General features: G+C 45.1%; 1 protein-coding gene across 1 annotated transcript; it reads right to left on the reverse strand.

Moving 5' to 3' along the window:
* Nucleotides 1-26,203: 26,203 nt before the first annotated feature.
* On the reverse strand, nucleotides 26,204-71,789 carry kirrel3b (kirre like nephrin family adhesion molecule 3b). Its single transcript, XM_068745292.1, has 15 exons — nucleotides 71,651-71,789; nucleotides 66,811-66,960; nucleotides 56,859-57,016; nucleotides 51,289-51,439; nucleotides 44,234-44,339; nucleotides 39,813-39,961; nucleotides 39,566-39,693; nucleotides 39,045-39,171; nucleotides 32,841-32,941; nucleotides 31,458-31,668; nucleotides 30,150-30,245; nucleotides 29,562-29,645; nucleotides 28,842-28,951; nucleotides 28,088-28,174; nucleotides 26,204-26,665 (listed from the first exon to the last, which is right to left on the reverse strand). Exons 1-15 carry the CDS (start codon nucleotides 71,787-71,789, stop codon nucleotides 26,204-26,206), a joined length of 2,259 nt encoding a protein of 752 aa, XP_068601393.1.
* Nucleotides 71,790-144,179: the final 72,390 nt, after the last annotated feature.

Below are 144,179 nucleotides of genomic sequence, written 5' to 3' on the forward strand. Positions count from 1 at the left end.
GCCATCCAGGACCGTTTAAAGACAAAAGGCGCTGCTTTTGTCGTGTTTCTCAAGCTAAGCCGTGTTCTCTTAAGGCTCACAGTGGAATTTATGCGCAGCTCTTGTTTGCCTTGCAATAAAATGCTGCTCCTCCGTGTGTGCAGGACAGGCTCATTCGCTTTGCAGGGAATGCAACATCCTGCTTTATACGCGGGGGAAAAGCGGAGGGAATCGGTTGCCAATCAGGCTTTGAAGTGCTCCTCGACCTCGGCCTCTTCCTCACCGGCGCCTGCTTCGCGCTGCTTTCTTGTCCGACTGAATTGCTCATTTCTCTTAATAAACTCATCGACAAGTTCCTTCTCTTCCTCTTGCTGTGCTGTATCTTTGATGCTCTCTCGCCCTCCGTCACTACTGCTTAGCCTTTAGTCAAGCTGTCTTTGCATCATCTGACAAACCCTCGCGGTGTTCAACGGTAAGCCACGTGCAGGGGGGGGGGGGGGGGTCGCACCTGCCCTGACAAGCCTCCGGATGAAGCGTTTAACTGATGAAATGTTGTCACGTCTGAGGGTTTCTCACAGGGAAGGAGACGTTCGCTTAAAAGAGAGGCTTCTTTATGAAAAGAATAGATACATAAATATTCTAGTGTTTATTCATCCACATGCTGGGAAATGTGTCCGCTACGACTGAGGGATGGATCTGATGCCCGACTCTTCAGCTGCTGAACGCTGCGGTTCATTAAGACTGTTTGGGATCCTCAGCTGCTTCTACCAAATCCCAAAATGGATTTCCAATTTCCTAGATAAAGCAAATGGCATTGTGAAATGAGAGGTGGTGTTAAGACCGTCGGGATTTCCTACCTCGTCTTGATCGCAACTGCCCCTGAATGCATCATCACATGCATTAATGAAAAGGTGCTCGCCATGTTTTTTGGACTATTTGCTGCCTAAATGTCAACCGTTTGAATAAAGTTGTACTTCAAAACTCGTTTCATTCATTTTCTACGTTAGATTTCAATACACTGCAAATCAAGCCTCACCCAGAACGCAGCTGACTCACAGTTGCATGTCGCCAAAGATAAATGCAGCTCTCGTAGCGTCTGATTAAACCTCCAACATAGCGCCGTTTTTAATTATGATGCTCAATTTTTCACAATATTCTTTGCATTTGTTTATCAGGTTAGATTCTTTCATATCATGATCCAGGCAGAAACTCGATTCTTATTGGCTGCAGGGCGTCCATGATTTCCTGATAAGGGAAGCCGACTGAACAGTTCCAGGGGGGACTATCTGTTCACCTTCCTAAATAAATGCATTTGAAATAAAAAAAATGCAGGGGGCAACACATAAGCTGCAACTGCCTTTTCACCAAAAGGATTTTGGAACTGAATATTTTTCCAGTTAACGTTTTCTGACATGTTAATTTTGGCGCGCAGGCAATCCAACTTTAATTGGATGTATTTTGTAGAGGTAACTGTGCAGATGGAGATGAACGCCTTGCAACGCTCTGGTTTTTGTAATCTAATTACTGAACCAGACTTTGCAGGATTCCGCATAAACAGCCAAGAAGAGCTTTGAATTTTGACTGAATAATGCATGAAAATATGAAATATTGGCGTTGTTCTTTCCTTTGGAAAGTGACCGTGGGATGGGTTGATGCCCTTTGAGGGGCTCCGTTATCAGGCGCAGCTCCAGTCTCTGCATCATCCATCTATTGCTTATAATGGACACTTTCTCTGCCATTATTGTTTACATGCATGCTGGAGCAGCTCGGCTCCCAACGGCGGCGGCTAACCTTTGAGCCAATCAAAGGCTTTAAAAAAAAAAGATACGAGCAACAAGAACCCGTGTACAAGCATTGTTCTGTGCATACATGATGTCAGGGAGCATGGACAGGCGTAAGAAGGTTGCCTTCACAGTATGGGGAACCTCCGTATGGATTATAACAGGCATGGGCAAACTACGGCCCAGGGGCCATATACGGCCCTTTGGGGTTTTTGATCCGGCCCGCCGAACTTGTCCAAATTATATAATTAAAGTAAATGTTGTTATAATTAAACCTCATTCCTTTTCCCAGTAATGCTACCTTTAAAAGGCAAAATCCTTTCATGTAATGGCCTTTACATGTTATTTATATTTGTTCACACAAACACTCCATCCATCCGTTCCTGGCCCAGCCCCTCTGGCAAATTTTAGAACCCATTGTGGCGCGCGAGTCAAAAAGTTTGCCCACCCCTGGGTTATAACAACAGGAAGTTCCTTAGATTCCAACAGGGGAATTAAGCTGGAATGTGCAGAATCGTAGCGAAGCGGCATCTGCTGTTCTTGTTTGATCATGTCACCAAATAACTGAACGGTTTTACAACAGGAGGGAGCATCATTAAGGGCTGCCAGAGCTGGAGGAAAATTACAGGCATTCTCCAGCGGCAGTCTGACAAACATTGACCATTCATGGAGGCTCTAATTGGCTCAGTCCTCCCACGCAGCACCAGGAACACCTGGACGTCTTATTGATACTGAACCGTTGTAGCATCGGCATTTTAGCACGCGTTCGCTACGATGTGATCTGAACACAAAATGTCTCGAGTGTAGCTCAATAGACACAGACTTGGTGCAGAACATATTGATGCGTTTGATCGGCTACGCCACCACCCACAGCCTAGCTATGTACAATCAATCATTGTAGCTTAGCGTAGCAACTTTTGATGTCGTAAAAACATAATCACACTTGAAATATGTAGCATGAAGCTAACCTCCATCATCCATCTCGTCCCGTCTACAGCCGCTTCTCCGCTTCGTGGGTCACGGGAGTTGCTGGAGCCTAGCCCCAGTTTGCTATGGGCGAGAGGCGGGGTACACCTCAGACGCGTCGCCAGCACATCACGGGGCCACACAGAGTCAGACAACCATTCATGCACACACACTGATACAGTACGGACAACTTAGAGCAATCCGTTCACCTAAATTTCATGTTTTTGGATGTGGGAGGAACCCAGAGAAAACCCACAGGGACACGGCCAGAACATGCAAACTCCGAATTCGAACCCGGAAGCTTTCGTCCTGCAAGGCGACAGCGCTGACCCCTACACCACCATACCACCCTTGAAGCTAACCTGCTGATGCTAATTCCTTGAGGATGCTTGAACATGCGGACCGTGAACCACATACCTGATTAGTGGACGATGACGCCGCCATTTTAATATCTGCATGACTCTTGCTTGTAGAGTTCGAGAGAGACCTGGGGGTGATAGAAATGCGTATTACATCATATCCTGCAGACCCAGGTCGATGGCTTCATCCTTCACCTGCTCAGCCACAAGCTGCAGCAGTTTGACCGGCTTTATGTGCACGTTCCAGCCAAGAGGTGACAATATAGCATTTGTATATTAGACCGTGTAAGTTTAACATCCGAGGGATTCAGTGTAGTCTGCAGCTTAATGGTCAGCAGGGGGCACCGAGGCGGGCTTTTAGCACCGGCAACGACATGCGGGATGAGCTTCATGGGCGTGGTTTTTCATCTTGCACAAGGTGGACCAACTTGAGGAGCGAGGCAGCCCGCCCCCTCCCCCAACTGATTGGGAATGACCTCAGGAATAAAGCAGTGCCAAGGAGACTGCTGCGTCTCATTCATGACTCACCTGAGTCCCGTAATTAAGCACGCGGGGGAAATTCGCGGCGACAGAATCCTCAACAAACAGCTTCATTTTTTCTCCCCCCCCCCCACTGCCATCTTTGCGCTATTCTTTAATCTCTTCTCCGTTTTCTCACCTTCTCTTCTTCATGCCTTCAGATACAAGCCAATCGGATGGAGGCCGCTTTTCCGAGCCGGCCGTGGGAGCAGTAAACGTCACCAACCTGCAAGAGAGACGGGCAGCCGGAGAGACGAACATGTCATTCCATAAATGATGGACAGGTCATGCGCTTACTGCAGATGATTGAATGTGGAAGGCAGCCATTTTACTTTTCCTCATACGGCACTCAGTCACGGTGAATGCCAATACATGATGAAACCCGAAGCAATCTGACCCCCCCCCCCCCCCCAAGCAGGTCTAAATGTGAAAGCGGACACATGACACATTTTGTCATTTAGCGCAGAACAAGGCCGTTGTTCATTGGCATGAAAAGGTGAAAGAATATTTTCTGACCGGCTCGGGCTTTAAAAAACATTTTTAAAAAACGAGTCCACAAGCGCTCACCGTGAGGCAAGAGGCTCAGACTTGCCCCCTCCGTGGTTGAAAGATTTGCCACATCTACTGAGATGTGCAAGTTGAAAAGGCATGTAGCCTGAGGCTAGGGCAACCGTGTAAATAAAGCCACTGCTGGTGCACAAAGAGGCACGCATTTATCTCATTAGGTTTTGCTTGATTTTTTTTACTGCCGTCTGCAAAAAGCTCAAAAAAGTTTGTTTTTCCGAGACATCAAAAGGCAGGCCTTTTAGAATGAAGACCCCAGGTTCACATTTATGAGCCTTTTCATTCTGACAGCAATTTATTTTGTACTTTACAGTTCACCACACAACTTGTGTTTGTCAAAAGGCGTAGTGGACTTGGAATGGGGTGAATGCGGATAACAGCATCCTCCGCAGATGAATGCTTCTCCGCCGCGCACTCAGATACTGTAACATGGCACACGGATGGACGGGCAAAGGTTGAAGGAGGCGGAGATGGATTCTAAAGTGTGAAGGTGGTGAAAGGTGCCGAAAGACAAAACGGGCTTAAAGCAGTGATCCAAATGGAGCCGGTTGACCGGCCTCGCCCGCTGCTCCTCCCTGCCTCCGTCAACAATCCCGCAGGTCGATTCGGTTTCTCTAAACGAGTTCTTCGGTGCTGCGATTCATTGTCTTGCTGCAAATTTATTATCGAAATGATTTTACGTGTCTTTGTCTTTCTAAATGGCTTTGAACATGAATGTTGCTACTATTTCAACCTAATAAATGATTTGTGGATTAAAGTGAGACTATTATATGCCTGCGGCACGCATCAATAGCTTTAACTCAGACTCGGGCGTGATGCAGCAGAGTGTAGCATAGCGGCATGCTAACGCCACAGCATCAGCCCCGTCTCCATCCTGTCCCCTTTAGTTCGTAATTTCACTATTGCACTCATCACCAGTGTTCCTTTGTGTCACAAGTCAGCGCCGCAGCAGAGCAATTCTACCGCTTGCACGCCGCTTGCAGCCGCCGAGTGTTCCATTATTACAGGCTATTAGCTGAGAGGTGCAGGCGGCTGCACATGAGGCTTTATGATTTCTCCTGCCGAAATAAAGCTATCATTTATTTCACGGGAATTCACAGGACATCCTCTCTTTTTCACCTTGGATCATTCATAATGGCGTCTAAAATAAATCTACCAGCAGTGGATCAGAGGGAATTCGGCAGCTTAAAATCGAGGCTGTTTCACAATTTCTTTTATTGTGTCTTAATGAGTCTCGTGCTAGACACATACAATATAAGTACCTTATGCATATTGCATTATTATTACTATAGGCCCATATTATTCATCAATAATTGAAAACAATCTAGTGTAAAATTCACTGGGTCCTGTCGGGTGTAAACTCTTCTCTAAAGGGTTCATCAATTCGCAGAGGATTTGTTAAATGTGCCAGAGAAGAACCGATCAGGGAGTCGCTGCAGAGAGATCTAAAACTCCCGCACCGTTCATCCCTTCAGCGCCGGTTCTGGGTTGATTTCTCGGCTTCTCCAGCTACTCCAGGCAACAAGGTGAATCTTTCGGATTAACCGCACCCTTCACTTTATCCCTCCGTCTGCCTCACTTCATGGCAGTTGCCCAAGTTCATAGCAGCGGTGGGAGGGGTCTCTCTTTTAATGTAGGTCAAAAAGAGACCCCCTTTTTTTTGCAGCCATGCTTTTAGAGGATGGTGATTCATCCATCTGTCCGTTTGGTGCATTTTATGTTATACTAAACTTTTATTGCGCTGGGAATATTCCCTTTAGGGATTAAATATGCCTCTTTTACAGGAGGGGCCACGGTAGCAACATAAAATGTGCCTAAATAGATCTATAATAAAATGTTCTCTATCATTTAACAGGTAGCAGATTTAAAACAAACCTCAAATAATTAATTTCCACTGGTCATATCTTACCTCCTTTAATCCTTGTGCAAGCCTTTCATTTCTTTCTATTCTAACTATTTTAAGCAGTACTTTTCACCTCTCTTCATCTCCCTCACCTTCCTTTCTTGTGCGTTGTTTCAGCGGCAGGATGGACGATCTCTGCTGCTTCGGCTCCTGGTCTCTGATGACATCTTCTGTGCCCCTGGTTCATGTCTGAATGGGAGAGGATACAAGTCACTGAACCCCCCCCCCCCCCCCCCATCACTGAACTGTAAAATCTCCAGTGGGGGCAGATCTGGAGGGGCATGAGCAAGAAGAGCAGAGGGCTGAGCGATGAAACAGAACAGCTGGTTTTTCATGCAAATGGTTCAAGACTTCCCACACCCCTTTCAAAGAGTGGGTGTGGCTTCACACGGAAGGCGCTTTGCTCCAGTGTGACTGTGGGTGGAGCAAACTCTGAGCACCCCATAATGTCTCCTTCTGGAGGAGGTGCGTAGCCTATTGTGATGTCACAGTTGGCCTCAAATCTGAATGGTGCTTCACAGGAAAGTGATCGGCCTCAGTTTTGTATTGGAAAACTACCGGAACAATCACAATGATCAAAATTTATTTAGTTAGCTGATTTGCAGTTGGCACTAGGCCCTCCAAAGTTATGACAAATATTATTATGTAGTTACATGAAATGGCCAGGAAGGTGGAAAATCAATGCTGACTCACCTCTGTGTCCAGATCTGGATCAAAATGAATTCTCTTTTTCATGGCCAAGGGTTTGCTTTATCCTGCCAACAAACAAACAATCTCCTCGACAGAGGTTAAAAAAATCTCATTAGGGTATGCAAAGCGGATGACGCTCTTCAGTTAGACTTGCATGTGGTCATTTCATGTCTCGCGTGTTGAATGTGAAACAAAATTCCCATCATTTTCGAAACGCCACATGTGCAGAAGTATTTTCCTGCATCCCGGTGTGGTCCGTTGGCACTGCGCTGATGAATGGCTGCCAGCTTGACTCCATTAACGGTAAAGTCTGCAGCTAAACCTCATTTCTACTCCTTTGATCTTGGTGGCGGAGAAAATGAAAAACCGCCACTCGGTGGCTATTTATGAAAAGATGCACGCCACACAACCAATGGACACACACACACATACACACACACTCTCTCTCTCTCAAATGTCAAAGGGGCAATGAGCTACTTATGAGAGAATATACTCAAGAGAGAAGTCCTGCTTTAATTAATTTTGTGCCTGCGAGTGACAAGGAGAGAGGAGGGAACACGCTCAAATGGGTCTCCTTGGAAACATCTCCAAATCAGTCGGAAGAGACCATCCTGAGAGTGCGCCTCCAAAAACTTCGGGATATAAAATGCGTTTCAGTAGCGAGAAAAGATGTCAGATATGATTAATGAATATGATAAACTGCTATGGGACGCATCAACAGGTTACCTCGAAGTGTTAAGTTGATGAAATACATATTCGACGACGACTCTGACCAGATGTGAAAGGAGACCTTCTTTCAAAGCGATGAAATAAAGTTTAAAAACTTCTAAATGCTCTATTATACAATGACGGAAGAGGCATATTCATCTTCAGTTCATTATCCCCAAGGCACCAAAAAGCACAGTTCAGCCCATTAATCAAAGTCAATACATCCTTGGATGTAAACTTGAGGTCGGAAAGAAAGCGAGCCAAATTAGGCTTGAAATCCATAATGAGACAAAAAACTTCTCGACTGCAACAGAACTTCACGACTGTGCGGGTAATCTTTAGTTCTGAATTTAACCTTTGGAAAGAGGCATCAGCACCTTCTGGCTGTTAAACTTCATCGCTGGTGTCAGGAAGCTCAGCGTATACAAAACATGCATATATTTTGCTGAAGGCCATGAATAAAAGATCTAATTTGCTGGTGAAGAGTATGTTTGTGGATGGGGTCTGCATGCTTTCCTGCGTCGCCACTTTATTATTACTTTTCAAACAGTATAATATCCTGTCTGGTGCAGGGTTCTTCAAATTGCACCGTTATTGAAATATACTATACAAATAACTTGGCTTTAGCATCGCTCCGTTTGTTGCGTCAGCAGCGATGAAATGGGCTTTGCGGCGCACTGATTTTGATGTCTCCTAGTCTCACTGGTTATTATGTTCCTTGATGCACAAAATTGAGGCTCTGTTCCCAAAGCCAAAGCATCGTGCTGCTGGTCTGGACAATGACCGGTGGCTAAAATAAATATGTGTATCGAGGCTAGGGCGACTACGAGTTGGTTTGCAGGGATGGAAAAAGACATATTGGTCATATCTGGTGGTATCTGGTCCCACGTTGGCTGATAATGGTTCATACAAATCCAACCTGCGGTGGCAGAAAGTTATGACTTGCCTAAAGGCAAACATTTTTTTTTATGGGATCTCCCCAGAGGACACTGAACAGGATAGAAAGCTGAATAATTCAAGGAGCAAAGAGCTCAGCCCCTCGGACATGCGAGGCATAATCCATATTTACTGTTTCAGGGACCAGATAGAAGATGTCTAATATATCTACGGAATAGATATATTACAAGTAAGTTTAAAAAAGAAAGCCACAGGTCAGCGCGGTTGGAAATTAAAGAAGCAAATCATGGATGCACGCTTGGAACAACTTAAAGTCAGTGGGCTTTGGATGCTTCAGCAAAACGAACAGCCCAGCGGAGAATTAGACAAGAAGCGAGGTTTATCAGAGACGTGTCGCCACAGACTCAGAGGATCCGGCGAGTTGGCACGGAGCTTAATCTTCTATTGTCATTAAATCATCCCTGAGCCTGTAGTTCCTCTAATAATGTCCCCAAAGGTGTTGTTCAAGGCAGTGAAAAAAGAACGTGCTTGGTTACAAATGCCTTTGAGTTTTGGAGCTATAATCTGATGTTGCGACACTTAAACTCAGTGAAAAGACTTTATGACCTTGGATGTTCTTCATTTGAATCCGCCAAGTGATTTTCAACCGTTTCCAAATACACAGACTCAGCGTCGGAGACAAAGATTTCCTGAGATCCCAGATGGAGAATAACCGTTGCAGCTGCGCCGCAGCGCCGAAATGATCACGAACGACACGCGAATGTTGCTGTGGCAGTTTAAACATGTCCTCAAACAGAAATGGCCCTAGACAGCATTGTAATGTTAAAGTGTCTCTTTAGTAATAAAGCGGTGACTAAGGATTATATTTAGCAACCAAAGAGCAACTAAGACATGCAACATGAACTTTTATCATCGTGTAAATATTTAAACAAGCGATTGGCTACTTTTCCGGTCCTGAAAAAGCAGAACAAGTTCCGAACACGATCACCGAACTTTGGGTTAATCCGGAGCGGCGCCTCCGACCGAATGAAATCCAGTTCAACATTCCGAGCTCTGCGTTTAGTCGGCGTTGTCGTGGCAGCAGGAAGTGCACAAACTGACAGAAAGACACAAAAGGAAATAACAGTTGCAGTGTTAAACTTTGGTAAATGGCCATGCTCTGCTAAGCATCCCCGCCACCCCCCGCTGTGCAAAGGCATATGTTAATAAAGAGAGCTGCGGGACATCCTCTGCATCCTAATCCATTTGCTTCAGGATGAATCTGTGTGTGCGTGTGTGTGTGTCTGAAAGTTCCGATCCAGTTTTATCCTGTTTATGTGCGTGTGCGCATAGCGAGCGACACAGCGCCCAATCTACATGTCAATGTTCATCATTTACATGAAGACCTTACTGGGTGATGGTGGTGATAATTACCTGTTGTGCAGTGAGTAGGCCACCGGTTCCCACTGGGCCGTCTTCTGTAAGCCCGGGTCACTGAATCTGCACCGAGCGTGTTCCACCGGGGACTGGCGAGACATGACAGCTTAGCACGAGTCCCAGGTTTCCTTTGCCAATGATGTCTGGTAGCTGCAGGGGCCATTATGTAGGAAATGACATGAGGAAAATGTGTTCTAACAACTCAGGGTATTTTCCAACAACAACTTGACAATCGGTGCGCCGTAGTGAGACATCCCCCAGAGCACGATTTGTGCCATCGAGAAAAGGTTATGGGATCCGCCGAAAAAGGTCAAGAGAGGGAGCCAGACAGGGCTTTCATGGCGTTCGGAGGAAATGGACTCTGTTTTTGGCTGAGCACAGGTTGATGGGGATTGTGATGTCATTTATCAGTACGATCCTCAAAATGAGCCTGGATTTCCCCATTTACTGATAATGGAGGCTTTTAAAAGTAAAATCTGCATTCAATTCACTCACAAAAAAAGTCACAAAATAAAGGGGTCTGATATGCACCATCTTTAAAAATGTCTTCTGGATCTGATCCAGAATGAGGTCAGCCAGAAATATGACATTTCAACATTAAACCATTTATAGATTCAAAAATCAGCTAAAAACACATCAACTCTGATTCACTTTTACTTTTCATGGTTGGTGTATAAAGACACAAAGAGCAATCTAGAACCTTTTGGTGATGATCCTGATCACCATGTGGACGGTGTAAATCCAGTTAGGAGGGGAATGAGCTGCTTGGCGGAGGTCTGCGCCCTCTGAGTGCTTTTCTAGTTTTTCTTTTTTAATCTTTGTACCAACTATAGGAAGTTACCGCAGACGACGGTCCCTATTGCACAAGAGAAGAAGGAAATCAAAGCGAGGTGGAGGAAATTAAAAATGAGCTCGGGCAACTCAAGGGGGCAGGAAGACATGGCATGAGGTATTTAATTGTGATGTGGTCCCAAAAAATACAATGTCGACTTAAAAAATAAAATGAAACTTGTATTTCTTTCTTTGTATTAACAAGGATTTAAAAAAGGACTAGTGAATTGATGCACTGTGATCAATGTCACCTGAAGGAAAGGAAACTGCAGCAGTAGCTTGATATACCATCAGAAAAAGTGCTGCGTCCACGAAAGAGGACGGTTCCCCTCTTTATATTGACCTGGACGGAAGTCTGCGCAATCAATCATCGAGTAGGAGGAGGCGCGGCCCCTGTAGATGATGACGACAGGATGTAGGCACGTCCTGAAAGGTTCTTTACTGCACTTGGAAAACGGCAACGCGAAACCAAAAGTGTCCGGATCAAGTGTCGACGATGCAACAAGGAAACTCCCCGATCAACAGAAGCTTGATTATATAATAGACTTTGGTCCATCTAAAGCTCTGCGGTGATATCACACCAGTGGCGGGCGGTGCATTTTACACCTAGGCCTTCAGTGAAGTCCTACTCAGTCCGACTTGAATAAACACCCCTCATAATACCATCATTTATGACACCACTGCTTTAGAAATAATGTACAAACACACACTTACGCACTACTGGGTGCTGCATCACCTCAATCGTGTACAACACAGGATATTTTTTCCGGAGCATTTAAAAATCAATAAACTGCATCAGCAATTAAAACTTACCACTATATGTGGTACTATCAAAGCTATAAATAAAAGGGAATTTAACATTATTTTTCCAAAACGTTTTAAAGTCCACCATGAAGCTTTAAATTGCAAACTTGCAGTTTAATATAAGAAAGACTGCAACACAACGTGTTGTACTTCCACTACAATCACACAGCTGCACCGGCGCACCACATTATTTACATACATTGCATTTACGGTATATCTGTGATTTTATTTCGTTATCATGTTAAATAAATACAATGTTGGTACTCACCAAAACGGCTGTCCCGTTTGAAAACAAAATCCATTCTCCTTTCTTAAAGTTCCTAAATCCAGTGTTGCTCCAAACATTAAATCGATCCCTTGCAAACAAAAGGCATTCCCAGCAGAACAATTTGCAGCGACCCCCAGAAGCTGTAACCCAAAAGTTTGAAGCCTGGAAGCGGCGTACAAATCCTTTCCCCACCGGGGACAGGTTAGCTAGCTCCGGAGCTAGCTTGAAGCTAGCTCTCGTGAGCCGAAGCTAGTAGCTTCTCTGTAAAGGTCCGTCTTGAAAATGGCCTTTCAAGAATATCCACAACCAAATCCACACTTTCCCCTCCTTCGGCCATTGTGGGTTAAAAACGCAGGAATAGTTTTATCTTCGGTAGGTCGCGCCGCACCGGCGCCATTGGCTGATGACGCAATATGCCTAGCGCTGCCCTCTCACACGGAGTATCCAATCACAGGCAGGAAGGCCTTACTTTCACCAACTCGTGATCTGATTGGCTATCGCAACTGTCTATCAACTCAACTCTACGAGCCCGTTCACTCACACTACACAGACGGCAAGCAGCGCTGATTCTGAAGGTCTCGGACAGATAGTATTTGCCACTGGTACTATGAAATCCGCCTGGCAACACAAGCTAGCTGAATTCTGATTGGATAAAAACTCTCACCTAAAAATACATCACTGTAATATAATATAACATGAATGTGAAGAATATATATATATATATATATACATAAAATTAAATTGATTTTATCATAAATATGATCATGTATTCTTGATTTCTGGTTATGTTAGGCAAGCAGAGAAGGCCTTGCAGGCCCTGACCGCCCGCCACTGTATCACACGCTGTAACGTATAACATTTACCCTCCATCCGTGATGACAGTGGGCTCTTCCTGTGTCCGTGCGAGGACAGGTGAGTCACGCTGTCCAACCAGCCGGCTGCGTACCCGGCCGCCCACGGCACCTCCGTCATCATTCCGCGTGGCTGAATCCTGAAGACGCCACTGAACATTAGGGATGATCTCATTCACGCTCTCCGGCTGCATGTTCTCCGCCGCCGCTCGACTCTTTGTCCTGCCGTCCAGGACAACGCGGGAAACGGGCTTCACAAATGGGAGCGAGCAGGTTGTCGCTTTAATTATGCGCCCTCTCCGTGGAGACCGTACGGAGTCGTCCGGGAGACGCCGGCTTTTGATTAACCTTTGTCTTCTGGGTGAAACACAGTGACGGAGCCGTGCTGGGCACCCGCAAACATTGGTGGTGTTAGGTTTTTCTAAGCCCTCTTCCGGTTCTTTTGTCCTCCTTCGTGGGTGCGTAGTCAATAAGATAAAGATAGTTATATAATTAGCAAATCAGTTACAGTTCGTTCAGATATCAGCGCTGAGATTTGACCATGTTCCTCATGGTTGAATGAAGATCCTTCCTGCTTGGCCATAATTTCAGTCCGTCCCCTGAAGGTGCGGCTTTGCCCCGGCCAATCTAAGCTCATGTTTATCTGTGTTGTGTGACGTCACTAATGAGATGTTCAATGGAAATCAGTCATAGCAATACCAAAATAAATGTTGTGTCTTCTTAGTGTTATGTCGGCATGTAATCACGTTGAGGAATTCCATCTGGTACGAGGACCATGTGCGTGCGCTTCCTCTTCCTCTTCCTCACCCTTGCATGTGTTTTATTTCCCCTCCCTGCTGTAGCGCATCTACAAAGATAACATCAGGCTCACAGGTGTGAGTCCACTCGGGTAACGGCGCCGCCATCAGGCCACGGTCCAGAGTGGCAGATCGCTCATCCTATATAGATCCACTTGAAATGAGCTCAGCCGAGCCTCTGAAAGTATTTCCCTTATCTTAGCCTCGGCGACTGGCAGCATTTAAAGGAGCCGAGATTGCAACTTTTGAATTCCTGCAGCTCCTTTCGGCTCCAGAAAGAGGAGGCAAATCAATCAGCTCGCTATTCTCCGCCGCGCTGGAGCGCCGCGCCTTTGTATAGACTGCATCAGCATGCATCCGTGGATCCTCCTCACTTTGTGTTTTCGCCAGCATGCCGTTGAGTTTTCACACAGTGAGACTTTGATTGACATTTTCATCCAATTACGCCGCTAATTATCTTGCAGACAGCAACGCCTCGACTCACAGCTTCTCCTGACCGGAGAGAAAATGCTGGGGGGGGGGGGGGGGGAGATCAAACCTTCATGCAATGTACCCAAATGTCACGTCGTTTCCACGCTGGTGTTGGACATCGCGATTTGCCAGGTTTCCACTCACAGGATAGGCAAGGAAATCAGTCGAAGGCGAGCTCTTGCAGCTTCATTCCATAAATGTCAGGTGCGTGCATGATGAAGACGATGAAGATTCTCATCTGCAACGGATTCCTTGACATGTTTAAACAGCAGGGCTGGACTGAGGATTGTGCTGCGGCCTGTGAATCACTGCTCCCCGGGGGCGTGCTAATGCAGACTGAAGTGTAGCTAAGGATAAGGAATGTGCACGGAAGGAGAGATTATCAGCAACGCCAAGGGGAGAGGGCCACAGACCCCCCCCCCCGTCGACCGGTCAAGTGGAACATTTTGAGCCGCTGACGTTTCGTTGCTTTACGGCTTTTCCAGACGCAAGAGACGGACGGATCTTCTTCAGCAACATCCGGCACGGCTAATTGAAATTCTTATGGCCGGTAGAGCAATTTGGCATCGCAGATGTGCATTACGGCTGCTAAAGATGCAAAAGGGATGTGTAGCCTTTACAGGAGATAAAGTCGCAGCCAGAGCGAGCTCGTCCGCGAGACACGGATGAAGCGTGGACGAGCCTCTCTGGAATCATTCGACACGCCGATTATTTTGAGTTAATAATCAACGGTGGCAAATCAGTTATGAGGATATCTTTTCAATTCAAGCCACCTTTTGGTTGCTAATCTTGGAATTTCTTCTCGTTTATCCGTTTACCTTTTTCTGTATAATGAAGGACACACGTGAAAAGGAGAAGCCCAGAAGCACGGCTTCCTAGCGGTCTTATCGGGGGGCAGGAGAGGGAGGCTGTCTGAAGGAATTTCAGTCTTCATTTTCCAAAACTCCAGAGTTTATGGCCAACAGTGTCCTTCCTCTATAGGCCATGATCCCAGGATTTGCATTTCCCGTTTCATTTTGCTGTAGGCTTCTTGCATCACGCCTTCCCTGAGTCATAGCCTTCGGTCTCAAGAAACATTTAGCATCATCACACTAAACAATCAGCTAAGTAACTTTCGGCTATCACGAGAAATAATGCAAAAAACAACAAACTTAAATCAAGTTGAGATGGTTAATTTAGTTAAGCTCAATCAAAATGACAAAGCGTGCACACCGACAGTAAAACCTGACCAAAACGGGTGGACGTTGGTGCCTACCAGCATGTGCTATGCGTTCCTCTGTAGAAACAGGTGCTCTGTCACAGCTTGAGGCAGGTCGGTGCGTTTCCATGCACTAACTTCTCCTGTCTTCCAGATCCTCCTCCTGCAATCAGATCATTCTGGTCACCTGTGGTCCCAGGCTCACCTGCAGGCTCACCTGCACCTGCACCTGCACCTAATCTGTCATCTCAGCTCAGACACCTCACCCCTGCCAGATTGTTAGCGATGATTCCTACCTTCCAGCGCTCTGAATTGACCTCCCGTGTTTTGACCCTGCCTGACCCTTTGCCTGCTCCTTTGGATCTGTCTGCCTGTTCGTTCTGGTTTAGCCGGTTTATGAACTTTGCCTGATTGCTGGAACCGCCTCATTGCCTGCCGGTTCGGACCGACTACCCGGTAACGAACAATAAAGCTCAGTTTCTGGATTTCCCTGCTACTGTCGTGCGTTTGGGTTCTTACCTGCCTTGCTCGTGACATGCTTATACTCAGAGAACAAAATGAGAGAAACTGCTGGGAAACAAACGCATCGGAATCCCCCTGTGCCGATCTCTCCTGACTTCTTTGGCCAGTAAATTTCTATTTGCTGTGAAGGACTGCGCTCCAGACTTTTTGGCCAGATAGAGCAACGCTCCATTTTCTGCCTGCTTTCTCCCAGCTCGCCAGCCTGCTCTTAATTCATTTCCAGGATTGCAAGGACTCCTCTGGCTGAATTGCGTTTCAAGCCCTTGGGTTCGACAGGTATCGCTCTCAGACCGCTTGCCTTCACCTCCTCCTCTCTGGGTTTGAATTAGTGGATGTTCTTCAGGTCTGATGGTGTCGCCTCGGACTGCAGATATTGGATTTTCTCCCTCAAATTCCCCAATGCTACATCTCAAATAGAACAGCGGATTGCCTCGGGGAGGCGTTTGTGTGTGTGTGAATGTGTTTGTTTGCGTAATGGGATGCTTGCCATGTCAGTGTGCAAATAAAGTCAGGATCTTGGCCCACATAGAAATCCAATCAATAATGCTTGATCCTGATCCAGTTTTTCCTGCTGTGCCTACCTAACAGTAAGTACAGGGGCTTTCTGAGTTTACTGGCTCTTGGTTTGTAGCGTGTTGGCTCTTCCATTCGTTTCTGCAGGCCGGTAGAACGGCTCGTCAGCAAGGCAACAAAACAAACTCCTTTTCTTAAAGGTCAGAGAAAGCGTGAAGTGTTCGGAGAGGTAGCGAGGCAAATGCAATACATCAATCAATGCAACTGAGAAAACTTTACAGAGCTCAGACTCTTATGGAAAAATAAAAAAATAAATGTTTGTGTGACTTTTTCTCTCCGGCGCAAGACGGCAAGATTGACACCTTTGCGCCGCAGTAATAATGATGCAACTGCCAGCACGTCAACGTGAAGCCCTCCGGTGGTCGAGAATTATATTATCACGTGACTTAATGTCAAACTGAATCGCTATGGCGCAAATAACAAATATGTTTTACCTTTTCAAGACAATTTTCTGATGCGCCTCCACCGCTGGGTGTTTCCCAGGTGAGCCTCCTCATATCTGGCATACCATGTTTATTTTGTCCTTCCAGTTAATGCTGTGTACAATGCAGCCTCATGGATAGCACGCTTAGTGGGACCTAGCGTAGCATTGCTGGTGTCTCCCTTGATAAATGCAGGGAGTTGCGTCGGGAATGACATCCGGCGTAATTCGGCGAAGAAATGTGCAGAAATTGAACATGCAATTAACCTTAAATATGAAAGTCATACTGAACCGGTCGAGGCCCGGGTTAACAACGACAGTCAGCAGCGCTGTTAACTCACAGCGCTGTGGGAACGTGGATTACTGTGGGTCGGAGTCAGCGATGAAGAAGAGGAGGACATGAGGGCGGCCAGTGTTGGGGAAGACGATGCAAAGGACAGGGTGAAGTGGAGAAGGTTGGTTTGCTGTGGACACTTGCCCCTCACTGGACAAGCTGAAAGTACAGAAGTAGTAGTAGTAGTTCATGTAGTACACAACTTTTATATGCATAAAAAACATGAGGAAAGCTCGAAGCCTGAAGTCCACATCTCCAAAAATGCTGAACAAACGCCTCATCAGTGTTTGTTCATCTTTACTTCCTTATTATCTAGATCATGATGTAACATCCCCCCCCACCACCACCTTTATTATCCACCTTGTTATACGGAGATGTGAATGACATGTGAGCAGCATGTAGAGGATTTTGTTGCTTTGAAGGTCAAGGAATTAGGTATTATCTCCGCTTTGAAGACGTGCACATCCTAAATGCACGTTGACTTTCCTTTCCTCCCTTCCATATGGCTTTTTAAGGGGTCTATCACTCTCTCTTCACTTCACCTCGGCCATCCTTCCGATGGGAGTCGGAGAAAAAGTGCTTTTGCCATTGAGGGTAAATTACTGGAAATCTTAGAAAGCTCTATCAATAATAATAACAACAACAAATGTTCTCTGCATTTCTTTGCCTTGCTGAATCAAAAAGCAGATAAATAAATGACAATGGAGAGATAATTAAATAAGAGTCTTCTTTGGTAGAAAATTGCTCCTCATGGATGAAAGAGTTTACAAAGTAAATCTCATGATTATCACAGATGGAGGTGTTCTTCAATCACCCGGTTCTTTACCCTGATTACACTTGACATTTCGCTGTGGGTCAAAAATTGTCTCTGAATATGCAAATGAGTTCGAAATGTCTTCATTATGCAAATGGGGCACCAAGCATTTCAGCCTCGGGGACAAACAGCCACGACACGTGACTCGTTTCCTGCGATGACGCATGCAAATACACGCGACCGCGTGGTTACGGGACGGCACATCACAGTTTGGATGATGACGGCGCTTCTGTGGGGAGGAAAGCATCCCAGTGGCTCAAAGCGTGGCGAGTGAGAAACATCACCGATAGGCTGACGGAGGAAGACGTGCTGTGATTGGTTGCTAACACAGGGGGGCAGTGTGGAATCACACTCTCCGGAGTGACGTCCCCTGCACGAATGAGTCGAGGTTATCTGAGCAGAATGTGTGCTCGTCTTTGATATCTGATCCTGGAAGTTTGGATCCCTGCCGTCGTGGCCGATCTGTCGCATTTGCCTTTTTCATCATCAACCAAGAACAGAACAAACAAACAAACAAACAACATTTCATCTTCGCCTTCCACATCAGGAAGATGGTTCTCTAATATGAAGGCCTTACATCTGGCTGACCAGGAGACACGTGGAGGGAATGCTGCGCCCGTTTAACGAGATGACTCGTCGTTCCGTCCGTCGTCCCCCCCCCCCCCCCGGCCCCCGGGCCGGACCCACATCCGCCACGCTTGTGTGAGTAACTCAATAACTCCCGTTCTTGGTGCAATTAAGTCATTATTACACCCTCCGCTGGAGCTGACGCTCCGGGCTGAATTACAGGGGCAGAAGGGAGGCCAGCCTGACCCCACATGTCCATCCACTGTGAAGCCTTGGCCGCTCTTATTCTCGACCCATTTCGCTTTCCTCATGCGCGTCTCTACACGCAGACGGCCTCCCCGACACCCTCACGGCGCCATCGTCTCCGTCCGGCGGGGCGGGGACGCGGCACTGACGGTCATGTCAGTGCCAGCAGCTGTCCGACAAGCACGTCGTTGTTGGATGCTCAGCCGAGCATTGAGTGCGTGTGTGTGTGGGGGGGGGGGGGGGGGGTGTAGGGTGAGCATCATTAGAGATTGGAGGGTGGCGTGAACCCGCCTCTCCCCTGTCTGTCTCTTCTCCCCTTCTCCACCCGTGGCTCTGTGGGAAGGAAGCCATCTGCCGGCTGCCATGTCATCCAAGGCCGCGAGAGAATGTCTGGGACACGTTGCACTTTGAGCCCGTCCGCCATCCGTCCATGTCTTCCCTCGCACGCAGGATGAAACCGCCATTTTCAACTTTTCTGCCAGTTGGATAAGCCACGATTCCCTTTGTGTCCGTTCGCCTCCCCGGACGCCACGCTCTTCTCCCGTCAGATCAAATGTTCTCTTTGCGCACTTCAAGAGAATCCCGGCCGCCTCTGAAGACGGAAAGGCTTTGAGTAAACTTTCCGGGGCCCTCATCTGCCAGAGAACACCCCCCCCCCCCACCACACACACACACACAAATCTGTTGTGTTTGCAGTGAAGAAGCGACTCGGAAACCTGTGAGAGCAGGAGAGTTTGTTAGCGCGAGGAAAAGCAAGCTACTCCAAAATGCTTCATCTGAGAAATAAACCATGGGAATCGAGTCAATATTTGTGCAAACAGATCCATTACAGGCCGATCAGTGGGAAGGCAGACAAATATAAAATAAAAAATATACACCCATCCAGATGATCAGAGAAATAAACTCCAGCCCCTTCGTCCAGGCTTCTTTAGTTTTATATTCCAGCTCTGGGAAACTCATTTCACTTCATTAGCAGATGTAAAGGTCATCATCACCTTTCATCACACATCCAGAAACAATCTTTCATTAGGATTTAAAAGGATCAAATGTGGCGTGAGACAGATTCAGGCGGCAGACGCTTTCCCTGCGTCCACTGTCCTTGTCTTATTAATCTTTATATTCACTAACATTTTCCTGGACGCTTCCAACTCTGAGAGACGAGTGAAACAAATGAACTCGCAATGGAAGAGAGGCACGCGCGCCAAATGTCACGTCTACGGGCCGTTCCATTTGTTTTCAACACATACCAAAAAAAAAAGAAAAGCAATTTAAGAACGGCAGCCGTTACGCAGCGCCCTAAACGCTGAAGTGAAAACCGAACCTTAATTAGGAAAATGAAGATTGCTTTTTTTTTTTTTTTGCGTGTGCTCGATTTGCTCTCCAAATGGTCAAGCCCTTTTATTGTGTGTGTGTGTCTACATTTGCAGAATGTCAACATGCCAGAGATTAAATTAAAGCAGCAGGTCTCTGCAAAAGAAGGTCTACGCATCTATCACATTGTCCCTGACAGAAGATGAACTGGCTGACATTTCTCTCCACTGGACGGACACAATCGGACCCGATGGAGGCGCCTCTCAGTCAACAAAGAACCGGCGACCGAGTGCTGCCCGGCGGGGAAGATAATGACCTCAAATACATCTGCATCGCACTTTTGCCCCAGCGGAACTCCACGTGAACTCACAATGACTTTTTAAAAAAAACTATTATCTGTGCTCAAATGCCAAAGACGCTTCTGCTGATGAAAATGTCATTTGAATCAATTTGAGCATAAATCAAATTGTTGTGTTTAATGAGAATTGCAGGCCGTGCTTCACGTGTCGACGTTCTGCGCTAATGTGCCCAGAATAATGAACAATCTGATGTGGAAAGCTAACGTTGGATCGATCCAGACTGCCCGTAGTGCGACTCCAGTCAACGGCGGCGGCGGTACAAACAAGAGCAAACCGTAACACGGGGAAAGGTCATATAGAATCAATAATTCATTTGAGATGCTCCCTCGGATTGACTCTGCAGTCGCCTTGTAATCAGGAAGGGAGATTTATTTATCTTAAGCAACTTTAAATCCAGTTCAGTGGAAAGCAGGGGAAAAAAAGAAAAGCATTGCACCTCCCCGGTCGATTTCCGGTGCCCTCGTAGGGCCATGAGATTCTATTTTATTTACCCCCCGAGGAGCCGGCGAGGAGAAGCTCTTTAAGAAAAACAATTCAACTATGGACTAAGCATCCATTAAAGAAACTTAGAGGAAGAAAAGGATTTAAAGCTTTGCAGTGTGTGTTTGCCGTGCACGCCTGTTCGGAGGGAGAACAAGAGGGGGGGGGGGGTCTTTTTTCTGTTTGGGCGTTCTAAATTCATGCGGTGAAATGATCTCAGCTCATCTTTGTGTTTGTTTCAGCAGCATGTGATGAGTTGTTGCAGCGATGACATCAAACAACGCTCATTTCTCTGATTTATGTCATGATTGAAATGAAACGCCCTCCGCGTCCGACCTCCACCTCGTGATGTTTTCTTACATCCATCATTTAATTACGGAGTCGGTCGACCTGCATGGAGCTCACAGCGCAGGACGCGCCTAATTCAGCCGCCTGCTTTGCAGAGACATCCAGAACCTACAGTGGGCTCAACCGTAAACCCGCCTGGTCTGGAAGATTGAAAGCTAATCGGCGCCACATTCAAGTGCGACATAGAGATGAGACTTTCCGAAATTGCAGTGCGATGAAATGAGGAAGCTGCCCCCCCCCCATTCATCTCCTTCTTCCCTGATGTGCGGTTAATGGATATGGTTTAAATTACTTTAGGGATCCTCAGCGAGATTCCATATTCCTCTAAAAAGACAGATGCTGGTGGAGCAAATTTTCGTTTGAAACATCTGTCTAATAAACAAACGACTATAAAGGAGGCATTTCAGAGTCAATTGCGTCAAAAGAGCCGGAGTGCGGCGTTTTGTTTCAACATGTCACGCTGTTCAATTTCCGGCACGCTATTAGACCATATGGTTTAGCGTTTGGAGCGCGTAAACAAGTTTGACTGACAATCTAATGTGGCTGTCAAACTCGAGAAACACTTGAACGTAAACGTTAGCGAACCAACAGCAGCTTAGTGACCTCAAGACGAACCACCTCAGCTCTCCCGGTTGCCCCGGCGACTCAGTAACTCCCAGCATGTTTCTCTGACGCCATGCAAAGTACCTGCACTTTGCAGACGTCTGCACCAAACGCTCGGTCGGCACATACTCTCTACATTCTCGCCAACGTTAAATTGGATTCCAAACGCAATTATCTTCCGCGGTAATTTACGACGGCGTCGTCGGCTCTAATTGCTCATTTTGAAGGGATGCAGTGTCATTTACGTGTCACTTTGGAACAATGCTGCACATCTTGGATGGGACGAGGCCCCGTTGGGAGCAAAGCAAGCTTTTTCCTAGTGATGAATGATTAGTGCCTTCCAATAACCGGATCCGCTGAGAGCGTTTAAAGCGGCACCATAAGCAAATGTCTGGCCTAGATCTGTTTAGTAATGAGTTGGATCTCTGTGATTAGTGAAATCCATCACAAATGGCACTATTTGTGTAATGTTTGCTAAACATTTGTGTTTTTTTTAAAATTCAGGACGGGAAGATGTTCCAGGAAATTTGTGTTCCTGGCAGATGATCTCGATATCAAGCCCAGACCGGCTGCAGCCCTCGCTTTGAGGCAACCTCCTGCAGGCATGACGAGTCCTTTGTCTAGGCGGTAGTTTGTATTATTATTATTTTGCCTCTAAGCTTCATAGTGTTCACAAATAAGCGAGCAAGTGCAGGACTTCCTGAATGCTCCTTTTCCACGCAGGCTGCGAGTAGGTTTAATCCATCTGAATAGCGATTGCCCTCGCGTTGCATTCACTGCTTTCACCAGGGAATTGGAATCACTTTTAAGTTTCGGTTCGTTAGGACTGGAGTCAGCGCTCGAGACAAGCCGAGGTGTTTACGTGAAGTTCATTTCATTTGGACAAAGACTGCAACGGTCCTATTAATGGATTAAAGGGCCCCTGCTCGCAAACGCAAGGCGAATCTGCTGACTGCCAAGGCAAGTATCGGAGGGGAGGGAATGCCAGCTGTTAACAAATACTGTAAAGTATGCATGAGCATACACAAAGTACTCCCTGCGCCTAATGAGAGACCAATAGAACATCAACGGGGCAGCGGCGTGAGAATCGGGAATGCCACACAGTGATTGTTGGATGGAGATGCTATGCCACGAAGCATTTATCGCCGCCACGGACACGACGCTGCGTTTCACGCCGCGCTTGTCTCGGTGGTTAAACGACCCATGCTTTCTTTCAGGAACGTAAAATGTCGTGTACATCCGCTTGCATCCCACGGTAAGGATGTCCTCTCGGTCTCCGTGGAAGTTTCTCGCCGACAGACAGCGACGCGAAGCGACACGAACGCAAACTCAAACTGTTTTTATTCTCCAAATATACAGAGCAAAAGCATCATAGATTCACAGACCAGTACAGTTAAAATACAACCAGTTGTCTCGTTTTTTTTGTTGGTTTTAGATACAGAGGGCCACTGCCTGAAAATAGTAGCATTTACATGATGTGCTTTTTTTTTTTTTTTCATTACAGTTATGTTTATGGATCACTACTTGTACAAACTCATAAAATGACTTTCCAAGTTAAGATCTCCAGACCTGCATCGAGCAGCATTTGCAGACGACTTTGCGTCAACGGACCGATTCGGAGAATCGCGGGTAAGCGATTTGACTTCCAAATGCTTTTTGGTGACTCTTTCAATGGTCCGTGACTTACCGCACACGGCTAAAGCAAGCTGAGGATCGTTTGCAACTGCTACTTAATAGAGCCCCCCCGACCCCTCCCCCGGTATTCCCTTAAAGTTCTTTGTTATTAAAGTACCAACAAGGTATTGATCAGTAGCGAAGAAAAGAAGAGAGAGAGAGGATCACCGATAGATAGCGAAGGGCCAACCCTAAGGTGTTCCATCACCTGAGGACGGCTTCATTGGGGTCAAACTCCCTTTGCAGAAATCGGGACCGGCCAGAGAGGCATCTGCAGGTGAGCAGGCAGACTCCTCCTACCTCCCACCAGCAGTCATCACCTCCTGGTGGGCTTTGAGTCCAACCATGGTGTTAACATCCCGCACTGCTCTGATGGACTCTGTAGCTGCTGCCGTGGAGGGTGGTGGTGGGGGGGGGGGGGACAGACGGCCAGCCTATCAAATATTCATCTGTTTGCTGTCCAGATTCTCTGGACTGGGAAAATGCATTACGTTCGGATCAGCGCGGGAGCTGCATCCGTTAAGTGAAACCGGACCCGTTGGACGGGAGAGGGTATCTGGTTTTTGTTTTTTTAGGAGGAGACATATTTCAGTTTTGAACTGAGAGCAAGTTCACCTCCCGTAGATGAAGATCACCCCTTAATGTATGCATATGATGCATGATATTAATGCAAATGAAAATTGCATCTTGCGCAACGCGGGGCGGGATCGCGCCGTGATTGGCTGCTGCAACGGACGGATTTCATCCTGCACTCATAAATGTTGAGAAAAATGAATAACAGTCACCACGATGGCAAATGCAATATATTGCAGGGCGTCTGGGCATCGCTCAGAAGAGCAGAAGGTATAATAACCTCTCACTGCATCCAACTTCAAAGCTGCACCAGCTAAGCTTCCCATCCTATACACCCCCACCCCCCAATGTGCACAGAGTTGTCCCCCAAGAGATCTGGGAACTGCTCGCTCAAGCCTTTCATCTAATTTTGAGAGACACAAGTGAGGTTGATGAAAATATTTGGATGGGAAACAAAGAGGAAATGATTGTCGTCTGTTTTGATGCCATGTGGATCTGCTGAGCTCCGACAAAATGAAATCTGACTGAGAGAAAGAAAAGCCAGGAGAGGAAAACAAAAATTATATACAGAGAAAGACAGAATTAGAGATTTATATACAGCCTGTTAAGTGGATTATCAGCGTTGAAACAGGGCTTTTTGTCTTAAGCTGCAACACGGGCGCCAATCCATTTGTAAAATTAGAGTCCAAACTGTAACTCGAGTGAAAAGCCCCATCAAACACTCCCAACGTAATTGCATGTAAAGTGCTTAAAACAACAACTTGGGGAGTCTTGCTTGGTTTTTTTCATCGGCTTTGAGGGAAATCTCGTCATTTTAGGCTCGATCCATCCAAGATGTCCGATTTGTGGTGCGGCACACTCCAACGTGCTTTCTGTTGTGTTTAAGCTTGATTTGACATTGAATTGACATTGAACGTCGCAAAGGTACGCTATCATTTCCCCCTTCCATGAACGTCTCATAGCATTTTATAAAGATAAAAACAATACATACTTGAATTCAAACGTGACATCACGTATGATTATTGATCCGGGTTGCCCTACGTTTAATAAAAGCCTGCATAAAATCAGGAAATGATTTTTGTAGCATACATTTGTTGGTTTTACATTACCCCCCCCCCCTCGCTGCTCTCTGTCTCTACTCTCCACAAACACAAACAGTGTCAGTGACTAAATCATAAATCCAGTTTCATGTCACATACAGTGCAGAATAGAAAAAAGTAAAACAAACTCCAGTCACCATCAGCTCCACGGTGAGCCAGACATTAATATTTTAAATTTTGCTTCTCGTGTCCCGTGATGTCCGACACCATTGCAGGCTTGTCCGTAGTCCAGACGCGCCGAGCACCGGCACCATGGGTGATGTGGACAATAATAGCAAACTGGCAAAATAAGGAATTTGGCTAAAATATGTCTACAATTCATTCAACAGTTAACCCCCCCCCCAATGATCTGTGGCGTGTGCGGGAGAAACTCAACTTGCCGATTCTCCAGACAAGCGGGAAATACGGCGCCGGATCCGGCTCTTGTTTGCCCATCTCCGGGAGTCAAAGTTTGTGTTGATGAATTGGACGTGCCCTCGAGGCTGGAGTAGATATGGACAAGAAGAGGCCCTCGAGACTCCTTCAGAGTCCTTCATGAGGAGAAGTAAAGTTGGTAATGAGATGCTAGAAAAGAAACTGCAGTCGCGTATGTACACCGATATTCTTCATCGCAGAGCGTCACAGTAAAACAATGGCCGAGGGTTCGAAATGAGCGCTCAGCCCCTCTCTATCTGCTCAGCTCCGTTGCCCCGGTAGCGCGGAGAATGTTTCCCCTCCACCTACACAGGCGGCGAGTTTCAGCGAGAAATCCTAATATCCCCTGTTTGAACAGAAGGTGGTGTTGGGGGGGGGGGTGGAGTTATCGCTTTCACGCCTACCAACCAAATGCACATTTAGAATTCTGTGCGTGGAACTGAAAGAGAGCTGCAGGAACTCGGACTCACGCTCGTGCTGCTTTACTTGAGCTTTTACAAAGGCAGCGCTGATTGTCCCACACACACTCAGTGTGGTATCGCTGCCCCTCTGCAAAATCCCAGAACTGACAAATTCCAAACTTGGGGGGGGGGGGGGGGGATCCTCTCTGTGGCATGATTCTAATTACGGATAAAAATAAAAATGAAAAAAAGTGGTGGTTGGCGAGCTAAGCAGAAGCCTTCCGTCCACATTTTGGGACATACAGAAGTCTGAAGAAGTCACACAGGGCATGAAAACCAACCAGCCCCATGAATCCCAGGAGCGTCCAGGCAGAACGGAAGCGGCGCCGCATCAGGGGCATCTGGGAGCCGATCCTTTCACAGTTTCACAGCTTGTTGCCCACGTCTGATCCACTGGCGGGTCAGACGTGGGTTTGCATGCGCTTCTGGAGCGGCCGCGTGAGATCTGAGTTCTGCGAGGAGGACTGGGAGTAGTGGGACGAGGAGGAGGCCGACGCCTTGCTGTCTTTGTCGAACTGCACGTAGCCGTCCGGCTTGCTGTAGCTGCTGACGCTGCTGTCGCACTGCGTGTCGATGAACGAGCTGGAGTCGCTGAGAGAACCGCGCTGGAACTCCCGCTCGCACAGCTCGATGGAGCTGCTGCCCATGCCCAGGACGAAGCGCTGGCTGTAGTCGTAGAGACGGTTGGGACCTGCGCCCAGGGTGGAGTAGATGTTGGTGAAGGACATGCCCGTGGGTACCCGCTGCTTGCCCAGGGTGCCGGTGCTGGTGGGGTTCCTCCCCTCGGCAGACTGGTTTCCAGCCATGGTAGGCGTGTGGTGCTCCTTAAATGTGTTGACACTGTAGTAGCCGTTTGTGGGATCCTGCTAAAAACACAGGAAATAGAATCATTAGTTTTGTTTCCCCAGCTTTGGAGGTCATATTGGATGCTTTTCGGTTTCGCCGTTTTTGAGCAGGATTTTGGTCAAACTCTGTGGAACAAGGTCAAAGGAAGAAGCCGGTACACTTCGGAGCAGATCCAAATCCCAGGCTGATGACACGAGTGATTTCCCACTTCCAATCAGTGGCATTTAAATCAGCAGGATGAGAACGGGAGCAGAGTTGGTGGCAGAAAAGCAGCAGAAAGACGTGTTATCTGATTGTTTCACAGCAGTTATTCTCTGAATATCAAATTAACACATGCACACCTCCACGCGTCGCTACGGGAAGGCTTCACCTTCCTCACTCGTCTGTGAATGCAGAAGAGGTGCGTGACAAGCACACACCTGCAGCTCTTGAGATCTGAACCAGAGGACTCAGAGCGAGGCAGAAATATAACCTCTCTTGGTTTGGTTTTAGCCTGCGATCTGCCCCTGCACCCTGGTACAAGCTGGGGGCTACAGGCCCACTAGCAAAGGCTGATGCAGAGAAACATCCACGGCATGGTGAAATAATAAGAACAAGACACCCATGGCACTGCCAAGGGTCCAGTTTGAGCTTATTCAACCTCCCTAGAAAGGATGTGAATGTCAGGTGTGCTCGGCACGCTGGCAAATCCCACAAGAGGAGCGCTCATAAAGGGTTAAATGAGAGCGACAGCCTTGGATGATCATTGTTGTGCTTGTCATTAGCAGACAGCAGACAGGGAGATTGTTTACATCGGGTCTTTATCTCGTTCAGTGCCCCCCCCCATGCTCTCGCTTCATGCTCCCCGACTATGATCCCCCAGAGGAGGAAAGGGATGCAGAAAAACGGGAAGGCATTCCGGTGAGCTCAGGACGGTAACGTTTTTGTGTGTGATTTTTTATTTGAAAGAACATCACGAGGCATGGTGGTGTAGTGGTTAGTGCCGTCTCCTCACGGCAAGAAGGGGCCGGGTTCGAATCTTATCTCTGGGTTCTCCGGTTTCCTCCCGCCTCCAAAAACATGCAATTCAGATGAATTGGTCACTCTAAAATTGCCCTTAGGGTGAAAAAGTAGTGCAAAAAGATGAGAGACGCTGCAGAGAAAAATGTAATAAACACCCAGCATTTCTCCCTGTCCAAAAAAAACACCAATTAATATCATATAATTAACACTTTAACAGCTCAAGGGGCAACAAGCCCCTACCTTTGATAAGAGCCTTATTAATAAAAATCAGACATGAGAAACTTTGCCTCTGGAATTCTGGATCTTGCAAAATCTCACGAAGCAGGAGAGGGATTAATGCTTTTCAGCTATTTTTGGTGTTGGAGACCATGCACCCTCTGCCCCAGAGGCTCCCCCCCCCCTCCTTCTCTCATGCTGACATCCTTCAGGAGTCGTACCTTAATGTGCTGATATTCCTTCTCTTCCTCCTGTAAAACCTCCAGCTGCTTCAGAACGGACTCCTGCTGAAACTCTCCTCGTTCAACCTGCGTGGAAAAATCAGGCAGAGGATGTGAAGGATCTGCCTCGCTTTTTCAGAAGCGCTTGTCCCACTCGGTATAAAAAAAAGAGGCGTTTTTCAGATGGAAGGATTTCACTTTCATCACCGGTTCTTCTCTTTAATATAGGACACGTTTCACCTTCACTCAGAATGGGAGAGCGAGCATTAATAATGCATCATTCAATATCTTTTATTTATCCTAACAAAATGCCGATTTGTAAGTTAGCTAAGCTCATTCCGCTGCGCCAACATCACACATCGACTGAATTTTGAAAGAAAATTTAATCCGAAACTGCAAATAGCCCAACCCCGGGGGCAATCGGTGCAGAAACCACAGTACTGGTGGAGTTCCAAAGAGGAAACAATTACATTATGTGCCCTGAAGGCATGCAGATGCAGAAATACACCCACTGTGGGATTACCCAGCATGCATCAGCATCTGCATAGTCACAATGGGGTCCGTTCTGCACGTGGGGGGGCTGGCATGATATGAATAAATATACCACCTATGCCTCCACCACAACACCTTTATGTTCCTCTGTTTCCCATTCCACAGGGACAAACCAAGGCAGGAAGTATAATAAAAAACAGATAATATTTCTCAAAACAGAAACAAGAAGTGGGAAGTAAGATGTCGAGACACTCACACTCACCATCAGCTGTTTCATGGAGGTGTGCTCTTCACTTTCGCGCGCCGCGTTGTGGTCTTTGTGCACGATCTCCACGCGGATGTCGTTTTTCGCCGACGCCGCTCCTTTCAGATCTGACAGAAAGAGACGACGCATATCGCTTTATTCCCTTTTAGAGCTCTTCAGGATCAACCGTTCAACTTCAGCGGCAGTAATCAATAAGCAACTGATTGGTGACTGATTGGTAACTATAGAGAATTATATATAATTTCATTTGAGGGCATTAGAAACAGGGGATGTTAACAGCTAATAACTAATTAATTAGTAACTCATCACTAAAGAGATCAAAATATTGATTCCCAAACATGCATGACCCAGTAATTATTAGTTGACTAACTTATTAACACAGAACTTGCCAACTATTCACAAAAATAAAAGTCATTCACTTGTAGTTTTTGATTAATTTCTTAATAAACCGATTGTTAAATAATCACTAGGCTACACCTTTTATTGGGAATAGCTGTTAGCCACCAATAAAAACTTTATTCTCCTTATTATAAAGAACTCCCATCTATCCCAATGCGCCGGATAAACAACATTTGGCACTTTTCGACTTCCTTATTTCCCACAGTGCATTTTGCCGTATTACAGAATAAATTCTGCACACATATGCAATCTCTTTCCAGGGTGGCTCGCTCTATATGGGGACAATGCAGATGATACTGTCACATAACAAAGTCTTACTTTCTGTCTTAAGTTTGCTTGCAAGTTCTCTCTGGTGAGCACAGATGGAGACGGGCAGTGAAGGCATAACCAGGTGCGCTTCCTCTGTAGTATACAGACAACAGACATGCTGAAGGGACCAGTAGCACAAATCGGGTCTCGGATAGAGACGGCGAGCCGCCGTCTCTACCCTGGGTCACTTTGACACATGGACGGATGGCACTGAAAGTAACCTCAAAAGCCTCAAAACGTGAATGCAGCCAGACTGAGGTCGCATGAAATGAAGCCTTGTTATATTCTGGCTATCGCTGCACCACACAAAGATGTCCATCTCTGTCAGCGATATCATCTTGAACTGTGACACCGTGTTCCCAGTTATTCACCCTTTGATAGTTGGCACGGTCTTGGAATTTCATTCATAGATACCCTTTTAGAAAACTGGAGGCAAACCTTGAGAGCAGATTGCATTGTTTTTTTTTTCTTAAGACAATATTTGAAAAGATGGACATTTTTCTCGTTGTGCCGAGGGATGAGATAATACTTTGACATGCATGCTTGAGTGGCTCTAACTGTCTGTGTGTGTGTGTGTGTGTGTGTGTGGGGGCATACTTCTCTGGGCGCGGGTGAAGCAGAACGCTCCGATGGTGCCCATGAGGACGATGACGGCCACGAAAGACCCGACGGCGATGCCGATGATCACCGCCACTGGAAGGGACTCTGCAGAGAAAGGAAGGAAAGTTGTCCTTCTAGAATGCCATGCTGCAAACACTTCAAACGTTGAGGGCTAATAAAACGAGAACACAAAGCATCCTGGGCCGTCGAGGAGGCCGCCTTCCTCTTTCAGGTACACTCACCGGAATCGTATTCAACCCTCCGTCTATTGGCAAGGTTTTATTGCATTTAAGTGACTTTGGCATTAGACCTCAGGCACAAGGATAAGCAGTAAAAAAAAAAAAAAGAAAACACCAAGAACTACACAAACTGTGGAGTAAATCCAAAATAAAAGCAAATTCAATTGGGAAGTAGTTGCCAAGTATTCTGTTACCGCTCCGGGTGAATATTTTCCCACCGTCTTATTATCCTGTTATCTAATAAGTCCTAATTTAAGATCATTTTGGCTGGCAGAAGAAGTTCCCTAAGAGCTTTCATCATCGAGCAGAGTGCTAGAGCGAGCGCATTAGTTTAAGCGTAATCTTGTTTGCTTCGGCGAGCATGTTGCATCCGCGATAAGATTAAACCTGCATCCGTACGCTTCAGTGACGGTCCTCATTACGGCTCGCTCTAATGATCCCACGTTTATGACCTTCTCGCCTTTTAAACAAATGAAAAACAACCACGTGTGCTCCCTACACCATTAAAGCCCGTTTAATGTCTTCATTGATCAACGTCACTTTCACATGAAAGGGCTTATCATTTGCAATTTCTGCGATGAGTGGATGGAGAACAAAGACTCCTCCCACGGCAGAGCGGAAAACGTCAGCAGATAAATATATATATGAGAATCAAAATATTGAATGAGAATTATGTAATTTTATGATAAACATTGAAATAATAAAAGAAAGCACAGCAAATTTTAGATTCAGGGTGCTAAAGGTCATCGGTTCAGGTTTAGAGGGCGTTCCTTTTTCCGATCTCGACCAAAGAAAATATTTTATGGGGCTCGTCGTCACATTTACAGAACTTCTACATCAAACGCTTCAGAATTTAGGTCATGCAGGGCATTACGGCTGCAGCTCCGACGTGGAGAGACTGAAAATTCAAATTCAAAATAAAAAAAATGCAAGATGAACTCATTGATGTTTGAGTGCAATTGAGTGTAAATACTGACAGAATGAAACAGTAAAATCGACACAAGGATCTGCCAAGAAAGACATACTACATATATTTTTTCAAAGATAAAGGTGGAACTTGTCGAACCTTGGCTCCCACCTTGTTCCTTCAGGCGTATGATCTCCGTGTCGGAGCCGAAGCTGTTCCACGCCGTGCAGTTGTAAATGGTCTGGAAGTCGGCCGGGACGATGTTACTCATGGTCAGCGTGGAGATCACGCCTTCTTCTGTGGTGACCGTCTCCACGGTGTAGCGGCCAGATGTTCCGGACTCCAGGACGGTTTCCTTCCACGACCATGCCTGACAAAATATTTGGTTTTATTTTATACACCCATCATTGCATTATTTATGATAAAATAGGTGTAGAACGGTGTTCATGCATGCGGACAGGTGATATCAGAACGCAGGAACTGTGCCAGTAGAATGGAAGTCTGAACGCCGGTGTGCATAACTCGCTTTCAACCCATGAAATGAAAGGGAAAAGCTTTGTAAATTACTTGTACAACACTTTGCGCTGTGCTACGGTTCAAAAACGTTGTGCTTTAAAAGTGTTTGTTGGCCATTTCCTGCCATTCATCTCTGCTTGACAAGCTGCCATCTCGCTGGAATCTCTCTGGCATCTGCAGGCTAAGCTAATGTCTGGGCGGATAATTGCAAATTGCATCTACTCATCGCGCCGTCATGTCTGAATTACTTTGCTTTTTGGATTTTGGCTGAGGCGGAAAGCAACCATTTGAGGCGCGATGCTCGCTGTGAACTAAAGGAATAAAGGATTACGTCGTCAAAAAAGAAGACGAAGATGTTTAAGAAAATGCTCAAATCAAATCTCTCAAGTCTTTCGGTGTCTCTTCAAACGCAACATCTAAACGTATGTTTTTTTGCGGCGCATTTACAGGAAGTAAACACGAGAGCTCTGATGAGAAGGGGAACGCAGAAAAAAGACACCTGAATCCACACAGGATTTATTTTATTTTCATGCTGCTGTGATAATGAGACACGTTTATCACAACACTGTCATCAACGGTCTTTTAAGGTGTGAGAACAGCGAGAATTCCTTTGCTGCAGACGATATAATTCATCTGTAGGATGAAGAACAATATGGACAGGTTGTCTCTCAAAGGGAAAAGGCGCGTAAAAGAGTTTCAAAAATGCATTTTACATCAAAAATGTCTAAATTTGTCTTTCAATTGAAGTTCTGATGAACGATGTTGGACTGTGAGATATCCAGCAGAGGTTCTGTCCACCATTAAAGTCGTTGGACAGCAGTATAATAAAACACGAGGAAGATGAGAAAGAGCCACAATTAACCGCTCGCCTGTGGAAACACGCACCCACGTCCTCACAGACAAGTCCACAGTAAAATCAAAGCGAGCATTGAGTCGACTGTTTATACAAGGCCCATGAATCTTAAAGGGAATGGAGTTAACTGCTATAGTAGTTAATGTGCTTTGTTAAAGAGTGGATGTACTTACAATGCGATCTGGAGGCGGTGTGCTCCGAATGAAACATTTGATTTGTCCCTTTTCTCCGTGTAAAGCTTGCTGCGTTTGCGTACTGGATATAGTGGGTGGCCCTGGAAAAAGGACACGAAATAGTCTGAAGGTGAGTCACAATGATCAAAACACGAATCCTTATAGTCATTTTCAGGTTCGGGTCAGGTTTTATTTGAACTCGTCTTCAGTTCCAAGCGTCGACAACAGGAGCGCTCGACAAATCTGGACTTCTGGATAAGGCTCTGCAGCTTGTGCAAAAACCACTGCACCGCCCAATCTACCCGAGGAAGGACACACTAGCGCTGAACCAAGGGGCTCCACTGACGGCCGTGATCCTCTTCGGGATACAGGAACTCCCAGGAGATAAACTTTGCCGGAGATTGTTGCAGCAGCTATTTGAAGTGCATTAAGGACAACAGAGTGGAAAAAGTCAACCCCACTGTGTGGCGATAACACACATGTCGAGGCGTGTGATTACAATCAATTTTCTCACAGTGGATTTGACACCTTAAACCCAGAGGTGAGCAAATGCAGAAACATTAAAGCCCAGCTCAAAAAAAAGAAAAAACGAACTAAAACATGACTTTATTGGAATAAGATGGAAGAGGGTTTGGCCCATTGATGGGTGTGGTGGTGGTGGTGGGGGGCGGGTACGGACCGAGACCAGAAAAACTCGGTCGGGCTACGAGATCTCGCCTGACAAGCGCTGCTCCGCCGAAACGGCTGGTCTGCTCGCCATCTGGGCTGAAGGCTGTTCACACCAGGTGACAGCGCTAATATGAGGACAAGATGTCACGCGTGACCCAGTTCTGTCTTTCAAGAGGATTTTCCCTTCGCAGCTAAAGCGCTCGCTGCAAGCAACACCAGAGCAGAACCGACAACTGATTTCATGTCATAAATCAGGGCTTTAATAAAAACAGAAGTTCATAATCACACTGATTTGCAACTATTTGTAATTTCCTTTTTATGCACAGTTCTGCCTTTCAGAAGCTGTCATAGCATTTTGCTGTCTTGATTGATTTTGGGTTGTTTTGCATGAAGCCCGTCCTTGATTGGCTGCTCCCAGCATAACTCCGAGACGTCAAATTAAGACGTCTTCACAAAACGGAAGCCGACAAGGTGCAACCAGACATAAATCACCTCCGAGAGAATCACGTTGGCTTTCAACACTTTGGTTCAAATTACAGGAGCTCCACACCCTGAAAGGATTTAAGGTGTCGTAAATCTCTGGGTGATTTTTTCATTTGAGCCCCGGAGACGCATTTGGGGAGTTAAAGTTATGCACAAACAGGCGTAATTGTTTTTCTTTTGATTTAAAGATGAAGATTCTCCCCAGCAAAACAAGACAAGGGAGGTTTTTTTATTTTTTATTTTCACAAGGCGCTCATAAAGCTGTTGGAATCAAACATTTAGCACGTCTCCTGTGGCGGCTAAGGTGAAGCTTGTGGGTCTCGGTGGGTGGCGACTGAGGCAGCTTCTTGATTAGTGAGACGACTGGATTCTCCAACTTCCCTGCAAACTCTTGCTCTCTGCCATCTTTCTGACGATACATAATTGCAGTTTATTACCTGTCTCTTATTAAAATGAATTAGCATTTTAATGAGGCTATGCCAGATGGTGTCTTGGTATGCTACTGGAGGAAGCTGAAAGGCTGCAACATGAATCCTGCAGACAATTTACGAAAAACATATACTGGAAGCTGTGTCGCCTTATCGCGGGTGAGCCAACAAGCAAAGACATCAATCAGATGTTATGTGCATGGTATAGTTAATGTGAGGACATTTGAGGTGTTGCTTGTTTGTCTCGTGGAAGTTCACAAAAAAAAAAGAAACTGCAAATAAAATCAGTTCTTATAGGAAAAAGAGCAGCGATAGCGACCGGGAAGGATCTATTGTATGGATCAGAGCTGCAAATGAGGTAGATAATTAGAAAGCTTTATCTCACTGGCTCAGCCCTGCTGGAAAGTGTGGTGTGTGTGTGTGTGACTACACACACACACGTGATCACAGTACAAGCACGTTATAGTCTGGAGGCGGGTGGACCCACAGCATCAGAGTTGTAACACTGCAGCAGGGGAGGTAATCAAAACATGGGGACGGGGAGTAATGTTTTGCTCCTTCATCTGAGGAGGTGTGAATGCCGGAGCAGACGTTACACAACATCAGCATGGGTGTGTTTGCCAGGGCTCACACCCCCTTCCCAAACTGAGACTTCCTCTATCTGCTCACCGGCTATCCATCTTTTCCTCCGGGAGATTATGCATGACGAAGCTGTCGACCGAGATCATTTCTTATTGTTAGCACTTTAATTGGAATTAGTGCTCAAATCAAATTAACAGCATCACAGATGCAAATGTGTAAATATAGTAAAAGGTCCGAGAGCATTGCAATCAGATAGAGTGCAATCAGATAGAACTCGGTTAGCGAGAGCGCCTGCGTTGCTAATAAGCGGCTTATTATCTCCAGCCTATAGCAAATATTAAGGTAATTATTCTGCAGCTTTATTTCATCTGCACAATATTCAATTAACGCGGTGTGAAGCAGCAATTACAAAAAGAAACTTCATTTTTAATTGGTCATTTACTCATCGTATTTAATCTGTATAGAAACACACGTTGTAAAACCCACTGAACGCTTTGACGGCCGTCCAAACATCTGGGAGCAGGATGTTCTTTATGCCCGTCTCTCCTCCAGCTCGCAGTGAAAGCCCCAACGTCTTCAGCTTCATGCTGAAATGCATTTACAGCCATGACTCAGGACAGATGGCACGGGCGCGAAACACTCATCTTATTCTCCAGCCACAATTAGCGTTTGTTTTTTGCAATGTTCCAGCTTTCCAAGGAGCTTCTGGAAATGTGATTTATGTACCGGATCTGGAAACAGTCTCGAGCGTTTGAGGTTTGATAACAAAAAATGAAAAAGAAAAGCCGTGGATTGGTCTTAGAATCGAGCGTCTTTCCATCTGTTATTTGTCAAGCACAAAGCTCTCCAGGAATAAGATCCCCTGTGAAGGAGTCTAAAAATCCTAAAATCAATCCGTTGTCTTCTTTCTAAACACCGATTTGGACATTGATCTTTGCAACCACGGTAAAGGTTTGTCCTAACAGTCTTTTATAAACAAGAAGCCAATCAAGGTTCCCCCCCCCCCCCCCCCCCGTGCTTCCCCCCAGTCTTGCAGATCCCATCTCACTTTGCAGTCGGTCAGATCTCCAGTTTTCTCTTTCAATAAGTTGCACTTTTCTTTGTGATGCAATCTTCGTTCCATTTAAAAGGAGGCTGGAATGTTAATTATCTGGACACATGAAGGCTGACTAGAAGGAGACATGGTGCTGGGAAATATTAAAAGATCTGCTGCTCTGTGGGATTCTCTGGCCCTTCCTCTTCCTTGCTGTGGTAATGGTCTTCCTCTCCCTAGGCTGCCCGATTCCTGTGCTTGTGCCATTACACATACTGCTTTTCCCAAACACACACACACACACACACACATAAACAAATGGCTGCACAGACACACTCTCACATGTGTGGAAACATTAATTAATGTGCATTGCACAATTCTACGGTCCTTCAGTATACACGAACTAAATCCTTTCAAGCATGCCAGACAGCTTCTCCCGATTCCAACTTCTGCACGCCGGCGGAAAAAAGCCATGCATCAATATGCTATATAAATAATCCCAATATGCATGGATGTGCACGCCATCTCTTCACGCATGTAGCCATATATACCATTCGGAAAATGCTTGACGTTTCCATTAGTGAATTTGGCACAACATTTCTCCCCCCGCTAGCTGTTTGATTATAATTAAATTACTACTTTCCCCGAGGGGGAAGCAGGGATCCTCACGTCTGTGCGGTACGCCACAGCGGGAGCCGATGACACGTGATGACAGAGAGGGAGTGGCAAATTACCAACATGTGTGATTTTAAATGATTCGCATGAAGGAATCAGGCGGGAAAGGAACGCTGCACATGACTGTTTGGGCGCGTCCCGACTGGTCTACACGCGCGGAGGTATTTACTCCATGGTGGTTGCCTTTCCCAAAAGCTCAGCCATCCATTTCCTTAATTATCTTGTCAGAATCAATGGACCCCTGCTGGGGGCGAGTGATTTTGGCATCGAATAGGGGAGGAGCGCTTGTATTCATCCGTAGTGAGACGGATGACATGTTGTCGTCGTCGTCCCGCCGCCACACACACACGCACACACACACACTTTCACAAACTTTGACAATCTGATTTTCCCGGAGGACCAGGTAGGAATGTGTTTTAGGGAAGGATTCAGAGGCGTGGAAAAAATAAAATAAAAAACTTGCAATGTCAAATACAAATTCAGGAGATGCACGATGGCAAAGGAGGAGAGGAGGAATATAGGCAGAAATAAAACAAACGGAAGACATGCAGACCTCGCCTGAATCAAGACTGCAGAGACTAAACAAACATGCCATTTCAGCTTTGTTGTATGTTTCCCACTGTGCTCGGAATTGTTTATATGTTATAATCTTTATTGAAACAATCCATCTCTCTCTCTCGTGGCATCATTTTCGAAAGAGGCGCAATCTCAAATAGTTACACGAGCGGGAAGGAGATGCATCAAAGTGAACTGGCTGGATATTAAGGATTCTGTTTACACATTAAGGCTGCAGAGAGGATGCCAGCATCGGTTTGCTATCAACAGAATAGAAGACAATGGAATTAATCAAGATCCCCCCCCCCTCCTCTTTGCTTGTGCTTTGATTCCAACTGAATTCCTAATTGAGGGGGGGGGGGGGGTTGGGGGGTCATTTCATTTCATAGAAAGAAATGGTTCTGATCTGGTACTGGAGGGAATTCTGGTATCCCTTTCTCTCTCTCTGTGATATGCAAAGCTAGTGTTTGTGTGGTGGGGGTTTGAAAGGAAGATATTTACACACACACACACACTGTTTGCTACTTGATGTTTCTTCATCCCCAAATCAGCAGCAGCGTAGCTTACAGGGAAACTCTTTTGTTGGCTTTGCAAATGTGTAGTGATACACAGTAGGCAGCATGAACTCAACATAATCTCTACGGCTTCTTAACCCCCCCCCCCCCTCCTTTCATTTCCTTGCCCCCCCCGGATTCTTTCCGATGGACACGCGGAAAATAAGAGACATGTAAATTCCACAACTGTGTCACACCGGAGCATGCTCCCGGAATATCAAGTAGTGATAATGAAGTCATTTGTTTGAGAGTCACCAGGCCTCCCACCGAGGCGGCCACTCATTAGCCAGTCAGCGCCTCAGAACGAGGCAGCTTCTCTGCGAGTGACTCGCCCAACAGAATTAGCATTTAAGTACATTTCACCTGCTTTTGACAGGAAGCAACAATATCTTGAAAACGCCGAATGCATGTTTACCGCTTTTTATATCCAAAAAGGCGTTCGCTACGATCACAGCGAATCAAACAGCTCGGTTTTAGCACAGATTACCCATGTCAGGAAAATTCATTTGCTTGGGCACGATGTGTGGCACATCCTGTGTTTGTGTGTCAGGGCTTGTAATTTGTTTCTATACCTGCCATGTAAAATTAACCGTGCACGCCAGAATCCGCTATAATCTCCCAGCGGAAAGCTTCTATAAAGGGAGGATGCAGAATTCTGACTTCTGGGACAAATCGCTTTCCTCTTGCCACCATTGACCCCCCCGCCCCCAGACCACAACACTTGTATGAACTAGAAAAGCACTCAGAGGGCGCAGACCTCCGCCAAGCAGCTCATTCCCCTCCGAACTGGATTTACACCATCCACATGGTGATCTGGATCAGCATCAAAAGGTTCTAGATTGTTCTTGGTATCTTTATACACCAACCATGAAAAGTAAAAGTGAATCAGAGTTGATGATTTCTGAATCCATAAATGGGTTTTAATGTTAAAATGTAATATTTTTCCTGACCTTATTCTGGATCCGATCCAGAAGACATTTGGTGGTGAGATAGAGACCCCCACGCTACACGACTGTGTCATAGCCATTGATCAATATTGAGGAACACATTTTGAAGCCCCATTTACTGCAATGTCAATGGAAATCTCAAAGTGATCCAGAATCCAGGATCTCTTCTGGATCATCGCTGAAATTTCCTCAAGATCCATCTGTAACTTTTTGAGCTATATGCTGCAAACAGACAGATAAAAAGCCAACCTCCATGACGGAGTAATAATGAAGCTCACCGTTGACCGTGAGTGAAACCTCTTTCTCTCCTGCTCCGACACGTGGGACAACAGCGCGGCAAACATATTTCCCAGCATCCTCCTGTCTCACGGATTTCAGCGTCAGGAGGTTCTCGTTGCTGAGAACCTGCAAAAACAACAACAAAAAGAGAGTTAAAGATCATCAAATGTGATGATGACAATGGCAACTCCCACAATGGGTGTATGTGTGTGTGTGTGTGTGTGTGTGGGGGGGGGGGCACATGGACCATTTAAACCGTAAAGGGCACCTCTCCTCAATTATTTATCTCTAAATCAAGGTCTGAGCCTCAGTGGAGAAAAAAGATTTAGCTGTGGCCTTTAATGTTGACAAAAAGGAAAGGAAGGAGCTGAATGAGAATGAATTCTGGATCAAATCGATGGATGTCATGTGCGGGCAGGACACCTGGAGGCTGGGACTCTATTGTGTACCATAATAGGATTATTTGACGGTGGAAAACCGTTTTTACACTGACAGAGGATGCTGATTTGTGAGGACTCACCACTCCAGATCCCCTTTTCATCCACACGATGGTAAGCGAGGGGTTTCCGGTCCAGGCGCAGTTGAACACGGCGTCGGACCCGAGGTCTACCTGCAACGACTGTGGCTCTGCAGCCATACGGGGACCAACTGTGGACATAAAGATCTTTCAGCGCCCGGGATTCATCCGTCGTGAAGCGGCAAGGAAGGACGTTTTCATATCATTGCGAAGGCACTTTTGCTTGCAGCATCGAAAAGCGCGAACTCACAGTAGACGTCAACATTCCGGCTGACGTTGGTGCTGCCGAGAGGGTTGGTGACCTCGCAGGAAACCGGCTCGGTGAAGAAGGAGTGGTCCACGATAACCTCGTACGTGTCTCCGGCGACCTCCTTGATGATGCTTCCTCCTTTGGCCCACCTGGTGAGAGGAGGAGAATGTGAGGAATGGCTAATAAATCGAAGGGAGAGGTATCCAGGCGAGTGTCCACACTCCCTTGCGTCAATAGCATTCTTTTGCGTGCATAAATCATCAATCTGGGGAAGATACTCTACGGTGGCTTCGGCAGATTTTTGTGGCAGCCCCTCCACGCCGTGACTGGCGACGTGGAGCAGACGGCACGTTCCTTATTCCGCTCGGCAGACTGCAGCACCAAGCGCCAGCTACCAAAAACCATTCACAGAATGATAAATGGCTTCCTCTCCACACATGAAGATGCCGGGTGACACTTACTGTATCACATACAGCAGCTGATGTTCATAAACCGACGGCGTATCACATAAAGAGCATCTGTCGGCGTCTTGTGATCGACAGCCTCCGGGACAGCACGACCGGCAACGTGCATAGGTGAGATTTTATTTGGGATGCCGCGGCGGGGGTGGGTGGGGGGGCTCTTTGCCACCACGACAGACGAGGCCCATTTAAGTGAAGAAGAGTCAAAGCTGTGGATGCGTCGGGATCTCGTTGGGAATGTTTGGATGGGGTGGCGGGACAGGCGATGCATTATGCATCTAGAACATCGCCACCATAGAGACGTGGCCACATGCTGATACGGCATGAAATGAAAGCAAACGCAGAAACCGGCGTCCTGTTCCCATTTCATATTCCAGCCAGTACCGGGAGAAGTTTTCACAGGACGGGGGGGGGGGGGGGACCCCATTTGTTGTCCGTGACTAAGGCTGAGGCTGAGTCCACTGCTTGACTGAAAGGCTGTCATTTGAGATGAGAACAGATCACCTCGTTCAGTCAGTAAGTGATGTGAAGCAGGATTCTAATTGGGCTTCGTGCGATCTTCCTGCACCAATAGTATCTGTTTCGCAGTTTTGTGGCCAGGATGCAACTAAGAGCTCTGTAGCACCTGTGTGTCCAAAAAAGAAGTTGCAAATAGGGCAGACAGGTATTTTTGGCCAGTCTGATGCAATAATTTTTGTACTTATACGGTATATGTGTGTGTGTGTGATATCTGGTACGAACAGATGCGTACCAGACAAGGTTGGGACAGAATATTTCATCTTCAGTTTACCAGCACAAGAAACCAGGCGTATAAGCTACGTATTAAAAGACTCAAAGAATGCAAAAGGCATCATATTAATGATGATGACACAGAAGGGCATCTCAAAAGGCGGATATCATTATGGACGCTTTCATTGCTGCTCCTAGGATGACAGAGTGAACGCTAATGAGGATGATACGGTATTAATTACAGCGGGTACGGTTACCACGGCGAGGGCAGTAATGAGGACGATGACAAGTATGACAACGCTGAGCGCAACAAGCGTAAAGATGATCCCTGACCCCGTTGCTTCTTCTGGAAAGCAGCAGCTGAGGAAATAACCTTTTTGAGAAAGTTTTTTTTGCCGTTTGATCACATCACAAATAGGAAGAAGTGCACAGTCGCAAAAAAGGGAATCTTCTAGGTATGCATCTCTGCGACGGCGCGTGCACTTCATCCACTGAGGAAGAACGTGGGGTATGATCAATAAAATGTAGTAACAGTTAGATAAAAGTAAGAATGATCTCAATTTATAAGCTTTTCTCAGATATATTTAAAAAAAATCTGAACTTTGCTAACATTTCTGTGCTTAATAAATACTTTGAATGTATTTTCCCGCTTCCTCGGGGTAATTTCCACCTCTTCAATCGTAAACTTGCAACGATGCACCGCAGGTTTAGCACACAGGCCAGCATTCTCTTAAATAAACCACACTAAATAAAAATATGTTATGACACTAGAAGTCTCACATTCAGCTTTGTGTTGCTTCATCTAATGTACGTTAAGCCATTGTCCAAAACCGGACAGCATCAATTTGCCACCCCCGGAGGATTTGAAAGAATGGTTTGCTGGTGATTGTGTCAGTCAAACAGACACACAAACAATCCGCTCATAACAACACTGCAGAGATGCCATCAGCGGCAGTGCCATTCATCGGAGGCTGTTGCGTCGTCGCTGTGCATGGTTGTGCTCGCAGACGAGGGACCTGATTTGCTTTGTTTGTTATTCCTTCCCTCCTCTCCGATGGGTTCTCATTTGGATCTGAGAAAACCCCGTGTGTCCTCGGCAGAGTTCGGTTGAGTGATCGCGCGATATGCCAGTTAGCCCTTCTGCTATTATACACAGCAAGAAAGATGTTCCGACCCACTTGCCTTGCCTTCTCGGAGAGCCCCGATTCCCCGAAGACGCGCCCGTCACTCTTACATCATCCAGACCGGCTTTTCATCTTCACTTTCTAACCCCGCCTCCACACCGAGTCCTCGCCAAACCCCTTCCTATTTAACCAATGAACTGAGCTTATTTCCATGTTCATATGTTGAATCAGCCAAGCCAATCATAAAGAATTGTCGCCAGCGAAAAGCACATCGACTTTGACTGGCGGCCCCCGCTATCTTGGCTCCGTGTCTCAAGTGTCCACACTGCTTTGGAGTAAAGCAAAGTGGTGAGAATGGATGGGCCTCTTGAGGATAGAAAAGAGGCCATCTGTCTCAGAACTGCTCTGTCCTTGTGCTCTATCTGATCTGGGGTAGACAGAGTGTATTAGCACGGAAAAATTGCCCCACACTGCTTGACCAGATTTCTGCTATCTGTGATATTACTCTCTAGAGAGAGGATTGGTAGGGGTGGGGGCATCCGTGGTTCAAATATCTCAGGCAAGCATCATGAGGCCCCAAAATCCCCCCCGGCCCCCCCGTCTAGCATGTCGTGAACTCCAGTGATGCACGGCAGTTCCAAAGCACTTGTATAAATTGCAGATAAATCTAAATGGGAGACGATGAAACTGGAGAACCGGTGAAGCGTATAACCTTGAAGTATCAAATGTTATTAGACGCCGTGGATATTATTTAATCCTACAGTGGATTTTTTATTTTTACTTTTTTTCATCAATGTCAGGGAGTCAGAAAGAAAATGGGGATAAAGAAATTACAGAAAGGGAAAATTCAACCTCCAACATTTTCTTTTTCATGCTGCAGTCTAAGCTAAAAGGAGAAAGTCCTCCAAACAGTCGCTGCATCTCAGACACCCCGGAGAGAACTTTGATTCGAGCATTGATCCGCTCTCATAACAATAGAGGTAAAACTCCCTTTTCTGGGGCGATAGACATCCTGCCTATGCCGTGCAACGACACGATCAGATACAAACCTCGTTTTCCACTACCTCGTCGCCCGCCCAGCCGCCCTCCCTCCCTTCTTTTCTTTTTCAAAAGGGAATAATCCATCAAAAAAAAGAAAACAACATCTCTGTTTTACCACCTCAGAGTGTGTTGCACATCCATTTCATTTCCCCCGTACAGTTATGAGATTCAGAGCCGGCCAATTCCCATTGCTATTGATTTCATTCCGTTTATTTTTACTGGCTTTTTAAAGCCGCCCACACAGAAAACTATATCTCTTGACAAAATACTTGTAAGCGCCCAATGTGAGCTTAAATTAGCATTATTAATGCTCATTTTGTTGTTTCGTCACAATTAAAAATGCTAAATTGATTCTAACAAGTGAAGCAGAGGAGCGGCTTATTGATAAGGTTTTAATGAGTTAGAAAAGGCATCTTTGCATAATGTTGAATAATTGTATATAAGCGTTTGCAGAACCGCTCCTTAATGAGATGTTGGATTTGTGCTGCTGTTTTGTCTACCAATATTTATTTTTCTTTGAACCTCCCCCCCCTTTTAATCCAAAAAGAGTATTTTCAATGTGACTGTGAAGACGTTCATCAAACAATGAGTCCACACAAGGAAATGGGCAGTTATTCTGTGTTTGAATGAACCATTATTAAAATATTTTACTGGAATATTTCAATACAAGTCTGAAGGATTTGTGGTCTGAAGGATTTGTGTGTATACTTAACAATTTAGCAGTTTTTGCTTACTCATTTTTAGTTCGGGAAATCACAACTAATAATCATACGTAGAAATATAATTCCATCATTAGGAAACATACAGAAATGTGTGAATAAAATTAATCTGTTCATTTTGCGCGCTCTGCAGTTTTTCTTCATCTTGAAATTATGTTTCCAGCAGTACACAGATAGACATTTATTAGCATCTGCTAATGATTAACTCTGTCAATACTGAGTTAATAGCTCTGAAAATATATACTCCATCAGTGAATTGGATTTAAAACTCATTATTTAAAAGGTAATCAAGTCTGGTTTTCATTCCGTTTCACCTTCCGTAGCGACGCATCTTTTCCTGGCCTCACCTGTAGAGCGTGACCGGAGGGTTGGCCTTTGCAGAGCATTGGAACTTCACCAGGTTGCCCTCGACAACAGGCTGAGGCTCCACCGAAAGATTGACGAGGGGTAGATCTAAAGACACAAACACACACAAATGCATCCAGTTACAAATGCGGCATCGTCCTCGAGCGGCAGAAGAATAAGAAAGAAGAGATGGCACCGCCGAATGAAGAAAAAAACAAACCATCATTTTCATTCAAATCAGATGTTTTCACGCATTGGATTTTTATTGGCTGTTCCCTGCTCACTGTACTGCAGGCTTCGTTTAAAAATCACAAAGCAGACGTCTTTATTTCTAGATTATCTTACAATACATTGAGTGGAACGGTTGCGACAACTCTTCATAACTTGCGCCGGCATTTTCCTCCCAATAATAGGCAGTTCCTCCTGAACAATACGATATCCTATTTGTTATTTCCCAGCCACCCACCTGGGGTCCGCGCGGCAAAATGCTGAAAAACACTGAAGTGTTTCACAGGTGTGTGAACGAGCATGCTATTTATTTTTACTTCCGTGCGTTCATTAGCACCGTTGCAGTGTGCTAATGATTTTAACAAATCAAAAAGGAAACTTGACTTAATAATGAGCTTCAGCAAATAGTTATTCGAGAAGAGCAAATAGTCAGCAGTGCAATTAAAACAACGAACAACCTCAGCGACACAGCGCAATTAGAACAGTTCTTAGAATAACAAGTATACAGACTATGCAAATGTATTAAACAACTTCATTTATCCTAACTGACAAAGGTGGGATTCGTTTTGAAGACGCACGTTCATTTCCATATCAAACCCGTCCCGTGTGAAACAAACAAGTTTTTACTGCGCGGGCTCAGAAAGCGAATTTCAAGTAGGTGAAGATGTTTGTCAGGGTTTCCAAAAAAAGAGGAGGGGAATATTTTTGGTGAATCCTCACATGCAGGAAAGACTGATCTCCCCCCCCCACAAAAAAAAAAGAAAAGAAAAGGAAGATGCCTGTTAATACAGTTAATATATGCTTCTTAGGAAATTAAGTCTGTCCAGCAAATTGGGCCACATGTGCACGTTTTAAATGTTAATTAGTAATGTAATGTAAACTGCTGTAGTATTTTCTAATGTACAGGTATTTAAAAAAACACCTGCTTCACTATTAACATCCAAGAGTAGCTGCTTTCTGAAAGTCTACTTCCACAAACTGAGTCACGTGACGCAATTAAGGCATGGCGGGCAATAGATTAGTCACAGGGGGGGCAGATCCGAGTCTGTGTTTCAAAGGTGCAGCGATGCTTATTGGTCTGTGTTCCATAATGCTAATGTGCTAACGAGAGACTGTGTTTTGGATGCAGATAAAAACAGTGGCGAGCAGGCAGATCCGTACAGAATTAAAGAAGCATGAAAACACGGCTGTAACGAAGCCAGACAACAGTGTGTGTAGTGAAGTCCGTGTGTGTGTGTGTGTGTGTGTGTGTGCGTGTGTGGGCATGAAGTATAGGGAAACTGCTTTTTACCCTGTGGCTGTGCAGATGCTCTGGGCTGGCTCAGCTGCCACAAAGCCCCAGAGAGGGGGAGGTTGGTTCAGGTGCCATATTTCTTCCTACTTCCACACACACACACACACACACCATATTACCCATCATCCGACTTATTTTCCGCCCAGACAGTTGCCCCCCCTCCGACACCGCCCGCCCATTCAAATCCACACGTTCCACCTGTACCATCTCTCCCCAGGCGAGTGACGAAAACAACAACGCGGCGGACTGTTGCCCGATGAGGGACCCGCTAACCCAGCCAGCCTCCAGGTAATTAGCAGAAAAGCAACTATGACTTTAAGTGAATGCACGGGAACATGTTTACGGCTGGTGTGTGTGCGTGTGCGTGTGTGTGTGTGTGTGTGAGAGTACACGAGCACACAATAAAAACAGGAAACCCATCGACACACCTCGCGCGGCGGCGGCGGTAAGTGTCCGGTAAGACTTTTTATTTTAGCACGGCAAGTGGTTTAATTGCGTGGATAAATGTGCGAGACGGCGGGGAACCTCAGCGGCGAAATGAGACGCGGGTTCGGTGGCGGTGCAAACGAAATCCAGCACAGATGCTGAGAAGTAAAGAAAGAGGCAGATGAAAGAAAAGCAAGTCTCTGTGTGAAGTAACAGACGGCGTGCATGCATGAAAGCTAATTGCAGAATTCTCCCAACCTTTCCTCTCGACGCGACTCCATAATGCACTTTTCAGTCATGCCAACACACTCTGGTCTTGCTGCGGAGAGACCTTTAAGGATGCAAATGCACAGTGCTGTCTAGCCGGTCACTAATGCGTTACACCTTTCACATAGCTGAGGTGCTATGCCTTCATGGAGGGCAGGCCAGCACGTTGTTTCCGATCTCCACCCCCCCCCGAAGAACCACAAGCAAAGCCAAGACCCAGGCCGCGAATCAGCGACTGGCTTCACCGGTGACCCCGTCGGATGCGACAGACAGCCACGTAATACGAGTCCAATTGATGTATAAATTCATGAGCGAATGCTTTTGAGGCATCGTGCAACAGCACATCAATATGCAAAGCGCGTTGATTCCTCAGACTCACCCGGAAAGTAGTCGTGAGAAGCCGAAATGAGGAGGGACGGACGGATGGACGGATGGATGGATGGATGGAGAAGGGAGGGGAGCAGGACTGATCACGGCCCCAGCGGAAACAACAGGATGAATGGGGAGGTAGTGTTATAGTTGGCCGGCAGCTTTTCATCGGTTAGTTCAAAGTGAGGACCAGATGGTGTTTTTGGAACAATCTTCCAACTTCTCTGTTTTCCTGGCGATAGTGCCAACATAAATTGTTTTTCCCCTTTTCTTAAAGCTCAGCTTCCAATCTCTCTCTCTGGGTCACCGTAGACAGCTGTTCTCCAGTAGGACCGGGCCTCAATCTCCGAGAGAGACACAGAGAGAGAAACGGCTTCCGCCGGAATACGGGAAAGATGCTCGAGAGCCGTCTTCTCGTGACTTAAAGTCTCAACAATATGGCCACGCCGTCGTATGGCTGGATGGCTGTGAGGAGAACAGACTGACGGCGAACCCAAGGTCCAACATCGTGGATTATGAGATGTTCAAAATTAGGTTTTCAATTCATTTCAATTCAATCAAAAATGATCTGCTTGATTAAGCAGTGAGAGGATGTACCGGCAACCAAAAAACAAATCCACCTCAATCGCACATCTGCGTGTTCATTATTAATTAGTCTCAACAAATGGCATTCATTTTCCTCCCACATGGCGCAGCTTGTTTGCAATGCAAACACACAGAACCTTGGCTTTGCTCGCCGCCGCCCCCACCCCCCCAGTGCATTCATTTCCAACAACGTGTTTCAAAGCGCGCGTTTCTATGTGGGGCAATTCTCTGCAGATATCCAGCTGGACTGGAAAATATTTGAGGAATATTTTAAAGCCGTGTGATCAGTGGGATTCAGTGGCATCAGTATCATATTCCACAGCAGTAGTTTCACGACAGAGGGGGGGGGGTTACTGATTAAAGTCCAAAGAGCATAATGCAAGTTAAGTCATGCTGCCAGAGAAAACAGCATCGGGGGGGGGTAGCCACCCTCTGCTATCAAATAATTACAGTCTGCTAATGGACTGGTATGGACAACTGAAGTCAGCAGTCTAGCAGGCGTCTGAATCACTTCTGTTGGCTCGAAAGCCGTCTCGTTTTGGCAACATCGCCAGCACATTCTGTATTTAGATGCTAATTTGCCCAACCCTATAGGTCAGATAACTCTCTATGAACTTGTGTGGGAATGGAAATTGCTGAGGTGGATGTAAATGACGAGAATTAAAGCGATGATAAAGGAAAATAACGTCGTGAAATGCATTGGATTTCAGGCCGGTTTAAGCTGTGAAGCAACGTGGCGGATTGTGTTGAGATTGCTCTCATTTGGGTTGCAAGCAGAGAGAAAAAGGGCAACGAGGCTTAGAGGTGAGCGGAATGCTAAATGTTGAGAAGGGAAAACGCACTGAGAAGACTTTCATTAATTGTGTTTTCATTAATATTATCTCACTAATACGGCCCCCGTTCTATAACTCTGGGAGGAAAACTAAATGAGAGTTAGGATTCTGAATATTGGGGACTTACAATCAGGGAAATAGGAATGGCAGCAGGTGTAAATGCCCAGTGGAAATGCAAAACCACCGTTGCTGTCTTTTTTTATCACCTCCCATGAAAGATTTCAAATTTGAAGTCATTTCAGGACATTGTTTCAACTTCAATGATCTGAATGTGCTCTGGTAACTTTAGACGGCCGGTAACTTGGATGGCGGTTTTTCTTGTTTTTCTTGTAAAACTGTTTTTGGCAGCACCAATGATCTATTTTTTTATTAACAATGGCATACAACTCTTTTGTCAAAAATTTAGATGCCCAGATGCGGAAAGCAACAAACACTTTCTGCACACTGGATGCTTCCGGCTGCTTTTGACAACAGGTTGCGTTTCATTGTGATGGAATCGCAGACTTCTGTTATCACGGCTCAGAGCCCATCGTTCTGTGAGAACATCTACATTTTCAGCAACAACTGTGAACCAAGCAGAAGCAGCGCACAAGAGTTCAGGAGATATGCACAGAAATCTGGCAAAGCGTGATGATATTCAACTTTAAAAAGACAAATGCAAGCTGAAGATGTTCTATATAAGGGCCGGCCTGGCACCTGGCCATGCAGCTCTCCAAGGAACATTCAACAACGGCAACAAGTACTGTTAAATGATGAGACATTGCTGGTTGCTGCTGCTGAACAGAGGGCAGGCGGAAAAGAAGAAGAGGTCAAGTGTTGCTTTTATTTTACGAATAAAGTATTATAACTAATAGCTGAAGCAGTAGCAGCACATCCTCTTCTGTTTGTTTGTGTTTTACTATATTATCATCTTTAATGAATTAGTAGCACATAAGTCAACACAACTATTGTTAAGGAATGAACACAAACAATAAAACCAATTATTTTTTTCTTCTTCACAAAGCAACACAATCGAGCTTTCAGGAAATCGTGGGCCGTACCTAGGATAATGAAAACCGAGACACCGAAGCTGCAGAGTAATAGCAGTTCTATTTGTCCTATCGGGGTGCAAGGACAAACGGGTCACATGAGGAGGTGCAAGAGTCACATTTATCAAAATGCTGTTTGGCATTTGAGGACATTGTGAGAAGACAACTGCTACAGGAAGAGACGTCTGAACTGTCTAGACAGAATGATTTAATTCGCCGTGGCCTTCAGACTATTTCGGGACTCATCTCTGTCGGTTGCACATCTTGGAGGTTCCAGTATGTGATTAAGAAAACAGCTTTTGCGTGTCGTCCGCTCCCGTCTGCAAACAGCAGCGTCCCAATCAGCACCCTTACGGGCTGTCCTGCACACGCCGTCCTCTGTGGAGGAGCAATCACAAAGACCAGACCTATCTGGCGTCTGGGCTTCAGAGAAACGAAGGTCAAGCTGCGTCTTCCTCTGCCAGGGCCCCATCGTTTATTCCTCCTGCACCTGCTTTGACTGTTACTCTGCCGTCGCCCGCTTAATAAACTGTGATTTCCACTAATCGTTAATTGGGCTTATTATTTATTCAGAGCAGCAGATATAAACCTGCATGTGAACAAAGTTCACAAGATGCTTTTAAAAAAAAAAACGCAACTGAATTTTGAATACATAATCGCATCTCTCTCCAGTAGACCTGCGTTTAGTGTTTACTGCATATGCATGCAAGGACGCCTGTGTACTTCAGTGTTTTTCTCAAAGCCCGGGATAAAGTGTACACTTGCTTTTTCTTTTAAATACAAGCTGTGCTTCAGATGCTGTTGTTGAGCCAAGAATCTTGTAATCGAATTAGGCAGCACTGAAATTAAGCAAATTGATACCCAACGTGGATGAATCAAAGTTCAATTACGGCTTTTTTCATCTCAGGAGCGGCTTAATTTGGATGTGGATCTTACCGTTAACTCTTAAGGCTCTACTGAAAGGCGGCGAGCACTCTACCTGTCAAGTCAGAGCGGCTGTGTTGGAGGGGGATAGGCTAAGCTTTATGGAAGACAATTTTAATCTGTGGGGGGGGTTGGGCCTCCCCTGTCGCTCAGTTTGATCTGTGAAAAATCTTGTCACAATCACGATCCTTAATTGCGCAGAGGGCACATTCTGGAATGCTAATTAGATAGCCGCTGCAGCCATTTTTCCAGGTTGAGTCACTCTCGTAGAAGCGAGGAACGGCGGGCATTCATCAGAGATGCATCATTCTAGGTGACAAATCAGTTTACATGTGGGCAGACTTCCTTCTCTGACGGCATGACGTGGACAAACTGCAAAGGTTGCGAACGCTAACGACTGTTAATCATCTTCACTCCTGCGCGTGAGCCGGCCTGATCGCGCCGTGCCCACTCTTGCCACGCTCGCCTCTTACAGCGTGCGTGAAAGAATGAAGCAGTCAGTCATACTGGCCCTCTAAATTGCATTTTCTGCTTTATTAGTCATACTTAATGGTGTTGAAGGGGCTGTGAGTGATGTGAAATCCCTTTGTTCAAAGCCCTTCTCTTACTGTGAATGGTTCTCGATCAAAGGAAAGAAAGACAGAAAAAGCAGCCTTGACAATCGAGGCTGAATGTGTTTTACACGCTGGGCTTACTTTACATTTCTGACTTATGCATGCACTCATCAGAAAGATTGATGGCACGAAGAGGAAAATGAAAGAGGAGGGGGCAGCGTGTGTTGTGCCACAGCTGGCAGGTAGTTGGACCAAAAAAAAAAAAGACAGTCCCATTCATTTTAAGAGACATAAAAAGGAAAAAGCAGTGCATCATCTATCTCTCTACCCACCTACTGTACATGGAATAAAAATTAAATGAAAATCAATTCTAAATATCCATCAGAGCCTAAAATGTATCCTGGATGTTTAGCGGTAGCCCTCTCGCTTCCACGCCTCTACATAAATGAGGACCGTAAGTCACATTCAGGCTGTTTCTGCAAATCTGTAATGAGGAAGAAAAACAGAAAGACTACAACGGAAGAAGAGGAGAGAATCCCTGTCCCTTACGTTGAATGTCGATGGTGACGCTGGTTTCCTTGCCGTTGGGGACTGCTTTGTTGGAGGCCTTGCAGATGATCTGCTGTCCCGTCTCGATGTTGGAGGGCGACAGGTAGAGCGTGCTCACCGTGGTTTCTCTCCTGCCGTCCCGGAGCAAAGTCTGCAAGGAGTCAAGCAGTTTGATTAACGTGAGAATAGCAGCGCAGGCGGCGGCGTAGATATTTTAGACCGCTGAATCCATACCGAGCCTGGGTGCTTCGTCTGACGGATCCATGCCCAAACCTTGGAATTTTCCGTGTGTCACGATCAATATCATGACCCTGCTCTTAAACTTTATTGGATTTGATCTCCAATAGCCCAAATTCAAGGATTTTAAACTAAAGCTATTTATGAAGACACACATCTCCCCCCAGGAGGGACCAGGAGGCAGATATCAAAAATCCTCAGGCCTGTAGTTTTTACTGTGAGTTTGATTGATATGAAAAAAATGAAAGTATGTTTTTGGGGCCTCTTTTGTGCATCTGGAGAGCTGCGCTCTATTGCACGGCTTGTCATACTCCACAAAGGAAATCAATCTTTTCATCGTTCATCCTCTGAGCCCTACATTGCGGAAGCCATCTGGAATCGGTTGGTAGCGCTCGGTATGTCTTGCTCTACCTAAAGCGCTAAGGGGGAGGGGGGGCTCTGGGAGTCTAAGTTAACCAAAGCGGGGCAGAACAAAGTCACTGACTAGAACAAATTGCATGGGAAACAAGGCTCAGTGTGGTCAACCACAAAGTCGCGATGCATTTCCATGCAATGCGTTTGAAGGAAGCTCCTTCTTTGTGCTTTTGAAGATCAATAAGACGCCGCTGAAGTGAAGAACATCAAAAATACTTTCAACCTTTGTCGCTATTGATCAGCTTTGTCTTCTTTAGACTTAGATCAAACTTTAGTGTCTATATGGCACATTCACTTGCAAATCAATGCGCACAAAAGCACGTTAAGGCATCGACAGAAACTTAGCCAGGTGCTTAAGCTGCATCAGTAACTCTATCAAGTGTCATTTATGTTTTCACCACCACAATCAGCACCGATTCCTCAGCAGGTGAGTCAAAGTAAAGCTTATTGTAAATGTGCAAACCAGCAGTAATTATCTCCCCCATTATCGGCTTTAATGCAAATCCTTTACATAAAAAAAACTCAGCCAAGCAACTGCTCTCCATTTATTCAAGCGCACCATATTCCAAATGATATCCCGTCAAATCAGTCATAATCTAAACATCAAGCTTTATCATTCTCCTGTTAGCCCGAGGAGATGTGTCGTATTGTACAGGTGGGCCTTGCTTAACGACGGAGTCACGTTCCCAAGACCCCGTCGCCGAACGATTTCATCGTTAAATGACCCCCCCCCCCCCATTTGATTGACAACTTGGCCAACATTTTGTGCGGTCAAAAATTATATGCCGCCTCTCCCACCATAGAGAAGCTGGGATAGGCTCCAGCAACACCCGTGACCAGGAAGGTGTGTAAAGCGGACATGAAAATGAATCGACAAATTAAAAATAGTTTATATTTGCATACGTATATAGGCCATTTATTCTGTCCATATGTGCGTACTCACTCATAACATTCTGCTAATCATAACTGTGATTTCTTGTCAGCAAATACAAACGTTTATATTTTGGAAATCAGAGTCGTCGTTAAACGAGCGCGTCGGTAAGCGAGGACCACCTGGCGTGCTTCTCTCCATTTCCCGGAGAGCGTGTGATGAAATTCATCGTTGTGCATGTTCGCTCTGGAGCAAGAACACATCAGCTGTCAGAGCCGGCCGATGTCGGAGTAATATGCGTTGTGACATGATCAGGATCGTTTCCCCTCATAGCGCCGGACCTGTCTGAAGTCATTAATCTGAGGGAGGGTGGGTTAGATGCCATCTGCTTTGAATTCAACGTCATGCCATGTAACAAAGTGATAGATTTTCATATCGGCGCCTGGAGCCTTTGTGGAAAATACTTTTAACCACGCTAAGAGAGGAATGTCGAAAGTAACCAGATAAAGACGGAACGGACCGCTTCCCCCCAAACATGCATTAAAAGCTCCATCAGTTGATTTCCAAACACTCGCGGGTAAAGGAGACAAAGATACACAGCAATGTGCCAGTCCATTGCTTATCAAGTTGATTAATGGCTGAACAAACAGTAGCAGGAACTGCACATCGGAGGCCTGCTCTTTTTGCCAACTTGTTAAATTGAGGTCTAATATTTGCTGGCTTTTTGTCTTCATTTGGGACGTGCTTGTTTGTAACTTCCTCCACCAGCCGCAGTTGTTCTGGATTATTTTGTGGCTTTACACTTTTTGGCAGCGAGGTTTATAATTCGGTTGTGTTCCTTTTCTCCAGAACTGCACGGTGGCTAAATGAAACTCTTAACCTGCAAAAGTGCATAGTAGCAGATATAAAAAGCTACATTTCCACAGCACATCTTTGGTTTTAAATGCTAAAATGCGGGTTTAATTATACTCTACAAATAACTGGCACGTTTCATTACATCAGTCTTGGACGTACGGAACATTCTGACAAAACATTCTCCTCCACCGCTGGGAAAAGTGCACCTTACTCATTAAGGAAAAACAAAAAGTCCCCATTTATCGGCCACTCAAATTTTATCTGGTTACTTTCTTTGTAAACATTTTACTACGCAATTCATCACGGAATGTGAGGCTGACAATTCAATAAAGTGGTTTAATTATACAAAACGTAGATGATGGATGGGAGAGGGAAAATAAAACCGGGGAGCAGAAAAGGCAGCGGCTTTGAACACTTGCACAAGAAAAATGGGGAAAACTTAGGGAGGATAATTATTTTTTTTCTGTTGAACATGACATCAATCAAGTGAAGCACTTTCATCTTCGGTAATATTACCTGATGTTAAATAGCAACGCAATTTCGCATGCAAAGGCAAAACGCTATTCAGCTCATGCTATCGAGAACATTTCATAAAAATGTTATTACTTCTTTTTACTTTTATACTTCCAACGTTGAGAAAACTCCCTGCTCCCCTCCCGGCTTGCCACTAGAGCATTAAAAAAAAAAAAAAAAAAAATCTATAGGCCGCTGATGAGGGGAATGCATCATGTATTTGGAATGATTTGTTGCACCATTCCGGTGCAAAATTGTCACAGAACAAGTTTGCACAGCCCAAAACCACAACTTGGACCTGGAGGCAGCAAATTGCTAACAGTCCTTTGCTGTTTACCAGTAAGCGGCTCCACTGGAGCAGATGGGAGATGAGTGTTGGAGGGAAGAGAGAACATTATTCATTAAATTCCACTGCCCACATTTTCACAGCTCCACTTGATATTTGAACCAGTCACCTCGCCGTCATCAGCTTCTGCCACTTAATTATTTTTTGGTGTCCATAATATGTTCCAGTTCTGCTTGTTGACCCCTTCCCCTAATGAACGATGGGCGAATAAACGTCACACTGTAAAACCGACGGTGATGGCTTTAATCGGAAACTCTCTCTCTCTTTATCCCTTGGTCTAGTGGATAGTTTTCAAAGAGGTTGTAGAGACGACATCTTAAGGCCTGAGTGGGAAATTATCTTTGGGTCACAACTATCATTAGATGTGACACCATCAAGAAAGCCATTTCCGCGAGCCCTCCACCACATCTGCTCACATTAGTCTCCTTCGTCCTCATGGTATGATAAGACCATCAGAGCAGATGATTTCGCTCACAGAATGTCCCCCTACTGCTCTTCAGACTCCAAAAATACTCATCTTCCTTTAATCAAACCCATTGCTTTTTAATGGTAGGCAATAGAGGGACGAGGGGCAAGGGACATGCTCCAGCTCAGTGCAGGCGTGTGAGCATCCATCAGTTATCAGCACAGAACGTCCTCATATCTGCCTTCGCTCAGAGAGGAAGTCAAGGCAGGAAGCGTGCTCTCCGCCCACCATTAGCAAGCGGCACCTCCAGCAATCACTTTATTCAAATCGGCCCGGTGCCGTACCCAAGTCCAATCAATGGCATTTATCTGCTCTTAGAGAGAAGAAAAAAAGAAGCCGATAATGGGATGAGGCAGTGCACGGAGTGAGAGGATGCACGCTGATGCTGGTGGGGCATTACTGCTCTGAAGTGCCTGGCGTCTTTACGTCTCCGCTTTCGATGAAAAGAGAAAATTACAGTGTTGACGACTTGATGTTCCTTAAGGATGGAGCTCACGAGTCTCTGGAGTCAGATGAGCCGGACTCACACAGGTGTAAACAAGGCCTGTCGTCTATGTGGGAACTTCTTTATCCATACTTTTCTGTGAGAAAGGTTGAGTTGGATTCCAGCAGTGGATGTGAAAGTTCCGGAGATGAAGAAAGGAAAAAAAGCTGAAGTAAATCAAAACGCCAGCGAGAAACAAGCCCCTGACAGCTCCATGATCCCGCCACCCGCTTGTCTGTGTTGATTTGTACCCTGGCAAAAAAAAAAAGGTCAGCCATCCTTTTCTTTTTCTTTTACACAAAGCGGATTTTGAAAGACATTTAATTTCAAAAAGCCGTCTGGATGCTTAGAAAGCCGCCCACCGATGACTCACCCCGAGATGTCTCATGGATGTTCAGCACTTCTGCGGTAGTTATTTTCAGCACAGCAAGACATGAACAAATAGAAAAGTCACAGGCTTTTTACCCGCCCATATACTTTCAGAACTAGAATGGTATTCAGTCGAGTGTATAACTCCACCAAAGTCTGGCCTAACACATCGTAGCCGATGCTTTCTCGGTTCTAAGATTGGTCCCAAGTCATTGGGCTCCTGCTCAGAGCATGCCCATCCTGTAGCATAGACTTGGCTAATCTCCTGCTAACAAATAAACCGAAAAAACAAGCAGACAAAGGCGGAAAAAAATAACCTCTGTCATTGAACCCGGGCCCTTTTGAGAGCCAGTGTTTCAATTCCTTGGAATTGTTTCACATTTTTTGTGAAGGATTCCTTTATCGATTCCAGTGGACACGGATGACATCCCTCAAATGCAGCCAGCAGGAAACATGGCGCCTCGGCGGCACAGTCGCTCCGAGGTTTGGCTTTCTTTTACAAACATTGATGACATGCATGCTTCTCGTGTATTATACATTTAGATGATGTCGACGAAAGACAGAGTCTGATTGGCTCAGACGCTGGGAGTACTCGCTCCGATCCACCGCTAACTTCAGTCACACACAAGTTCAGAAAGATCACGTATCCTTCCTGAAAAAGCAGATATGCTCATTTTTTGTGTGCAAAAGAATTGTTAATTCTTCATAGATGATCTTTGCATATTGCACAATTCCATTGTATCAGTCACTTGCTGATGTCGCTTTATTTTTGAGTGCTCAGCTCATATATTCTTTTAAAAAGGAGATCATTTTAATTTCTAGACATTCTTCTGTAATTGCCACATAATAATTTGTTGCTAGTTTCTATACAGAAGAACATTTATTTCATTATTATTTTCAACAAAACTTCAACTGTTGAAAATTCTGAAACAAGATTGAAAACCAAGTCGACCTGTTCGAAACCGAACGGACGGACGGTTTGCATAGCTAGATTGACACACACTTCTAAGCTTACCTTGGAGTACATGGCCCCATTAAGGACCTCTCCATTGCGGATCCAGATGATTGATGCTGCTGGCTTGGCGTTGTCAGCATGACAGGTCAGATTGAGGTGGTCACCGGCCCGCAGGCTCACAACCGGCCCGCCGCTGATGACTGGGTTCTCCGGGGGAACTATTGATACAGACAGAAAAAAAGGGGGCATTAAGCACACCTCAACCATTAGAAAACAAATGTAATTTATATCCAAACTATTAGTAAAGTATAATGAGACACGGGAAACATAATTCAATATGCACTATATCTGTTGATTGCAGAATAATGACATTTGATGACTTTCCCCATTTCTGCAGTTATTAATTTGAGGCATTGTTCCACAACTACAGGCATCTGCAAGCCAACAAGGGACAAGCTGCTGTTTTATTGTACCATATATTTAGCTTCCCTTTAGAACATGCACGCCGTCGCTTATGCATTCAGAGTTCACACCGAGTCATACAGCAGACGTATCCTTTCAACAAAACCAGCAATGGATGGTGCATTTTGAGACATGAAAAGCTTTTAAGCTTTTACACAGGTCGCAGCTTGACTCCCAATAACAATCATCAGTCAAAGCAGATCTGGTTTCCTGACTTGACACATGAAATTGACTTCATTATATGCATAACCCCCCCCTGTCAGACACACATTTGTTCAACATATTTCTCTGTCTCGGCTTCGACTTGTACCACAAATAGAGCTGTATGTGTTTGCGGACGGTCCTGTGCCGAGTCCTCCTCCTGTTTTAAGCCCTGATGTGCTTTTTTTTTTCTATAACTGAAACTGTAGTAAATTATTGATTGACCTGAGTGCTCATTACAATGCAAGATCTGGGGCAAGATAAAAATCAAAGGCTGGCGGGCAGCTGCCTTGTTCCACTGCAAAAGCATCATGATTGGAGGGAAGGTTGTTACGGGCTAGATTTATGCTGTCAAGCAGAGCAGAGATGACACGAGAGGAAATGTAATTTGGGATACAGCTTTGTACATTTAATGACAATAAGTGTAAAAGGGCTCTTTTGAGAGACACATAAATTAGAGCGCGCTGTCAGAAAAGATTGCATCCAGTATTTTATGTTGGTCGTAATTCAGTGACATTATGTATATCATTATTGCTTTATTCAACTCACTTTTCTTTGGAAATGTGTTTAACATTATCAAACAAAACATGTAGTTTGTCTCTGACTAAGATGAAGTCATTATCCCGAAGATCGCTGCTTACAAGACTATTCCTGCTCTTCTTTTGCAGCAATAGACGTCCTAATGTTGATGTTTTTATTGTCAGAATTCCACTGTCCCCTTCAAGGGTGGGGTATTAAGTTCTGCTCACATGACACGATGCAGAACATAATTCAGTTTCTAAAGTCCACCACAGTTTGACCACTTACTGTTCGCTCTGCTACCGTTGCATCAGACCTATATCGAGTTACTCCTAATGTAAACTGAACCTTTCCCGCTGGTGCTGCCTCACATTAAAAGCATCGACCTGGTCGGCTTTAATTGTAAATCAGTCGCAGCGAATGCATTGGCATGCCGCTCATCGGATATTTCAATCAGATATGCATCTCGAAGATGAGGTGCGGACACGACTTTCTCACCAAGTCGCTGCTGAACGGAGCATTTGTTGCTGTTTAACCAAGACGAGCAGCTCATCAAGACGACACTCGACCGCTTTGTCACAGAAGAGCTCCTCTTAGTCAAGTGGGTGTTGATTAGTCCTTGGGGGTGGCGCATCAGCTCTCACGTCTTTTCATTACAAAAAGGTCATTGACTAATAAGCAGAAAATATTTCTCCAGATTGTCTGACAACATAACCCTTCAGTACCACACATTGAGAACGAGTATAAGGACTGAATCAGAGCAGAATCATCAGGACTCTGACGATACCAGGCCAATGTGCCTGCCTGAATATCAGTAACTGTGCTATTAGAAAAGCGACCCCCCACTCACTAGATCCCATTGTGGCGCTCGAGTTTGAAAAGCGACATCAATTCAGACCGGCTTCCCTTTCATCTGGCCTTCATTAACACGTGGAGGGTTGAGAGACGTGGAGGAATCTCGGGTCAGCACCGGCAGACCGGAGAACGGCCCGCGCTGATCCAAGCAACTAAGAAAGAGTCTTTGTGAGGACTCCGTCAGCTTGGAGTTCATTATCTGCAATCGGTAACGAGGTCAGCCAGATCACATCGGTGCATTCTTATGCTGTGAAAGGAGTTTCTGGAGGGTATGCAAATGAGACAGAGAGCAAGTGGATGAAGGACAGGGGGGGGTGTCATAAAGAGACATCGGACAGCGTGTGAATGATCATCCTAGTCGAGCGATTTTCCCATTATTGCCTACGAGTGCTCAAAAACGTCAAAGAGGGCATTTATGCTCTCATGCTGAGAAGATATATTTCTCTTGTCCTTATTAATATGCATTGGCTTCTACAGATAGGTGGTGCAGGGTCAAAGGGTGACACAACTTGCATACGGTTTGTTGCCATGTGGCCCCCCCGCCCTTGACCTTTAACGGTCCCTGTTGTCTTCCGATATCCGGCTTTATGTTTTCCCACCAAGGGGTGTCAGAGGCTGTGCAATGGATTTCATGATTTTCTGCACAGTGGAGCTTACATGAGGGGGGGGTCACCGGCAGACACGTTGAGCACCGCTACGCTTTCAGGTCATGTTCCCCCCAGAGGGTTGCCTGCCAGCAAGGCACTGAAGGTGAATAGTGGACAGGCAAGAAGAAGAAGAAGGCACACGGCTGGATGCCTCCACCCTGCTTCCATGCCTTTGCATCCTTCTGCTCCCCGTTGTGCTTGAGGTCTCAGTTTATGCATCGGAAATGGAGGTGGGTGGAGGCTGTATTTGTGACGGGCTCGGCTGTGCAACTAGCGCATGTGCAGGACTCACAGCTTGCTCGCCTTTGTCATCCTTTTTCTAAATCACCACCTGTAAAAGCATCACAAAGGCTCTCACAGAGGCAAAAGGCAGCAAGATTCGATTACACGACGGTTCTGTAAGAGGAGCCTTCTGTTCTCTCTTTTCTTGGTTATAAAAAAAACAGCAATATTTGACCAATAACCCAATAGAAATGTAAACATTAGCTTAAATTGACATTTTGCTCATCGTCTGTAACTGAGATCGGCCACTGATCCTGCTTTATGACTGCCAGGTCTGACAGTTAGACAGAGGCCAAGCCTTGAACCTGAATCAGCCATCATCATTACTAGGCTGTTTGCAAACTTGGCAGTTCCTAATGGTTCTAAATTAGCTCTTTACTGCAGCCGTTCAATGGACTTGGCATGAGAAGTGCGGTCAGAGGTACAGATTGATTGCTCCTCTTTAATTACAGGGCTGACTCACTGCAAACTCTGCTCCACTCACGACTTCTCTTTGGGGTTAATAATCTATCCCTTTAACACTTTCACAAGTTTGTCTTCTCGTCTCACGACAGCGATGGCCGGCATGAGCGCAAAAGAGATATAGCACAAAGGGGTTTCAGTTTTCATTTTGTCTCTGCTAATTAAATATTAGCCGTACATCGGCTAATGGTAGCTACAGCATAACGGCTGCCAAATACAACTGCAGCACATAAAATAGTGACTACCAGCGAGTGTACCTTTTAAGTCACGTGGTTTCCAGTCTGACATAAGAATAAGAATCCCCAAATCTACCAATGCTGGACGAACCTGATGCCCCAACCTTTACAGCTCAATCCCAAACACAATGATGTCAGAGCGCCTATAGGCTTAGATGAGATCATTTCCTTTTACTGTATAATCAAAGACATCCATAAATGAAAGCCGGGCATATTGATGTGTAATTAACTCAGTCGGGATGCAGTAAGTCCGTCACCTCCAAGAGGAGCCTAAATAAAACCTGGGGTGGGCCGTAAAGCTGCCGCTTGCGCCCAGCTATGGATTAACTTTCCAATCACAAAACATAAAGCTCCCTAAACACAAAGCGTAAAAACTGGAATTTATGTGTAAGGAAGCCGATGTCATTTGGTGTCACTTTAGTTTGGTAGCAGCTGCTGTTGCTGATGTCATACCTGCTGGATTCCCCAGGACAGTTCAGTATCTCAAAAAAGCAGCCAATGAAATCTTGCAAAAATCCCAACTTTCCAGGAGCTTGACTAAAGAGCGGAGAAAAAAAAAAAGCTATTTGGAGGTCAATGAATGGAAAAGCTCCTCAGAGGAGGCTGGATGGCGCAGCGGGAGCAAGGGCTGGCAGGGTGTAGCTGTAGCCGCTGTAGCATTGTGCTGCAGCAGACGTGTCGTGAACAATAATGAGCTTTCTGACTCGCCTGTCTATTTCAGAGGAATGCTTTCACAGGCCACATGCCACCCTATTGTGACAGCTTGCAGAATCTGTGATAGATAGCTCAGCGGAAAAAAAAAGAGAAGACATTAAAGACGGGAGAGGAAGAACCAACGCAGGTGGATCCAAGAGACGTCCTCGGCTTTTTGGCCTAAATCACCGGGCCCTCTTCAGATGCTGTCATTGTACATCTGTTGACGAGCCAGAGGATCCTCAGCCATGTGTGCGCACATAAGCACACAAACACAAGACGAGAGAATGAGTGAATGCATTAAAACAAAAAAAAAGTGATAGGAATACACGTTGGCATTTCACTCTCACAAGTAGGATGACAGATGGCAGTCACAAACAACATGACAGGCTGTACAAAATGGTGAAGTGAAATAAACTAGGGCGGCAAATGTGTGATGGAAGGAGGAAGCGGTGCGGAGAAACGCAGGAAATACGGATATAATCAAGAGAAGATTCAAAGGCTGAGGAATACACAGACACATTTTTGCCAACGTGTAAAGTTCAGCATTGAAAAATGCAGTAATCTGTTGATATTGGCGGTGTCAAGCTCTATCGAGTGAGCGTTGCCAAGTTGGAAAAAAGGAGAGGAGGAAACATGAAGACGGTACGAGGCGTGGGGAGATGCCAGATCTGGCAGAGATGTGCAGAGTCTACTTCTTCACAGCACCTAAAGCTGCTCTCCACAGACGGGGAGGAGGCTGTTGAGTCGGCTAAAGAGCATGTGTGGTTCTTTGCTGAAAATATTATTAATTACTGTAAAAAAAGAAAAAAGAAAGAAAGACAACTGTTAGCACCAGCGGTTGTGCATTTGTCTGCGCTGCAATTATTGTTAACATTCACAGTTAGCTGAAGCCGATCTATTGACTGTGTCGAGCGAATTTAAATCTGCTCAGCACCTGCACGCCGTTGGCGCTCTTGTTTTGCAGAGCAAAAATGAGCAGATGCATATGTGTCATTTCTTCTCCTCCTGCTGAAATGTAGACGGGGGGGAAAAAACGAACTTCCTACATGCAGTCTGTCTACCATAATCACACACCTGCTCAAGCCTCTCTGATATCAGAGACGGAGTAATCGTTCCATCTCGCGTTTCAAACAAAAATGTCAGCCAAGGCAGCGTGACGTAAACTTTGTAAACTATTCCCTGAATGAGCGGTGCTTACCGAACCTCGATTCCTCCCCGTACTTTCCGCTCAGATGTTTGCCTAAGCCTGCGTTCACTTTTTGCATGAAATATATTTGTGACTCACTCAGGAGGCTGAAAGCATTTTTGTTTGACAACTTCCTTTTTTTGGACTGCTGCGGATTACGGATTGTTTTTGTGTCGCAAAATTCCAACAGCGGCACTTTAAACGTGAAATACTGCATGTGCCGCTGAAGAGATGGAGCAACTGGGAATTATCTCTTTGTTTAAGTTGCTTTGCCAGAGGCGTTAATAATCCAACAAATTGCACTTGTTGCCGTAGAGTCGGGTCAGGGTTGGACAAAATGTTTGTTATTACAGGCTAATCATGGGAGAGCTGCTGCTGCCCCTTGTTAACGGCGTCATTAGCGGCGATGCAGCTCACAGAACAGGACAAAGAAGAGTATCCACGCTGTGAGGAACAACATCTGTGTCCTGTTTTCAAAACTTTTTTTTTTTTTCTCATTCTGCCCTCAGAGTTCACATCCATTACGGGAGAGATGGCAACGTGATCCTTGAAAACAAATTCAGACGTATCCACAAACTGGCCCTTTGGTAGCCGGCAGCAACAATGAAAGAAAAAAAGAAAAGAGAAATACCCTTGGGCTTTTGTACACATGAATATGTTTGCTACAGCACTGGGCCGCAAACATTAACAATGCAGGAAAGGGGGAGAAAGATATGTTCCACACCGCGGCTTGTTGAAAGGAGGAGTTATCAGTTATATTTGTCAGAAGCTCAGCATCATAATGTTCACCGATGCCTGGCAGCTTGAAAAATCGGTTTGAAATTTCACCCTTGGAACGTCTCGTATGGGTTTAATGTCGAGCTGACGCAGCAGCATGTCTTTGCATCACAACTTTTCTGCTTTTTAGCATTAGAAGTATTGATAATTGAGTGTTCACAGTATACCCATGCTTTTATTTTGTTTTTTGTTTTAAATCGATGATAATCCGCGTGGATGGTCTCGTGAAAGGAAAGGGCAGAGAAAGACAAAGAGACGTCTGAGAAAGAAATTAGAATATGAGTATTCACGCAGTATTGAAACTAGAAAGAATCTCGCTAGAGTGTATAAAAACCTCTGGCCGGGTGCAACACTGAATAATCGTGCACCGTCTAAAGGGCTGCCCTGTTCTTGCAATTTCAATAAAACTGAAGGAAAAAATAAAAGTCATGAATCCATCTCAGTCTACTCCAGAATCATTGGAACCATATGTGGGACAATGCCCACTTGCCCACCCAATTTCCTGCCTCATGCGACGCGACTAAATCAGCCTCCTGGGTTTCAGGAAGATCGATCCAACAGGTTTAGGATAATACTTCAGAGATCAGAAGAAAGAAAAATACAAAGGACGTCATCACTGAACCGGAGGAAAATGGAAGTTTACCATGAAAACCTGCTGCGATTCGAACGAGAAGCTATCAAGGGTTATAGGTTCCACAATAATACCCACTATTGATCATAAGATGATCTATCAACCGATCAATGAGCACTGCGTAGACAACACAGGCCCCACAAAAAGTAAGCGGTGATTCTTCTTGCAAAGTTTTGTACAGTTAGTACATGTACATGATGTATTTATATACTGTAATTGCAGCCTTACAGACTGCCTCCTGACAGCTTTGTGTTTTTCTTTGTTTTCAGTGAGGTAAACATTTTCTCTTAATTAAGTGTCAAGAATCGTAACCCCTCTTTACTCAGGTCGTGTGAGGCTCACTTCTTCTTCTTCTTATCTTAATAGTATATGGTGAAATACGACCTTTTGCAACCCTGGACCGGACAGCGCTGGGACATCTGAGAGCAAATACGCCATCCTGATCGTCGTTTTCACATCGTTTCCAGTTTAATGATCATTCAATAACAGGAAGGAAGTGATAAGAGTTGAAGGACTTGGCATTAATGAGCATGACTGTGAAAGGCCCGTTTGACGGCGTTCATCTCTGGTGAAGAAAACCCACATTTAATATGTCCAATTCATAGAGAGTACAAAGCCCACGTGAATTCATTTTGTCTCCTTTTAACACAATATATTTTTTAAATTAGGCACATTCAGAAATGAAAGATTATTCAATGAGTACAATAAAAAAGACAAAGAGGAGCGAGACAAAAACAGAACCATTACAATCCATTTGTTAAAATTGCAACAATGAGTCAATAAAATGTGACACATTCCATTACAACATCATGACGCCTCAATTAGCCACATAAGATATAGTCCTTAAGTAGTCTTCCAGAGGCCCTAATCAAACCGTCCCATTGCTCTAGAGTCCCCAACCAAAGGTAGAAAGATTAGAGCAAAGTTCTGGAGCGGTTCCAGCTTGCTGCGCAGGGATATAATTAGCCTCAGGGGTCTTTTTTGGACCTGAACCCCCCGTTCTCCTCCATCATGATTAATTCACCAAGACCTTGATTCTCCTTTGGCATCTGAGAGTAAGCCTGCAAGCCATGAAACCGCCGGGTGGGTTAAGTTCACCATCCAGTTGCTCCGGGAGCTTTCTGATGGAAGATCTTTATAATTGCGTATACAAATTTACATGCGTGGTGTTTTGCTTATTTTTTTTTTAATTCTCGCGGCTAAAGAGAATACATGTAAAGGCGCTGCTATTTATTACGAGTCTTTTTTGAGGTCGGCCAAGGTTGAATTTTGAAGCCGAAACTTGGTAAAGTGTTGAGAAGAATGGAATAAAACCGAGCAGATGCTGTTCTTTGGTAGAGATGAAAGTCTTTCTCCATAGGTTGGCAAATATTTATGTTATGTCACATCAGAACCCAAGAGCAGAGAGGCTCCCTGTGATAAGGCAAACAGAAGCATTTTGGGTTGATGCTGAGTTGTGAACGGAGGAGGGGAACGTTTTAGATTTATTCTGCTGTCAGTTCAGAGGAGGGTGCACGTGTGTGAGTGCATGCATCTCTGGGTGTTGGTGTGTGTGCAATTGTACAGTATGTGTGGCCGTAGATGTCTTCCAAGTCAGTAGACACACTCTGTCACCGCTGGCAAGTAATTGACAGCTTTGCATTTGTGGTGACACAGACCTTGCCTACAATACCTTGTGTGTGTGTGTGTGTGCGCGCGCTTGAGGCTGGAATTCTGCCGTTGCTCGGCTGGGGCTTAAACAAATTCTGCGGGGTGATAAACTCTCTCACCTTTAATCAGCCAAAGGGTTTCCCTTTCTTTCCCGCCTCCCTCGCGTGGCGCTGGCGGGGCCAAAGTCGAGCATTTTCAAATAATTAGTGTCTTCGTTTTTTAATTGCTCCGAGTATTCATTCTGGGGTTTACCAAAGCGGGATAGAGTGGCGTCAAGGAGATTAGAACAAAGCGATAAGGACTATTTGCCTCTGCTTTACGCCATCTGTGTACATAAGGTAGGCTTTAATGAAGCTGCCATTTCAAAAGTCTGAAAAGTTTGTGAAGGAGGCCAAAAGAAAGTCAGACTGAATATGCTGCTCCGATGCCCGAGAGCTTAAATTGCACCGGGGTTAACAGCTGAGCGTATCCGCAACGACCTGCAATATAAAGGATTCGCATTTCACATTGTCCTGGACTCTTTCTTTTTCTTCCTGCGCAGCAGGGCCATCATCATCTGTCAAGACGGTTAGAAGCTAAAAGATTCGAACAAGTAGATGAAGAGAGGCGCGAGCAAAACACAGTTGCAAAAGACATTTTGAGCTCTCTAAGAAGCAGGCAGAATCATTTGCACATATCCATTTCCGAGAGGCTCGACAGCCAGAGAAACGTTATGAATTTGTCTTCCCTTTTCTCTTTCTTTCCTGCTGCCTTCTCGACAAATCGTTATTTTCACTTTTCATTAGTCTGGATCAATAAGGCGGATCAGTCGCTCGTGGCGCGGGTGCTGCATGGCAGACACGCTCCCTCGACTCTTTTTTTTCCCTCCTCCTCCCTTGCTCTCTTCTGCCCTATTGCCGATTTTTACCGTCTTTTTGCCACCTCCTCCAGCGAGGGAGGTTGTGGGTAAGGGGCTTTTCAAGGACCCCGAGTAGGAGACATGAGCCGGCAATTGCTTCGGAGTGACTCGGCGAGGCAGAAACGGCAAAGCTGAGCGATAAACCAGGAAAGTTTCATGAAGAGCCAGTAATCTCTCTAGGCTTCAGTAATAATGTAGGACGAGGCTGCGTTCGGGGGGGGGTTGTAAATTACTGCAGGGACGTAAGGGTCCGTAAAAGACATATAGACACCGTCTGCCAAATGGGAACAATTTACACTGATTTAATACTTTTCCAATGGTCTTATTTTAAAATATGTCAGAATCTACTGTGGATACTTTTGTGTATATTTCCTGTGTATTTTTTTTTTTTAATCTTGCGAGGCACCGCTTAGGTGACGGAACTTCTGCCCGGTGTGTGCATTCGGTGACTAGAGCATTCGGGAGTTGTTGTTCAGCATGGTGGCGTCTTTGCATTCGATTCGGACTCACCCAGCACCGTGAGGCGGGCGGGGCGGGACCTCATGGCGGCCTGGACGGCCTGGCACTCAAACACGGCATCGTCCATCAACTCGACACGCTGGATTCGCAAATGATGCTCTCCTGAGCCGTGGTCACCAATTACCGTGTAACGGGGGTAGCCTGCAAACAGAAAAGATATTGGTGCAGTTCAGTTCAGTTGAAAACCAATCGGGCAGTTTTTGCCAAATGCACCAAGGTGAATTCGTTAGACGCTCCTAGCTAAGTACTACTGGCTAAGTACAGTATTTTAATTAGCATATTGCCAGAAATGATTAGTAAACACATTTCAATTGCAAATACAGTATCCCAGCGTTAAAATGCACAAGTTTGATAAGGTTAACAATAAGAACTGTTAGCCTTACTCAGCTATAGCAGGTGAGGATTAAAGCAGCAGGTTCTTTTCATTTGCATATTTACTCATGCATGCTCGCAGAAAGCTAACACCTAATTTGTATAACAGGTTTTTTTTTTATGGCGTCATGTTAATGAGCTGCTCTGGAGGTTTCTGCATAACAATGTTTTACTGCAACCGTAAACAGCAGCAGCCAGAGTCATGAGCTCTTCAGCATTGCTCTTGCTAAATGATTTATAGTTTAATAATGCAAGAAAGCAGAGCAATATCCAAGAGACAAAGGCATTTTACACAAGTCAAGTGAGACAGTGTTAAATATATCCCTTTACCTATTACGAAAATATGTATTGAGAGTGTGTTGGCGAGTGCACACCTCCACGGGGGGGCGAATAAACAAGAAGGAGGATGCGCTTGACTGGGAAGCTTTCTGGGTTATTTCTCAAACTCTTGGAATTGCTCATCTCATAAGATCCATTTGCTTTCTCTCTCACCGAGTCTTTGTAACTATTGAGGATCGAGTTGGCGAAATCAAATGCGAATGTCTGTTCAAAGTGTGCACTCCAAAAAAACAAACAAAAAAGACAACATTCCGAATTGCTTTTTTTGTCCCGACGGTCCTCGACTGACTGTTCAATGACTTTTTTTTTCTCTCTTTTTTTGGACAAAACCTCAATACTACTTGGAAGTTTGAGGAAAAACAACACCACACATCTTTGTTTCATGCAAGTTCTAGCTTTTCCCAAAAAAATGTCAATGTACCTGTATGAAAGTTGGGTCATTGCTAATAAACATTGAGCCAACATGTCGGCCTTTCGCTTTCAAGACTTTACAGCCTGGTTATACATTTTTTGCACCACAAACAAAAGGAACCGGGCAGCTTCATAACAGCTTTGGAGACCTTGGATTTGGCTTTTTTCCAAAATAAGTCCCGTTATTGACTGTAGCTTTTGAATTCAGTCAAATGCAAAGACGGCGTCAAGAGCTTCGGATGCTTTGCAGGGAAACAAGGCACGCAGGTGCTAAAATGTCACCTCTCTTTGAGTTTGATGTTACTTGCCGACAAGGTGTCCTACGACAGACTTCAGTAAAAGGTGTAGTAAATTGCAAGAGGGTTAACAGAGACACGATCGCACCTCAAAGCATCCATTAATAACATCAATAACCATTGACTGAAAAGGACCTTTCTGCTTCTTTGCACTCAGCACGATGCCTAAAATAGAGGACGCACCATTATGTGCACGAGGTAACCTGGGGAACCATTTTGCCTCAATTTTATGTCCATTGACGAGCTCCTGAGCAATAATTCCATCGCGGATCACAAGGGTAATGATCATTGCGCTCTTCGGAATGATGTGACCTTGGTTTGACTCCAGTGCATATTTTACTTACCCCAGAAAGTACATTTACTTCAAATGCACTTTTGTTTTGCCTGCCTTTAATTGTAGCATGTAAATGTAACTTTCCGCTTCGGAAAAACCGATGATGCGGCCAATTGCCTCATCTGTGCTTCTGGCAAACTAAGACTGATTTTGCTATGCGAGGAAATGGCCGTGTTCCAGTTTCATCTCTGTGCGTTTGCTGCTTCCAAAAATGGTAAAAAAATAAAATAAAATACAAATAAGAATTTGCATTCAGGGTGGATGGCATGCGATAAGAGATTTCTGATGTAATTTGCGAAAAAAACCAGAAACATATTGTAACGAGCATTTGTCACCTTATGAGGTCGTTCCATATGACCAAAGTTATAGAGGCCGATGGAGACGAATCACCTCTGTGTGATCTGTGCATAAAGAACCATCGATCTTAGATCTCTGTGAATTTCAAAAGATACAGTGTGTTACCTAAAGCAAACAAGGTAAAATAGGCCCATTAAGGAGTAATGAATCCATTGGGGGGGATCAATGCTGTACGTGTGTGTGTGTGTGTGTGTGTGTAGATGCTAGAGGCGTGGCCTGGTGATTTACAGCATCCGTCTAGATGCATGTTTCACAGTGTGTCCATCAGGGGATGGAAACATTTCAGCTTTGAGCTTCGAGCAGGTGACTGGTGTTCAGTTTGCTCTCGTGAGAGATGGCATGCACAGAAAGAGAGAGCGAGCGAGAGAGAGAGCATGAGAGAGCTCATTCTTCTATCTCTTCAGTGCATAATGTATCCAAACACTCTCCACTGTGTGCACACCAGGAGAATTCAGTTATATCCGCTTTGTCTGCTCTCACTATCATCGCGTGGAGCAGATCCCCCCCCCCCTCAATGCATATTCATACCATTGGTTGGTATGTTCTGAGCCGTTGTGAGGACTACTTTGCTTTTCTTTAATTAGAGTGTGGGGGAAAAGTAAGACACAAAAATGGAATGAATAGGACATTTTGGGGGACAGATAGGAATCATTGGCTTTTGTGCCGTGACTCCTCGCACTGAATGGTGAAAGAGTTCTCCGGTTTTAATCACTGCTCCCGTGAACGGAAGCCCGTCCCAGGCGGAGCGCAAAAACGCAGCTTCTTTCCATGAATAGCTGAGCAGACCTATATCACGGAAATACTCCATGCAGCATTTGATTGGTTGCACTTTTTATGTATACAGCTGTCACTTTCTTTCGTTGTGTACGTCTCGCGGTGGATGTACCGCCGCTCTTTTACGGCAGCGAGCATTGCTTGTTAAAGCAGGCCGGGGTGATAAAAAGGACAGCTGTGGAGTGCTTTGTTTTAAAAGTCTCATCTCTCTCAGTAGAATACTCTCAGACCCCCCCCCCCCATCTGTGTCATACTGTTGATTCTACCTATCTACTCCAAGCAGGCGGCTATTCTTCATCATGTGCATGATTTGTACTATTTAAGACATGTTGATTCTGACATTGCAGCCAAATGAAAATAAGAAAAGAACGATTGTTGGAGAGGGAAACTGCTTTAAATTGCATCTTCTCTGTGAATGCAAGGCTAAAGGTTGGCCCGCTGTAGTTCTCTTGAGTGCTGCGACCCACCTTGCTCCCTTGTAGTTCCGTTATTGTGCGTTTTGCTCATTTAAAAAACGCGATTTTATCCCCTTTCTCTTGTCTTGTCGGATCAATAAAAATAGAAGAGGGCAAAACAAATTCTACATCTCCGCCACACTCTGACCTTAAATGAAATTGCGCTCTCTTCTCCTTCCCATTCGGTCTCTCATCCTATCTCTCGGAATCATAACTACCCCCCCTCGTCGGCCTGGTCTTCCTTGAAAGGAGACTTGAGGATGGAAGGGCCTATTGTTTGTTGCAACCCTCCAGCCCCCCGGGGCCCGATAAGGACTTGAAGAGGGAATAGTGTGGCTTTACTCAGGCCCTGTCAGCTTCTGAGGTTTAATTACAGCTCACGATCGGTGACAGGGAATGCCTGGAAAGGCGTTTGCTGAAGGTCAAAGGGTAGAAGGCCCCCAGATCTCTTGTGGAACACATTTTTTAATCATTCCCATTGTCGGAAGCCTTCTTGTTTGAAGAGGACTGCATCGGAGTATTTTGCGATGCTTTTGATTCTTCAACGGCCTCACAGACGTGGTGCATGAGGCACATTAGAAAGCCTCCGTCTCTGCCCATACGCACAGCGTAAGTGAAGCATCCCGTTGTGCGGCGAGTGCTTGTGTGCGGATTCATGCAGATATCAGAAGAATGCTACGGCTACATCGGCGAGAGATGTGGGCGCACAATGCTTTTATGGCTTATAACGCAGCGCTTCAAAAAGCTTGTTAATGTTTATTCAGAGGAGTAATATGTTTCCTCGGAATCCACTGGCGTCAGGAATATACATAAAGCGTCGACTGGTGTGGAACAACGGGCTACTATTTGGTTACTCCAAATTAAGCAATAAAGGCGATTATACATGAGCTGCAGTGTAATCGGAGGCAAGCCTACCCTTCAAAAAGTCGTTCAGCTTCCCGGAGCAGCAGAGAGAGAGACCAGTGCTCAAAGGATTTCAGATTGTTTTTGAGTTTTTGTACTCAGAAACAGTCAGGAAAACATTTCTGATTCTACCGGACATCGGCGTTTGTCTGTCGAGCAAAACAACTCAAGAAGTTACACACGAATCTGAATGACATTTTCTAGAAATGTTGGGAATGTTACCAGGAACAGATTATTTCATTTTGGTGATGATCCAGAAGAGATAATGGATTCTTCATCACTTTAAACTTTTCGTTAGCATTGCAGTCAATGGAGCTTCATAATTTAGTTCAATTATTAACCAATATTTATAAAATGTGACACAGTCATGTAGGGTTCTGGATCGGATCGAGATTTTTCTAAAAATGGGGGCACACTTACGTTTCGGCCTACTATGCATTTAATATTAGAGACAGAGATTTGTAACAAGCATCGATCTTATAGCTGAGTCAATTCCACATAGGAGCAGGTCAATGGATTTGTTCTATCTTTAACACCCGAGGAAACAGATCCAGTTGAAATTGGGGTAAACTTTCACAAGAGAATCTTACCAGAGAGATCTCTGCCGACTCCCAGTGCCAGCCCGTCTTTGATCCACAGGACAACGCCATGGTAACCAGGGATGGTGCATGGTAGCGTCACAGGCTGGCCCGCCACCACCACCAGGTCCTGTGGCTGCTGGGAAAACATGGCCTTCACCCCTACGGAATGAAAGAAGCGGGGAAAGGTCAAGTCTGGCCCGTTTGAATCATCATGCCATTTTAATGCAACCCGCAGAAGGGACCATCGGAAATTCAAGATCAAATCAATTCTTCAAGGGTTTGATGAAGGAGAACATGCTGTACTGCCCATTTCCACCAATTCCTGGCAAACCTGAAGGGCTCGTTCAAGCGGAACTCATTTTACAAGTCGTGAGACAGAGCCAGAATTCCGTACGTGCATCAGGGGTGTCAGTTCAGCGCCGATCCCGAGGCGCAGGCTAAGAGACATCCGTCACAGTTCATTTATAAAGGACGTCACCGTGCGGATGAACCGGGCCCGCTACGCCGCGGCAGAACACACGGCCATCTGCCAACACGGGCCTCGTCGCATGCATTAACGCACGCTCACACCCGTGTATTCCACCTGTGCTACTGCTATTAGCTGCACTTTGGTAGCGTGTGTTCAGGCGGAACGTGGTGAGCAGTGAACTCCATTAGAGGCAGGCTGTGCGTTGAAGGGGGCGGTGCTCGGCGGCGGGTTTAGCGTTGTGGAGCCGAGTTGAGGGTTCAGAGCGGTTCTGATGTTTCGTCAGACGCACTGGCAGGCTGCTTATAACCAAAGCGTATGCACAGACAGACAGTGACAGGCATCCGGGCCTCTGATGTTGAAGCGTAAACCACAGCAATAAAGTGACGTCTTTTATTTTACTGAAAGTGTTTTGTTCTTTTTCGCAAACATCAATTTCTTCAGATCATCGTATTTTCTTTTTTTTTTCAGCAGGTAAATAAAACTAATTTGCTTTTGCCGAGTGCAGCGCGGCAACATGAACATGTGCTCCGATTGAACTGAAACGGCGATGGCAACGTGGATGAAAGCATGTCTTCATCTTACAGCATCTTCGTACCACTGCAGCGCAGCGTCTGCTCTTACCTTAAGAGGAAATGACTTATATTTTTGCCAAGGCGGACAACTGATTGCCTTTTGTTGAGCGATTTCAAAGCGCATCTCGATGAAAGATCATCGTCCTGAAAGAATAGATTCTAATTCAGTCGGAACATGTCGTTAAAACGCTCACAAGTCAATTCCTCAGCCCGAAACTGAATCCGCCGTGATGGATAGCTTGTTAAAGAAGTCAAGCAGGACTTTTCTCATTGATTCATGCACTCTCGCCCTCGTGCACGCTCACGCAGACAGAATGCGCTGCCTCATTTTAATATAGATGCATTGCTAAACCAACATCGGAATTATACGCTGTTCCTCCAAGAATATAATGGCCATTTCATCATCTTGAGACTGAACAACTTCTCCCTGGCTAACCAGGCCCTTCGTGAATATGCAAGTAGTGTGTGGGCGCTGTGTGCCGGATGAGACTTTATTCCACCATACGTATTGCCCTTCAAACCGAGACAGCTCTGTTCACTTCTGGCTGCATTTCCACGTGATGAGCTTATCTAAGATGTGCTCGGCTACGCAGCCAGCAGCGTGCCAACACACAGACAGCTCCTCGACAGATCTGTTGGCATGTTCTGGGGGGAAAAAAAATGTTGTAAACGCCAGGGAATCTTTTATCTGCGCTGTCATGACTGATATTATCAAGCGGTTCAGCCTGCGCTGTGTTTGATTCGACACCGGAGTCTCTTGGCAGCACACTTCCTGCTTACTTCCTACAACGTGCCTACATCACCGATTCTGTCCTTCCGCGGGTCCCCCCGTGCATCATGTGTCTCGAAAAATAAACCAGAAAGAAAGAAAAAAGCTATCAGTGGGAGATGATATTCCGGAGACAGCCTACCCGAGCGGCATGGCGTCAGCTTAATTACGGCGTTCAATTAGGTGCGAAGAGTTCTGAAGCATTGTCAGAGCCCTCTTGTTTTATGCCATCTGCACAGAGACAGATTTTAGCACATTTGCAGCGAGAGTTCGCTCTATGTCTCTACTGTGAAAAGGCTGTAAACAAACAAACAAACCGTTGACTTGACAACCCCCACCTTTAAAAATATCAATTAACGTTCGCTTGTGGCTTGAGTTTGAACACTAACTCGGCTCGGATGACTAATTTGACTCTGATTCGACACATTATCGTCACTCCACCGGAACTCCTCTGCCTACACAACGGTTAAATAATCTCCTCTGGGCCTCTGCAGGGAGTCCGGAAAATATGCCCGATGATTAGATTGGGAACCCAAACCTTGAGAGGTGGAAATTTAGTTTCATCCATCCATCCATCCATATTCTTCAGCTTTTCCGCTTTGCGGGTCACGGAGCCTATCTTAGCTTTCTAGGGGTGAGAGGCGGGGTACACCCCGGATGAGTCGCCAGCACATCGCTGGGCCAAACAGAGACAGACAAACATTCACTCACACGCGACAACTTGGAATAATCAATTATCTTAAATCGGAGGTGGGGGAGACTGAAGAAGCCGGAGAAAACCTACACGGACACGGGGAGTACATACAAACTATCCAAACAAAGTTAGAGTCTGTGTTTTTTTAGATTAAGCATTTTAGGGATTCTTACATTATTTAAGAATTATTTCAGTCTACGCCAGGTTAGAAAAGATCCTTTCAGGTCAATGAAAACACAACCGGTGACTGGCAGAATCGCATCCTCAACCAACACCAGCTTGTACTTGCCACTCGAGCAGTTAAAGATGACCTCCTGCATTCAATTTAAAGCCTGGCTGACTCTTGCGAAAAAATGGGAGCACAGGAGCAAATAAAATGTGCGACTTGTTTGCGAGGGCTGCATTTTATATCAAGGATATTATCCGTACCTCGGATATCTCTGTCATACCTGCCAAAGTATTCCATCACTGGGCATCAAGGCGAGGAAACAAAAATATATTCAAAAGTAAAATGGCCAATTAAAAACCAACAGCCTCAGTTTAGACTGACGATAATATGAGGGGAAGCGGGTTATTGTGCTCAAGTGCCCACACAGCTGAAGATCCATGTTAATAGCACTTTATGACGCATCCTAATGGGGTTTACAAGAGAGCAGGGTAAAACATAAATAATACAATTAAAAGCGGCATAGGCGTGATGGTTTACTGTGGGGGGCTCGAATTCAGAGCATGGTACTATAAATGTGTCAACACTCGGAGCAGAAGAAAGCAAGTCAAGTACTTCGTTTTTGTGTGTTTTCTGGTACGAGAAGTGACAGTTGCGGAGAAACGTTTCCCATCCGCACTTCGGAGCCGTCCATTTATTCGGAGTCATTTCATGAGCTGATCTGAAAGCCCCCCCCCAAAGGCGCATGGCAGATTTCATAATGCAATGGCGTCCTTTAACTTTAATGGAAGGCAGTATGTTAGGAGGATAAAGAAGTGTAACAGCTGACAAAAAAAAAAAATAGAACAATGGTGCTTTTACATTTCAAGGAGATGTCAAAGGCCAACATACCTATTGAATATATTCAGATAAGAGACTGGCAAGGTAAAATCCTCGGGCTCATGACTACGGATTGAATATTAATCCATTCCATCTGTTTACGTGCATGAAATAATTGAAAGTCCTGCATTTAGAAAGGTCAAGCCAGGGATCATTAATGATGGCTGCCAAGTGTCTTCCAATAGGTGCACATCTCCATCTCTGCAACGTGGACCACCACTTTTGCACCGCGTGACGCCGGTCATTTTGCTCCACATAATTTGTTTGCTATTGGAAGGCCGCTGCATTTCCACACACTCCAGCACAATTTTCTCCTCATTGCTAACTGCCCGCCCAATTTCACCGCTCTTTGCCAATCATAGCTGGAAATTACCATTATGGACACACATTCAACCCACTTCAGAGGGATAATCGGCACGCCGTCTTCGCGGCGTTCTGCCACACATCGCTAAAGCTTAGCCCAGGATCATAATCAAAAACAATTATACCTCCGGCCTGGACATTTTATATCCAAAACTGTAGACGCACAGGAAGGCTGCAGAATGTAGGGGATTGGCACGTTAACGCGGTAGTTTTCAGCGGTGTCTAAGTGGAAGGAGCCGAGACAGAATCCAGGCTTATTTTTATCTATAGTCTATGGCTGTTGCCCTAGGTGACAGGTTCTCCGAGTGTAATGCAGGTGTATTTTGAGAGTGAATAAAGATACTCCGATTGATCCGACCACAATGACCGTTGGGATTGAACTAAAATGAAAAATACAACCTACTCCACCTGGCAGCCCCCCCCCCCCCCCCCCCCAATGGTCGACTAATTAAACAGCAAGGTGGAAACTCACCCCAAAGGAGCAAAGAGAGAGTGATGAGACTTCCTTTCCAGGGTTTCCATTGCTTTGGGAATTATTGCTTAGTGATTGCATCTTTAATTGCAGCGTCCTGCAGTTCATCAGCAGCATCTACAGTAATTGCTGTTACTGTGTGGGTCAGTAAATCGGATTAGCTGTGATGGATTGACTCGAGTCGCACTCGATGGAGCACAAACGTGTTAATGTGACGAGTTTCCACGTTGGCTCAATCAAATATTATCCAAAGTTATGCTCAGCTCTTCTGCACAACAGCCGGAAATATTTTAAATATTGCCTTTTTTTTTCCATCATGTTGAAAAATAGGTCCATTTGGCTGAATTTGCACCTATATCCAACTGGGTCTATTTTGAGCCCAATACTCACCAAAGTTTCATGGAAATGCACATTTTGCTGACAAACCAAAAAACAAAGCGACACGGATGAAAAATCTCGTCAATAAACGCCAATATTTGCCTGAAGTATGAGGACATGGAGGCTTTTATTGTGCAGATGACTCTTCGTCTGAGTTCAAATAAAGGACGTCCCACCATTCAGAGAAGGGGTCAACTACAAGACTTCTTTATAAACGCAAACCAATTTAGAGAAATGTCTCACCGTTGAGTTATGCAAAGTGGAAATAGCCAAAAAAATAATATATTTAACCTTACAGAAAAAAATGGATGACAAGGCTGGATCTTTGCCGTAGTCGCCATTGTGAGGCTCCCGTGGATCCCAAATGTAACAATTAGATTTTGATTCTGTAATTTCTCACGTTGCAACCCGTATTTGTAAAATTGTGGACATAACTTATGACGTCCGTGTCATTTAGTGTCACTTTTGACAAAAGCAATGTCATTATTTCCAAAATATAATCCCTCAGATGCATCCGGCAAACGTTACCCAGAATGAATATTTCATGAAGCCCTATCAGAGCCATTACAGCAGGCATGTATTACTATCAATCTGTCTTCCCCATCACAATGTTCAGATCCTTTCCCCCCCGCTTGTCCACTTGTAAAACAAACACTGCAGCCGACTGAATGTAAGACAGGCCCATCTACGCTGTGATGGCCGCCATTACGAGTAAGACTTGTCTGTGCAAATACAAATTCATGAAGCAAGGAAGATAAGCATCAGTGCTGCCGGAAGACATCGTATTTATGCCCTCTCTCACACTGTGCATTAGTGTAGCATGACAGTTGCCAAAGCATAATCAAGACGGATCTCCTCCGATGATGGCTTCTAAAAATCACAAATGGTCACAGCGGGAAGGCCTTGCAGGCACCGCATCATTAGACATGGCCGGGAGAAGAGGGATTTCACGGACATCAGAAACCAGAGTGTTAAGACCCACAATCCGTTTATAACGTTCCACTTCTGATATAGGTTTATGGATTCAGATGGCAGAAAGAGATGTGGAATAATTCTAACCACAGGATCGAGATGTGTAAAGAAATCTGTTTTAACATCTCGGATGACTGTTAAAGAAGGGCTGGAAACTTTATCAAAACCTTCTAAAATGTTACAAAGTCTTCATAAATATTCACTTCTGGACCTGCAAACGTTGTTCTGGAAACACAAGACATTGTGATTGCACTTTTTTGTTGTTTAGGAATCATTTCCTGGGGTTGCTAAGATAACTGCAATTCAAAGAGAATGGTTTGCATATTCCACTCAGATGGAAATGCGATTGAAACCCACGTAAGCGTTCCCTCCCCTGGCTGCCATTCATTAAAAAAAAAAAGTGAGAGGAAATGAAACGATTTGTCTTGCAAACTGGATGATTTCTTTAACTTTCAAATGTGCATAGATGTAAAAGTGTTGCAAATGAGTGCAGGAGATGGAGACGAGAAGACGTTTGGGAGTTAAGATTGGCCCTTCTGTCCCCAGTCTAATCCATCATTGCATCCCGTGTCTTCAGATCGCTCTGTTGCTGTGGTATTTGGAAGTTTGTTTGCAGAGCTCAAGACCGGTTATTGTGTCTTTGCTGACGCATGTCCCGCTTGAATGCTTGCAGAGTCCGTGGATGTCAAGAAACTCGATGTTTTGCGAAGGGAATACAATGTTTGCACTGGCAAAGGGCCTTGACGGGCGCACATTGGGATTGATCATGTTCATTACGGACAGATGAGCTTTGGAAACAAATTCAGGTGGTTGATTTGATGGATGTGGTGCAGAGAAGGCTTCTGTCCAGCAGGGCATGGCGTACACTTTAAAAGAGTCCCATTCTTCTATTACATGTGTCACAGGCACAGAAATCAACATTAAGCTGCCTTTTATCCAGCACATAACTCATATTTTGCGTGCATGGCTGACAAGATAAAAGTGTACCTTGACTTTCAAGAGTTGAAGCACTTATTTTTGTGTGTGTCTGTTTGAGTGACATTAAATCAAGAAGTAGCTCAAAGCCCTCTGAAAACAAAGGCAAAAGGGATTCGCCTGCGTGCGGCAGGAGGTTTCGGGCAAGGCATGCAATTCACAAAGGTTTTGAAAAGTCTTCATCATTTCAAAAGGTCAGTGGCAGTATTTACTCACGTAGCTTTTAATATCTAGGCCAAATACATATTTTAGCTATTAGCCGGGAAGTTAAGTGGCTAAACATGTCACAGTCTCGGCAATATTTAATCAAACACTCGCCTTAGGGCACCAACATTGTTTTCATTATTCCACTGAAATGAATAGAATACGGTAGATTATTTAACATCAATGTGCAACACAACAAAACACTAAGTGCATGTTGCACGAGTCGAAGGCTCTAGCGCGATTATATATTTGGTTTAGGAACTGGAATAAACCAAGGCGTGTGTGTTCTTAGATTAGATACGTGCATCGTAGGGGAGTAGGTAAAGGCATGGCTGAATAATGCACAAAGGCAATTCTTATTAAAACTATCTCTAATTATCTGCTACGACATGGACGAACTTCCCTTCATTGTGGCTCCACTAAAAAAAAAAAAATCCCCATCTGTGTTAATATCAGAATGACAAAGATGTGGATACACAATGTGCTAAACCGGATATCATCCCCCTTTTAATAATGTTCCAGTTGCATTTCTGGGATTCTTTTTCTTTTTTAGCAAACACCAAGGAGAAAGTAAAATGACAAAAAAAGGAATGCCATCTCATTTAGAGAGTTGCTCCGAGTGAGCTTCCTCGGACTCATAAAATCCCCATTCGTCGCCCTCCAGACGGAGGAGACATCCATTTTCCTCTCATTGGCTTCAGCTATTCGCTTTCCCCTTGGAGACAGCCTCATCACATTCTTCTTCACTGGCTTGGTGTGACATTGAAAGAGACCCCTAATCAAAACATTTGTCTTTCTTACAGCCGGCGCTCCGACCGGTGAATGAGAGCTGACACCGGAGGAAGATGCATTTGTCCCAATCAAGGCCTCGTCTCCGTGTCACCACTGGGCCTGTGTTTTATCTCGACACGGCACTGATGAATCTGCTGCTTAGCCTTGATTTGGAGGAGCGGCTCGCCGTTGCCAAAGTGCCAGGTTAAATCACAACAACAGTGATTCAGCCGTGGCCATTACCGGCAACGCAGACGTCTCGCCTTCCTCATAAATGTTGCGCCGATGATCACCGCCTTCCCTTCTGTCAAATAAGCTGCAATTACAATTATGTTGCATTGAATGGACTGCATTTTTTTTCTCCTTCATATGCCTATTTCTGTTTATTACGTCTCCGTGTGATCGTCCTGGGTTATCTGATCTCTTCAGCACAAGGAATATATCAAATCTCAGGGTGTTTTTTTATATTCAGATCGTGGGAATAAGAAGGTAACACTATTCCACAGGTGTTGTAAAAGTCAGTCTGACTACCTTCATGTTCACACTGTCACATGGGCTGTAATGAATGCCAGCACCTCATGATGCAGCTTACAGATATAGTTAACTCGCTATTGTTGGGCAACAGCACTAACCACTGCGCCACCATACTGCCCTGAACCGACTACAAGTTTAATTAAAAAGTCGGGCCTTGTCTTCTCCACAATCTACCTAAAATATTCACTAACAGCAGTAAACCCTCTCATGACACATTTTCCACCCTCGAGCAATAGCAGAGCTGCTATAATACTGCCCCCCCCACCCAGTCTTCCAAGTTACCCCCCTGTCTGGTTAGCAGGTTGTCGCCTGTCAGCAGGTCTACTCATAAAACAGAGGGAGGGACAATAAGTGCAATACACTGGATTTAACCAAATGTGTCTTGCAAGTGCAAGTGGGGAAAAAGCTTTTTGGAGAAAGGTGTGTGTGTGTGTGTTGAGAGAAATGAGAGGCAGGCTCCTACAGCGGCTGTCAGACGGAGGAAGACCAAGAAATGCTGTTGCAAGACAAGAAAATGGGACTTTATCAAGGTGTGCTGGGGGGTGCTGACATGAGATAAGAGGCCTGAGTTGGAACCACATTATGCCGCACCTTCACTAAGAGGACTCTGCCAAGGCGGTAGTAAAGCGCTCCATTTCGGAGCGGGAGTCACCATGATACTTGTCTGCAGAAAGCCATTACCTTTCAAGTATACACTCTACCTTTAAGTGCATATAAGGCAATAAACGGACACTCTATCCTCTGGATATTGGATTCTCCAAAAACCTTTCTTTGAAATCTGCACTCAATTGGACAAAAAAGGTTATTTCCAGAAAGCAACGTCTTTTAACCAACGGGAAAAAGGGTGGCGAGCCATATCGTGTTTGAAATGGGATGTCAGCCTTTACGAGTAATGTGGTTTACGGTGAGAACATCAGCCCGGATGACTGTCGGCGGCGTCTGGTCGTCATGCACGTTTGAGATCGGCGCTCAGCAAGCACGTCCTCGATCGCCCTCTACGAGTCTATTTGGCTCTGCAGCGATGCATCACCATGCCCCGAATGGGACCACAACCCCCCCCCCCTCCCTCTCGGACTTGCTTTCCTCTCAATCAAAGCTTCATTTGCATTCCAAAGTAGCATTTTTACAACCATGGAGAGGACATAAAATCACACCTGCCATCGAATAAAATGATGTACGAAATGATATAAAAGCAAGAGCTGGCAGAAAACTAAGCTTCTCATATTTTACGTCATTTACAGTACATTAGCAAAGCCATAAAAGTGCACAGCTGTGCGGGATGCAGTAGTCATAGGATTTAAAGCAGTAATATAAATGTGAGGGTAATGATAGACAACGGTTTGCCCCCCCCCCCCCCAAAAAAAGAAAAAATATTTGTTTTTACTTTTTGCATTTCCTCTTTGGATTCAAGCAACTGTTCAAAGAGCCGTTTGTTTTAATCCATCTGATTGAGGGAGACTGCGAGTCTTTTTGCCAGGCTTGTACTTGCAAGGCTGCCTTCAACAGATGCTAAATCTTCGTTGCTCAAATCTTTTTTTTAAAGGAGCATTTTTTTCAATCCATAAAGCACAATCTACCCATCAATCATTTTCACCGGCGTCAAGGATGCGCTCGTCTCAAAAATCACATCTGTTTGAGAAGTTCAGCAAAGACGCATCGCTAAAGCTAAGCTGGAAAGCTGAAGTGGTTTCGAGCACGATTGGTGAGAGCCGCCATGCCCAACCAGATTGACGAGGATTACTGCCGCTGGTTGTTGTTGATAAAACTGCGAACATAGAAGCTCTAATTTTCGGTGGATTACGAGTTTGATGCTGAGGCTCAGGTACCTCTTGTCTCAGGTTACTGCCTCTCAACACTCATGCCCGCCCCCCTCTCGGGCACTTTGCCACATCTAACTCAGCATCCTGGTTAGAAGACTATGAATCCCTTACTGATTTTTGCACTGTGCAGAGCCTGCTTAAGTTCATTGCATCACCGTGTGTAATGACAATAAAGTGATATTCTATTATATTCTATGAAGCCTCAATAAGGCTTTTTTTTTTTTAAGAGTACTCCTTTTTTCTGCACCTATTGAGCTTTCTTCTGCCGATAGCTTTGCCCGGGGCCATGATTGAGCTCCTGATAAGGAGAGAGCTTTGAACCCCCTCCTCCACTATCCCAGAACCCCACCCAACATTGTCGCAACTTATTTCGTAAATTGACATCATCTTTTTTTCCCCTCGTTAATTTACATTTCCTAGGCTAGAAATAGATTTGCTGTTTTTTTAAGGGAATACAAAGGAAGTTATCCCCATTTTGTTCCGTCCACACTTTTAACACAGTTGGGTGTCAATTTGACAAATTATTCTGACAAGGCTTATACAACAGGGTGCACCAACCACCCATGTTTACAGCGGAAGCTAAGCTATTTAAGGATGAAGGTCAGACATTATTAGGACTTTTTTTTTTTTATGTAAAACTCCAGCGTCCTCTAACGGGCTCCCAATGGCTCAACAAGCAATGATGAAGTGTGTGACCGATTATGTCCTTTCACACTTTGTATCTCATTAACTTCAGTGGTAAAAGCCAGGCTGCTGCCGATGCCTCTTCCTCACAGTTTACCAGGACAAAAGACGCACCACGCCTTTGGAGTGCCTTGTCGAGAGCTCATTGGGAATGCAGGCCGTTCGAGCCGGAACGCCGTGAAAAGCAGCAATAAAGTTGTCTCACCTTCTGCGGAGTTCTCTCCAGACACCAGCTATGCCCCATTACATCAGATGATCTTCTATTTAAACCTCTTCATAATCCAAGGAAGGTCCTCACCACCTCGCAACTTAGTTCACTTGTGTATTTCACTGTGATGGCACATCTTAAACCGCTCTAAGCCGTGATGACATGGGTTCTAAACCAATTAAAGGTCATCTCGACAGGAGGCATTCGTTGGAGGGAGCCGGACAGGCGACTTGATGCCCTTTGAGGTGGTAAACATGCTACTGCAGGCAGTGCTAACTACTGTGTGTGTGTGTGTGTGTGTGTGGAAGTGTGTTTATTTGTGTCAGTGCTACCCTTCAGCTGTGAATGAAGAAGAGTAGAGGTATGACTAGTCGACAGTTTTAGACCCACCAGGATGACAACTCTCTCCGGCACCTGGCTGAAGAGGAGCAATTAACATGTCACGAGCTGAGCCCTCTGTGCCGAGGTCCCTGGGTCTATCTGACTTCTTTCTCTCTGTCTCTGTATGAAAACTGGCCTCTCTTTTCTTTTATTCTTTTTTGCTGCCATCACTGCCGTTTGCACCCCCCCGTAGACAAATGAACAGACAGAACAAAATCCGCGGAAGCCGACAGCAGGTGCCGACTTTGCCTCCAATTAAAAGAACAGATGCACGGTTAACCACAGATTGTAAAGCCACACGAACGTGTTGTGATATCATACATGCAGCAGCAAACACCACATAAAATAACACATCCCGGAAGAGACAAATTTAAGATTGCTCATAAGTCACACAAAAAACATTTATATTATAGTCCCAAGCACCAGATCAGTTCTATACCGGAATGCAAATTTCCTCTGCCAAAAGCCTCGCTAAATAATCAAAATAATTCATCAACCACAGGCGCAGCATTTGGGCTGGTAGGAAGATTCGGAATGCTGTACTGTATATATAAGTGGCAATTCTGACAGCAATGAGGAATTTGCATTAACTGATCCCTTGAAGCCACGTCATTATTACGACTCAGTTCTTTTCACTTCCACTTTTAAACTTGGCTGGAACAAAGCTGCATATGAATTATGGCTAGCAGGTCTGAACCCATATGCTGATGTTACCTTGCATTATAAATACCTTCAACTGCATTACCAGCATAGAGCAGTATGCATAATACTTCATTAATTTGCAGGTGGATTTTTTTTATGAATATTTTTTTTCTGGTATCCCTGCATCTATGAGGTCTTGTTACAGATCATGAGCGAGGAAGAAGGACGAGAGCTGATGCCCTCGGAAAACATCCCTGTGAGGATGAGAATTTAAATGAGGACGCCGAATACGATTCTTAAAAAAAGAACGGTTTGTTGAAGTCAGGCTCGGATAAGTACCGCCGCGACTTAAAAAAAAAATTACTCGGCTTGCAGAAAACATTTGTGACCATGACAATATTTTATTTGCTGGTGCAAACATACGCCGTTGCAGGTAGGAAAAAAATAGAAAATATTTTGTGGCGAGTGGTTTTTCTTCTTCGGCAGCTGCTGGAATGTTGTTTCTCATGATGCACCAGATGTTTCCAGGGTGAAGCGTGTTGCAAATCTATTCATTGATCAGGATTAATCCGATAAGCCATTTTTCATATGTGCATGTACAAAGACAAGATCCCTCACATACACAGCGTGTGTGTGTGGACAGATGTTGAAGTTGTTATGGACCAAGGCAGAAAGACAATAAGTTGCCAATTCACCTTTTCTGCAAATCTTCAGATGGATTTGAACAAAACACCTTTTGCCGTGCCGTGCCGCTTCAAGTAGCCTCCATCCCCATGAAAGAGCTACCTGTCATTATCTCCGCCAAAAGATACAGATGGATCATGATTAATGTTTTTTGGAATTGTTGAGAACTTTACTAGGAGCAGATTATTCCATTTTGGTGACTTTAATACCAGGGGAAACAGATCCAGTTGAAATCGGGGTAAATTTTCACAATAACAATTTCGTTTCTCTGATTAGCTCCACAAAGGAGGTTCTGTTTCTGCTGCCTTCACCAAGACGCTGTTGAATTAGTAGTGGACAAACGGATTTGTTGTATCTTCTAAAGCTCTGGATCTAGATCCAGAAGAATCCGCCATTACTGAAAGTGTTGCTTTCAGTGAATAACTTATAAACGAACAATGATATCAATGTGGATTTAATCACTAAAGGTTTGTTTTCATGGTTATCAAGGAATCTAAAAAATCTAGATAAAATAAATGTAGAAACCAGAAATCACCTTCAGACTTTGTTGAATCTGTGTCCTCCTTGTCTTCTTTTTTGTCTGGTCGTATTTACTCCAAGCTCAAAGCACAACATTTCTCATTTGGGGAAAGTGACCTCCCTCTCCTTCCTCCTTCCTCCTATCATGGTGGAGCATATTTTTTATGATCTCCAGCATCAGGGATTTTTTCTTCTTTTTTTTATAAACACACTCCATATCATCAAGTGACCCTGGCTCCATGCTGTAAGGCTTCTAATGAGCCCCTTAGCAAATGGGCTAACTTTTTTCTTGTCTGTGCCAATTGAGCTGTGACCCAGCCAATGCCTCTGCAAATCAAAGGCATCTTGATTCCACTCGTTATTTACTTGTGACAGCTAGCAGAGCAACATGATTAAAGCGAGCCAAAGGAAACAGAGGGGAGGAGAAGAAGAGAAAGTCCCATCAAAATATGTGGACCGGTTTTATTTGCTTTGCACTTCAATACAGCTGAAGGGCATAGCTGCCAATTAAAAGCAGAAAGAAAACAAACACAGGCTGCTTTATTAAACTATTTTATATTTAGTAATGATTTTCCGTACAACGGGAAAACATTCATTAATTCCTTGCAATTGCGCGTTTAATTGTTTTGCTTTTCTTTTTTTTAGCTGAATAATTGTTTTCCTTTCTTCGCCGTGCGTCATCAAGCGCCGCGAGCTGCCTCTGCGTTCAGACGTTTGTCTTTTGTGACCTCGCCTCGTGTCCGCCTGAAGGATGCGGCGGAGACGTCGGAAAGCCGACTCGCTCGCGCACGTTCAAAGACGACAATGGCGATTCTCCGAACATTACTGCGATCCGTGGAACGTTCCACGGTGAAACCTTCCTGGTGAGCCTCAGTGCCAGGAGAAACAACCTGACAGTCGATTAAACGTGTTATCAAAGCTCCGTGGCTGCAGCATATGTTGCAGCAGACACACACACACGCACACACACACACACATGCCACACACAATTTAGCCATTAGAGGAAGCTCTTAGATGTCAAGGCAGCGCGTCCTAAAGGAAGCGATGGAACGGGCCTTTGGGGAGCTCAGAGTGAGCGAGGGACTGCATCCAGCCTGTCGCCACCATTGTGGAGAGGGCTTAATTAGGGGTCCGGGCATTTCATTCAGGCAGGCATTAAAGTCAGCTTCGTTTAGCGCAACGGCGCCACGCCACAGTGGGACAACACACACACACACAAATATACACATGCGTGTCTCCGTGGCGACGCTCATCCAGCGGAGCCGAACAATATGCAGAGGGGCAAATTCCTTTCAGTATAATTAATAGGAAGTGTGCCACCTCACCCCCCACCCCCACCCCTGCGGGTGGAGAACACATATTTCATCCTTGATCCTCTTTCCTTACACTCACGAGTCTCATCCGTCATTTTCCTTCATGTGTTTCGCTGCACCAGGCAAGGACGAGGGTCTCTGGATGGAATCATAAAGGACGCTCAGATTGCCGTTACATGGAAGAGGAAATCCCACACATCACACCACAGCGCGTGTTCGTCTCCCGGAAACGACTCGGCTCTTATGCTGCAACAAATTGTTGACTTCTCCCACCGTCTCTTCATCGCCAACTCACAACCGCACAACGAAGAGGAGGCTGGCACCCGGCAGCAATCCGATAACTGCATTGTGCCACTGATTGGAAAACATTTCAAGTGGAAAAATACTCATTCCTTTCCTAATCATAAACAAAACATATCACATCCCATTTCCCAAATTCATAATCTTTACTAAATGCAAGAGGGGGGGGGGGGGGGATAAAAACATCCAACGTTCTTACACTTAGTGTCACTTTAAGCCGAGCGGCCGACTCGCTTTCCGCCACGCCGTCCCGCTTCCCATTCTTTCCAGTCAACTGATCTCTAAACCATTCGTTAGACTCGGGAGCGCACAAGTCATGCGAACGATGTACAGACAGCAAAAAAAAAAAAAAAATGGAGCAAGGGAGTGAGCGAGAGACAGACAGATAAACTCGTCTGTGATGCTAAGTGACGGTTTAACTCGGCGTTTTGCCAGGAGAATGCCGTACTGATGAAAGAGTGCATAAATAAAGGATGCAGAGAAGATGTCAGCCAGCTCCAGGTGAGTGGAAGCGATGGGGAGAGAGAGACAGAGAGAGAGAGTGAGAGAGAGAGAGAGAGAGACAGAGAAGGGGAGTGAACTACTCGGACGTTTCTGGCTAGATTCCCCTGCCCATTACGGAGTCTGGATCTGACTTCACATGCCATTAGAGGCAGTGTAAATCAGCAATTAGGTCTACAAATGAAGAAATGTCAGCGATTACCTGGAGCGCAACAGGCCGACAGACCTCGCCACAGCCAGGATGCCTCGTCTTAGAGCCAGCCAACCACAGCACATGCATTCACCCACCTATCCACACACACACACACATACACACACAGTTCAATTGAGCAGCTCCTTGACTTGTTTTGGCAAGTGGCTGGCACCGAGCTGCACAGCTCAATTAGACATGTTGTTGTAGTTTACAGCACGTATAACAAGCGCTCCCCGTGGAAATGTCAGTCTCTTCTCTCAAAAGGGCAGTCGGGAGGAAGGGATGAAATAATAAAGCAAATATCAGCAAAAGCAAAAAACACATGCTGGTATGCTGGTCTTTGATGAAGGCGAGCGACGGACTCTGACGGATGGATTGATGTGCGCGGCTTCTTGCGGGGATGGGGACAAAAATCTCCATCATCTCACTTTATCCTGCGTTTCATCTACACTTCAATCCGCAGCGGTAATTCTTTCCCATCCTGTGGCCACGAATCCAGGAATCCGGCTCAGAACCTCTTTCCTACGTTATTGTTCCCAACGAAGGTCACGCGGAGCTGAAGCCAATCTCGCCTCGCATTAGTTGTGAGGCTGGTTGAATACTGCGGGAAGCCTTGCCAGTCTCTAACGTGATTGAAAACTGGAGACAATTTAAGGTTCCCAGTAGATCTGATGGGGACTGTGGGGGGGGGGGGGGGGGGGGCAACACGTTAACGTGAATTCGGTTCAGTAGAAAATGCCTGCTTCTCTGCACAGTCACACTTCGAGTGGAGCCTGATCTCTGTTTGTGATGCCGAGCTGAAAGTGTAAGGCCAACGGAACGGAGAGAGAAAGTCCACCACGTCGCGGCGCCGTCAGAAGGGCCGCCCTAATTACGCAGCCACCCAAACAGAGGCCTCCTCTAATCCGCAGGCATACTGGCCTGTCAGGTTTCCTGCAAAGATCAAGAACACACGGCGCACGCAGCGAGACTCCTGCACGCTCACCCTCACCCCGAGTCAGCGAGGCCAGAACTTCGCAGGCGCTGAAGGAAATTTACACGAATATGATGCAATCGAAAAGAGCACGCGGCGCCCCAGATTTAGTCCGAGGCAGCGTTGAGGCAGCGTTGCCGCGAGTCAATTGACGGAAGTGTTTGACGCCGTCTCGGAGTGCTAACCCTCCAGGGATGCAATTTACTCTTGTTCACGTTATTAGAGCAAACAGCTGCATTAGCCAAGGGGGGGCCTTATGTCTGAGCGTGGGCTCCACATGTTTGAGTGCGAGCAGTGCGGAAATGCACAGCGGCGACAATCATCGGTGTCGACAGGTGCGTGCGTTACACACAGCGGCGTATTCAGGATTCCCTGTGACCTCTGTCATTTGCTGCACTCGCCCGGTGCCCACATTCTGCACGACGTCACACTGATAATCAGAAATACGGTTCCGCGTTGGCGTAAAATGTCTTTAAGCGCTTCATAGCGCCTTCCTCTGAGCTACGTAACCGATAAGTCCCCGTACACTTTTGTATTCTAATGCAGTAACAGTAGTGCATACTTCTTAAATTATTGTAAACACTGTCTACATGTACTCTTAATCCTAAATCATTTATACTGTAGAGTATTTCTATATGGAATCCTGATGTTAAGGTAACGGAGCCAGGAGGGCCCAACATGCCGGAAGAACCTGGATGGCCGAGGGCAGAGAACAGCCACGTTGCCGAAGGTGCGGGGCTAAGATTGCCGCCGACTTTGCACTGCAGCCTCCTTAACATAATGGGAAAGACATATAAAATAAAAAAAACCCAAACAAACCCAGCACCGTTCCCGAGGTAGGAGAGGAGGAGCTGTCTTTTGAGCTCGTGATGAAAGGTGAAATAAAAGCACTCATTTAAGCACGGCTGACAGTGCTGCTGAATCCCCCCTCGCTCACCTAGAAACTTTGCTGAGTAAGTGCAGATTGCCTGAGCGACTTTTTTACCTTGGCCCAACTTTTGTTTTCTCCCCCCCCTTCCTTTGCCAGATGCTGTTTGTCTTCAACCCTCTTGTTAATAGCGCCTGAGGCCGTCTGAGTAACTTTTGCAATAGGATTGTGCGCTGCCGGGTCTCGAGCAGTGTGTGGGAAGGATTAATGCGACAGAGCCTCCCCAATGTGCCACGAAAACCATCATCCTTAGCCCTGGCAGCCAGCAACGCACACAAAGGGTTAGAGGAGCTAACCGGCTGACTGCTATCTGCCGCCGCCACCACAACAGGGCTTTTTATGCTAATGAAGCTACACGGATAAGCAACGGCGGGGAGCAGGAGACGTTAAATCGTGGACTCTGCGAGCATTAGAGAATAATAACAACGCAGAACGCAGAGGCGTTGCCGGTTATGGATGTCGCCTTTTATGGCAAGCCTCTATTGAAGAGGGTGTGACTGGAAGGGAGAGAGAGAGGAAGTGTTAGGGACAGCGGTCGCTCTTCGCTTATTTGCATGCGAAAAAATATATAAAAATGTGTAAAGTAATAATTCTAAAATCCAATTTAGTCCCGTTATGAGATTTGGAAGTTTCTATCAACAATAACTGGGTGATCATTTCAATATTTATCATGTCGGCTGGAGGGAGAAGAAACAATCTTGCAGTATATTGCAGCAGTTTCTCTTCAACTAGCATAGTTTAGTTTTAGTAGACTCCAGCCCCGGGGTCCCCCCCCGTGACATTGGTGCTCAGATGGCTGTAAATCACCATTTGCACCATTGGCAGCACTTTTCTTCCATACGCTTTACAGTGGGCCGGGCGATGCGGGACACTCAGCTGACCATGTGGAATGGGTCAGAAGGGATGGAGCCCTTTGCCCCAAGGCTAGCTATATACCCGGGGATTTGCTGTTTCTTTGTTGTGCATGGCTTTGAGAGAATGCCTGCAACTCACCGAAGCCCACATCGACCAAACAGAGAAAATACTGGGGGGGCGTCTTTAAGATAGCAAAAAAACCTCAGAGAGCAGTACGACACAAATGGCAGCTGAAGCATTGGAAATAGTGTCAGAACGCCTTTATGTGAATAAACAGACATTGTTAAAGTAAGTTAAACTTCAACGTCATTTAAAGTAATCGCAGTGACACAATATAATATTTCTTTCCTGCGTAATAAGTTCAAATGTGGCTATATTTGTCAGAATTATTCCCCTTTTTTGCACAATAATAGGGACTTTTCTTGAAAGCAGTCAGATTAAATCACTCCATTGCCGTTTCCCACATTTTTCCCTGTGCAGAGAGTCTTTTTCTTTTTGCTGTACTTATACATGGAGGACGCTTGGCTCACTTCCACCTGCATCACCTATATGCCCCCTTCCTCTTCTTCAGTAACAGGTGCGCATCATCGACAAGAAGACCTCTGCAACAGCACCATTATGTGTGTGTGTGATTCTACCCTTTTATTCATCCCTCTATCCATCTCTTTGTAGCATTTTCCGATCTGTCCCCCCTCCGGTGGGAATGCGCACCATCCAACATGAATTCCCAGCGCCTCCCCTGGACGACCCCCCTGAGCGAGTAGCATGCGACGGAGCTACGGACGCAGCTTTATCAAATCCGTTTGTGTTTTCCCACCGAGGGAGGGGCGGGCAAATGGAATGGTCTTCCTGGGGCAAAGGCTGAGCGCGGAGTTGGTGGAGAGCATCGTTAAAAGCATATGAGAGTGCTCATAAGAGCGGGGGGGGTCAGGCTGCTCAGGAAAGGGCAGGCTTTTATAGGGACAATCTTTGGCTTGCAGTGAAAGCAATCAACTTCTTTTCTTTGTCCAAGGCTCTTAGAATTCCTGTAGCTGTGGGTGTCCTTCTGAAGTTTGTTGATTTGTTCTGTTTTTTTTTACTACAGGTACCCCCCCTGCACACACAGACACACACTCTCTTATTGTCACACAGCCGTGACAGAATGTTGAACCAGCAGGTCAAAAGTCTCTAATAGGCTGTTGCTTCTCAGGTGCAATAATCGCGCTGATTGCGGCTCGGTCCTTTTGTACCGCCATCATTTAGAGCTGGCCGAGGATTGCAAAAAGACAGAAAGGGTAGACATGTCAAATTCATAATAGTCTGCACCGGATTTGACCGGTGTGAGAAGAAAAGACGTAGGCTTGTTCTAATTAACAGAAGTGACTGCGTCTGGATGGAGAGGCAATAATCAGGTTTGGGAGGACGAGAAGGAGGACGAGAAGGAAGACGGGGACACTATGACCTGCAAATAGAGAGAAAGGAACGAAGACTTTTACCCAGTGAGACAAACAAAGTGCCCTTTAAGAACTTCTAGCAACAACCTTGAGTGTCTCACTGGTGTCCAAGCGCAATCGCTCCACACCTATATTGTTCTTTTTATTGCTAAGGATAGTTTTTTTTATCGGTTCAAGTGGAAATTTCATGTCTTGCAATTCCAATTCCACATCGCTCCATGAAGAGAAATAAAGGAATGGTCAAAATCGAGCAATATCGGTTGAGATATTCTCACTTTTCGGACCCGTATTTGTCAGCCTGGCTCTATATCGACGCCTACGTAGCCCCTAATGCATTTCGGTGGCGTTTCTTCATTAGATTTCCCCGGCTATAATCTTTCTTACTGCTTGTTTATAATGCAGACAAACAAAAGAGCTTAATGACATCATCAGTTACTTCCTTATACTTCAGAGCGCTAAATGAAGCTATAGATCCGGTTTCCCGGGCTGAGCCGTGTGCTAAATGATGAGTCAATCGGCTTTTATGCAGAATTTGTTCACAGAGTATTTCATCCAGCACTGAACATAATTTTTTTTTACACCTTAACAAAGACACATAGTGACACATCTCTAATTGAAATAAAAAATATTAGTGTTATTGTAACTCAATTCTAAGATAAAAAAAAAAAAATCCCGACACAGAAAACATTCCCTGCTATGGATCTGGAGATGTAGAAATATTCGTAAAATCCCTTAGTCTGAAGCTGTGTTTTATGGCATCGCCTTCATCTGTAGACAGGCCTAATTTGACACCTGCCTCATCATTTACAATTAGACATTATGGGATGTAATTGGCCATCTGCCTGCACCATCTTGTGTTCCTGGAGAGGCACCACTTTTTTTGCCTACTGCTGTTTAGAGAGCCCGTAGACTCGGAGCCGTTGTCCGGATGGTGACTCTGTGATTCTTCCGGCTTTACGGAGAGCAAAGCGAGCTGAAGCCAGAATGCCATTTATATGGGTTTTGTGAGTCATCGACGGAGTCGAGCAATTTGAGGCAAATTAAATTAGAGTGAAGACCGAGTCAGGGAGAACATCAGTGGCTCGTGACAAAAGCATGCAGAGATTGAATTGAAAGATTTAAGAAAGCAAATTAATGATGCCTCCTCAATTATCCTCACCCCTGGGAGACGCCAAAGCTCTGCCAGGTACTGTAATTGCCCTGTTCCGTCAGTCACAGTTAACTTCTTCCTTAGCCGTTGCCACGTTTAGCTCCACCTGTGACCCGTCAAGCCGCTCCAGGGCCCGCATTTCTGATGACAGGCGAGGATATCTTGAGTGGCGCCGCCTTTCATTCCTTCATCCCCGTCATTCGTTCTATGGGGCCGCTGGAAGCAAACGCGCTTCAGCTTGTCCGTGGCGTAAGAATTAGATCTACTCGTTATCTTTTCTTATGATCGTATGATACCTGAATTATATGATACCTTGATTTTCTATATTTGCACTCAAATCAACAAGCCAGTGTTGCCGACCAACAAACATTCACATTGAGCAAATCTATCAAATTATACTAACTATGACCTTGAACAAGCAAATCAATGTGGTGCATCGACAATGTGTGTTAGAAATGACAAGATGTACAGAATACCTTTCAATTGAGGTGCCGTTGAGTTTTCCAGTGTGACCCCCCGACCTCGCCATTTAATAACATTTCTGTTCTCCACACTGTGATGGGTTAATTAGCATGTGGGTGTGCACATTCCTAACAGATGTGCATGTGCTTTGCTCATGTCAAGAGCCACTAATAACATTTTTTGCCTTCAACTGCAGCCATGCTAAGATAAACCGCGGGGGGTGCTGCCCATCACAATCCAGCAGAACCCCCTGCAGGGAACCTCGACCACAAAGAACCAGCCAACCGTGTCGCCTGGCATCTCTTAAGCTTTGCCCGTGTCCAGTCTTTATATCTAACCCGCTGCCACTACTTTGTTCTCTGCTGTTTCTTGGAGCTTTGTACTTTTGTTTTTTAGTACGTTTTCAGAAGAATTTTTTTTTTTGAAAAGCACTCGGAGAGCGCAGATCTCCGCCAAGCAACTCAGCCCCCCTAAATTGTGAATTACAACAAACATCCTAAAAGTTTAATACAGATCCGTCTGTAAGTTTGAGTTATGTTGTGAACATTTATAAAAACAGACAGATAAACATTGCCAAAAACAGAACCCCCTTGGCGGAGATAAAAAAAATCATGATTGGAAAAGCTCTTTCACGCATTATTGATTGTGCTTCTTCCTTTTAGATATTGTTCTTATCACGTACGCCTTTCAGCGTCTCTTCAATGTCACAAAATTGTGCCTTGATGCATTTTTCAACGTCTTTGGATGCCAAAGAGTACAAAGAGACCCAGATGAATGCCCGCTGTTGTGCTACCCAACAGATACCTTACTGGTTTGTTTCACTTGTCTCGGTTTAATCTAATCCATTCATGTTTGAAATCAATACTGAACGAGCAACTCCAGAGGAAAGTGAATCAAAGAGAGTAACGTGGCGGGCGTGTCGAGAACACAGGAGCCGTTTCAGTGGGGTAAACAAGGCCTGTGAAGTACGCACGAGGTGGCTTCTTTTTTCCCATTTTGAAATATTGCAGCAATTTTTCCCAGACTGATGGGGAACATTGGAAGGTAACAAAACCGTATGCTCCAATGCAGATTGTGGCTGCTGCTTTTTTATGATGGCGGCTCTCTCGGGCCAGCAGGAGGTCGCAGTTTTGAACTTTCAAGACTGAAGGTGATTGTGCAGCTATTTAAATGTTTCCATGTCCTCTCTTCCAAATTTCTTGTTTAATCTCTGCAGAAACGACAGCATTTCCCCACTGCGTTCTTTTGCACATTTTTGTGCATGTGCCGAAGCGCTCCAGTGAGATATAGTGCACCCCTGTCACAAGAGGTGGGAGTTGACTGGTTGCTGTGTCACTATCACAAAACATGACAGATGCATTTCGGCAGTTGAGTGCCGGACCTGCCACGTGGCATTAAGCTCACACAGCCGGGGAGGAGAGCGTCTGGTATTCCCACACATGGAGTCCAATCATGGACATAATGATGGTTTGTCCACAGTGGGACCAGATGGATGAGTCATCCTGAGAGACGGCTGAAGACACTTTACTCAAGTCTTCCTGGATATGAGGGACTCACCGGTGGGATTGTTGATGCGGACGATTTCGAGGAAAACACTTAGGCTTAATGGGGATTCAGCCCAATTTCGTTGGCTGAATTTAGAGGAAAATTACTGAAATGATTGAACATAAAATCATCAAAGACAAGCTCATTATTCGCCATTGCAGCGAGACTTTCTTCACAACCTTGATTAATTATGAATTCGTCATAGGGTGGCGCGCACACAGGGATTGGGGGAGCCGACATATTTGACAGGTATCCCAACACGGCTTCTCATCCTCATTTCTCACCAGTGGCTCCAGCCTGTCTGGAAACCAATCAGGAAACTACAAGACAGCCTATATGTCAATAAAAACCCAAGCAGATGACAGATCCCTTTTGAAAAATCCAACGCGTGATGAATTATGGAATTAGATAAAGGGGAATGTGAAATATGTCCCCCTCCCCCTTTAGACACTCATGGTCAAATGAGTCATGCAATATCTCACACCTACTCCATCAAAGAGATGACGAACGTCTCGCCTTTTGTCCCCATTACCAGCTCACCTGTGGTCAATTTTAGTCTACAGAACAATTACACCGGATACTCCTGATAGCAACGTTAATGCAGTTTAATAAAAAAAAAAAGTAGAAAGACATGACTTTGTGGGTAACCTTGGGAAAATGGGGCTTTGATTAGCATAAAATTAAGTGCCAGATTCATTATATCACAAGCACCAGTACATAAAATGAGTAGCAGGAAACCTTTGCTCCGGACCATGAGGAATTCTTATGATTACCCAAAGCTTAATTACCATTTAGAAATTAATCATTCCCAATTATTCAACGCCCGACCGACACATGCGAGAAAAATTACACTTTGGTGGCATTTGTTTTCATGTTTGCAAATTAGGTTCCACCAATTAGTTTCAAAGTACCCAGAAGAAGTATGGATGCATTCGTTTACAATCAGACCCCGTGAGCTACAGCTACACATCGGCCACGTAATGCCGAGTCGGCAATAAATAACTCACAGCCGAATGCTGCTAATTCTACGTCTGATGGAATATCCAGAAGAAATATTGGTTATTTACATTTGCATACGGACTCGTGCTAATGATATGCAACTCTGTGCCGTTGTTTCAGTGCCCTGGCTGCACTCGTAATTCTTCAGTCTGATCACATCTCTGAAGGCTACTCAATGCTACCAAGCCTTGGGGGGGCGGGGGGGCATGTGTGAAGTGCAACTACTGTCAAAATGACTGTAGTCACAGCAGAGGTCAGCGGTTCTCGGACCCTCTGGCTACAGAGTGGGTTTCTCTGTCTAATATCATGAGCAGAGGTCTCTGTTTCGCTCTCACTTACACGCACAAGTGCGACTTTCCATCCCATTTTCTTATCACCATGCAAAAAACATTTTAAATGACTAATTTCAACAAAAACGAGTGTGATATGCAGCAAACAAAGACAGTATTGTGCGTGCCGTCTACCTGGGCGCCAAACAGTTTGGTCTTTGATGCGCGTCCATAGATTATCTACGGCGTTAGGATCTGGTGGCTGATCAGGCCAGACCGCCACCCAAAGAGCGCGCTGCTCGAACGCGGACTCCTCTGGTGCGTTATCTTGTTGAGAGATGCCCTTGTCCCCTTTTATTCCCGACGCACAACTCGTTTAGTCTTAGAAGCAACGCTTTTGTTAATATATTTCGCTTCGTCTTTGCATTAATGGACTGAAGCTCGCCAGCAGCAGATGCAAAAAACACCCCACATGGTCTGGTTAGTCAATTCACTTTAAGCCCTGTACACACAGACACACAAGTTGTGTCCTATGTGTGTGTGTAGCTCTAATATGAATTTAATTACCTTTAGAATGACTCAAGAGCAGTTAGACGTGACTGATGAACAGCAGTTGTCTTAATTTGTTCGGATTTCCCCCTATCAAATAATTCAAACATGCTTATAGACAGATGTTTGTTGCATTTTAATGCTACATATTTTTCCTCAGTGCATTAGATGAGAAGATAAATGGCACCAAGTGCGAGGAAAAGAGGCTACCTTGCACACTCGACGACGTAGATGCTTCTTTGCTGCATAGCCAACACTATAGTTTACGTTGATGTGTTGATTTTGTGTCCTCATAAAGTCCCGCTACTCTGCAAATGATACAATTAGTGAAGCATCAGCACCTGAAGGGCCCTCGCACCGTACGGAATGACCAGCATGCACTTCACCAGCGGCCCCTCGGAGTATCTGACATGGAACAAAAAGCAATTTATATCACAGACAGAAGGGCTTGCAAAAGTAATATAAGCAGATGCAAATTACAAGCCCGCCCACTGCTCCAGTCCAGAGTCACGTGCTTGTCGCCATGGCAATTTAATTTCCTTATTAAAGCTGTCTGCCAATGAGATGTGGGTGTCGCTCTCGTCAGTCAGAAAGCCCGTTATGTGCGTCTAACCCGCTAATTTGTCAGCCCCGGGCTTTAGAGTCTGAAGAGTCTGAACATTCCCCCCACTACAGCACAAGAGATCCTAGTGAGAGTGAACATGCGAGTATAGTGTTGACTTTATATACCTTAAGCTCGGCGTGAATTCAACAGTTTGCTGTGCTAGTGTGAGATTTGCGCACCGTGGGCATCGTTACTCACGTTTCACAAGCCTCTGCTCTGGGGGGGGTAGAGTCTAAAAATAATCTGAGGATGTTGAGAAACTGTTTCACAATCAAACCTCTCCCGAGTCCACCCCCCCGCCCCCCACAGTCTTTTACTGCTCCCTAATTGGCGACAGACCCTTCTCACCTATTGGATGTTTTGACAGCGCCGAAGCCAAAACCCGTGAAATCGGTCACAGGTCAGAGGTCAATTTGGTTGTACGTTGGTCCATGTTAAATTACCGTAAGTGTCTTATGCTGCTTCATGATTCTGTAAATGAGGAACAGATTTAAAGTTGGATTAGATGTTGATGCCATGCACAGGGTGACGGTTCATAAGAGTATATTTAAGATGGCGTGTGTGTCCCTGCCCCCCCCCCCCCCACACACACACACTGGCCAGCTTTGACTGGCACACAAGGTTTGTGTATTATTGACACACTGGCCTTCTGTCATGCCTGCGAGGGAGCGTGAGGCTAATCGGAGAGCCTGTCTGAACGTGAGGTTTTCTGCCCTCCGGCCGTTTTGTGCCCGAGCAATCCGGCCCACGGTAGCCGAAGAATTAAAAACAAGCCCTGTCAATTTTCATTACTGATCATTATCAGGTGCTGCGCCAGGTCCGAGCCTCTTGCCCGGCTGATCGTCGCCGCCCTCGGAGTCTATTAACCCTGATTGACAGTCTTGGGTCCGTTGTCCCAGTGCTGCCGTGGAAACGGACGAGGAGGGCGGGAGCCTCACGGAGAGTAGAAGTTAGAATTTCTCATCACTAAAGTGATTCATTTGGAAATTAACATTCCATCAGCGCTATAACGCAGAAATGCAACACATTAGCCGTGCAGAGTTAAATGTGGAACATTTATTCAGACCCCTCACCTCTCGATATGGTGACCGCCTCTATCCGATTCCCATTTTCCGCTCAGCGCTTTGGCTCAAGCCGGGGAAGCATCCCCACCGTTCCATTCTCCTCCCTGCCGTTAAAGCGCCGAGCCGAGCTAATCAGTGAGAAAAGGCGACTAAAGCTACTGCTAATCCATTCTGGAATTACGGGGGGAGAACAAATTAAGAAACTTCAACTCATTAGCTGAGCTTTAATTCACCGCCCCTCCTGGAGTAATCCCTAAACTCAGCCTCTCCAGTTAATTATACTCAGGCCCTGGATGAGAGGCCCTTCATTGTGTTGCTGTTGTTGTTGTTGTTGTGCTGCGCTGAGTACGTGAGGCGGGCGTATGTGTCAGTGTTTATGCCTGCTTAGAGAAGCAGGGCTAGAAACATCAATGCCAAATGCAATTTCCACAGCAAGAATCATCGAATGCGAAACGTTCTGCAGATGCTAGGATAACGGCAAAGAACTGACAATTCCAATAGTCGATTAATTCAAGGATGCAGGCTGTCGGGGAGGTGAAGGGTGTGTGTGTGTGTGTGTTTGTGGTGCACAAAGGTGAGATACGTTAAAAAATAAACACCTTCGATCAAAAATGTGCTTAGATTTTTCTTTCTTTAAGGGAATTTTCAGAGCATCCTGAGCACGGAGGAAATGCCAGATATGGCTGAGATGAGAGGAGGCAAATAAAAATAAGTAAGAGTCCCCGCAGTGTGTGTGTGTGCAGTGCATCCTAGATGAGTGACAGTCTTTGGCATTTTCTCTCAGTATTGACATATATAGACGTAAGAGTTTGGTCTTTACCATCTAAACGCAATCAAAGAGGCAGATTTAGTCATTCTGCGAAAGTTCCTTAGGGTTATTTTGAATGTTTTCACATGTGATGCATCTTAAAAATGATGCCCCCCCCCTCATTTACCCCATAAGCTTAACTGTCTCGTGTGTATTTTCTATTGCTCGACTTGATTGCGATGCTTCATGCACCAACCCCTCAGTAGCTCTTAGCTGTGTATACGAAAGTGAAAATCAATGGCACCCACCTTTGATAAATGATGCAGCTGCAGACAAAGCTGCCTAACAAGGACACGTTTACTGACTATTGTGCCGACTGAACGGAGCTCGATGCGCCGTGACTCCAAACAACAACAACACCATCAGTCAGTCCTCTTAAAACTCGACGTTATAAATTCCGTCCAGCTCGCCCGTTGGACATTCTTTCCCCAATCGAAGGCCACAAAACTATTTTTTGTTGGAAGGTATTTTGTAAATTGACAGTCGTTGCCGTGGCCACCGGCGCCTTTCTGAGAGCCTTTTAATGTCTACGGCAGCCGCGTGGATGAATTCACATTTGATCTTTGAGCTACCAACAAGAGCGGGTTTGTGCATTTTAAAATATGGATAAAGTAGTAGTCGAGTGACGGATGGACAGATGGATGGACTCTTCAGAAACCACTTCATGTTCCCTACTTATCAGCTCCAGAAACAGGTGCTCTGACGCTGTAATCAGGCTCTGAGAGCTCTAACGTGGAAGCCTGGTTCCAATTTGCTTTTGTTTACGCTTCACTCTCACAAGTGGACCGTCCACTTGAAATCAGCAGCTCAATAAATAACCCCTAGAGTTGTGAACCCGGAGACGTGACGGCTGCTTTTGTCACCCTTCCCTCCCACGTCCTGCTATGTGTGCATTGATTTGAGCTCCGGGGAGGTTCGTGCGGGGGGCGCCACTTGGACCTCTCATCAGGCTAATGAGGTACGGCGTGGCAGCTTTGGGTTAACAGTGGCCGGGTCTTGTCACTCTGTCACTAAGCAGCACACGCTGGAGCCGGAAACTGCCGTCCCACAACGGATTCATATTTTTAAAAAACGCAGGAAAGTTCTGATGCGCATTTCAACGTTTATCTCCCGGTTTAAACAAAGCCACAGACGGCTTCCACTCACGGCGAGGCAGAAATCAATTATGAGGTCAGGTCTTCAAGAACAAAGATATGAGCTTTGTACTTGTAGAAAAAAGGGTTTTTGTTTGTGTGTCTGTCGGTGTTTGGTCCGACAACAAACAAATGTCACATTCAATTACAAAACGCTGTTTCAAGATGCAGAGTCTGAAAGAAAACCGATAGAAAGCCTCGATCGTTTATATTGTTCTAATGAGCTTTTCTGCAAATGAAAAACAAGCCTTTCCTCATCTCGTTTTTCATTGTTCTGCAGTGTGATAACAGACATTGTGCAGTGCATCTCAAGATATAGTAACACAACTGAATGCATGGGATTTGAAAAGTCCGTCACACAAACACACACACATACACACACAAGCTGACATCCTCACTCCCCCCATCACTGGATTGCACCTTCCCTACAGGCTCCATCTGATGCCTGATCATATCTCATCTGAGGCAGAGCAAGTCCACGTCCGAACTTCCGCCCTCGGCTCGAGTGAGAAAATAAATCCGTCTTTAATACCTGAACCTAATTAGCTCTGAAATCTGAGGTTAATTAAACAAAAGGAGGTTAAATTAAGCGACTGGGATTTAAGTGGCGACATCCCAGATTAACCTCCGCCCCCATCTTTGTCTGAATCACTCATCCGTGCAGTCTAAAAAATATAAAAATGAATCCCTTTCAGGATTTTTGGATCGCTTGAGGGTCGGTATTCCCGTTCAACACAAATGGACATCCTGGGGACGCTCGTCTTCATCGATTCTTAGAACCAAAGACACAGCATCTTATTCCCGGTCGGTGATGGGATTGTCTCGATGCAATTCGCTCATGTCAAGATCCACGCCAAGGGAAGCGGTCGCTGTCGGCATCTGTTGGCACCTCCTCTACTGGATGACAGGACGATGATGAGGATGATAAAAATGCCATCAGGTTCACGTATAGACAGAGAGCAGGCTAAAGAGGAAGCGCGCGCTGTAATGAATGCTTTAATTGCCACATGAAATGGTCAAAGCCTCCTGAGTGGATTCACGTCTCCACACAATGAAAGCTTTTGTCTCACCGTAATCAACTTTGATCAGCAATAATGCCCCATCAGCAAGATCTGAGGTAGCCTAATGTATTTATTCATATCTATATTGTATAACATCTTCATCCCAGATATGGGTGGGGAGGGAATCGTCGGCTTAATGATTCCAACGCTGACGTTCAATGCAATTATTCTTTTAACCAGGAATTACAATGAAAAGAAACAGCGTAATCCAGCGTGGCTCTCTGAGGGTATCAGAAGTATGGCTGTTGTTTAGAGTGTGGAATTTCATCTCCGCTTGCGCTGCACAAGGTTAACATTTTGTTTATTCATTCGCAGGGCGTCCTTGGCCAATTATCACATTCAGGACTGTAAAAAACACAAATTCTCCTCACTCCCACTCTCCTCATCCTGCCTCGGCGGACCGTGGAGCCGCTCGGAGGGTTTTCAGCACGAGAACACCTGCGATACACACAAATGTCAAATAAAATAAAAAATACAAAAACAGAGTTGTGCGATGAAAATAAAAACTATCCGGAGAATTTAAATTGGAAACAGAAATATTTTGCCCATGCAGAAGCATCTGCACTACCAAGCTGTTTTTTCTTTTCTTTAAAGACAACTATATTTGTCTGAAAGCAGATTGTTGGGAGAGATCGGCCATCTAAGGACAGATATGGCACGATGAATGGCGTGATGATAGCCCAGCCATTTCCGGTTCTGGAATGCGGGTCAGGCTGCGCTCGAGTTTTTAGCGGTCGTTACTTTCCACTATCTTGCTGGGGATGACAATTTCCAGCCTTGTTATAGGGAGAAAAGTCCACTTTTGGTGAAAGACCTTTACGTTCTTTCTTCGAGCTTGGACCGGCGGCGCCCTCGCGCAACCTGTTGCCTCGCTTCTTTCCTCCAGATTGTAGCCTGAGCCGGAAGGACGAGAGCCATCTTTTTGCGCTGGAGGGAAGAGATGCTGCACGTAAGCTAAACGAAGAGAGATCTGGTCAAGCCCCTGCGTCCGAGAAGGAAACCACAGCCAGATGCAGCCCGATTATGATCGCAGTGCTTTTGTGGAGCACTTTTAATTGCCCATATCCAAGAAAATATGGAAACCTATCCTTGGGTTCTGTCTGAATCTTGTGTCCTTATTGTTCTCCTCTCCTACAGGATGAAGAAAATACCCCGAGGTGGGTGGGGGTCATTTGTATCTGCTGCCGCTGCTCCTTGTCTCGGTTGTCCAGAATGTGTGTGTCATCTTGTCACACAGAGCCAAGCGTCAAAAGAAGCGGGAGCACAAATCAGACTTCCTCTCTCCAACCTTTCACTCGTTCTTTTTCTTTCATGCTTCCTTATTTATAGTTCTGTTGCAGTGGAGTGGAAAAAGATGCGTTTTGGTGACATGATTCCAGTTTTGTTTTTTTAACCGTAACAATAAATGCAAGGAGTTCCCACAGCAAGGCTTTAGGGATGAGCTGATGATGAAATGAAGGCTAAAAGACAGTAAGACAACGAGAATCGAGTTGAATACAGCAAATAAGAGCCGGCTTCATATTTGGGACAACGTTTCAGAAATGCTGTCATCATCGTTTTCCTCAGTATCTACACACCAAAGCCTTTCGAAGAGATTACCGGAGTAATCATCAGGATGTGGTTCCTCCAGGAATCCGCTAGAAGAATGAATGGATTACATGAAAGTCATTCCGAGCTCAATATCAGACGCCATCCCGAAGCCAAGAAAACAGATTGTGATCTCATGCTTTTTGCCGTGTCCTCGGGCTTTCTGCAGCGGTCTAAGTACCTCTGAGAGCCTCCGATGCATAAACCACCTCCGGTTTACGCCGCTATCAAGGTCGCGGGTTCGTACGGACATTTCACATTCCATCCTCTTCTCCACACTCCCCCTTAAAAATGTGTGAATCTTACGAGAACCCCCGGAGGCATTTTAGCAACACAAACATAGATAAATATGTAAATATTAAGACTTAATCACACAAATGAACAGGTATGCAGCATCTCTGGAATGTCACGGGAGAAGAAACTCCAGCCGGTTTCTCCCACGCTAATGACACGGCGCCGCATCTGTCACTCTGCCCGTAGCAAGACCCTCACTCCCCTGGGAGAGAAGGTAACAGGCGGCTAATCAGCTCCCTCTGACATCTTCATCACACACACCCACACACACACAGATAAAAAGGATTAGGGTGGAACAGGCCGGCAGACGGCGGGACAGAAGAAGGACAAGCTGATCTACTGTCTCACGTTGGGTGTCCTCAACATACAGCCCCTACCTCCCGGCCTCCTCCGTTACTCCTCTGTGATTAATCAGCATAAAACTGATTATTGACATGAGCTGCGGGTTATCTATAACAACGTCTGCATTCCCCTTCAGACGTGCAACAGCTGGTTTCGGTGACAAGCGGAAGCGTTTATCACGCAGTGCTCCGTGTTATTATTTCCTGCAACCAATGGTGCCACAAATAGAATGGAAGTATGAATGTTGATGGCGGCAAATGCAACCGAGCGCATTCACGCTGCGACGTCATGCATTGAGTGGCGACGCCTACAATCGAGGCAAAGATTTAACAAGAATCTATAAAGAACGGACGAGTGCGTGGATACACAGAGCAAAGGCCCGGCCAGGTTCGATGCTACGACGCGGTGCAACGGTGCTCTTCAGTCATCGCCGTGCTGTAATGCGGACGAATCGGGTGTAAACCTCTGAGCTTCCACTTGTAAATACTTTTGCAGTTCATCTTAAGCAGAAGAACGATTGCTCTCTATTAGATGTGGCTGCTTGCAGTAATCACAGGAGGATTACAGAACGCCACGAGAGCAGGGCTCAAACTGACTTCCTCTCGCCTCTCTGGCTGTAAACGAGAAGCCGGCGTTTCTTCATGGTGTCTGGGGGCCACATCACTTTTGTATGTCATCAGGAAAGGGGCTACAAAGTGGGAAATGTCTTATTATTGCAGCATTGCATTGAATAAGCTCTCGTGGTAGGTTATTTCTTTCAGGTTTGAACCTTTTTACGAGGCTGCATCATGGCTACTTGTCCATGTTACCCTTGATGACGGCCAGAGGCCATTAAAACTACAACAAATATGGCCACCACCCCCTAGCGTTAGCTCTTGTGCTACATTTTGGAAGCAAACTCAATACAGTAAATAATGAAATGAAATGAAATGCTTTATTAATCATCATCTGCTGACACGCACAATTAAATCACATTTTCACCCTAGAAATCGCGTTTTCACCCTAGAAATCGCGTTTTCACCCTAGAACATAAGACCGGAGAGGCAGCAGCTAACATTTTATTTTTTACTAAACACAGCTAGATTGATTAAAACAGGCTTCCTTAAGTCCCATTTGACAAATTTGATAATTAAGTCGTCAAGAGGGTGATTTAAAATGTTGACGACACACTCATCGACTGAAGAAGCACCAAGGTTAACCTCCAAACCACTCTCGACATAAAAAGAGAATGAAAGATGAAGTGGAGCATTTGTTTTCCTGGTTAGATTAATAGCTTAAGCGTCGCTCTCTGCGCCATTGACCGGATCCCAAGGAAACTGACCTTTTTGAATATTCATCAAAAGGTGACGCTTGTGCGAGGAGACATTTGTATTCTTTTCTGCCATTAAGTTACACCTGAATGGACTCCAAACATCTCCTGTAAGCGAGCAAGCTCTCATGAAGCTAATGAGACACATTAACCAAACCACAACATCAACCAGGCAAGTGTGAAAACTCAGTGATAATTAATGAATTATTATTGGTTCATTTTGCACCTTTCAGACAACAAGGGGAAAGGAAATAAAATAGACAAAGAAACAAGAAAGAGAAGAAACACAGGATTAGACCGAGTGCCAGGATTATCTCTGAGCCTGCGTGGGGAAGCTGGCAGCGTCGCCCACCGACATCATGGGTGATAGCATTAACCTGACATTAGCCTGAGCCCGGCGCCCTAATCCTTGAGCGGGGGGCAGAAAACCTATTGGATATGTTGCTGCGAGCAGCTGCGGAAATGAAGGCTGATGCGGGGAGGAAGACGGAAAGCCGAGAGCAGAGGTTAAAAAAATAAAAAATAAAATCTCTCTTTCTCCCTCGGCTTTCTATCCCCATCAAACCTTTAATGTTGCCCACCTCTCACTTCCTTCTGACGCCACTGCCAGGTAAACTCAATGCCTCTCTCTCTGCCTCTTCACTCATGCATGGAAATGTGTGACAGCACTTAATTTACACACACACACACACACCTACACACACACACACACACAGAGAGTCATAAAGTTGAGTCCTGACAGCCAGTGGGCTAAACCTAGTATTTACCTCAGCAGCTGGGTTCACCACCAGCTACAATTAAAACTATTAGCATGCTTAATTAACGGATTCGCTGTCAGCTCATGCGGGCTGAACAAGGTTTCCCATCTCTGCCTAAACCAGCGGGCCTCCAGAGATCCAATTCCCACACTGCCGCCTCAGAAGGTGGGCAATTTGTAGGAAGGCTTGAAGAATGGAATGAAACAATGGTGCCGGTTTTAAGCCTCATACAAGACAGACAATGCAAGGATTTTTTTTTTTTGTGTGTCCCCTTTGGACTCTGTGCCGTCGACCTGGGCTGTGGCATCCGTGTCCATCAAGGTGATTCTCATTGGTCGGAAAAAAAGTAAACATGTAAACAAAAGCTTTGCGAATGAAAACATAAAAGCTGATTTGCTCCGACTCATCGTCGCTCAGACCGAGATCCACTGTCCAAAATCCAAATCATGTCGGAAGGAAGTGGGAAAACGAACCAAAACCTTCTTGCTGCGAGGAAACAGAACTACCCACTGCGCCACCGTCGGAAAAAACTCCAGACGACAGTAAAGACTCCTGCCAAACGTCATAGCAAACGTCAACTTTCGCCCTCGTTTGGTGACATCACCTTTGACGGTCACGAACGTACATGAAGCTGAGGGAGCGCGAGAGGCAAAAAGAAAGGTGTCATTTTACTGACATTAAAGAACTTGGCGATAAGGATATGGCTTTACACAACAATAACGTGACGCTACACTGATGCTGGAGAAAGGGAAAACCCAATTAGATTTGTGCACTGGTGCACAGTCCTCCGGAGAGACCTGCAGGCTGCGTTAAGAAATGTATCACAGTGTTCGGCTTATTAAGATGTTGTCTGCAAGCTCTGCAGGTTCGGGGGTAAATACCCTCATGGCGGATTCTTCCATGGGCACGTCGATCCACCCCGTCGCCGCTTCTGCAGTGGATGGGCTTTTTAGCGGCAGTCATTGGCAGAATGCTTCATAAAACATCCCGTGCTTTTTCACCTAATTAGGCTGGAGGGATTTCAAGGAGGGGGGGGGGGGGGATTCTACTTGCAACCTAGTGCTTCCCATCACCCAGACACCACCCCGGCGTTCCATCTTCCCACTGCCTTTAATTCTTCCTTCCTCAACTCTCAGGCTTAACAACGTCACGCGCTTCTTCCTTTTTATTTATCTATTTATTCCCGTGTCAAAAGTGCTGTCAAGCGTTGCCGACTTTCAAAGTTTCAAGAACCATTTGCGGTTCCGGGGCCGCTGGGGCCGTCAAGTCAAAAAAAAAAAAAAGGTAATTTCTTTGTTTGTTTTTTTTGGAAAGAATCCTCGCAATAAAAAGGAATAGCGTGTTGTTTTCGTCAGTGAAATACAAGAGACAGCAGTGTCAACATTAGCAACGCAAACATGTTCCAGACTTAATGTTTCAAATTGATTTTAGAGCTCAGCCTTTATTTGGTAAAGGTAGCAACCATTTAGCATCACATTAGCCTCCTGGCAGAGAAGAAACCAGCCAGCTGCAGTTCGAACATCTGCTGACCGACTTTTTTGTTTTATATCAGTGTTTGTTTCTGCCAACATTTCCACGCCGGCAAAAATACATGCACACACACACACACACACACATCTTCATGAGCACGCATCACACACGCCACAAAGACGTGCGGAAACGAGGGATCTACCAAAGTGGACCGGCTGACCCTAGAGTCGTAGAACTGCTGGCGACTCTGCTGCGAGGCATAATAGAATTTCTCCTGCTGCCTTCCTGTTAATTAGGACGGACCTTGGCTTGGAAAATAAGTATTTATTCAGAGGGCGCAGCAATCTGCATGCATATTATCCTAAAACAAGCTCCGGCCAGCCGGAACAATAGTCGGATATGCCACGAGGAAACAGCATCAGAACGAAAGTGACAAGAGTAATAATAGTTTAGTACACAGAGATGAGTGGGTAGAGCATTACAGGGCTTTTAATTACCGCCGAGCCACTCGTGCTAAAAACAGACACAATGACACCTCTGCACGGCGCTCGAGTCCTAATGCGCAACCGCTGGGGCAATAATGAGATACCGTAGCGACAGACGAGGGCAGATTTTGGACCAACATGGACTTTTCTTTTCTTTCAAAGTCAATATTCGAGAAATTCTCGTTGATCTACGCTCGTTTCGCTGCAAGGTCAGACCACATGTAAAGGAATGGCAACTTTGGAGTTGAATGGAACCCGTGGAGGACTTTCAAAGAAATGTTGGTCCATGAACATCCTGCTACGTGTCAGCATGAAGTATAAGAAGGAATTTATTTTGCTGTACAAATGGGAAGAATGTTTGCGCTTGGACGAGTGTGAATGCCTATTCTAACTCTATAGCGGAATGCAAACTCTGAAAGTACTTGCCTGACGTCGCAAAGTGAAGGTAAAGAATTTCCTGGCGAGTTGCAGGAGTTTCCTTTGACAGACGGGACGGAAACATTCAAAGTGCGTGCTTTGGCTAGTTAAAACATTTCTCAGGGATGGCTAAAGACAGATGTGAAGGATGCAACACCTCAGCGAGGTGATGGACCGCGGGGAAAAACCAACATGGCAGGAGGAGATCTCCCGCTCCACTTAAGTAGCTGCATAGTCAGGCTTGAAACAAACGCGTGCATGTACGGCAACACAAAATTATATATTAAAACACACACACACACACACACGTGCTTCCACTCCCCTTTTGCTCTGTGGGCCAGGCAACAGCTGTGTTTGGTGCAAGTGGACGAGCAGCTAATGAACCAAACAGAACGCTCGACAATTCACATCTGCTGACACTCTCCAGCTGCTGCCAGCAGGCCGGCCTTCACGAGCCTTTCGACAGCGAGCGCTAACGCCAGGGCGAAAGGCAGACGCACACGGACACAGTCTCAGACGCCCGCGACACCAACGGCACGTGCAAATAGGCACAGATTCGTGATAGGCATGATAGGAGTTAAGCTTTAGCATACATTGAGATCAGTGGCGGGACTGAGCTGGAGCCACCTGCCCGCCGGTGAAACACTAATGAGCTACCGTTTGGAGATGCATGATTTGTTTTACCACATGCAGTGTTACCCCATCCCGCAGCAATGCCGTCTGTGATTCTGCAAGCAAAGGGCTGTTTTTCTTTATGCATGGAAGGAAGGGTCCGGGGTCCTCTTCCTCCACAATGACTCGCCTTCCATTGGTCAGGTATGTTCCCGAACCAAGATAAACACTTTAATTCGACCAGGCTGCATCGCTGTGCTCGTCGTTCAGCCCACACACATGTCCCGCACGGAGCGCTGCGCTTTCTGCTGCTGTAACATGGAAACAAAAGTACAAACGTGAGAGCGGCCACGGATGCTAAGATGTAAAGCGTTCTCCCGGACGGGCGCTCGCTGCTGCGCTAGTCTGTAGCCCCATTTAGCAAGAGATGCTTCACCTGTTCTGTGAAAGCAGTGCACACACGCACACACACGCATTCTCACAGACCTCTCTTCCATTCACTGTCTCCAATTTGCCGTGGATCTTAATGCGGTGAAAAATTGCAATTGATAACAATTTTGTCAAGGCTCCTCTGGCAACCCGAGGAGCCGTCCCATCAGCAGCTGTAGCCAATTAGCCGCTATTGCTAGCTATTTTGGCTCACCCTCCGCTGCTTCCCATGGCCACGTCGCCTCTAAGTATAAATTATTGGATCATCAAGACAAACGAAGGCTGGCAAATAAGTGAGCTCGTGAAGGGGGGGCAGCGATGCTGGTAATTGTTTCTAATTATCACACTTTACCTACATCCATGACAAAGGAAGTTTAGTGACTATTTCACCTTCTATAATTAATTGGGTATTGATTGTGGTCAAACGGACTCAATTCACTCCCAGGACTGCATAAACTGGAACGTGACCTTTTGCTCCCCAATCTAGACAAACCTATCCACTCAAAACTGGTTTTTGCTTCGCTTAACTGATAAATTTGTTAGGAAACCACAAAATTATTGTTTTTCCGGGTGCGCCTTTCCTGCATTTCCAAGGAAATTCCCAAGACTGACAGCTAAACATTGTAAAGGCGAAAAATCCATCCAGAGGATTTGTTCATAATTTGCAGAGCACCGGGAAAATGCTGAGGGATGCTGAATGTATGGGGGGGGGGGGCTAAAATACAGGAATCAAACAAACAGATAAATAAAGTTCAAGAAAACATGAGGCAATAATGGAACGCAACACCTGGGACAGTCTGTTATGCCCCCCTCATTACATCCAGGTCCTTGAATACAGTCTCATCAGCAGCCTCTATGTTAATGGGCCTTTCACAAAGGTTGCAGGATCCTGGCCCGTAGAGGGCTTTTTGGAGTGCACAGAGATTTAACCTCATTGGCCATCAGTGACATTTATCTGCTCCTTTTCATCTTACATTCCGCTGCGGATATTGCATCTATTGCACCTTTATTTTGACACAAAAAGTCAGGGTCTTTCTGATTGAAAGATTGATAGAAAAAGGGCCTATACTGTTGTGGAATCAAAGTTCGATTGATCATCGTTTTGCCAATAATGCTCTTTAGGGTAGTGAACCAGAAATGAGGACGGCAGGAAGACGCTGAAGAACGGTTGCATGCATAAAGTTATTCCAGAAAGGACTGTGAGCTGAAGTAAGGATGTCTAAATGATGCTGCGTACCTTAAAGTGGTATATACTATATATATATATTTAACTTTCATCTCAACTTTTCCCCCCAACCATTAACTTTAATTCAATCTCATCCAAGCTGGTCAAGATTTTTCTAAATAAATTCTTTCTTTGGGTTTTTTTTGGAACGGTCTTTCAAAAATGCATTAAGCCACGGTGCATCATCAGTTAGCATAATGCTTGAGCCTCTTTGGCGGCGTTCCAGTAAAACGTACAATGAGCCATAAAATGCGAAGCTTGCAGCACATCAATTCCACCTGGTAATGTAGTTGATGATAAATTTACTGTGACACACAAGGCCCTGGATGATTACTGGGCTAACTTAAAGACCCGGTATATATTACCTATTGGCTAAGGTCCAGACAGAAATTGTCTTAATGATGCCTGCCAGGTGATTTTTGTTTTTGTTTTTTGGGATGTATAGCTTGTGTTCCTCTTCTGCATGTAGTGCTGTGCAGATATTTATGTCATGTTGCATTGCAGATTTAGAAACAGAGGTTTTTTTTGTGTGTGACTATATGTCCTGGCGTCCTACATTTCTCTTCCCCGACATGATCCCTTTTGAAATGTGCAGAAGATACAACTCACCACTTTGGCTGCGTTTACTACGGATGTCTCTGCAACATTTCCAGAGCTTCACTTGTAAAAAACAAAACAAAATAGAAATCACCGAACTGTACGGTCAAGCTGCAAACGGCGCCGCCTGTCCATCTCAGGTTGTCAGGAGAAAGGTGGTGCAAATAATAGAATCATCGGCGGTAATATGCAACTCAAACTGACATGTGTGCTTAACTGCTAAGGTTATATATATCGATCGCCATGTTTCCCGTACATCATCTGCACAGCAGGGCTTAATTTTAGATGATATATAGGCCATGGTGAAATGTCATAAATAAACTGACATGGTGTGGAATTCACTGGAAAGTAATGACACGTCCATTACATTTTTGATTTTAATGAGGCAGAAAGCCTTTTATAGATTTTTATAGGTTCAGCACCAGGTGTTTTCTAAATGACAATATTCCAGCAGGCTGATTTGAGTCAAAAAGCAGACAGACGTGTCCCCTTGGAATTCAGTGGAGCTAACCGGTATAAATAGTGCCCGAGAGAATGAGAGTTTTGGCTGAACCAGCTTCCAAATGACGCCTACACGTGCTGAGAATATTTTTGCCTCATCTGAGCGGGGATGCGTTTCCCGTGTCCGCGCTCAGAGGATGCTTTTCTTTAGTTTGTTTCGTTTCGTTTTGCACAATAGAGAAATAACAGAAAGCAAACAAACAAGTTACTGGCAGAACTGAAAAACAAGCTAAACCGTGCGCGATTTTCAATTTGTGCGTTGGACCTTCGCATGTCAGAAAGGTCTCCATCAGCGAGAATAGAATACCTCCACTCTCGCTCCGTGGCTGTGAGCTGGAGAGAGAGAGAGTTTCTTCTCGTTTCACCAACTACAATGCATATACCGGCGAAACAACGCTTTGATTGAAGAGTCGAGGGTGGCAATGTGGATCATCGGTGAGGAAACAGCGCTTTGATTGGATGATTACTGGGCTAACTTAAAGTCACTGATCCTTTTGGAACTTTGTTTTCTCCCGCATCCTGTGGTCCATCGCCGGAACCCCAGGCGCATGAGAATGACAAGCCTCCCTTTTGATGAAACCCCCCATAAACCACACAGATAACTGTGTGCATCCCTGTGGCACAACTGACAGATATGAGATGGATTGCGGATGCCGTGGGGGGGGGGGGGGGGGGGGGGGGGCAGTGCCAAATGACGCACCCCATTAGGTGTGGGGTAGAGTTATTCAAATCAATAATGTCTTAAAAAAACAGAATACACCTCCTTCCCTTGAGGGCCGGCCCTCTATTTGTTTACCTTGTCACTTTCTAATCACGCCCCGCTTTTGTATTCTAATACAGTAACAGTGGTGGATTTTTATTATGCTCTTAAACACCGTATACCTGTATTCTTAATCCTAAATGAGAGAGACCCTGAAGCAGATGCTGCGACCTTGAATCTTGCTCCTCGTCTGTCGCCGGTGAGCAGTCATGACAGTTAATCCGAGTCAACTCAACGTGAAACACCCGAGAAACGGCTGAACGCGCCGGAGACCGAGACGCTTGCCTCTGCTTGAGCCACATTCGCTTAAATAAATCGTGTCGTGCTGTGAGGAGGAGTTGATGAATGGGCCCGAAGCTCGACATTTAGAATAACAAATTAGTCTTTATGTGGGGGAAAATCCAAAAAAAAAAGCGAATTCAAAAGAAGCTCTCCAGCTGCGCTCGCGTCTCGTGAGGCGGCCGCGGTGCAGAGGAAAGAGGAAGACGATATAAAATCAGAGCCGTCGTGACGGATTGTTTTGGAGCCACGGCTCCGTGGACGGCGTTAGATCCTCCAGGCCCCGCTGCATCGCATCTGGCCGAAGACGAAGATGATGGCGGCGGACGGCGATGTGAGAGCGATGGCGGCGGGCGGGTCCTCTGCAGGGCATCTGGGAACATGTTGGGTGTGACATTTGTGCGCGTGTGTGCGTGAGAATGTGTTTTTTTGATCATGAGCTCAGTGCGGGGGGTCATAGCAGAAACATCACAAAGGCTTTCCTCAAACTCTGCATCCCGTGCATGTGGCTGGCCTCTTTTCTGTCGTGCATGTGGAAGGACGCATCAAGTGTTTGTAAGCTTCAATATGAAAACTAAACCCCGAGCTGCGATTTCTTTGCCAAGCATAAAATAAAAAAAAATGTTTGCCTATTTTTGCAGCTGACTATTTCCAAGAGGAACGGCATTAGTCATTTTGACAGTCGCTGCCATCGCTATGGTTTACCGCCAAATATAAAAGGGGCTGCATTGTCTCATCCATTTATGCAACTGATACATGTTTACAACACATCCATTAAATGGAGTTGGCAAGACTTGCGAGGAGGAACTGAACAGCGCACGCCGTGTTTTGCATGGAAGACGAAACCCAATCCTATTCTTGTCTAAAGCGATATCTGAGCTTTCTGGATGCGATCATCTCTTTCTTGGCTCTCCATCTTCTTCTTGTACGCAAACATCAAGAAATGTCCTTGCTTTGATTAATGTTTGGAAATTATAGAATGCGCTTTGGATACTGGCCAAGGATGCAATTCATTCTGGACAGGAACTAAAGACGCACAGGTTGGCATTCCGTACGACTTTGCGTTGATGATATCGCCGACTTCCTGTTGAAGAATAGAGATCAAAGCTTCCAAGGAACTTTTGTGTGTATGTGTGTGAATGATGAGTGGAGTTATATATTGCTGTGGACCGGCACCATGCGAGAAGAATAGTATTGGAAGGGAAGTAGTCATTTGCCAACTTTGACACCGCAGGGAAGCATCGTTAAACACGAGTGAGCTTATTGAATGAGAGATGTGTTTGGAAGGGAAGTGAGGAAAAAAAATAAAAGAGGGCCCTGGTGGGTTTCTTTGTGCCAGGGCGGACTGGAAAAGTAGCGGAGGTTGTGAATAACAAATTAATTAGAAATGAGAACAAAATAGCGATGGATGAGAGGCCAGAGAAAAAAAAAAAAAGAAGAAAAAAAGCCAATCACTGAGCAGTGAGCTGTGAGCCCCATCCATTATGTGGGGACTGACAAGTTACCAGCAGTCAGAGCAGGAGCTGCACTTAATAAATCAAAGCTGACAAGTCCTCCTTGGCCATATCTCAAATGCAGCTTTCCCACTTCCCCTTCCCAGCTTCTATTAAGCTTCACCTCCTCCACAGACCCACTGTCCACCTTCCAAGGGCTTTGGCAAGCTCTGGATTTGTTATCCCCCCCCCGGTTTCTGAAAATATGTACTCCATGCCGGATTAAGGAAAGGTGGCGGTGGCTATCTGAGCGTTACACATTTAGGCCAAGGAGGTTTTGTGACCTGTGAGGTTGGAGAAATCACTTCGAATAAATATCTTCTAGCTAGAAATATGTTGATGCTGGGAAGACAGTAGGCAAATTATATTTCTAAAACATGTTTCTTAATTATTCATTCATCCATCAATTGTCTTGCCGCGTTTCCACTTTGCGGGTCGCAGGAGTTGCTCGTACCTTCTTGCTGTGAGGCGACAGTGCTAACCACTACACCACCGCGCTGCCACTTCTACTTATCAAAGGTATAGAAAGAAAAAGCAAATACATTTCGAATTTCAGAAATAATTGCAAGGATGGCATAGGATTGGATTTTACTTTGTATTTTGTACATAGTACTTTTCCACTGTTCCACTGAAATTAGAATTAAAAAAAACATATATATATATATATATATATATATACATACACACAAATAAATCAGTTCATCAAACTCGCCACATGCCATTACTGGACACTTTTAATGTAGCATCATGCATTTTTAACGAAAGCAAAGGCAGGGAGAAGTTGTGTTTGATTTGGTTTGGGAGTCCAACAGCAACAAGCTCCTCTTTCTTCCGTTTTCATTGGAGTCAGGAATCTCTTAAAGCGTGATCAATTAGCACCTGTGAGAATGGAAGCATCTCAACAAGTCCCATGCAGTGCAGCGCGGCGTCCTGGCCAATTAAAACTCTTGCTTGTGCTAAGTGGAAACGATTCTTCAGGGAACAGTTGCACACACACAAAAGGGGGGCAATTAGCAGTGCAGATGTTTCGACTGCAGACCTCACCAGGATCAATCCTAATTGTGTATCTAAAGGTTGGGAATCAGGCTTTGCATTCCCACACTCTATTGATTTCGTCTTCTGAACTACAAGATAGATAATTTTTGTTGGGATGGAGAAATGATAATTTCTCCAAATTCTACTTGGAATTGGGAATGCTGGGAAGGGAAGGTGAAAATCATTCATCTAACTTGCTGCAGGAAGCCTAAGCCAGAATCGAGCTTTCCCCCCCCCCCCCCCCCCCCCTCGCCCATCATAGTGGCTTTAACAGGTAAAGTGGAGGCTTCCTCACCCAGTAAGGGAGGGTTTCCACACCCTTTATTATATTTAAACATGGTTTTTCCTCCTGCAATTTTAGTGTTTAACGGCAAAGCCCAGCGGTAAATGAACAACAAAGGCAATTTCCTTGCGTTATTTTCCTGCAGTTTATTCTTTTAATAAACTTTTGGAAAACCATTATCTCTATCTGCACGTGACAGATTTTGGAAAGGTGCAATGCGTTCAAACAACGACCATCTCACTTTGCCTACAGAAGCTGTGGGCTGAACCACAAATGACAAATCCTCCACAACGTTGGCTAATAGCACTGTTTTCACCCGCGGGCATTTAGAGCCTCTCTCTCTGGCCTGTGCTGACATACAAGTGTGAACTGTATACCTGCAGCTTCCTGATAAAGGGCGGAGAGATTTCAGAGATTTACTCAATGCACCAACGCCCGGTGAGATAATGGTCGGAAGAGGAAAAGCCACAGTTTCCCTATCACAACAGAGTCTGGTGGGGGCGATATGAACAGCGTCATAATCTGGAGCTCTTGTTTGACTTGCTAATTAAACATTCAAACCTCCCCCCCCCCCAATAAAAAAGGGGCAACGGGAGGCATTTGAGGCACTTGAACCAGAATGAAATGACGAAAAGATTTTTATGACAAAATTTCAGTAGCAACCGTGGAATTAGATTTAGAAAAACAAATAAAACACACACTCTCTCTCGCTCACACACACACACAGTGCAATCCGTGAGTTATGCCTGATATGCATATGATTCCCGAACATTGGGAGAAACCCGGCACTTGTCACGGTCATTGCTTATACCCAACACAATTCCTAAACAAGATCTGGCCTCTTCTGCAGCAGCTAGTAGCCCAGCATGAACAATTAATACGCTGACAAGTCAGCAGCTAATGTATTCATCGCACCAGCATTTAAATATCATGCAATGGGCTTTAAATCCATCCAAAATAATCCTGTGCATATAATGAAGCCTGCTCCCAACATGCCTCGTATATCTTGCAGTTGGTAAACGCTTCAAAGTTAAAGTTAAAAAACTGATTACGCCCTAATATCTGTGGCTCTGAGCAGATTGGCGCTCTAATTTAGCCATGACCTCCCTGGCACTAGAATTCAGCGGCATGCAGCATGACTACCGGAACACTTTAACCCACGAAAGTGGGTTTAATTTAAGCCTAACACAATAAGATGGAAAATGATGCATTTAAAGATAATCGTGGTTCTTAATGCAGACAAATTCTACATCTACATTTCCCCCCCTTTTTTTTTTTTTTTACCTCCACCAAGGTGCTCATGTTTTCAGGCTGGTTTGTTTGTCATTTTGTGAGCCGATTACAGGAAACCTCCTGCCAAACATCTTTGAAGGCTGTAACACAGGCCAAGGAATAACTCATTACGTTTTGGAGTGCATCACACACACACGTAATAGGTTGTAGTCGTGTGTTGGGTCTTCCTCTTTGGCTCATCAGAGAAGAGTTTCATGAAGCTTCTGTCTCAAAGGGGGGGCTGTAGCAATCAGGATCACGGGCTAAGAATAGCAGAAGGCAGACATGTTGTCTGAAGGGCTGCAGTCAGCTTCAGTCTAATGCATTAATGATATCAGACGATGAGCGACGGGCTCATCGTGCACTCAGGAAAAGCTACCTTATCACAATTAACTTGAATGCGCAATAAAGATGAATTATCTATTAACTTCACCTTGTACAGGAAGACTTTGGCATCATGTGACAGGCGGGGGCGGGAAAATTAAGTGACAGATGTACACTTAATTTAGTGATTTTCTTTGCCACTTTATTTTGTTAACTCTTCTACCACAGGTAAAATAAGCATTCAAGAGGTTCTGCCGAGTCTGCAGCTGGACACCCCCATCATGAATCCCCCCCCATTCCTTTATCCATTGCAGATTACATCATGTCCACATTAGAGAACACACTGCTTTCTATGCTTTTCATTCATTTTAAGATGACAACCATGATACGGTGGTTGCACTTGGAGAGCTGTGCATCACACAGGGGTGGACTATTGATCTTGGCAGGCCGATGCAATAACGAGGGGCCTTCTGCTTAATGCATTTGCCCAAGTTAAATGAGCAATTTGGCTTGGGCTCAAATACAGATGTCTCCCCTTGACTCACACCCCAACCCAAGTGATTTGTATGGCGATATAAAAAAAAATCCCATGTTGTTTTTTTTTTAGCAGGTAATTCAGAGACTGTCTGTGAGACATTCACAGGACACCTCAGTGAACGGTCGGCTTTGGATTTTACTCAAGCGAATGGAACATGAGCGATCTCTACGTGAAGCCGTGCTGCACAGCGAGATGCAATATCTGCATTGTTCACCTGCTACATCTCCTCACTGCCCTCTCCGGGTAGCACTTGCTGTGCATTTGCTCCTCAGGGAAAAGCAGTGGATGAGGCCTTTCCTTTTCAATGCGAGGCAAGTTGTCACTCCACTGCATACGACACGAGCGCCTTCCCTGGTTTGAGTAAATGGTGTGCCTGTCCTAAAGCCCTGAAGGCTAAGGGTTAGCAGGCTCAAAAAGACGGAGACTAAATTAAGGTAACGGTTCACCGGCAGCAGCTTTGCCTTCAGAGAGCTTTCTGATGAGGTCCCATGAGCTCTGAGCATGTGCTGCTTCAGATAAGCATACCTCAGATGCTACTGGGAAAAGGTGGTTCAAAAAAAGAAATATGGATCTTCTTCTCATCTCACAGAGTGGTACGCGGGGAATCCACCAACGGCTTGTTATGCGCCAGACTGATGGAATGAATGATGTTGTGGTCATTTTAGGTGGGGGGGCAGGGAGATACACACAACCAAAAACATCTCACAGCTTCCCTGGAAATGTAACTTCAGGAATCATCTCTTGGAAAGCCCCGGAGCAAACGGAATTAAAGTCGGGGAGATCTTTTTTTTTTTTATTGAAATCTTGGATAAATTCCTCCCAGTCGACAAACAACCTCAGCTGTGCACTTCTCGGGTGCTAAACCAGGATGGGAGCGTGCTTACTGGCACAGATCGGAATCAAAATCCAAAAAAGTAACAGTCCAACTTTGTCTGGTTTGATTCTTCACTCGTGACAGACAGAGTTTGATAGTTGGATGTGCCGCCTGCTTCCTCCCTCAAGTTGCCACGTTTGTTGCTACAAGGCCAACATTTTCAACAGGTATGGTCTTCCTCATGCATTACGGAGGCTGGGTGGAAGCAGCTGCAGAACATCTACAACAGCAATAGCATTAGCTTTGCAGAGAAAAACAACAAGTTGACAAAAGCCTTGGTTTAGATTTGACAGAAGTGATTTCTTTGAGGCCCACGGCCTTCCAACTTCAACACAAAGCTTTTCAGTCAGTTAAGTGTGTGTATGTATGTGTGAGACAGTGTGTCAATCTGATTCTCTTTTACGTCACAGCAGTAGGCCTATACTGGCTAACAATGAGCCGGGAAGGTTATATCTTCTATTATTCAATTAAAGAGATTGATGTTCCAAATCATTTGACAAAGCTATATATTTCAAATATGTCTCAACAGTTCCTCTGGGAAGTTCTTAGCATGTGCTTATTTGAGATATTGAGCGGGAAGACGCTGAAGTATTCACCGCCCACGCGACACGGTGTGAAATTCTGCCACGACAGCGTGGGTCTCCGGTTCGGATACGGTTGGATGGCTGCAGGGGGAAATTACTTCCTCTCCCCTTTTTTCCCCAAATGATATTTTTCATGGCTATGGTGCGTTCAAGGTCAAAGAACCTACCTTGGGAAAACAGCCCCTTTGTCAAAGCAGCTGATTACCAATATATTAACGAATCACAGGATAGAGTGTCTCACTGAATTATTTCATTTCAAACTGAGTAAAGGTCAACACCCCCGTCTCTTGAGGTACTTCACCACTGTCAGAGAGTGAATGTCCAGCCCCCATAACGGTATGAGCCGAGGTGGCAAAGCAAAGAGGAGTCTGCACATTTGTGGAGGTAAAGTGTAATTATCCCGCTTCCACATCTGGGCGACATCCTGGACCCGCTCATCACCGATCCTTCATGATGGCTGAGCGACAGCATCTCTTAGCCTCCTTTTAATCAACCTGTCTCTCTGCATCACCTTAAACACGAGAAGAGAATGACGGGTGGAGGGATTTGACTTTGCGTTACAGTCGGACGGCCTCTCCTTGAGAAGCTGACTGGGTTCATCAGCGTGATGAAGTGATGTTTGTGCTCCTTAAAAGGAGGCCTTGGGAGGGAAAGGAGAGCGGGGGGGAGAGAATCAGGGAGGCGGATATCGAAGAAGGACAGACTCGGAATAATGTTACGTTGTATTATAAGAAGGAGTGGTTTGAACCTCGCCATTCAAAGATTGCGTTCAGAGGGAACGGCCGATCAATAACGCTATGCGGTGAACAAATGGGTGCTCAAGGATCTCAAGTGTTAGTTCAGCCTTTGCTCCTTGTCAGCTCATTTATTACTGTTGCTATTCAGATAGAAAAAATAAAATAAAATAAGAGGAATAATGTTAATGTGAAACTCGCAGCGCAGCTGTCCTCAACGGGAATGCCATCGTGTCATTCAGGTGCCATTTTATTTTACCCGTCATCTCCCATCGACTCCAGCAGGATGTTTGCGACTCACCCATGGCTTCCTCTTCCTCACAGCTTAACACCAAGTACACACAAGCTATTATTCACACCAAATAACTTTCATACTTGACTATAACACATAGGCAAATCTTTAACCCTGCGCCCACCCACTCAAGCAAAGGCAGCCATGAGCGGCTGGCTTCGTCGTCCCACAGAGTATTGGACTCCTTTACAGGTTGGAGGTTGGTGCTCCAGTAAACAGGCTTTGTTGTCACCGGGGAGGAACAAATCTCCAATCAGAGGCGGCGCCACACTTTAATGCTGCAAGCAGGCTTAAAGCCCTTCCTTAAAATCTTTATATATATATATATATATATATACACACACACACACTACAAGCTCATTAATAGACAGATTGTCAGGGGGAGAAATAAATGAATTAACCCACTCAAGTGTTTTAAAAAAAAGTCATAATCTAGAGTTTTTCTACACGAGGTGGAAACGGGCGCATTAGATAAAACCCGACACGTTGAATTATCGCTCTTTGATGGTGCACTTAATTAGATTGAGAAAAGTTGTCTGCATTTAAACATAGCAAAGACAAATGGCAACAAACGTGAAGCACCCTGGATATTTTCTGACGCCCTTCAGTTGGGTTCAAGGACAAATCCCTTCAGAACACCGAACCTGCTGGTAGGAGCAAAACAAGGCATTCACAGGCGCACAAACTTCATACCTCAACGCGCCCGGGGAGAGGGGGGGGGGGGGGTGCTGAGAGGGGTGCTGATAAATCATTAAAAACAATATTTCACACAGCGCGTGCCGCCGCAGTCTTACTCACCTTTGGCTGTGATAATCTAAGCAGCAACTAATTGATTACCTGCTGCAATCTGAAAGGATTGAGAAGGTCAAGGTATGGCGCCATCCAAAGGACAAACGCCACAGGCAGCAAGGAAAGGTCACAGCCCTTTGCCTTTTTAAAGAAAGGTGCAGTGGATGAGCTCAAAGGAATCACAGGGGAGCCGCATCGTGAGTAATTTTGGAGCAGTCGGTAGTCCTTTCTAAATATAAGCACTCAAGCTGTGCTGGCTGAGATGTGTTTAAGAACCCACTCTTGAGACAATGTTGAAATCCAGGTCAGGGGGAGACAGCCTTTCTGTAAGCCACAAGGGTTTTTTAGGAATCGGGACACAATAACTTGTGGTTTGAAGGCAAGGACATGCAAAGGAATGCTCAATGAACGATGGTATTGGTGTCTTTCGCTGTTTGATAATATGGCTTAAATGACAATTTTCCATCAGATCCTTTTTTTCGGAGACACTGACCACATCTTTAAAATCCAAATGCCTGCTAAACATCTGCAGCATCATGGCTAGCACGGGTGGTGCAGTTAGCAGGAGCTGACGTAGCACTGCCAAATGGCATCCGGTGTAAAACTTTACCAAATTTAAACACGTATTCAACCTTAAATGTTATTGTGGTAGCTGCTCAATCTCAGTTTGGACCTCTGTGCATTTGAAGGAATTCACTCACAGCCATTTTCCCTGTCCTCTGTAGTTCAAGAGCTCTTTAGGTGTTGGTTATTATTTGAAGGTTATGATAAAAAAAAAAAACAACAACAGCGCAATTTGTCACCATCCCTACTTTTAGCTCGTGCCCAATGACAACACTCTTCTTTGGCCTTTTATAGGCCCTTTCCAAATAAGCATCGGTTGCTGTGCAATTGTTGTTGACAGCCACATCCTTCGCCGGAGCGGCCAGACGTTGCTTGTTAACGCGTCGAGACTGAAACAAGACTAATGCACAATTCAAGGGCAAAGGAAAAAGTTGAATAATTGAAGGCCCCCGCTCTCGCTAGGACTATGTGTTAAAAGAACCTCGCAATCACATCGCATTGCTTTCACTTTTCCAGTCAGTTTCCACTCCAGAGGCGGGTATAGCCCCCGCTGGCACAAAGGCATTAGGTATTCTTTCACGTAAGCTCTGCTTCTCCCAAGAGTGCCTGTGTTCTATTCAAGGTACAAAGGGGAGACAGTGTTTGCAGCCTTTGATTTACTTATGGGGGCCCCTATAAGACAAAAAAAGAGTTTAGGAGTCAGACTTCACCAAGTCCTGGGTTTAGCCAACACCAGTTAATAGACGAGGCTCCCCAGAGACCTGCTGGTCCCGCCTGTCAGCTTGACATACTTCATGTCGTCATGTGCACTTTTACCGAGGGGGGGTTCCCCCACCCCCACAGGGGCCTCCTGAGGGCTCCTCTCAGACTGTAGGTGCGGGACTAAGGAGGGAGAGTTATGGGTTTCACAGGAATACAAATGTCGGGAAAAATATTCATCCGATCCCGATGCGTAGATGCACCAATGGAAACTCGCACACATGCGTGCAACCAGGTGCAAACGCACACATGAAATAAAGAAAAAAAGAAAATTAGGAGTTAGGGCTAAATTAGCTCGGCTGACTATAGCATAATCTGACAGCTTCTCCCAGACTTGCAGCTCTTAGCCTTTTTTTTTATTGTTTGCTTCATGGTTTTATGGCGGTATTTTAGGAGGGCTCCGGGAGCTGCATATACTGCATTTGCTGACACGTGTATTTCACAGTGTCAGGACTTTCAAGGTGTGTGTGTGTGTGTGTGTTGGGCTTTAATATCACACTTAAGAGTAATGGCACTTCACAATGGTGCATTCAGAAGTTAATGCCAGATTCACATATCAGACGGGACAACCCCTCCCCCCGATGATCAGTCACTGCTACGACCCATCAATCAGAACGGAGGTGTCCGGGGAGATGGCTGCTTGATTGATACCATGCGTCATTGTTTTGTGGACAAAATTCGATTTCGACGGCAACAGAGAGCCTCTGGGAAGTCAATGTGGTGCTTGCCATGCTATAATTAGTAGAGCTGGCCCTTTGATGTCGCAAGTCGATTATCAAATCAAATGTAAATGTCGGTTTGGAAAATTGCTGGTTTGACAATAGGTGCCAAGGAAAATGTCCTGATATCGAGTCTCAATGGTGGTAGTGAGTTTCAAATCTTTGTAATTGCTTGTCATTTTTTCGAAATTAGCTGTTTTTTTAAGACAATGATGGTAACGATTGCGAGAAAACGTACCAGTTGATTCAGAACGTAGCGTCAACCTTCAATACAGACATTTATTTCACTGCGAAAGCAACTATATAAGACAGTAAAACGTTTCTAAACTACGCTTTCCTCCTCAGCGCCGATTGGGATACAAAGGGAATCAGACAAGAGAATGAGTTTCTTGGGGTAGTTTAAAAAAAATAAATCTGAGCCTTTTCCCGAGAATCGTGTTTTGCCATCCAGCAAACTGGAAAGAAAAAGAGAATCTATTGAAGCTTTTGTGCGAGTTCTGCGAAACGTGCTACACGATCTTCAGCGGAGTGCTTTCCAACCGAGAGGCGCTGCTGTTTAAACCAATATTGGACTGGGGAAAATGAAAGACACCAAGATCATATTTACGGGATGAAACAGACGCAGGGTTGTGTGTGTGTGTGTGTGCGGCAGAGTGATGGCATGCAATTATTTTCTCAATGGCCAACCATGTGTTTATCAGAATGTTAATGTATGCATAATAACAGGCTCCACAATGCTTGCCAGAATGCCAGGGCTGTCTGTCGTTCAAGCCTCAAAATAGAATGGCAAATTAGTATAGCATGCTGTCACTGCTAGATGACAGACTGTGCTCCCTCACAGCCGGCAAGATGGCAAATGCGAGGGGTGGAATAATTGCATTGCGGTGCAACAGCGAACCGGCACCTGAATGTATACCTGAGCCGAGGATCAAAACGGAAGTAGTGTTTGGACCATTAGCCACTAGTCCTTGCAGTCCCAGTCTACCCTCTCTCCTTTTGGGCGTATTAGACAATAGCAGAACCCGATTATCATCATCCACAGAGCAGATTTACTTCAGATTAATTAAAAGGAAGGGCTAAATTGGATCAGGAAAACGGGGACAGACAAAGGAGAGGGTTAGCAGTCGCGTCCCACCAGCAGATCTCTGCGTGAGTCCGTAAAATCCCAAAGTCTTATCTCGAGATTTTACCGCCTGTCTGGGACCGCACGTTGCGGAGGATTAGGACCAAGGTGCGAGGATGATCTGCTTCCAATAGAAGCATGACGTCAGGCATGCATATGCAGTCTCACACATGCACAGGATTATTCTACAAACATACTGTAAATACAGTGTGAATTGATTGCAGTCGCTCCTCAATGTGAATGCCAGCGTTCCAAGCTCGAGTCACAAAGCAGAACCCCGGCATGGTAAATATTGAGTGGAGTTTTGAGAATGTTAGGTGCCATACCTGCCACTGATTGGCTTCCAGCCTCCACAGTTGGAAGCCAATCTCAGCATGCGCTGTCGTAATTGTCGAAGATATGCTGGAAGGTGGCAGCAGCTTATGTATAATGTATTTATCTGTGATGCTGTGGCTGCAGAAGTACGGATTGATTTTGCTGTTTGTATTGACGCATTTCTTGCTGTGTGGATTGGAGTAATTTATGACAACCCCCCCCATGAAAATAGTACTTTTTTTTCCTTTACTGAACTAGATAAGATGTACCTTTATTGATCCATTCAACAAAGCAACGCAACAGAACAGGTCGCAGGAACGGACTACGGAATAAAATATGAAAGAATCAAGACGCACTTAACTGCAAAAGAAACCGAGCTGGTTAGAATTGAAAACCGACGTGGTAGGAATTATCTATCCTATTCAAGAACAAACAAATTCCAGGCCGTATGGCTCCAGTAGTGATGATAATGAAAACCATTTCAACGATAGCACCGAGACCAGTAATGGATGACAATTACTGTAGAGGTAATAAAAGTATCCTGTCAGGATAAATAAAAATAAAAATGCTCTAGAATCCCAAGGTCCATGTGTGTGTAGCTTTAAATTAGTGAACCAATAACATGCAGTTGCAGAAGCAGTGGAAATTGCATTATGCATTCCAAACAATGAGAGTCTTTCTAGGGATGCTAAGCATTACATGCCGCCATGCATTTAAACGGCCTCATCTCATAGACTGATGCAAGATTTATGAGCTTTTTCAGTGTATAATCAGCAATATCCAAGTAAGTGGGCCTCGGTAAACAGTTTATTGAATCAAAACTAACAGAATTTACCTTAATGGCGCTATTCAAGCAGGCGTCACCGCAACGCAGAGATACCGGCGTGTTATATATCAGACTCTCCTCGAGCTCGACCTTGATCTCAGCCACTTTTAAATCATTAAAACACACACACACAAACGCAGCCCTGCATATACACAGGTACATATCCACGCTCAGGATGCTCCGGCTAATCACTGGGGCCAATCTGGTGAAAACAATCACCAGTTAATTGAGAGCAGTTTAGCTGATGAGCGTATCAAACGCACACACGCAAGCGTACACTCCCACACAGCAGAGGGCTCCCAGGGCTCTCTCTTGGTTATTTACATTTCTCTTATCACTTAGACTTCGTAAACAGCCAGTGGGGCGGTAATGTAATCTGTGATGTCACTCACAAGTCTCAGGTCGTCTTAAAATAAATAAATACAGTGACATGCCCCCTTTTACCTGGAAAAGGAAGTGAGGAAAACACGTATGCATAGTCAAGCCTCGTTCACACGATTACCAGTTGAAAAAAAATTCCAAATGGGCGGCATGGCGGTCTAGTGGTTAGCGCTGTCGCTTCACAGCAAGTAGGTTGGAATCCCATCGGTGCAGTTTGTATGTTCTTCCCGTGGGTTTTCTCCGGATTCGCCGGTTTCCACCCACCTCCAAGAAATGCCATTTAGGTATGTTATTACCCTAAAATGTTATTACCCTAAAAAAAAGGTAGCAAATGGATGGATGGAAAAATGTCCAATCACTACATCACGTTTTGGTCCGATCCCAATCTGCCCCTCGGCCCCATAACTTGCCCCTTTCCCCTCTGTTTTACTCACCCCCCCCCCCCCCCCCCCACCTGTCATTTCTGTGTTTCACCGATAAATCTTACAGGTCTGTGCGCGCTTGTGTTTTGCCTCCGCCACCAGCCTGACACGATTTAGTCAGTGACCTTGTGTAATTGAATTGTAAGTAATTGTAATTAGCAACCCGAGGGTGGAACCGCCCACCTCGTAGAGAGCAGCGCGTCTACCGTCAGGGAACCACGCAGCCACAACCGGCACTTTCGGCGCCTGTCAATCGAAAGGCTCAGCCTCGGTAGGAAAAGGGAACCAATCATGTTTTCCACTACGCAGATTAATAAAGCATATGGTAACTTATCGCTTTGGGGGCAAATACACATTTCATACAAATGAAGTGGGATGTCGTACAGTAGAACATGCATTCAAGGAATGTTTGCTACTCCCCAAAACTGAAAACTGCATTTATTAATGACCATTTTTAAGTATTACAAGGCAAATCTATCACTTCAGGGAGCACCGGCGCCGGCTTGATTGCTTTCGAGTGAAGAGGTGTCATAAAGGAGAAAAAAATGTGGCACAGATTTTTCTTTTCTGAAGGAAAAATTCATTTTTGTTAAAATTCATGAAGCTTGAGAATGAATATTGAGTAACCAGCCATTATAAATTACGGGTTTTAAAGTGATAAAGTAGGTCTCCTTAATGCCCTGCTCCTTTTTTTTTTTAAATTCTCCTCTCCTACCCGACCCACCCCGCTTGCCTGCCACCCCCACATTCTGCTGCACATACTGCGCTTTGGGAGACGGCCTCCTGTTGATGTAATACACAGATAAGCGTCCTATCTCGCACCGGTATCTGTCAAGTGCCAGTTTCCCCAGCTATTCCATTTCGCCATGTTTCATCCATACTCTGTGTGGATAATCCCACTGCTTGGTGTTCCGGATCCATGTGGTCACACTGACTTCGGAACTATATGTTAACGCAAGATGCGCAGAACACCAAATATGAAAATCCACTTATACAAAAGTACTTCATGTACTCTGCATATGTGATAAAGGGATTAGATATATCACGGCTTCCCTCCTGAAGAGCATAGCAATCACCAGTTTTTTATAAAATGCAATTAAATGCAGATCAAGATGCAGATTTAATAACGATTAAACGCCACACTTATGTATTTCAAAGATTTATTTTAAAAGGATGTGAATACGAGTCATGTCTTGAGAAAACGGAGGTGATTTTAAATTATGAAATGCGTCAAACCAAAAAGGTAGACGTCTAGAGTGCCTTTACTCTCTGAACTCGTTTGCGTTTTTACCACATTTTTATAGGTCCTATAATCTGAGAAGCAGATCAAACCCCTCTCTTAAAACATAAAATTCAATCTTCAGAGGAAAATATAACAGTTCTGTGGTAACATCTTCTTTCAGCTCTGGGTTGACGAGGAGTTTACAAGCTTTACATTGGAAGCATTCCTTCTGAATGAGTGGATTCCTGTGATGCAACTTTCACACCGAAGGACATCTTTACTGTAAGGAATGATGGGATTATTTCAAAAAGGAGTAAGAGCAAAGATATGTTGCAAACGGTAATGGACCAAATCAACAACAACAACAAAAAGGACTTAAATCCTTTCCTTGAGTCTTGTCACAGACAAAGTACTTCAGCTCTGAGCAAAGACGGAAGGCTCGGTTCAACGGCAAAACAGAGATGCTGTAAAAGGAGATGCAAAGAAGAGAAGCTCACTGAGAAGAATCCGTGAGAAAGGCCATGGAGTATCTTATTTAGGTTTGCATTTAGCTTAAACTGAATAAACAAAGCCACACACCCAATAAGAGTGTGCAAAGCGGAAATTTTAATCAATGAAATATAGATCCTCAGAGAGAGAGAGAGAGAGACCAGAAATTTCAGACAAGGCTACTTTTATTAAATTATGATTGAATTAATATATAATTCATCTATGTGAGCTAAGTATTTTATAAAGGGGAAACCCAGTTCAGCTCTTATTTTACTGAAGGATGATGAATTTTTAAAAGCTGCAGCAATTTTATGGCCCTCGTTTGGAGTTAAAACGCCAGTCTCTGTAGCATTTACAGAGAAAGAAGCCTACACAAAACAGCTCCATTTGTTTCACGGCACGCTCAACGAAGAGACGTCCTACCATCCTGAACATGACAGTGTTAAATTATTTACACATCTCTTTGGGCCACATTTGTTCCAAAGAAGGACATATCAAAATGAGAGGAAATAATATTGTCCTTGCATCGGCACATATGCAACCAGAACGACCTTCATGTGGACACAGGAGGAAACACAAAGCATGCGGAGTGCAGATTTACAGCTCGACAGAAAGCATTCATCAAGAGCATATTAAGAAAGGTTCATGTCAGATGGCATGATTTAATGTTTGCTTTTCAGAAACAGAAGTGATTTTTGGTCTTTTAAATGCTGCGCCAAGTAAAAGGAAACCGTGAGAGGCAAGCTGTTTTCCTTTCGCAGATTGCAATAGCTGCAGGTCACTGTCTTAAATTATTTGTAGGGATTTCAATACACATTTATCCCCAATATCATCTCTCAGTTGATGCTGTTGACCTTTCTAGCAGTCACACTAATCACAAATAGTGGGATTCCAGTCAGTAATTTGTTGAGGTTTGTAGCCGAGTGGATTCATCAGGAAAAGTCAAGGTATATTTCATTTATCAAGATCTGTCAACCTATCGCACTCAACGGTTAGCCGATCGGTATTCCAGATCCCTGAATTTGGCCTTTGGCAATGATGCTGGAACCCTTGATTTGTTTTCTTTCTTCCCACTGGTGCATAAGCGACAATGTCGGAAACAGGGAGGAAAGTAGATTATGTTGGAGCGGTAAAGTGCATTTCCATCCATCTGGTAGCAATATGCATTAAATCATCCCACAACACACATCTCTTCATAAACATTAGGCTTTCTGTCAAAGCATCGATCATAATGAGAAAGTCTTCTTCTCTGACATCTTCACCTAGCATCACTGATATTTAAATTAATAATGCAGCTGTTGCTGGATGGAAACTACAGATGTTAAAGTATAACATTACCTGTGTATATCTAACTTCTGGCTACAGATGAGACCACCTGAGGCCTCCAAGCAGCGATGGATCCGTGAGGGCAGAGTATGAAACAGGCATAAAGGGCCACATTTGGTCCCAGAAGGGTCCAAAAGGACCCGAAACCCTCCAGCAATGTCAGTTTGCTAGGTGGATTAGCAGAGTTTCTAAACTGAGTGCTACAGATTGTCAGGATTTAGGGATTTGGTGGGAGGGGATTGATGGTGGCGCGTGTAGACCGGGATGGAGATTGAGAGCAGATTGCTGTGATTTGGGTAAGATTATCCAGCTGGTATTGTCACTGATCTCCATCATCCCGTTTCATTTTCTCAGGAAGTACGGCTCATCTCAGACAGAATCCCAACGCTCCAATCCCAGGCAACGGACTTTGTTAATGGGAGGATTAGCAAAGTAACGGGGAAGCGCTTTCTGTTTCTCTCCCGGAACTGGGGGAGAACAAATGTTTGTTTCAAAATGTTCATTGTTCATTGGATGGTTTAAACTATGGAGGTGCAAGTAGAGAAAGAGATAATCCAATATCTACTGTGGAATAAAATGTGGTTTCGGGTGGCAGAACTCAATAAAACAAATATAAAAGGACTGGAAAAGGAAGGGCAATAGGGGGGATTTCAGGGAATGGGATGGTTGCTACCCCCCCCCCCCCCCCCAGGATGACAAAGTCATGACCCCTCCACGCTTCTTTTGATTCTCTGGTACTCGTTACCTTTATTGGTTGGGGTGGTCAGACTTAGTCACGAGGATTGAAATTGGTTTGGGTGAGGATATCACGTAAGACAATAAAAGGGAAAGTGAGGCGGGTCACGCCCTCTCCGTTCTGGGAAGAAAGTACAATGTCGCAATTTGGTGATGGAAAAATGAAGGAAAACCAAGGACATCTGGTACAAAAAAGAAGGATGACATTTAAGGAAGTGAGTAAGAGGGAGGGACACAGAAGAAAAAGAAGAGGATGTCACGGTAACACAAGCCTTGACACAAGGGCCGTAAAAACGGTTGACTTTATTATTCGTGGCCGAGGCAGGTGAGATCGCAGAAAATCACAAAATTAGATCATAGCCATTTCCGAGAAACTAAAAATCTAATTCAGGGAAGGTCTGCCAAGGGACATGGACCAAAATGACTTGCTAAAGAAGAAAATAAATTTGAAGCTATAGCAAGTTGTGAGCAGAAGGCAAACAATATTAATCTGAAAACACGGGCATATGTCGAGGCGCTTCTTGGCGCCCTGAAGTCCATTAACAGCCAGTTTCTATCAAGTGCAACGGTTTGTCCAAAGCCTAAGTCACAATAAGGTCAGGCAATCTTTCTCAAACGGCACATTTAAAACGGGGTTAATCCTGGTGCCTTATAGCGAAAGCGCTAATCTAAGTGCTACATTAAGAGCCTTGGGAACTACGCTTTACACACAAATACACACTTTGGAAGACTCTCACACACACACGTGTGCGTACTGTATGAACAATGCTTCAATTTTTTATGGTTAAATTGATGAATGTTCGTCAAACTCTGGTTTCCTCCGAGGACCAAAGGAGCCGGTTCCGTTACACCTTTATCCTTTTTTCACCTCTCAAATGATGAGCAGGACTTTCTTGTAAGTCAATTAACTCTATTATGTTTTCATTCTCGCCCACCACTTTTCTTAATAAGCATATCAGATAATTTTATTATGCCCCAATCGCATGTGAATGAAAAATTAAACAAAATTGAATTGTTTCATTTGCCAACCACTGGCCAGTTCGTGATTTGATTGCCTTCAAATGCATTCAATTGATAATTATTTGAAGAACAGAAGGTCCCGACAATCCAATTCAATAAAAAAAAACGAAGCAGAAAACAGAAGGAAAGCTATTAGCCGATGCCGCTTTGCCTTTCGCACAGTCCCATTTAGAAGGCGGTGCTTTGGCAGCATCGCCCTACATCTTGATTTTGAGTTCCGTCCAATCTTTGTTGTAGAAACCTCTGAGAAAGGCCCTTGGCGCATTTACACCAGTGTGGGGTGTGAGCGCGACTCCCACCACCACCGCCAAACCAGTTACAAAAGATTCCATTTGATATCCGCGCCTTGCATGTTTTGATGGGAGCTTTTGTGGGTATGTGTGTATGTGTGTGTTGGGTCTGATATACAAGGCCCGGGGCAGGTGACAAACACAGAAGCTCTAAATCTGGAGTCTCTGGCACCGTATTAATGATACTGAACAGGCTGGCCGGCAGGATTACAATCCCTCGACTGTTTGCCTGTCTGTGCTGCATCCATTGTTCCGCTGCCACAGTGCCACTTTGTCAAGGAAAAAGTGAGTGCTTTCAAAATAAGGGTAGCTCTCTAGCACAAAACTTGCTTTTGTCTGTGCGCTTTTATTTTGTTAACCATTGTGCTGGGGGGAAAAAATAAACAAAGTTGTTATAGTTACTTCAATGTCACTTTGTCAGAGAACTGTTTAGCTACTTGTCCGTGCAGATTATTTTCTAATGCTTCTGCAAACCGAGTCAATGTCAGCACATTCAGTAAAGTGTAAATGATTCATATTCTGCAAACTGAACAACAGTCAGTCGGCTTTATAAAATCTTTTCAGGTTTGGATGAGTTTTGTAACTCGAATTTTCCGTGCCTGCTTTCTATGTAAAAAGGACTAGACCACCACAAAAGAATCTGCTTTGATGGGGGGAATCCTCCGCCATATGACAAAACCTTTTAAAGCGTTGACAGAAATACATAAAAGGCATTTACTAATGACAGTGACAGATTTTCAAAAGGCGTTAAAATCCTGCACTATAGGGGACTTAAGTAAGACGAGTTAACGGAGCGTATTAAAGATTCAGGGTCTTTGCTTTCAACCTTGGGGAAGGCATTCCAACTCTGTGCTATATAGGACTCGAAGTGTTATGCTAATGAGAGCTTGCCCCGTGAAGAATACATTTGCTGTTGGAAAACATTTTGGCTTCCGCCTTGGGAGCTAATTGAGTGCTCTGACAATGCAGTGCTCGGCTGGTTCACCCATACACAGAGGGGTGAAAAATTCAATTTTGCAGCTGGTTTAGAGAGCGGTGCATGGAGAATCGCAAGAGGAAAGGGGTGCTTAAAGAGCCGAGCGGGCTCTGCGGCTGGCGGGCGGTCATTGCATACGTCTTTTTCTAGTTCTTCACCGGTTTCCTTTACAGCTCATATGCTCATAGACATATATATATATATATAATAGATTGCAGAATATATATATATTTTGGTATTACAAATGCATTAAAGATCGCATAATGTTGGAATAACAGAGGTGAACTTGGACTATTTGCTTTACGACTACAGATCCAGTCGATCGACCAATCTCCGCTGAACAGCAATGTTTTCCTGCATTCTCTTCATCTCAAGCAGCACATTGCAATCAACAGCTGGTGGCAAGATTAGTGCTTTTTGGTGTCCCCTGGACTCCCCCCCCCCCCCCACCAACCTTGGGCCATAAATTCAAGCTTGTGAGATAAAGCATTTCCCAAATCCATAGACTAATCTCCATCGGATATGCTGAGCACATTCTAGCTCTTGGAAACAAATTCTTCAATCTGAGCAGCACGTTTTGATCCATCCAAAAAAATAAAAAAAGAAGGTCCCAATTATCGCCAACTGGAGCATTTAATGATAACGTCCCCTCATGTGTAAATGTTTTTAAGGTGGCTTTTTTATATTTGTAAGAAATTGGTATTACTGTGCGCTCACCTCCAGTCTTACAATATGCACCGGTTGTGTGGCCAAATATGAGAATCAGAATCAGATATTATATTATGATGTCTGAGGAACTCCGAATTTGCAACCCGTTAAAACCTGCTACACGTCTTAAATGAATTCGAATTAGTGCATTAAAAGGTGCATTAAAAGGGCTGCAAATGAAGCCTCTCTATGCTGAAAACATAAGGTTAAATTGCCAGACGTGTACACTGATGCACTGATGCACATTATCTAGCCAATTAGAGAGATTAGGCCATCGCCGCTTAAAGGTGCTTTCCAATTAAGCACAATGTCAGAAAGAGCGATAGATGATTCAGAGAGGACTATGATGCCGCCAGTCTGTTGCTGTGCCCCTCACACGATGGCTCTGGTTGCACGATGCTATTCGAGTGTGTATCGTCAATGGCAGAGAGAGACTCAGCTGGTGTCACTGGCCCAGACCTTGACCCAGTAGCAGCGATGGGGCTGGTTCCAGTCACAGAGGATTGGTCTTTACGTCCATCTTGCTGATACAGCTCGGACGAGGGCACGATGAAGTGTCAGCGTATGGCCTCAAGAAAACCGGGCACAGTCCCAAAAGAGGACTGCGAAGCCTCTGACACTGAGGGCATGTCCACTTTAAACAGACATAAGGAGCATTTGTACTTCAGGATTAAAATAATTATTTTTAGAACACGCACGGTTAATTATTCATCTACTCACACGTTCATTTATTCCTTCATCGTTTTATCAATTTGCATTACACATTAAACCAAACAGCCCTCAACCTTGAAAAACTTTAAAACTAGTTTTGTCGCTGCCTGATTGTGAATAATAATAGATACGCTTAACTCGACGGAGGCAGCTGCAGGAAAGAGGATGTTGGAAGGGAAAAACAAGTGTACTTTGAAGGTAGGGTTACAACCCTTTTGGGACAGCCTGCAGATTTCTCATCGTCATCAGCGTAGACATGAGCTTGATCAAAGGTGCACACTGCAGCAGTGTGCGTGTGTGTGTGTGGGGGGGGGCTGCTACCTACTGCACAGTATTCTTTAATACCGAGGAATCCATTTATTTCACTTCCCACTCGAAGAAACACGGCTGAGTCAAGTTAGTGTTGAACAAATTAAAACCCGCGCTAAGAAAGCGATGTTGGGTCCACATTAATTTTGAGTCTTAAAAAAACAAAAGCCACAATTTTCTTTACAAATGTAGATTTTTTTTAAGTCCTTTTTTTGATGGACTTCTTTCAAACTATTAGCCGTTTTGTGTGGGCAGAGCATTTACTCCGGCTGCTCAGCACAGGTTTCATTTGGCACTTTACTTTTAGAGCGCTCTAATATTGCAGAGACATTAGCCTGTAGGCATCACAGTGCTGAACACAGTCGCTCACCAAAGGACTCTTATTTAAGAGAGGCCTCTTCTCTTTTCAAATACAGAGCAATTAGCATTTGATGCTAGAGGTGCTACAGATTGTGCTTTGGCACAGCGGTGGGAGTGCAGAGCCCATGGAGGAGAGGAGGTGTGACGTTAATTTCAAGTATGGGGGTGGCCAAATGTGGGAGGCACATGTTGATAGCCTTTTTTTATAAAACAAAAAAACATTTCGAGAACAATATCAATCCTGTACCTTGGTTTACTGAGGGCATTTCTATGAGTATTGTTCAATCTCTTGTCTCATTTCCACATCATGCCAAAAGTTTCCCATGTCGGTAGCCTTCAGTGAAGTTAGTCCTCAGTGTTAACGATGCTGTCCTTCCGCTTTATAACACCGAGCCTACTCGGTGCTGCAGAGAGAGAGAGGGAGAGAGCGAATAAGGCAGCCAGGGTCTCTTGAACAGAGCACAGGAGCTCATCTGTAAGTCTGGTGGATGATAGAGACACGTGGCACGGTAGCCTGCCATTATTTATAGAGGTTCGAAGGTCCTTGGCATTTCTGACGCACACGGCAGCAGTGGCTGACAGCCCAGGGACCTCATTTAGAAAACCGACTGAAGATCAATGTTGATCTTAAGTCTGACTTTAGCAAAAAAACGTGTATAAGTAGCTATTCATTAAACCTTTCATCGGTGAGGTTATCGTGGAAACAAAATTGCAGCGAAACAAATTCTGCCATTTCCCTACTGCTGCTAGGCAATAAGGAGCTCATCTTTTATTTGTTCGACAGTCTGCATTAGGCTGCAGATGCATCAAGGAAACAGCAGTGGCAGATACGATGACCACGACACAGATATTTAGTCCATCATATTGTGACTGAGGAGAACTTTACAGGTGAGGCTATTCAAATCCACTAAGGGTCTTTTATAAGTCAAACAGAAGCATACTGTCAAAAATAATCATCCTACGACTCAGTTTATTTGTAGGTGGGCAGAGGTATTGTATGCAATCAAATTTAGATTCATGCTGCCCAGCGAAAAAACCTGCAGCTTTTGACACATTTTGGATTCCGACTATCTGCGAAGAAACTTGCCCAGAAGTGAAGGGGAGAGAAAGATCAAGCGAGTGTTCCTTATACTTTGTTTCCTTGCTTCCCTTTTGGACCCTTAAGTCACATCCCTGCCATCAGTCATCTATTTGCTCCTCTGCCACACAGGCATATGTTAGAGTTGTCCTGTCATGTTGCATTTCGTTGAACTTTAAGATGCCCCTGACCTGCTTTATGTCGCCGGAGGGCGAGGAAGCTGTGGGGTGGGCTGATCGGAGGCAGGCTGGTGTGCAGCGTCCCCAACATGAGTCTCTCGGGTCAGGTATAAGTAAGTGCACATGTGACATGCAGTCATGTTACTACTTACATGTTTCTATTTCTCTCTGTTTTCTTTGCTGTCATACCGCGCCTCCCTAGCATGCTCCGATTCATTTTCCCCAAGTCTTCACTCCAGCCATGTGACTTAATCAGTTTGACAGACTCTGGGCGCCTGGGGAAAGTCTCTCTCTTTCCACAGTCCCCTTTCTCCTCAAGTTTATGCTTCTCTGTGACAAACTCATTCTGGCATCCTTTTCGAAAACACGGCACTCTTTGTTAGATGGCCAACCGTTGCCTCTTCACTCCGAGACAATCGTGCAAACAAAGACTAAGTGCTTAAAGTTTGAGGAGAACTTGCGGCACAAAAGGTACGCACGGACACACACACATGGGGACTTGTAGGGAAATATACAGATGTGATCATTTGCAAATAATACGCACAAAATGAGGCCGAAAAGGACGTTTAGACACACGTTATGCCTCACATGCCTCGTCCCTAGATTCCCTTACTCAAACAGCTCCTGTGCATAAAGAGGAAGCACCCTGCCTGTCTAGTTTATTGTTACCCAGTGATATTCTCAATTAGTTTTCATACGAGTCTCGTGATATCTGACCTCCTGAGGTGTTTTTCAAAGCTTGTTATGAAAGCAATGAGATTTTATGTCCGCGGAGCTGGATAACCTTGGCACAGGTCCAGCCGAACAAAGTGGGCAAGAGAAAACTTCAGCCGGTGCTTGAGGATGTCCCCACAGGCCTCAAACGCTTCACTATTTAATTCAGCAAACACAACAGCACCCTGTGGCATTAACAGCCACTCCACTGCAACTCAAAGTAAACAACAATAACAACAGAATTATGTCTATTTACTGCAGAAGCCAAACAACTATCTGTACTGAATAAATAGACTCTTTTCCAAGGAGAGCGGATATTGCCAAAAAAGTTTATGATATATTTTTTTTCTAAATAAAATCTAATTTTCCATGTGTTGACAAAAAGGCCTTCACTCCCCATGGTGCAAAACAATGAAATACAAACCTAGAACCATTTTAAGTAGCCTTACCGATATTTTCAACAAACAAAAAAAAGAAATTTTGGGGGGGGGGGGGGTCTAGTGCTTTTGATTTTGCTGCGTTTGCGTAATTTTTCCACTCGAGACAAAGTCATAAAGTTGGGATGGATTATTTTGGCTCTCTTTGACTGCTTATCTTTCTGAGGTTTCTCCACGGACAGATGCTGATTGTGCCTGACAAAGGTTTCCCCGACATACCATTTCAGCCTCCCTCCTCTCGTCACTCTCTTCCACACACCTAAGCATTTTAATGAAATGGGCTTCTAGGCCTTTTCTGGCTTGGTTGAATTGATGTCGCAAGGGTCCTACCGAGCAGAACAATCTGCAGACCTTTTTTTTTTTTTGCTTCTGCAAGGCAAAACAAAGAAAACGGAAGAGAAAGGGAACAGAAGGGAAAGATTCTGAGTCGGATAAAGGACAGGGTTGGGTCGAGTCAGGTGTTTCTTTTGTCGTTTTCCATTTTGAACAGAAACAACAATGAAAAGAAACATTTCCCATCTCTGACATTCGCAACGTGTCCATTTAACGCCTGTGTCAAGCACGCCCAGCATGCCTGTACAATGACGTCATTGTTTAATTCCCTTTTGTTTCTTTGTTGATTGAACGCCAACATATTTGTCTTCAACTTTGGTTGTTCAACGCAACATTACTGTAATTTATGAGAGCTGTCAGCTCTGTTCCTTTTTTGACAAGCTGCCCTAGTTTTTTTTTTTCCCCGGAGAGATTACAACGAAGGTGGCAACATCAAACCCCTGTTGATTGAGCTCTCCTGTTGGAGAAGTGCTGGCCTTCGCCTCCTGGGAGCTCTGGGTTAAAATCTGGTTCATGTCTCAGTGGGGAGGGGGACGCTGCTCCTGTCCCATCTTTATTCAAGGATAAAAGACTCTGGAAGTATGAGACTCTTTTCTTATAAATCCATGATGGGCTGCTCCACCACAAAGCCCGTTAATGAGCACCATCTCTTTTTTTAAGACACTACTTTCGGGATCCATTCAAACTGTCCTCACTCTCCGGTCAGAGGTCTTCAACATGGAGGAAGGATGCTAAATGTACCACTCAGACATAAATTCGGAGGCTTCTAACGCCATAGTAGTTGAGACAGAAATACAAACATGTTGAAACAGGTCACGCAAAACCCTGGTGACCTCATGCATGGCTTGGAATAAAGACCCAACGAATCCAGAATGTTAAAAGCAGGAAAACCACATTGACAGAGGTGAAAGCAAAAATGGCCAGAGCATTTAAACTAACAGACATATTTTAATAGTGCCAATAAGTCCCATTGCGAGAATGGGTTTGAAGCTCCTCAATTTCTGGCATCTTATTAATGACGAAAGGAATCAGCCCTTTTCTCAGAAAATAATATCCTTACCCTAACCCCTTCTTCAGAACAGAGATGTTGCCAGATGCCTGACAATAACTGTTGCATGAAGTAGATGTCTTTTCACTCACTTGGGGGCCTTACAGGAAATGTGATCACAAAGCGACCTTTTTCATTTCCAAGCCCTGGATACAGCCACTCACTCTTATTTTGTCCCGTTTCTCCTTTTGTACTCGGTAGCTGCTGGTTTTTCCAGATGAAAGACGTTTGTTTGGAAGCCTTCAAAGAGCCACAGAACTCTGAAAGTCACTTGTGTTGTGGAGCCGTTCGCTCTCCATTTTAGATCCAATATGGAGGTAATGATCAAAAAGGATCAGAGCTGAGGGAAAAGCTAAAAGATGTCAGATTTGAAGTAAACAACAACAACAATACCAATCCCCAGGACCCGATGAGGCCCTTTCAAGGCTCGTCCTTCAATTAATACCAGATGGTGAAAGTTACGGTTTCCTCATTGAAAAACTAAATAACTGATACTGATCAAGTTCAAGGGTTTGGACACATAGGCCTACTTTCAGCTTTGATTTCTGCACCCGTAGGTAATCATTTTCAAATATATTCAACCTTATCTTATCTTGAGGGGGGGCGGGGGGCCTGCTCAGTGTGGAGCACATCCATCTGCTGGAGACTCTTTGGGCTGCAGGAGATCCAACATAAAATTATGAGCTCATTTCCTCATGTTCCAAAAGAGACTGTGTTGCATTTTGAACAGCTGGGCTGAGCTAATTAGGTTTTCCAAAATGTAAGCCATATTAATAATTCATGTTCATAGCCTGGGTAAAGTTTAGGGGCCACGAACTGGAGGTTATGGGGCGGGGGGGGGGGGGGGGGGGGGGGGTCGTGACACCGCTGGACGACCCACTATGTGCTGCCACAATCCTCTTCAGAAGCCCTCCTGCCTTGCCGGTGTCACGCAGGACTGGGAGAGAGTCATCCTACTTTTCCCAGAACGAGCGCAGTCCATTTAAGCTAAAACCCACACGAGGTTATATTTTCAGAACAACAATATTCAGCTCTCTTGGTATTCTACAGTTTTGCAGAAAACAAAACTGTGCGGTGTCCATCGAAAAACACCTGACAAGTGGTCTGAACCAAAGCCGTTTACCGAGAGATATTCAAACTTAATAAAATTAGCATACAACTGAAGCAAGGAATAATCACATTTAGTGCTTGCTTGCACACAGTCTCCTCAAACAACGTTGGCGTTCAGGATTAAGACGCCCAGACACCGATGCGTTTAAATGTGTGACAGGAAAGAGTTTCCTTTGTTCCGTTTCTCCTTTTGTTGTTCCGGCTTCGCTTCTCCATTCCTTCCAAAGTACTACATATATTTGTTGCAGCTCAGAGAGAGAGTCTGTTGTGATTCAATCTTCTGTCCACTGTTAAATTATATAATTGTTCAGTGTGGAAAAATTCCCAAAGTCATTCCAAAGGCAAGTGGGCATCGGATTAGCTAAATGTACATTTCTGTTACCCAAAGACTTTCTGTACGTTGCTGAAAGCACCAGCAAGCGACGGCATTAGCATGAGGGGATAACAACAGATTAAATATACAGACAGGATGGTCAAAAACAACTTTCATACATCACTAACCCAACCACCGCAGTTTTCAGTGGTTTCAGGGAGACTGCAAATCTTAACAATAACAGTACTGCCGTTTCCCCCTAAATGCCTCGTGGGTATCAGTGATGAAATGGGACCTAAATTGCAGTGAAACTCAATACACTTGTGGTGATTATGACACCGGAGGGTAACCATAGTGCCAGATATGGACGATCCATTCTACGCCTTCCTCTGGCCCTACTTCCTGCTTAAGGAAGACGAGTCGAGATGCCTGTATATTCACCAGGCGTCTTGCCTAATGCTGGTTTTGCACCGTCCACACATCACTCATTACACCCGCTTTCCACTTGTGATATTATTGCTTTAGGAAAGGCTTCAATAAACTGTGCATGGGTTTTATGGTTCTCTGTAACCACTTTAATCTCCTATCTGATGTGGAGTCTGTTCATCATCGTGGACCACGGGCATTTTCTCTATCCCGATGCTCTTCGTTGCAAAAGAAGTAATGGATGGTCTTGCCCTCGGTTCACCCGCGAGTCCCCTCCGGTTCCTTCTCATCAGTTTGTCTTCAGGTCGTCTCGGATGGGACCATGCGTACGATATTTTCATTTGATGAAGTCAGGTTTGAAAGGTTAGATGCAGCAGTAGGCAAAGGGGGTTGCCAGGTCCAGAGATTTCCTGCCATTTAGAATTGGGCAGTGTCCAAAAGGAAGTGCAACACTGAAATGATTTTTGGGTTTCTTGGTGTTTTGCACTCATGCCCCCCCCACCTAGGGATTGAGCAATGACCACTACGAATTCTCCCCCAGGACACCAGCCAGATTGAAACCCCTGCCAGCAAGATTTGAAAGGATAGCAAATCATTTAAACTCTCCAATGCGCATTAGCATGTTTTCAGTGCCAGGGCCAGCTACCACAATATTAAATTGCACTTTATTAAATAAAATAGAAATCAGAGCGTGTGACAAGAGCTCTTTAATATTTGAATATTAATGTCGGCGGAGCCTCTGATAAACATTCCTTTAATTTGAATTGTTTACTCAGGCTGTTGACATCTACTTAAGTAGATGTAGACTTCAAGCAAGAGGAGGCGTTAAGGCACTGCAAGGTGGGACAAGGCAGAGACAGAGCAGTCAAATGCATAAAGGGATTGATCTTTGTGAGTCCTCCTCGTGACACCACATTATTAGAAGATATAAAAATAGACTGCACATTACAGCAGGCAGAATGAATCCCAGCGGCACCGGATTAACTAAGCATCAGAGCTTGAAATCAGTAAATGTTAGTGTTGGAAGATCAAACCTAAACTGCATTTCTAGAGCATAGAAATGCTGGTTAACCATCTCTGCTCACATACAAGTAATAACTCGACATACAAACGTTCCGAGACATGAGCAAACCTGCGAGCAATATTTTTGCTTTGAGACGCGAGCATAGATTTAAGATACGAGCAGGTTCCAGACGCTGCCGTTAAAATTCCGAGTGCTGCGTGCCGCTTCGCTCGTTCAGTCCAGGTATTCAGTGATTCGGCACGCCAGAACGGGTTCATCGACAATATGAACAATCCTCAAACAGAAGGATGCTATCAAGAACACAAAGCCTTCCAAAGGCAGAACTATTATGTCTAAGTTCATGCAAGTGTACGTGCAAGGTACAATTACCCATCATTCAACACCCCCCCCCAATCCTCCTTGCACTGCTCACCGCCATTGGCGCCATCGTCTGTCGAAGTTAACCTCATAAAAAACCATTACTGGTATTACTTATTTATTTTAGACTTTTAGTCACACAACGTGGGCCAGAACCATTACCATGGAAAGTGAGGACATTCAGTTCAATCCACTCATCCTAAAAGGAGTTTTGGTTTTAAGGGTCAGGATAATTTAATTGAACTTTAGGTGTGAATTAAGTTTATATTAAAGCTGTGGTTGTTTTTTTGGCAAATGGCAGTCAATGCAGTGTCCTGACGAGGATAGCTGTGTGTGTGTGTTTTCATGTCTTTCTTTGAGATCCTTGTGGCAGATGAAGCTTTGCTTTGTAAACTCTAATGACACAGAGCCACAGGCCTCCCACTGACGGAGACCAATACAAGGCTTTTCTTTCAACACGCAAACCGAGCTTTGCGCGTCACAGATTTTTGGACACTTGTGTCAAATCCTCTTGGGTTGCCCTCAACAAATACACAAGATGGCACCGCGCCACCATCGGGGTGTTGAAAGAGTTCTATGTGAGGGGGTGGGGGGTTAAGGATAGTATGCTGGGAATTTTCTGGCTCCAATGCTAACATTACGAACCCTCACTGAAAGGCTCTTTCTTCCCGATTGCTTAATTGTCTTACTGGAGCAGGCAGGTGGCTTGAAGGCTTATTTCAAGCTGGATAAAAGAAAAAGCTCATCAACAAGGTGCACGAGAGTGTTTGGGGAGGGTTAAAGCATTAGACTCCCCCCCCCCCCCTTCTCAAAGCCATTTGCCAGGTTTCAAAAGTTTGGGCTCGGATGAGAAACTCGTTTTTTCCGATATTGTGTCTGATGTGCTTCCTGAATAAAATATATCTCAGTATTGCTGCCAGATCAAATAGCCTTTCAAAAAGTCATGGCTCTCGCCATCCAGAGAAGTGATTTCATATCTATTTATTAAATAGAAGCTACCATGGAAGCTACTCTGGTGGAAATACATAAATATGAAGGGAAGGCCAAACAGAACCCAACTCATCACGGCATTTTACAATCGCTCCCAAGAGTGAAGGCTCATATTAAAGTCTAACGGCAAGAAAAAAAAAACTGAAACGCGGTGGAGTCTATTTATTGACATTACATTTTCCTAAACATCCACAGCAGCTACACTGACAGACGAATGCAAACACTCATCCACAGGTGAGTAGCTTTTTTCCCTCACGTAATCGTGACTCTACTAGTTTAAAGGCTCATTTGTACCCGCGACGGCCAGGAATTTCTGACATGACGAAAAGCAGAGTGGGAACGAGGGAGAAAAGAAAAGCCAAGGAAGAGAGGAATGGGTTCATCCAGTTGCAATATTGAACTGTCCAAGAAACTTCAAGTGCAAACACGAAGAAGTCGTTATCAGATCAGCAGCCCAATTCCTCAAGTGCTTTCTGTGCCGAAGCGCCAAATACATCTTCCAGGCTGTTCCCCAACGCAGCCTTGAGTGAAGACATCGACGCAAGGAGCCGGCTAGCTTACTCAGATACGCCTTAAGCAATGGCAGGATGCGTAATAAGTGACAAGTTGCAGGGCGATTGCATGCGTTTTATGCACTTTATTTACCGACGTCAGCACAAAAGGCATCAATCTAAAGGAAAATGGGACGGATGGTTTTACAGGCAAGGGACATGCAATTTATAAATTCATATTTGCCATGTTAAAATAAGCCAGCCTGGCGAGGCACACAGGCTTCTGTAGGTCAGGAAAGCTTTCAACATAGGTTACGGCACATCACCAAGCAAGCATCAGGACTATAAGAGAAGAGGCCATGCTTCATAAATAGGTTGAAGTGTGCATGTAATTATCATGGGTCACATGATCACAGCTCTGATTATCCCAATTTTACAATTTAACCGGAACTGTAGAGCTCGAGCGGCAATGGGAAATAATGCTAAGACGACAGCCACATATTTTTACACGTTGTTGTCATTGCTATCCAGTGAAAATTACAATAGATCCAGTTTAAGGACAGACAGGTGCGGCCCAGCCTCGTCAGGCTGCAGACACAGACATTCAATTTAATAGTTTTATTCCACTGAAGAACATAAATTGCGTCCCTACCGAATATAAAAGATGCTTTTGCATGACGGCTTTTTTTTTTTCTTCTGAAAAAATGGGTCGTGAATGTTTTAATTTTCAATGGAATCGTTTTATACAATAGAAGGCTGAACAGGTGAGACTCATCTTGTCTTGATAAGTGAATCAAAAACACGAAAATTGAAATGGATGTGTCGAACAGAAACTGTCACCAATTGCTCCGTCCGGTGTGAAAAGCACGGTTTGTGACAAGAAACGCGTTGCATGATTGTGTGTTTTAAAAGAAACCACAGAACTCAGCAGAAAGCTAGAATGTATCCATCTATCAAAACATATGCGCGATAGAGAATTAGAAGAGCAAAGACAGTGGAGTTAAAAACTAAACTATTCTTTTAGGCTCCGTCTTGCAAATGATTTGTCCTCTCCAAGGAAATTTAGCCCAATCAATCCACCGATGCAGAACCCGATTTCAGTCGCTTTGGAGTGAAAAATATAGCCTGTTGTTGTATGTGCATTAAACTGCAATTTAGAAGGCATTAATCCGTCCCACAATCTGTCACCAAACAAAATCCAGATTGGGGTTAGGAAGGGCTTGTGCGCATTTCCTTGGATCTAAAATTGCCTTGCAAGTAGTTTATTTTGAAATTTGCAAAGATCTCTTGTGTCTTCCAGGGATAACGTCTCAGGTGGTTGTGGATGAGACAACAAAGAGCTGAATGCAGCCATGCAGATGCTAACCCTGCCCTCACAGGTGACCCGGTGATCACAACGGCATCTGGTTGAATTACTTAACGCTGCCACCCAACAGACATGTAATCCGGGATAATGCCCTTTTGCCGAGCGCTCCAATCTGGATAAATTCATCCCTGAGGAATGAGATTCAGCAGCAGAGTTTCTGCAGAGAGTGGGAGTGAGAGGAGATGAAGGGCTTTGGCAGCTGATTGGTCGGTGCTAAGGAAAGCCGTTGGGGGCTGGAAAGAGAATCTTCTCGATGGATGATGAAGCAGCGCGGTAAACAGCTCGATGCTGTTGACTGACTGCGCGAGAGTAATCAGATCATTGACGGTTTTCCAAGAACCCTCCAAACTAACAACATTCCCCTCCCCGGTTGACCTGAATCCTCACACACTTGAAATGAGGATTTAATTTAAATTTACTGGGAATTTTGCACAGTCTCACCATCACGCTGCAACAGGGAACCCATAACGTGTCATCACACGCCCACTTGCATATTTGCTCCATCTTCTTCATAATGAATGTCTTCAGGTATTTATTTATCAAATAGGCAGCGACCAAACTTTCTTTTCTCCCATTAACCAAACAGAAATAAAAATGATTTTTCTCAGCAATGATATCTCAAAAATTCCACAACCGCAAGCAAACATTTAGTTCCAGCTGTCCAGCAGCGGCCTCTGAGATTATTTATTCATATGTTTACTTATTACCATAAATATCCAACAGGGTACTCGGCTCAACGGGGATTACAGCGGGCTTAATCTATCGTGGCACAGAAATGAGCAGGGGTCACAGCAGCTGAGGTGACTTAAGCAGGCTCGCCTTGATGAGACATGCGGCG

Source organism: Brachionichthys hirsutus, chromosome 11, assembly GCF_040956055.1.
Source record: "Brachionichthys hirsutus isolate HB-005 chromosome 11, CSIRO-AGI_Bhir_v1, whole genome shotgun sequence".
NCBI lineage: Eukaryota > Metazoa > Chordata > Actinopteri > Lophiiformes > Brachionichthyidae > Brachionichthys > Brachionichthys hirsutus.

Bases quoted from the DNA above. Each gene is read 5' to 3' on its own strand.
- kirrel3b (XM_068745292.1), bottom strand. From the start codon at position 71,789: ATGTTTTCCCAGCAGCCACAGGACCTGGTGGTGGTGGCGGGCCAGCCT. The intron at 32,942-39,044 runs GTGAGCTTCATT...TCCTTTTTCCAG, and splicing joins GGTTTCACTCACGGTCAACG to GGCCACCCACTATATCCAGT. The intron at 26,666-28,087 runs GTACGACTCCTG...TGTTTTTAGCAG, and splicing joins AGGAATATCAGCACATTAAG to GATCCCACAAACGGCTACTA.